The sequence below is a fragment of the Xenopus laevis genome, chromosome 9_10L (assembly GCF_017654675.1).
Source record: "Xenopus laevis strain J_2021 chromosome 9_10L, Xenopus_laevis_v10.1, whole genome shotgun sequence".
NCBI lineage: Eukaryota > Metazoa > Chordata > Amphibia > Anura > Pipidae > Xenopus > Xenopus laevis.
Window position 1 is genome coordinate 16,440,223 of NC_054387.1, and position 131,346 is coordinate 16,571,568.

Here is a 131,346-nt window from a genome sequence, read left to right on the forward strand (position 1 = left end):
ACACTTGAGGGGTGCCACATGGGTCACAATTGTTCCTGTTGAATCTGAGCTGAATGCTGAGGATCAATTGCAAACTCACTGAACAGTTATGTTCCATGTCCCCCCCCCTTTAAAGTCGCTGACTTACTCAGAGTTTAGGAAGGAAGTAGTGTTTTGGCTATTATGTTAGACATCCAGTCACTCCAGCCTTTATACATACATTTTTGGCTAACTAACTATATTAGAATTTTTTTATTTTTCACAGCCTATCTATTTACTCAGTTATTATTTTTACACTGAACTGTTCCTTTAATTGCCTGCTTCTTGGCTCATTCTGATTGGCTGATCCATGCATGGTATTTCATTCTGGGAGTTGCTATCCTCGTTCCTTATAAATCATCCACTCTGGAATATTGAAATCAGGACAATGCTGTTGGAGGATCCGGAAATAAACCCCTTGTTTTGTTGCAGGGCCGGGATGCCTTGGAGTGGGTAATTGGCAGATTAAATGCTGAAATTGAAGATCTGAGAGCATCGACCAGAAGCAGCATAAGGTCGTCAATGGCAGCAGCGGCGGTTGTGGAGAAATGATGTCACGGAATGGGCCACAGTAGTAATAGATGTTAGATGATGATACAGAGCAAGCCGTGGCTTCCCTCCACGCAGTTAATCTATTTATTCTTATTTAAGAATGTATCTTTATTAAGTAGGATTTCAAATTGGACTTTGGAGGGAGGCAACGACTTTGGGGGAACAACAGTGACATTAGGGGGACCAGCAGGCATCCCTCCATGGATACGACTGGATGCCAGCCCTTTCTAACATGGCCAAATGCCTAACTTGGTGTCGCGTGGTCTGAGAATTGAAGAACCCCTTCTCTAAGGCTGAACTGGGGTGGCTATGGAAAGATTTCCATTTCTTTTAATACTGCCCATGTTCATTGTATGGGACCAACAGTTCAGTCATAAGCCCACCAAGTTACCCATGCCTTTAACAGAATAATGCCTTTATTCCGGACGCTAAGGCCTGCTGTTTGCCTGGAAACTTAGCAAATCTTGTATTGCCGCTAAATAAATTTAGGCTTAAGAATGGTTAAATGTTCCCTTTTATTATTAGTAAGAGTTTCCTTTAATTCCTGGCATTAAAGAGGCAACACAGACCTGTGTCCAACATCAGCACTGTGGGTCTTTTAGTTTTACCCTGGGTACATCTCCCACCCTCATCTGTGTCTCAGATTTACAGACAAGGAGGACTTCATTAAAAAGGGTATCTAATTGGCAATGGTAATTTCATTTATGTCCTCAATTGCTCTGGGGAACTAGGAGCCCAGAAAATAAAATGAAATGCAATAATATACAAATGTCCAAATTCAAAATCAAGCAGTTAGCACATTGACCATAAGGTGTATGTTGCCCACTTTCAATGTGCATATATAACCAGCTCTCAATTGGATACACATTCCTGTATTCACAGCAAGGAAAGTAAGCTTGTATTGTATTTACCCCACTCCCAGTGCTGCCAGTTCAGGTGAAAGCTACAGTCGTACAGTGCAGGTTATAACATCTAACAATGAACCCCTTCTAGAATACAAGGGTAGCCAGGAGTTTATACTTTGTTACTTAACAATATCAGGGTTGGGCTGAGAGTTGTAGTACAACAACGTTGCTCTCCATACCTAACCCAAAGGAATGGTTGGAAAATGTATTGAATGTTCCAAAGACAAACAATGAAGGTGTTATTATTGAAGTACTGTGGGGGGGGGGGTATTTAAATGAGCAATATTAACAGCAGTGTTGGAGTCTGTCTAATTGCAGGGAGAATAAGCCTCACATTTCAGCAGTGGTACAAATGACACTTAGTTTTTGTTTATCATTTCTATTTAATATATATATGTATACCTGTTAATGTAACCAATGTTCAGTGGTTCTGGGCATCCAGTGAGAGATCCGACTGAGAGGTACAAGTTCAGGCAGAGAAGAAATGCTGGAAGAGAGAGAGAGAAAGAGCTGTGTGTGCTTTGTGCCAGCCTTGCATGTATGGACACTAACACGTACATGGACATTTTTGTAAAATGATCACTCCAGAGTTTATTTTTCTAAAAATATTGTTCTTACTAAAAGGGATGTTCTTTCATCAACAAAGCCTAGTAAAAATGTGAAAACCCAGCTTTGGCTCTGTGTGCTCTGTTACTCTGCATGCCAGTGTGTTTGTTTGCCATACTTATATCATACTGTTTTCATTAGAGTATGTGGGTATAGCTTACAGTTCCCTGTATTTCTATGTATAGAAAATACAGACATATAAATACAATTATCCTGGAAAATGCCCCAGATCAGTCCAATTGTAAAAAATAAAAATTCCAGAAAAAAATAGCTTACACCTAACCTTTTAGGTAGGGATGCACCGAATCCACTTTTTTTTTTGATTTGGCCAAATCCTTTGCGAAAGATTCGGCTGAATCCGAACCATAATTTGCATATGGAAATCAGTTAGGGGGTGGGAAAAAGAGAGCCATGCACGAAGTGCGCGGCTAAAAAAAATGTTTGCTTCCTTTTTTGTGACAAAAAGTAACATGATTTTAAGGATTCGAATTCAGTTCGGCCATGCACAAGGATTCGGCCGAATCCTGCTGAAAATGGCTGAATACCGAACCAAATCCTGGATTTGGTGCATCCCATTTTTAGGCCATTTATATATTTAGGATTCAATTTAAAGGAATCAGGATCTTATCAGTATACAAACCCCTCCCTCGTTTGTAAATATTTTGTGAGCAGGAGACAATTATGCAGGGCGAATATCTGTACAGGTAACCTAATCACCTACCTCACAAGGACCAAACATGACGTAGATTACATTTTCCTATTAAGCTCAACAAATCTAAAAACAAAAAAATGAAAAAACTTGATTTTCATAATTAAAACAATAGGCAAAAAGTTCAGCACACGCCGTATCCGTTGCACAATAGTGTATATTGTCTCTTTAAAGAAAGAAAACTTTATTAGAAACACTGGTTCTCAGCCTATGTTCTAATTCCCCTTGCTGTGCTGCACTGGAACATGTAGGCACCTGTTGGTTACCAATTTGGGTTTGTCCAGTGTTGATAAGTGAGCCCCACTGTGTCCTCAATATCATGCCCATCCCCAGTACGGGTTTGTAGACTAATCATCACCAGTTCCCGCATTCCATTTTCCGTCATATAATACCATCAACATTTTACTCGGGATTGTGCATCGTTACTGCAGATGTCGCCCTGAACAAAATTATACTGATAGGGGACCTGTTATCCAGAATGCTTGGAACCTGGGGTTCCAAGACTTCTAGAAAATCATGTAAACATTAATTAAACCCAATATGCTGATTTTGCTTCCAATGAGGATTCATTATATCTTAGTTTGGATCAAGTACAAGGTATTGTTTTAGTATTACAGAGAAAAAGGAAATCATTAAAAAAAAATTGGGATAAAATGAGTCTATTCAGAGCATTTTGGATACCATACCTGTATATAAGACCCCAAGTGCAGAGCTGATTCACTCATAGCTTTCAAATATGATATTATGCATCATCCATTCATAGGGACACACATCCATCAAATGATTCCAATCTTCTGAATGATCCAAATGAAATCAGGACAATATCCACTGGAACTTAAATTGTGCCTCAGTCCTGAGCTGGCCAAACACAGTAACAGTTTGATATAATTTATTGGTAGGTGTATGGAAGCCTCAAGCCTGTCATTTGCAACCAACATCCATGCACTTTGGATATCAGTTGGTCCTGGGCAAGTATGCGAATGCATTATGATATCCGGTATATTGGCATGGTGAACAGGAGCTGCTGATTTTTAATTCTTTGTATACTACAGTTATGTGATCCGTTATCTGGAAACCCATTGTCCAGAAAGTGGCTAATTACTGAATGGACGTCTCCCATTGACTCCATTAGAAGTAGGGATGCACCGAATCCACTATTTTGGATTCGGTCAAATACCGAACAGAATCCTAATTTGCATATACAAATTAGGGGTGGGAAGGGGAAAACATTTTTTACTTTACCTTGTTTTGTGACAATACCTGTATTTTTACAGTCTGTAGCCTGCTCAGAGGGTGTATTTGACTTTATTCATCCTCTGTGTTACACAATCAATTTATTTTTGCCCGTGTACTCACCTCAGAGCCCGTAATTATAACTTTGCTTTGGTTGCAAGCCAGTGTGAACAAATATAGCTCCTTGCATAACCGACAGTCTCCCTTGCAGACATATGGACAGACAGAATGAGAAAGTGAATCCAATATTCACTTAACCCAGAATCAGAAAGCAGAATCCATATTATTTAGCGCTGCTGCATCTATTTCAGTCTCCTTGCTGACATAATTCACAGCTGGCCAACTAGGGTTGCCTCCTGGAAGGTATTTTACAAGCCTGGCCGGTAAAAATGATGCTTGATGCCAATGTTATTAATAGGAAAAAAAGGCAAGAATATAGGAAGGCCGGGATTTATTTCTAGGGATGCACAGAATCCACTATTTTGGATTCGGCTGAACCCCCGAATCCTTCACTAAAGATTTGGCCGAATACCGAACCGAATCCGAACCCTAATTTGCATATGCAAATTAGGATTCAGTTCAGCTGGGCAGAAGGATTCAGCCGAATCTGAATCCTGCTGAAAAAGGCAGAATCCCGAACCGAATCCTGGATTCGGTGCATCCCTATTTTTTTCCAGAAAAGGTGGCAACCCTAAGGCCAACCTACAGCGTTCCTGGTGGAACGTTAACTCAAAGGATCCCAAAAACACATAATAGGAGCAGAAGTTTAATAATATACATGTGGAACATAATTCATGTGGTTGTATATATATATATATATATATATATATATATGTTTTTTTAAGTTATTGATGTGTTTTGCTTCAAGCCCCCTTGGTGGTCCAACCTTTGAGACCTGAGAGGGTCTCATTACAAAGATGAAGCTCAGCTGCAGGAAAAGATTTGCATATCAGTCATTCAGTAGCTAGGCTTTCCAGGATATCTACTCTAGTGTGGATAAGCAAGTGTCCTTCTCATTAAAGGGGTTGTTCTGTTCTCCTTTAAATTAAATCTTCATATGATGTAGAGAGTGATTTTCTGAGACAATTTGCAACTGGTTTCATTTTTTATTATTTGCGATTGTGAGTTATTTGAGATTTTTATTCAGCAGCTTTCCAGTTTGCTATTTTAGCAATCTGGTTGCTAGGGTCCAAAAATTACCCTAACAACCATGCACCGATTTGAATAAGAGACTGGAATATGAATAGGAGAGGCCTGAACAGAAAGATGAGTAATACAAAAAGTAATAATAACAATATATTTGTAGCCTTACAGAACGTTTGTTTATTAGATGGGGTCGGTGACTCCCATTTGAAAGCTAGAAAGAGTCAGACGAAGAAGGCAAATAACTCAAAAACTATAAGAAAGAAAAAATTGCAAAGTTGCTTAGAAATAGCTATTTTATAACATACTAAAAGTTAACCCCCTTTAAGAGGTATGTGAAGCCACGTGATACAGCTCCTTGGGTATCATTAAATGTATATGTGTTTTATATTACAGGAACCCACTGTCCTTCAGACAAAGTGATTACATATTGGTGGAAGCTCAGGCCACTGTTTGTTCCCTCTCTCCTTGAGGTACAAAATGTCCCAGGCGCCATTTTACTATAAGGTTACTGTTTTGTTTATTCTGCAATAAAGTTGTAAAAAAAAAAAAACCTAAGGGTAGCGAAAGGAATCAACGAGATTTGATGAGGATAGAACGCCACCTCCTGTCCTCTCTTGTTATTGGTTGCGAGGAGATGCCCTTCACCCTCCCGCGGCTGCGTGAGATTGGTTGATGTAATACAAGGCTTCTATGTCATTGGCTACCGGCAGATATAGGTCCTCCCTTTCCTGTCGTCGCTTTCTGACCTTCTGTCAGTCGCTCTTCGGTCACCGGTTGGTTTGAACGTTCATCGCCTGCGGCAAGATGGTGGCTTATTGGAGACAGGCCGGGCTCAGGTAGATGAGGGGAGCATCGGCATGTAGGGCACTGGGATTTTTTTATAAAATAATGCCATTCTGTCTAGTGTGTTCCACCCACATATTTACCTTATGTACAGCCTAAGTGAGATACCAATATCCCTAAAGGGGTCAGATCTTCCCTCTGGGTAACACTAAACTCTAACAGTGTCTTCTGCCCTCACCCTATTGTACATCATTTCTTCCCCAGCAGGTTGTTTGGCCCCTGCACTGGCTAAATCCACCCCAGTTACTTGCCATTACCCTTAAAGGGGTAGTTCACCTTTACATTCACTTTTAGTATAATGTAGAGAGTAATATTCAGCAGCTCTCCAGTTTGCAATTTCAGCAACCTGGTTGCTAGAGTCCAAATGACCCTAGCAACCATGCACTGATTTGAATAAGAGGCCAGAATATAAATAGGAGAGGGTCAGGTTAGAAATAGGAGCACAGGTATGGGTTCTGTTATCCAGAATGCTTGGGAACCCCGGTTTTCTGAATAACGGATCTTTCTGTAATTTGGATCTCCATACCTTTAAATCTACTTGAATATAATAAAAACATTAAATAAACCCAATAGGCCGGTTTTGCCTCCAATAAGGATTAATTATATCTTAGTTGGGATCAAGTACAAGCGACTGTTTTATTATTACAGAGAAAAAGAAAATCATTTTTAAACAATTTGGATATAATAGAGTCTATGGGAGGCGGCCATTCCATAATTCGGAACTCTGTAGGTAATGGGTTTCCAGAGTCATTTAGCTTTTTATTCAGCAGCTCTCCCATATGCAATTTCAGCAATCTGGTTGCTAAAGTCCAAATTACCCTAGCAACCTTGCGTTCATTTCAATAAGAGGCTGGAATATAAATAGGAGAGGGTCTGATTAGAAAAAGTAGAGGTATGGGACCTGTTATCCAGAATCTTTCTGTAATTTGGATCTTCATACCTTTAAATCTGCTTGAAAATAATGAAATCAATAAATAGACTCAATAGGCTGTTTTTTTCCTGCAATAAGGATCAATTATATCTTAGTTGGGATCAAGTACAATGTATGTTATTACAGGAAAAGAGCAAAAACAGCAGAGCACTGAGACCAGTATAAAAATATAAAAAAATCAAAGTTTATTTAATATACATAAAAATTCAAGTTACAGCAGCAAAGTATGGACCCTGGCTGCCAGCTTAACGCGTTTCATGGCGTCCTGCCACTTCATCAGAAGCTAACTATGTTATTACTACAGAGAATAAGGCAATAATTTGTAAAAAAATTTGGATTTTTTTGGATAAAATGGAGACTGCCATTCCGTAATTCGGAACTCTCAGGATAACGGGTTTCCGGATAAGGGATCCCGTGCTTGTAATAAGAAATAACCTACTGGTTAATATTTGTTTTTATAGATTGGGTCAGTGACTCCCTGTTTCAAAGCTGAAAAGAGTCGGCAGAAGAAGGCAATAATTAAACTTAAAATTTAAAAGTTGGTTAGAATTCACCACTCTATAACTAAAAGTTAACTGAAAGGTGAATCACCCCTTTAATAAAGGGTCATTTCTCCCATGAAGTTGTTTGTGCCCCCCTGGAATTATTACCCTCCTAAGAATATCTCCGGTGAGTCCATGCTAAGGTGTTAAATCCCTTGTTTACTATATAGATCCCTTAGCTTGAACCCATGGCCGTCCCCTAGTTTAGCCACAAATAGGCTTGTGCCAATGTTAATTTATCAGTTAGTAATCTGCTTCTAATCTTCCCTTCTGCAGGTAACTTCTTGTTTTCTCTGTCCACAGTTGGGCCAAGGGTTCCTCTAATTTTTTTTTTAATTGAATAGTGTGGAACTATAACTCGCTGCTTGATGCAGTTTAGATTGGCATTTTCTATTACAGTTGAAACCAATAAGTGTATCTTGCTGATGTTTCTTTCTTTCCCCAGTTACATCAGATACTCTCAGATCTGTGCCCAGGCAGTCAGGTCGGCCCTCAAGCCTCAGTTTAAAGTAGAGGCAGAAAAGGTAGCAGCAGCCAGTGTAAAGATCACCAAACCGAAGAAGGAATAAAGGCTGGCGGTTGGGGGCGAGGATGCAGGTGATACAATGGTAACTAAAAAACGTCCTGCGTCATTCCCACACTGTGCTGAATTGTCTGTGCATTTACATTATACATAGACATTTCAGAATAGTAGTTGAACCTTCTCATAAATGTCTGTCTATATTGTATTGGTTTTATCATTTTTAGGGAACGGATGTCATTAGTTTATAGTTTGTTGTGTCTTCGTTATCATATTCTGAGCTTTGAGTCTTTGTTGTTGGGAAAGGCAGGTACAGGGGGTAGCACTGTATATAGACTTGAAAGACCTAAAAGATGGCAGCTCTTAAACGAACAGTTCAGTGTAAAAATACAAACTGGGTAAATAGGCTGTTCAAAAAGAAAAGTCTTAATATAGTTAGTTAGCTAAAAATATAATGTATAAAGGCCGGAGTGACTGGATTTCTAACATAATAACCAGAAAACTACTTCCTGCTTTGCAGTTCTCTTCCTTTCCTCTGATTGGTTACCAGGCAGCAACCAATCAGTGACCTGAGGGCACATGGGACATAACTGCTTTTGAATCTGAGCTGAATGCTGAGGATCAATTGCAAACTCACTGAACACTTATGTCCCATGTGGCCCCCCTTCAAGTCACTGACTAACTCAGTTAGAGAACTGAAAAGCAGGAAGTAGTGTTATGTTAGACATCCAGTCACTCCAACCTTTATACATTACATTTTTGGCTAACTGTTCCTTTAAAGGAGAAGGAAAGCTACGGAGGCATTTTATTGCCAATAGATTAGCTGCAGTAGTGCAAGCTAGAATGCTATATTTATTCTGTAGAATGTTTTACCATACCTGAGTAAAAAGCTCTAGAAGCTCTCTGTTTGTTTAGGATAGCAGCTGCCATATTAGCTTGGTGTGACATCACTTCCTGCCTGAGTCTCTCCCGGATCACTTATAGCTCAGATTACAGCAGATAAGGGAGGGGAAGAGGAGCAAACTGAGCATGCTCACGCCCGGGGCAAGGAGGTTTAAGCTGAAAACAGGAAGTCTGATACAGAAGCCCATGAGTACACAATAGAAGGAAAGAAATGCTGTGTTTCTTTTGACAGAGGACTCAGAGCAGCATTACTTTGAGGGTTTACTGGTATATTTAGGTGGACCTTTCTGAAGGATTACTTAGTTTTAACCTTTCCTTCTCCTTTAAAGGAGAATTCAACCTGTAGTAAAAAAAATGTCCCCCCAGCCTACCTGCACCCCCCCGGGCAAATGCCCCTTATTTTTTACTCACCCCTCCGTGCAGATTCTGGCCTCTGAGTTGACAGCAGCCATCTTCTTTGTTCTGTCTTTTTCTGAAATTTCGGTGCATGCTCAATTGTTCGGGACCGGAAATTGAGTCCAACTGCGAATGCACCGAAAATTCCGTTGACACAAAGATTACCGGAGAAGAATAATATGGCTGCCGTGAACTCCGAGGCCAGAAGCTGCACGGAGGGGTGAGTAAAAAAATCAGGGGGCAGGTAGGCTGGGGGGAGGAGGGAGGGTTTACGCAGGGTAGGGTGGAGGGTTTTTTTTTTTTTTTTTTTATTACGGGTTGAATTCTCCTTTAAGGCGTAAGTGTACATATAAAGCTTGCAAAAAAAAATCACATTGCTCATCACAAAAAAAGCCCAGTCCAAAGGTTGCCAAGAATTAAAATCTCAAACAGGTGAAAAAGACCCACTGATAGTAAATACATGACCTATGTGTAAGTGCCCACTTGGCAAGAAACCTGTTAAGCTCCCCATAGACGTGACACGATTCTTCTTGCCGAACGACCGATTTTAGCGAAGTCCGACCAATCCTTAGAAATTATCGTGCGGTTAGTGGGATTCGAACGATCGTACATCTTACGATTTTTCAGCCGACATCTGTCGGGAAATTGATCGGCCAGGTCAAAAAATCTTTGTCGGTCCCAGTGCAATCTATCTATGTTTGCAGGGCCAAGCAGGCAGCTCCCCTTTGTTTTCCTGGCAAATTGGTCTTTTTAGTTGATGGTAAATTCGTACGATCGTTCTGAGAAGATCGTGGTCTCACGATCAGGATCTGATCTTTTAAAAATCTCAAAGTCTATGGCCAGCTTTAGGCTACACATGTCCTAATAAACATTTTTTACTTTTATACTTATTCTTGCTACTGAATTTATCAGTTGGGTCATTTTCACCTTTTTTTTTTTTTTTGGGTGTTATAAGTAGTGGAGCATTGCGGAGATGCCTCTGGATCCTTTGGTTATGTATGATTGTATTCTATTGGTCATTGTGACTTTGCACAACTAAACATCCCATCATTTCAATTGCCTTGTTTTAATAAGCAAAAATCTAAAAACCCTTTTTTATTTTTATTTTTTTCCAGCACGTGAATAATACTCCTATTCCTGGTCATAAGAGAGGCCACACCTGCAGGGCACTGAAATCCTCCTGTGATGTCAAATCTTTATGTTAACAAGTTCTCTGTTCCTACATTAAACTCCATGAGTAAATAAATCGGGATCAGATTTGTTTATACGTTGGTGAAATGTTGTTTCTTTATAGAAGTCTGTACAAAAGTACTGACTGACGTCCACAAACACATTGATTTAAAGTGATGGTGCTTATTCTTGCACAATGTGTGGAGATGGCTGTTTAATTACAGGACTGGCTTCTGCTGGAAGTGCTGATCACACAGAGGAGCAGTGCAGAACAATAAGCTTCACTCCATTTGTTTTTCCATTTATTTACCCTTCGCATGTGCTGTTTATTTCGGGTATCCAGCTGTGCTATTAGATTAGGGGCATTGGTTTGACTCTACATAGGCATTTTTTGGCACTTGTAATACAGGAATGTGTACTTGACGTGAATAGCGCTATACCCCCCCCCCCCTTCTCTTTGAAGCATCCACTTAAACCACTTCTGTCCAACACGAGTGTCTTCTGTAGAACATATTGACCTTTTCAGAGGATTCTTGTGCAGGAGGAACTGTCGAGGGAGAGTTGACTAATTGTGTTTTGCACATTCATGTACTGAAAGCAGGCCGGAGAGTTAGTTAATTATAGTAAGTTAGGTTGAAAAAAGACACACGTCTATCAAGTTCAACCTTTTAACTTTTTTAGGGCACACCGGCAGATTCAGAGAGATTAGTCGCCCGGTGACAAATCTCCTTCTTCGGGGTGACTAATTTCCCCCGAACTGGTTCGTTTTCTGAAGTCGCCCGAAATTGCCTGACGAGGAAACTTTGAGCGATTCATTTTCGAAGTCGCCCGGGGTGCCATCCTGCTGGCAATTTAGGTTTTAGCCGGCGGGGAGGCAGTTCAGGGAGATTAGTCGCCCTGAAAAAGAGTAGAGTTGTCGCCGGGCGACTTAATCTCCCCGAATCTGCCTGTGTGCAATGACCCTAAACCTGCCTAACTGCTAGTTGATCCGGAGGAATGCAACAAAAAAAAAACCTCAGAGGGGGAAAAAATTCCTTCCTGATTCCTAAATGGAAATTGGACTAGTCCCTGGATCAACTTATGGAGTGGAATAGTGCTTTCTGCAGCCTGAGTATAGATCTATATCAGCTACACAGCTCATGCAGCTTCTGTTTAAAGGAGAACTAAACCCTAAAAATTAATATGGTTAAAAATAGGGTACACCAAATCCAAAATTCGGTCTTTTTCAGTCAGATTCGGCTGAATCCTTCTGTGCAGCCGAACCGAATCCTAATTTGCAAATGCAAATTAGGGGCAGGGAGGGAAATCGCCTGACTTTTTACAAAACAAGGAAGTAAAAAACATTTCCCCTTCCCACCCCTAATTTGCATATGCAAATAAGAATTTGGGACTTCGGCCAAATCCAAAATAGTGGAGTAGGTGCATCCCTAGTTAAAAATACCAAACTTGTTGCACCAGCCTAAAGTTTCAGCTTGTCAATAGCAGCAATGATCCAGGACTTCAAACTTGTCACAGGGGGTCACCATCTTGGAAAGTGTCTGTGACACTCACATGCTCAGTGGGCTCTGAGCAGCCGTTGAGAAGCTAAGCTTAGGGCTCGTCACTAATTATCCAGCAGAAAATGAGGTTCCCCTGTAATATAAGCTGATGCTTCAGGGCTGATTATAAAATTCTGATGCTAATTGCACTGGTTTCTGTGCTGCCATGTAGTAATTATCTGTATTAATTACTAATCAGACTTATATTGTGACATTTCTATTCTATGTGTACTGTATATTGTGAGTGGGTCCCTAAGCTCAGTAAGTGACAGCAGCACAGAGCATGTGCAGTGAATCAGCAGAAAAGAAGATGGGGAGCTACTGGGGCATCTTTGGAGAAACAGATCTTTACTGCTAAAGGGCTGTGGTTGCCTCGGGCTGGTACAGAAGCACAAAACATAATGTACAACATTTCTAGCTACTTCTTTGGTTCTCCTTTAATGGACAGGATAGGGCTAAGCTAATCATGGGGAGGCACATTTATCAAAGCTCGAATTTCGAATTCATGTGAACTCCCCTAAACCCCATAAATTCGACCAATTGAAATTTATTATTAGAATCTAATTTTTTTTTTTTTAAAGCTCTATTCCCAAATTAATTGTTTGGCTCACCCCTCCATCCCTGGTCAACCTTGGAGCAGAAGCAAGGGGGGACTCAGCCTGAATACCTGAATGAAGAGCCTATTTGTTCTTCTAGATAAATCTGAAAGCCCAGCTAGAAGGCCAGGGTGAGATTTAGGGTAGAAGTGTACTATGACTGATAGCCAATATATTCCTATACCTGTAATATTTTTATGAGCTAAAGGGAACCATGACCAAAGGTTGGACCTCCGTGAGGAACTTGAACGGAACTAAATCAGACCATCGCTGCTCTACTGTAAAGATGTCCAACCTATGCTTAAATGGCAGTTGTGGGGGGTGCTGGGGTAATTCAGAAGACATCCAGACTGAGACTCCTGCTACACAAGACCAAAGAACTCTTTCTATGACCTAGTGTATACAATATATAACTGGGACAGCAAGACAACTGGGTTTTGTTTTTTATTTTAACAATGAAAGCAAAATGGCTCCAAGAGTACAATGAAATACCCCCCACCCCCCTAAACAATCACAAAACTTAACTTCACATGATATTTTCTTTTCAAGCACAAATAGTCCGACAGTATCCCTTTAAAGCAACGTTTCTCAAACTTGTGATGTCAGACTCAATGGTCTGGCCTGGAAAGACCCCTGTCTCTCTCTTGTCCTGCCTTTTATTTGGCTATTTCTGTGGCAGCAGTTCATCTTGTTTCTTTCAGTTTTGACTCCCAATCCCTGCGATGAACTGTAATCTCCTCAGTCGTGACTCAACCCTCTTTTATCATTTCGAATCTTGAGAAATGATAGGAAGTAGACGTGGGAAGAAAAGTTTGAGAAAACGTGCTTTAAAGCCATAATATATGTTTCTATTTGTAACCACAAATATTAAAAAGTACCAGCTCCAAAAAGTCCCAGGACAAGCAAAGGGAAAGTCTGTGTGCCGTCACAGTTCTATCATTTTTTTTTTTTTATCTGGTGGTTGAGTCACATTTGGATAAATAGTTATTCTGTTGTTTTGGAGTTGCCACACTCCTAGTTGATCACTTTCTCTGTGATCCTTATTCTTCAGCCACTTCCTCCTCCTCTTCAAAATATTCTTCCATTTCAGCAGTGGCCTCCTGGTATTGTTGGTATTCAGCGATGAGATCGTGGGTGTTGCATTCGGCTTCGGTAAACTCCATTTCGTCCATGCCCTCACCAGTGTACCAGTGCAAGAAAGCTTTCCGGCGATACATGGCAGAGAACTGCTCAGCGATCCTCCTGAAGATCTCTTGAATGGCTGTGTTATTCCCAATGAAAGTGGATGCCAGCTTGAGGCCACGGGGTGGTATGTCACAGACGGCCACCTTGACATTGTTTGGGATCCACTCTACAAAATAGGCGCTGTTCTTGGTCTGCATAGACAGCATTTGCTCATCTACTTCTTTGGTGGACATCAGACCGCGAAAGATACCAGCAACTGTTAGGTAGCGGCCATGGCGTGGGTCACAAGCTGTCATCATCGATCTGGCATCAAACATCTGCTGGGTCAGCTCAGCCACTGTCACTGCTTTGTACTGCTGGCTTCTGCGTGATGTTAGAGGAGCACAGCTCGTCATAAAGAAATGGAGACGTGGAAAAGGCACCATGTTGACGGCTAACTTTCTCAGATCGGCGTTGAGCTGCCCTGGAAAGCGCAGAGACGTCGTCACTCCACTCATAGTCATGGAAACCAAATGGTTGAGATCTCCATAGGTTGGGTTCGTCAACTTCAAGGTGCGGAAGCAGATGTCATACAGGGCTTCATTATCAATGCAGAAGGTCTCGTCTGTGTTTTCTATCAGCTGGTGGATGGACAGGATGGCGTTGTACGGCTCCACCACTGTGTCGGAGACTTTGGGAGAGGGCATGATGCTGTATGTGTTCATGATCCTGTCTGGGTACTCTTCCCGGATCTTATTAATGAGCAAAGTGCCCATTCCAGAACCTGTGCCTCCCCCAAGGGAATGGACCAGCTGGAACCCTTGTAGACAGTCGCAGCTTTCACTTTCACTTCTCACCACATCCATTACTGATTCAATCAGCTCTGCTCCTTCCGTGTAGTGTCCCTTAGCCCAGTTATTCCCAGCACCAGAATTTCCTGAAATATACAGATCAAAAATATAGTTAAGAGGAGGTTTAAGAAGGTACAAAACATCTGCTTTAGGAATAATAGACAATAGCATCAGGAAGCGGAACACCTTAGCAGACTTTATTATGAATTATAGTTAGGGTTACAATATGCCTTAGTTCAATTATCCAGAGAAACCACAAGGAACAGCAATGTAAAGTCATTTGGAACATATAAAAAACCAACCATGGACAAAACTGTCGGGCCGAAACAGAGGTCCAATACTGCTGGAACGGAGGCTATCCATGGTCCCTGGTTCCAGATCTACCAACACGGCTCTTGGAACATACTTTTGGGCTGGAAGAGAGGAAGAAGGCATCAAAACAAATGAATTTGTGGTTTTTTTGAAGCTATGATAAATCTGGAGTTTAGGGTCTCCAAATAGAAAAGTGATTACTCACCACCCTGAGCCCTCAGCACGGGGAGCTGACAAACCAAAAAAACCTTTGGAGCAGGCACTCAAAAAAGGCAAACTTCCACCAGGCAGCCTAAGGACACAATAAACATTTTATTTTGTATGTATCTGCCTGGTTGAAGTTTGCCTTCTTTGAGTGCCTGCTCCAAAGGTTTTTTTGGTTTGTCAGCTCCCCGTGCTGAGGGTTCCGGGTGGTGAGTAATCACTTTTCTATTTGGAGACCCTAAACTTTTTTTGCATTTTTTACAGCTACTGTATGAGAATTGTGTTCCCATATCTGGTTCCTGAAAAGCTGAGTATCTGCTGTATCACAATATTGGGTAACCATGATTCCATGTGTGATTTGTTTAGTTGGACTTCCCCGATTTATATGATATTGTACCCAGTTACTTCCTGTCCCCTTATTCTCTAAAGTTCGACCCCTTATTCTCTAAGGTTCGACCCCTTATTCTCTAAAGTTTGACCCTTATTCTCTAAAGTTTAACCCCTTTGGATGGCAGATGGATCCCAGTGGAACTTACAATGGGCCTCGTTGAAGTACACGTTGAGCCTCTCCAGCTGTAGGTGTGAGTTGCCCTCATAACTGCCGTGGTTATTGATCCCATGTTCATCGCTGATCACCTCCCAGAACTGTGCAAAAACACAAAAATGTCACTAACGCTTCCCTATCTTCACTCACCCTGTTTTGTTTGGGGTCTCGTGCACTTCAGAACCCTACAGCACCCTCCAACAACCCACGTTTGTGCATTGAAAGTACCTAGTGGAATCCCTACTCTCTAGCACTGGGTTCTACATTGATAATCAGCCATATGCACACAGGAAGCATCAATTCACAACTACACTGTATTTTAGGAATTCTATCTCCCCTTCCATTCAGCAGACCAGCCCAAGTTTCCCTTATCAGCTCTGGCCAGTGGCTCTGAGTCCCCACAGACACACCCTTATGTTCCACTCCACCATCTCTGGGTGTCAGTTCTCTAGCGACAATACCAAATACATTCTGGTTTAAACTGTGGAGGGTGGAGCTTAGAGTTGCACGAGGCTATGGGGAAAAATATATATTTATAGACTTCCACTTTCTAATAAAAAATGTTTCAACAAAATGAGTTTATACTGTAGTTATATTCTGCAATTATAGTTAATTTGTTTGCATATATTCTATGTGTGGAAGCTGCTGTATAGCAAGGCCAAATATATTCTCTATACTTTGGGGATGTTGTGTCCCCTCTTGTGGCCAATTGATCTTTAAATACTGAAGAACAGTCACCCAGTTTACCAAGCAATTACTATAAAGCAAAATATCTCAGAAATGAGGGTATTAACTCTGCAATAAAGGACACACTATAAAAACATAAAATAGTATTAAAACATTGTCCTTCATTCATTGTTTAACTACAACTCCCAGAACCACCTGACAGATCCTAGCAGGGAGTATTTCAACAATGATTAAAGCACTGCAGGTTGTTGGGGTGACCCCATTCTGTTCTACTGTTTCCATTTTAGCCTGCTGTCTCCATCTTGCCCCACTATCTCCATGTTGCCCTACTGTCCCCATCTTTCCCCACTATCTCCATCGTGTCCTACTGTCTCCATCTTGCCCCACTGTCTCCATCCTGTACTACTGTCCCCATCTTGTCCTACTGTCTTCAACTTGTTCTACTGTCTCCATCTTGCACTACTGTCTCCATCTTGCCCCACTGTCTCCATCTTGCCCCACCATCTCCATCTTGTACTACTGTCTCCACCTTGCCCTACTGTCTCCATCTTGTTCTACTGTCTGCATCTTGCCCAACTGTCTCCATCCTGTACTACTGTCCCCATCTTGTCCTACTGTCTCAACTTGTTCTACTGTTTCCATCTTGCCCTGCTGTCTCATCTTGTACTACTTGTCTCTATCTTGCCCCACTGTCTCCATCCTGCCTACTGTCTCCATCTTGCCCCACCGTCTCCACCCTGTACTACCATCCCCATCTTGCACTACTGTCTCCAACTTGTTCTACTGTCTCCATCCTGTACTACTGTCCCCATCTTGCTTTACTGTCCCCATCTTGCTTTACTGTCTCCATCTTGTTCTACTGTTTCCATCTTGTTCTACTGTTTCCATCTTGTTCTACTGTTTCCATCTTGCCCTACTGTCCCCATCTTGCCCTACTGTCTCCATCTTGCCCTTCTGTCTCCATCTTGCCGTAATGTCTCCATCTTGCCCCACTGTCTCCATCCTGTACTACTGTCCCCATCTTGCCCTACTGTCTCCATCTTGCCCTACTGTCTCCATCTTGCCCTACTGTCTCCATCTTGCCCTACTGTCCTTATCTTGCTCTTCTGTCTCCATCTTGCCCTACTGTCCCCAACTTGCCCTACTGTCTCCATCTTGCCCTACTGTCTCCATCTTGCCCTACTGTCCCCAACTTGCCCTACTGTCGCCATCTTGCCCTACTGTCGCCATCTTGCCCTACTGTCGCCAACTTGCCCTACTGTCTCCATCTTGCCCTACTGTCTCCATCTTGCCCTACTGTCCCCATCTTGCCCTACAGTCCCCATCTTGCCCTACAGTCCCCATCTTGTTCTACTGTCCCCATCTTGCCCTACTGTCCCCATCTTGCTCTACTGCCCCCATCTTGCCCTACTGTCTCCATCTTGCCTTACTATGCCCACCCCCCGACATCTTTACTTGAGCAACCAAAAGAGTTCACTCTATTACTAATAGATAAATGCAGTTTAGGGTTCTTTTCTCTTGTCATACCTGCTCACAATCTTACAAATATTACTCTTCCACCCTTTCAATTTCAGTTTATTAACAATGTAGCAGCATGTAACGACATTAACTTCACATTAGCCATATCGAGTGTACATTTAACACGCCAGCATCACTATCCCCAGCCTGCATTAGATCGTTAGCCAGATCTGCACATTTGGAATAACCTTACCTTGTTTTGTTTTTATACATAGAGTGCTAGCCATGCGTTCAAGCACTTCCCAGAGTAATACAATCCCGGCTGTGTCAGTATAAACACATTAAAAGCCTAATATGCAATTTGTGGGAGTGTAAAGAGCAGCAGTTACATTTCTCATGGTTTGGACCCACAGCACCCAGTAAGAGGCAGAAGCAGGCCCGGACTGGCAATCTGTGGGTTCTGGCAAATGCCAGAGGGGCTATTGTAAGTTCCCATAGACTGTCACTATTTATTGGGCTGGTGGGAGGCTGCTTGGGCCTCTGTGTACTTGGAATGCCAGGGCCTATTTTTATTCCCAGTCCGGACCTGGGCAGAAGGGTGCCAAAGGTTAGTGTCAATAGCAGGACAGATATGTGAGAGGAGGCAGGAAGATCTGCAGGGAGTTGTGCCTTTAGTGGAGCTGTGTATCGCCTTATTTAATAAACCCAAATAATGTTGTACATGGCTGCTTCAGGCTCTGAAACTAAAATGATGTTGCCTCAAGCCGACTTTCTGAATCCCCTGCCTCAGCCAGGAAACATTGACTTACACGATTACATAACTGGTTTATTGGCTTGCAGAACAGTGATATAGAGGAATATAGACTGGGGAGGTAGAAGGAAGAGCACTTACCTTTGATCCAATCTGGTTGCCACATTGGCCTATTTGCAGATGAACTATTTCACGCATGCTGTGGGTGCCTTGTCTTTGGGTAGGTGAGTCCTCTCTGTAAAGTTGCAGTGAGTCTATGGGAGCCAGTAAGTCCCCAGTATTCTTATAGCAGAGCTGACGTCAGCGAGTGAGTGTTATCTCTGTACAGCTGGGCCACCCGGACGCATCGAGTGACAAATAAACTGGGAGAATGTGGGGCTTGTTCTGTCTACTGGCAAATGGGTTGGTTGTTCCTGAACTGGCAATGATGGAGGATACACTGGCTTTTATATAAAAAAGGATTATATGGAACTATAGCAAGAGATGGGACCCCCACAGAAGTTGTTGTGTGTGAAAACCTGCACCCTCCAAGTTTAGCCCTCTGCAGTTTGGGGTGAGCTAGTGCTGATAGGCAGCGAGTATTCCAGCAGGGGGCGCTATTTATACATCAAAAGTGATGCCCCAGCTGGCTCTAGGGTTGACACCTTTTCTAGAAAAAAACACCGGCCTTCCTATATATTTATCTTTTCTCCCTATTAATAACATTGGGATCAGCCATCATTTTTACTGGCCAGGTGGCAACCCTAACTGGCTCCTCGCGCATATTGTGGAAAGGAGTGACATGAATTCTCAAGCCTCTCATTTATGCACCATAGTCAGCAGGGAGAATGTTCTAAGTATGGTGGGGATTTGAAAAATACCGGGGAAGCCATTTTTCTCTTTGCATTTCTAGTTACATCTTCTGTGCCAGGAAGTAAGCTCCTGAGCCAAGGGAAGATAAGATTTCCTTGCCACTGCCGAGGGTCTGGGGCTTCTGCTCATCACATTCCACTGTTGCTGGTGCAGCTGAAAGTAATGTCTATCTATTTCTCAATCTTTCATCTATCTAGCTATCATCTACTCTATATATCTATCTACTGTATTTATCTGTCTATTTATCTGTCTATTTATATGTCTATTGTCTATCTATCATCTATCTATCTATCTATCGGTCTATCCATCTATCTATCATCTGTCTGTCTATCTATCTATCTATCTATCTATCTATCATCTATCTATCATCTATCTACCTATCATTTGTCTGTCTATATCTATCTATAACAAACAAGGGAAAGTTGTGCTCACCACTAATTTTTAAAACGATTAGGAGGGGGTGCAATGAGGGTGTGACCACAAAATACATATAGACAAATACAAGAGTCCTCTGCACTCAACCCATTATCAATATATTTAAGAATATATTGATAATGGGTTGAGTGCAGAGGGCTCTTGTATTTGTCTATATATATCTATCTTTTTGTTTTAAGTAACTTTAGGTTCCCAATAATAAGCATTCTGACCCCCAAATATACAGACAGGGTCATGGTGCTTGGAGTTGGGGAGTCACAAGCATCAGATGGATTAGGACTACACACACACACACAAATGGTGCACTGTCCCTTTAAGAGCAGGGAGTACAGCCCAGTGAGTCAGCACAGTGGGAAGTTCAGTTCCTTCCCGGCACCCTGATCCCCTCCCTGTCAGTCACATGAGTCTCTGTCCCATCATGGCCAGGCTGCTGCTTCTGTTCCTCTCCGTCATCCCCTGGGTCAGTGGGGGGCTCTACTTCCAGCAGGGGCAATACTGTTACAAACCCCCACTCAAAAGGCACCCAGGACTCAGGTGAGTAGCCCCTCCCCAAATCCACTTCTGTGGGTGTTTTGTGTTTGTCTGTGATTTGTCTGTGTACTGTGTGTGTGTCTTTAGCAGTGATTTGTGCAGAGACCCCAGTGTGTGTGTGAGTGAGTGAATGTGTGAGTGAGTGAATCTGTGAGTGAGTGAATGTGCAAGTGATTGAGTGAATGTACGAGTGAGTGAGTGAGTGTGTGAGTGAATATGCGAGTGAGTGAGTGAATGTGCGAGTGAGTGAGTGGTGTGCGAGTGAGTGAGTGAGTGAATGTGCGAGTGAGTGAATGTACGAGTGTGTGAGTGAATGAGTGTGAGTGAGTGTGTGTGTTAGTGAGTGTGTGCATGAGTGAGTGAATGTGTGAGTGAGTGTATGTGTGCATGAGTGAGTGTGTGAGTGAATGAGTGTGTGAGTGAGTGTAACGTTTATCCCTTCCCCAGACAGTTGCTAGGTGCCAGGCAGGTGTTCCAGCCTGGACAGAGAATCCCTGTTGTCGGGGATATTTATTCACTCCCCTCTCTGAGGATTCAAGAAAACCTACTGAACTATTTACTAACCCTGCCCTATTATAATGCTGAAGTATTATTATATGCGCTTCAGTATTGGGAAATGAGATGATGCAAATTAAAGCCGCTCCCAGGTAACCATCCAAACTGGAGAGGCTTTTTGTTACCAGTATGTTACCAGTATGTTACCAGTATGTTACCAGCACCTCAATGTAACAGAGGGACCTCCTCCATGAGCTTCCCTGGCTGTGTACAGCTGACATTAAACTACAACTCCCTGTAGTGCTTGCGGTAACCCTCTCAGTAGGCCAAGTTACTGCAGCACCGGGTCAGGATAATAAAAAATATATAACAAATCAGAAAAAATTATAGTTAACTTTCCCTTTACTTAAATGTTCCATGGGACATTCCCAGAGCAGCAGGGTCCCATGGGAAGGGAGAGGGTAGGTCACATGATTACTTGAGGGATTAGGAAGTTGATGTGTGTTGCGGTTATTCTGGTTTTGGTGAAACAGAGTCACATGACGTCTGTATCTATCTGTTTTTAGTAAGTTACTGTAGCAAACCTTGCCCCCCCCTTCCTTCCCCCCCCCCCTTCCTTGTTTCTCAGGAAACCTTTGCCATGACTGGTCAGGAATTACAAATTGACCAACTGCACAGATGTATTTGTTTTGCTGTACCCAGAGTACAACCCCTGTATGTACAGTATATGGTGATATAATAACAGCATGGGAACACTGATATCATGTGATCTGCCATCAGGCGTGTGTGAGGGAGTATGAAATTATACATTCAGCTGACTGGTAACATACTGGGGATCATTTGTATGTTTAGTTCTGTAATTCCTGTAGTGGTTATAACTAAGAACAACATTACAGAAGAAAGGTTACACCTCAAAGGGACAAATACCCCCCCACACTGGCACAGCACAATCAGTGACATGATGCAACAAGCTCTGTCTGTATATGGACCTGCATTTTGACCCACATCAATCATTTTTGGTCTGCTTGTGGCTTCAAAAGGACAAGATGAATACAGTGGGACAAGATGGAGACAGTGGGACAAGATGGAGACAGTAGGGCAAAATGGGGACAGTAGGGCAAGATGAAAACAGTAGGGCAACATGGAGACAGTGGAAAAAGATGGAGACAGTAGGGCAAAATGGGGACAGCAGGGCAAGATGAAAACAGTAGGGCAAGATGAAGACAGTAGAACAAGATGGAGACAGTAGAACAAGATGAAGACAGAAGAGCAAGATGGAGATAGTAGGACAAGATGGAGACAGTAGGGCAAGATGAAAACAGTAGGGCAAGATGGAGACAGTAGGGCAAGTTGGGGACAGTAGGGCAAGATGAAGACAGAAGAACAAGATGAAGACAGTAGGGCAAGATGAAAACAGTAGGGCAAGATGGAGACAGTAGAACAAGATGGAGACAGTAGAACAAGATGAAGACAGAAGAGCAAGATGGAGACAGTAGGACAAGATGGAGACAGTAGGGCAAGATGAATACAGTGGGACAAGATGAATACAGTGGGACAAGATGGAGACAGTAGGACAAGATGGAGACAGTATGGCAAAATGGGGACAGTAGGGCAAGATGAAGACAGAAGAACAAGATGAAGACAGTAGGGCAAGATGAAAACAGTAGGGCAAGATGGAGACAGTAGGGCAAGATGGAGACAGTAGGGCAAGATGGAGACAGTACAAGAAGATGAAGACAGAAGAGCAAGATGGAGACAGTAGGACAAGATGGAGACAGTAGGGCAAGATGAATACAGTGGGACAAGATGAATACAGTGGGACAAGATGAATACAGTGGGACAAGATGGAGACAGTAGGGCAAAATGGGGACAGTAGGGCAAGATGGGGATAGTAGGGCAAGATGAAGACAGAAGAACAAGATGAAGACAGTAGGGCAAGATGGAGACAGGAGAACAAGATGAAGATTGTAGGGCAAGATGGAAACAGTAGAACAAGATGGAGACAGTACGGCAAGACGGAGACAGTAGGACAAGATGGAGACAGTAGGACAAGATGGAGACAGTAGGGCAAAATGGGGACAGTAGGGCAAGATGAAAACAGTAGGGCAAGATGGGGACAGTAGGGCAAGATGAAGACAGTAGGGCAAGATGGAGACAGAAGAACAAGATGAAGACAGTAGGGCAAGATGGAGACAGTAGAACAAGATGGAGACAGTAGGGCAAAATGGAGACAGTAGGGCAAAATGGAGACAGTAGCACAAGATAGAGACAGTAGGGCAAAATGGAGACAGTAGCACAAGATGGAGACAGTAGGGCAAAATGCAGACAGTAGGGTAAGATGGAAACAGTAGGACAAGATGGAGACAGTAGGGTAAGATGGAGACAGTAGGGCAAGTTGGAGACAGTAGGACAAATTGGAGACAGTAGGACAAGAGGGAGACAGTAGGGAAAGGTGAAGACAGTAGAGCAAGATGGAGACAGTAGGACAAGATGAATACAGTAGGGCAAAATGGGGACAGTAGGGCAAGATGAAAACAGTAGGGCAAGATGGGGATAGTAGGGCAAGATGAAGACAGAAGAACAAGATGAAGACAGTAGGGCAAGATGGAGACAGGAGAACAAGATGAAGATTGTAGGGCAAGATGGAAACAGTAGAACAAGATGGAGACAGTACGCCAAGATGGAGACAGTAGGACAAGATGGAGACAGTAGGGCAAGATGGAGACAGTAGGGCAAAATGGGAACAGTAGGGCAAGATGAAAACAGTAGGGCAAGATGGGGACAGTAGGGCAAGATGAAGACAGAAGAACAAGATGAAGACAGTAGGGCAAGATGGAGACAGAAGAACAAGATGAAGACAGTAGGGCAAGATGGAGACAGTAGAACAAGATGGAGACAGTAGGGCAAAATGGAGACAGTAGCACAAGATAGAGACAGTAGGGCAAAATGGAGACAGTAGCACAAGATGGAGACAGTAGGGCAAAATGGGGACAGCAGGGCAAGATGAAAACAGTAGGGCAAGATGAAGACAGTAGAACAAGATGGGGACATTAGGGCAAGATGGAGACAGTAGAACAAGATGAAGACAGAAGAGCAAGATGGAGATAGTAGGACAAGATGGAGACAGTAGGGCAAGATGAAAACAGTAGGGCAAGATGGAGACAGTAGGGCAAGTTGGGGACAGTAGGGCAAGATGAAGACAGAAGAACAAGATGAAGACAGTAGGGCAAGATGAAAACAGTAGGGCAAGATGGAGACAGTAGAACAAGATGGAGACAGTAGAACAAGATGAAGACAGAAGAGCAAGATGGAGACAGTAGGACAAGATGGAGACAGTAGGGCAAGATGAATACAGTGGGACAAGATGAATACAGTGGGACAAGATGGAGACAGTAGGACAAGATGGAGACAGTATGGCAAAATGGGGACAGTAGGGCAAGATGAAGACAGAAGAACAAGATGAAGACAGTAGGGCAGATGAAAACAGTAGGGCAAGATGGAGACAGTAGGGCAAGATGGAGACAGTACAATAAGATGAAGACAGAAGAGCAAGATGGAGACAGTAGGACAAGATGGAGACAGTAGGGCAAGATGAATACAGTGGGACAAGATGAATACAGTGGGACAAGATGAATACAGTGGGACAAGATGGAGACAGTAGGGCAAAATGGGGACAGTAGGGCAAGATGAAAATAGTAGGGCAAGATGGGGATAGTAGGGCAAGATGAAGACAGAAGAACAAGATGAAGACAGTAGGGCAAGATGGAGACAGGAGAACAAGATGAAGATTGTAGGGCAAGATGGAAACAGTAGAACAAGATGGAGACAGTACGGCAAGACGGAGACAGTAGGACAAGATGGAGACAGTAGGACAAGATGGAGACAGTAGGGCAAAATGGGGACAGTAGGGCAAGATGAAAACAGTAGGGCAAGATGGGGACAGTAGGGCAAGATGAAGACAGTAGGGCAAGATGGAGACAGAAGAACAAGATGAAGACAGTAGGGCAAGATGGAGACAGTAGAACAAGATGGAGACAGTTGGGCAAAATGGAGACAGTAGCACAAGATGGAGACAGTAGGGCAAAATGCAGACAGTAGGGTAAGATGGAAACAGTAGGACAAGATGGAGACAGTAGGGTAAGATGGAGACAGTAGGGCAAGTTGGAGACAGTAGGACAAATTGGAGACAGTAGGACAAGAGGGAGACAGTAGGGAAAGGTGAAGACAGTAGAACAAGATGGAGACAGTAGAACAAGATGAAGACAGAAGAGCAAGATGGAGACAGTAGGACAAGATGAATACAGTGGGACAAGATGGAGACAGTAGGGCAAAATGGGGACAGTAGGGCAAGATGAAAACAGTAGGGCAAGATGGGGATAGTAGGGCAAGATGAAGACAGAAGAACAAGATGAAGACAGTAGGGCAAGATGGAGACAGGAGAACAAGATGAAGATTGTAGGGCAAGATGGAAACAGTAGAACAAGATGGAGACAGTACGGCAAGATGGAGACAGTAGGACAAGATGGAGACAGTAGGGCAAGATGGGGACAGTAGGGCAAGATGAAGACAGAAGAACAAGATGAAGACAGTAGGGCAAGATGGAGACAGAAGAACAAGATGAAGACAGTAGGGCAAGATGGAGACAGTAGAACAAGATGGAGACAGTAGGGCAAAATGGAGACAGTAGCACAAGATAGAGACAGTAGGGCAAAATGGAGACAGTAGCACAAGATGGAGACAGTAGGGCAAAATGCAGACAGTAGGGTAAGATGGAAACAGTAGGACAAGATGGAGACAGTAGGGTAAGATGGAGACAGTAGGGCAAGTTGGAGACAGTAGGACAAGTTGGAGACAGTAGGACAAGAGGGAGACAGTAGGGAAAGGTGAAGACAGTAGGGCAAGGTGGAGACAGTAGGACAAGATGGAGACAGTAGGGCAAGCTGGAGACAGTAGGACAAGATGGAGACAGTAGGACAAAATGGAGACAGTAGGGCAAGTTGGAGACAGTAGGGAAAGGTGAAGACAGTAGGGAAAGGTGAAGACAGTAGGGCAAGGTGGAGACAGTAGGGCAAGTTGGAGACAGTAGGGCAAGTTGGAGACAGTAGGGCAAGTTGGAGACAGTAGGACAAGATGGAGACAGTAGGACAAGATGGAGACAGTAGGGCAAGTTGGAGACAGTAGGACAAGATGGAGACAGTAGGGCAAAATGGAGACAGTAGGGCAAGATGGAGACAGTAGGACAAGATGGAGACAGTAGGGCAAAATGGAGATAGTAGGGTAAGATGGAGACAGTAGAACAAGATGGAGCCACTCCCTAAACATTCCAAACCCCAGCTATAATCAGCAAAGGCCCTTCCCACCACAAGCCCAACCCTCTTCTTGAGAACAGAGATCTCCTGCATAGGTCTGCCATTATTTCAAGGTAAACTATCCCTTTAAGGGCATCTGTGCCAACTAAACAAATGTACTAATGCCAGCTGGCACAGATGACCTTATAGGGAACATTCAGAGGTTCAAGGAATATCACCAAATGTATCTCTTTAAACTGGATCTTATTTGCTCATTGTTTTTCTAACCAGATCTTTATGCCCGTCCCTAGGAACTACCCGCGCCCACACGAATACATCTCGGTGTCAGACTTGCCAAAAGCCTGGGACTGGCGCAATGTGAATGGAACCAACTATGTCAGCACCACCCGAAACCAGCACATCCCCCAGTACTGCGGCTCCTGCTGGGCTCACGGGAGCACTAGCGCCATGGCAGGTACCTACCTAAATATCCCCTGTATATTCCAATGTATCTATAAGATCATACCTTATTTCATACTCTGTGCCTTTCCATTCATATTGATTTGTGGGTGCTGCCATACCACTTCTCTGGCCTGGAAAATGTATCTGTACCATGTAACTAGATGTTACTGTTTTACTGACAACCTCCTATGCCTGGCAAGCAATATGGCAGTACCTGGTACCAATGAAGTACAATACAACACAAGTTATTCCTTTATGTTAATTTCTATTTAAAGGAGAAGGAAAGCTACCGAAGAAGTTTATTGCCAATAGATTAGCCACAATAGTGCAAGCTATAAGACTGTATTTATTCTGCAGAATGCTTTACCATACCTGAGTAAATAGAAGCTCACTCTGTTTGTTTAGGATAGCAGCTGCCATAATAGCTTGGTGTGACATCACTAGCTCTGGGCTCAGATTACAGCAGGGAGGGAGAGAGGAACAAACTGAGCATGCTCAAGCCCTAGCCCTGGAGGTTTAAGCTGAAAACAGGAAGTCTGATACAGAAGCCCATGAGTACACAATAGAAGGAAAGAAATTTGGTGTTTCTTTTGACAGAAGACTCAGAGCAGCATTACTTTGAGGGTTTACTGGTGTATTTATATAGACCTTTCTGATAAAGCTTACTTACTTTTAGCCTTTCCTTCTCCTTTAAAGGATACATAAACTATTCACCATTAGAGTTTGGTGTCCATTTATTGTGGCCCCTATGTTGGGAGGATGAGGAGACAGATTGTTTTCTGCTTTCAGACAGGATTAATATCAAGCGCAATGGGGTGTGGCCCTCGTCTTACCTGTCTGTTCAGCACGTCATTGATTGCGCCGACGCAGGATCCTGTGAGGGAGGAGACCACGGAGGTGTCTGGGAGTACGCACACAGTCATGGGATTCCTGACGAGACCTGCAACAACTACCAAGCCAGAGACCAAAGTGAGGAACCCGGGGTTGCACAGAGGCTTCTGGGAATTATTAGCCATTTAGATCTCAGCTGGGGTGGGGCGAATGATATATTTATATTTTGTTTTTCTCTTTCACAGTCAGAAACTTAGAGCGTCCATTCTGTACCTATACACATGTGGGAGCTGCCATGTAGCTTGCTTCCTCCCATACATATAAAGACAAATATACAGAGATGGAATGGCCAATATCTTTTTTTTTCTCTCTCAATTCCTTCCAGAATGCGACAAGTTTAACCAGTGTGGGACGTGCGTCACCTTCGGAAAGTGCTTTAACCTCTCCAATTACACTCTGTGGAAGGTGGGAGACTTTGGGTCGGTCAGCGGGAGAGAGAAGATGATGGCGGAAATCTACAAGAACGGACCAATCAGGTAGAGATCTGGGTTGCATTCCGGTGGAAGGTGGGAGACTTTGGGTTGGTCAGTGGGAATGAGAAGATGATGGCGGAAATCTACAAGAATGGACCAATCAGGTAGAGACCTGGGTAGCAGTGGAAGGTGGGAGACTTTGGGTTGGTCAGCGGGAGAGAGAAGATGATGGCGGAAATCTATAAGAATGCACCAATCAGGTAGAGAACTTGCCCTTGTTAGCAAAGGTTTCTGGGTAGCATTCCGGTGGAAAGTGGGAGACTTTGGGTTGGCCAGCGAGAGAGAGAGAAGATGATGGAGGAAGTCTACATGAATGGACCAATCAGGTAGAGAACTTGCCCTTGTTAGCAAAGTTTTCTGGGTAGCATTCTGGTGGAAGGTGGGAGACTTTGGGTCGGTTAATGGGAAAGAGAAGATGATGGCGTCAAACCTACAAGAACGGACCAATCAGATAGAGATCTGGGTAGCAGTCCTGTCCTTACCTGAATCTAGGGATGCACTGAATCCAGGATTCGGCCAGGATTCAGCCTTTTTGAGCAAGAGTCGGTGAATCCTTCTGCAAATTAGGGACAGGGAGGGAAATCGCGTGACTTTTTGTCACAAAAAAAGGAAGTAAAAAATGTTTTCCCCTTACCACCCCTAATTTGCATATGCAAATCAGGATTCGGTTCGGTATTTGGCCGAATCTTTCCGAAGCATTCAGTGGTTAGGCTGAATCCAAAATAGTGGATTTGGTGCATACCTACCTGAATCAGAGAATGTTTTCCACCTACTGGGGGACAAGTGGAATTGCAGCTTTAAGAAATAGCTGATGCCCCTGAGAGACATAAAAAAACAACCTTTCTGCTTTTCTTGCAGCTGTGGGATAATGGCCACAGACAAACTAGATGCCTACACGGGGGGTCTGTATGCCGAGTATCAACCTCGAGCTATGATCAATCACATCATCTCTGTGGCTGGATGGGGATTGGATGAGAACGGTGTGGAATACTGGATTGTGCGCAATTCATGGGGGGAGCCCTGGGTGAGTAACTCTCTACTGCTCTCATATTAGACTGCATCCCTCCAGATCTTTTGCCTACAACTCCCAGAATCCTCTCAGCAGCCCGCCAGTGTTAAGGGAGTTGTAGTTCAAAGAGCTCTAAATTATTTGTATGTTTTTTTTGTTCCTGCATAAATACCCCTACACTTGCCCCTGGATCTCTCCTGTTAAACTCAGACTACACCCCAAAAATGGTCATAAAGAATGCTGGGACTTGTAGTTCTTCTATGTATTAAAAAGCCAGAGTTACCGTTATTATGGGACTGAATCCAACCAGCCAACTAGCCCTGGATTTGTGGAAAGGTAACCAAGGCCCAGGCCGGCAAAATTTTAGGGGGCGGCATGCTGCCCAATCACAGCCACATTGGTTCAGAAACACTGTCTATGCACTGGAGATACAATCGTTTTTTCAAATTCCCGCGCAGCAATCCCCATTACTCCGGTCCCAATGATGAAAATTTGCCCGAATAAAGGAAGCTTTACCAAACCTGAGTAAACAGCTCTAGAAGCTCCGTTCGCTTAGGATAGCAGCTGCCATATTAGTTTGGTGTGACATCACTTCCTGCCTGAGCCTCTCCCTGCTCACTCATAGCTCTGGGCTCAGATTACAGCAGAGAGGAGCAAACTGAGCATGCTCAAGCCCTAGCCCTGGAGGTTTATGTTGAAAACAGGAAGTCTGATACAGAAGCCCATGGGTACACAATAGAAGGATAGAAACTCCCAGCACCCTTGTTTAATGTGTCAGTAGTAAATACATTTACTAACGTGTCTGTGTTCCCCCTGCAGGGAGAGAGGGGCTGGCTGCGCATAGTCACCAGTGCTTACAAGGGAGGCAAGGGGGCCGACTACAACTTGGCTATTGAGGAGGACTGTGCATACGGCGACCCCATTCTCCCATAATGAAGGAGTCCAGCAGCTGCCCGAACAACTCCCAACTGCCGCTTCTGCCTTGGATTCTTCATGAGTTACGTCCCCATATTGGGGGGCTTCACTTCAGGACAAATGCAGAATCTTGGGTTTACTGCAGAATCTTTAACAAAGTAAAATGTTACAGACTTAAGGGGTTATATAGGCAGTGCTTGGCATCTGCAGGTACATAGGGAGAACTGCCGGTGCAGGACAATTGTTTTCTGACGTGACTGGCAAATTCACGTTTCTGATCACTTAATTGCACTGAAATCTTTTTTTATTGTGATTATATGTGATTTTAATGCCTGATTCTGTAGGCTTAGGGGTGAAGTTAGTTGCCACACTGATGCCAATAAGGCTAGTGGCCACAGAACAATGCAAACGCTATCTGCCTCAGTTACTATGCAACAACCCGCCATGCTTCTGCATTTGCAGCTCCCTTTCTTGCAGTCTCACTCCCTGTGTTTGAAACCAAGCGCTGCATTTGTTTTCCCACCTGCAATTTACTTTATCGCCCATTTTTGGGAGATTTGTCTCCAGCAGATTTAACAGCTGGTGATGAATCTCCCCCGTCTGACCTCAGCTATTAGGAAGAATGGAACGTGCCAGATCTGCTGACTGATCCCTCCAAGACCACAACTGAGACTGCTGGAAGTTTATTTACTTAAAGGAGCAGTAACATCAAAAAAAAAACGTTTGTATATAACAAAAGACATATTTAACCTTAAAATCGCTAAGTCTTTATTAAGAAATAACTTTCCGATACTACGCTTGTGCGAAAAGGCGACGATCCATCGTGTGACGCTCAATTTCTCCTCCCTGGCTATCTTCTATAAGGAAGGCAGGGAGGAGAAATCGAATGCCGCAGGATGGATCGTCGCCCGGTCGCCTTTTCTGAAAAGGAGCGCAAGTGGAATTTCGGAAAGTTATTTCTTAACAAAGACTTTGCGATTTTATAATTAAATATGTCTTGGTGGGGTTTTTTTCATTATATACAAATTTTTTTTGTTTTAGAAAGAAAATGTATCTTACTGGTCCTTTAATTATCAGGAAATGGACTTATGTTTTATATATGAAAGCAGCAGAGCCAGGTTGAGAGCCAATGTGGGATCCAGAGTGAGCAAAGATTTAACTGCTGCCAATGAATAATCCTGTAGATTTAGCATTTGCGCAGGGACGAAAGGGACAGTGTTAAAGGCTCTGCAAGTGATTTTAGGTTTTCCTAATAAAATTTTAATCTAGAGGTTATTTTTTATCTTGTGGTTTATAAACCTTCCTTCAAATGTCTTTTATTTACTGAGCATTGTGGGATACGGAGTCCTGACTGTCTATTATATTCTTTCGATGGTTCAGGCAGTGAAGGCAACAGCAAGGGAATGATTATTTTGTTTCATTGTTATTTGTACTTTATTTCACACGATGGGAGTGGTTTGATCAGGAGCCAATGAACCTGCCTGGAGAAAAACACACAGACACACGAAAGCTGCTCACAATGACACAATATGAATTATTTGTGAGGTTAATGTGAATTCTTCTGGTACCAAGATTCTGGACTATGTATCAGCAGGAGGAACATGGAAAGGGGTTAAACTTAAAGGGATATTGTTATGGGAAAACATGTTTTTTTCAAAACACATCAGTTAATAGTGCTGCTCCAGCAGAATTCTGCACTGAAATCCATTTCTCAAAAGAGCAAACAGATTTTTTTATATTCAATTTTGAAATCTGACATGTGGCTAGACATTTTGTCAATTTCCCAGCTGTCCCTGGTCATGTGACTTGTGCCTGCACTTTAGGAGAGAAATGCTTTCTGGCAGGCTGCTGTTTTTCCTTCTCAATGTAACTGAATGTGTCTCAGTGGGACATGGGATTTTACTATTGAGTGTTGTTCTCAGATCTACCAGGCAGTTGTTATCTTGTGTTAGGGAGCTGCTATCTGGTTACCTTCCCATTGTTCTTTTGTTTGGCTGCTGGCGGGAAAAAGGGAGGGGGTGATATCACTCCAACTTGCAGTACAGCAGTAAAGAGTGATTGAAGTTTATCAGAGCACAAGTCACATGACTTGGGGCAGCTGGGAAATTGACAATATGTCTAGCCACATGTCAGATTTCAAAATTGAATATAAAAAATCTTTGCTCTTTTGAGAAATGGATTTCAGTGCAGAATTCTGCTGGAGCAGCACTATTAACTGATTCATTTTGAAAAAAATTGATTTTCCCATGACAGTATCCCTTTCATGGTAACAGACAATAAATGTGAGTTCCTCCAAGAAAATAGGACAGCAAGTAAAAAAATACAAAATATTTATTAGGACATATTTGGCAAGGGCTCAGAAAAATAAAAAACCCCACAGCGGGAGACTTACAGCATAAATCTGCATGATGGAGCTGGGGGGTGAGGGGTCGCATGCTCACTGCACAAAACAGGAAGTGACACGTAGCAGAAGGGATGTCATGTGCTGCCGTGTGAGTGGCATCACTTCCTTTAGTTGAGAGGAGCAATTAGGTGCAGTCCCTAGGGTCGCACCGCACCTAAATACAAGATAATAAAACAAGGGGAGGCAAATGTTTGCCAGTATGCTAGATAAACACGTTACATACAAAGGGAAATGTATGAAGCACCCTTTTCAAAGAAATAAAAGCTTCTAAAATCAAACAGGATCATTTGATAGTGACCCACTGAAGGGAAGAAAAACTTCACGTTAGCCAATCCCTACGTTTGTTCCACATTATTGCAAACACAAATCTTAGATTATTTTATAATCTATTTACCAGATAAAAATACATTCACCAAACAGAAGGAAAAAGAATAAGTATAACTATAAGAATATTTATTAAAAAAAACACACACACACAACCACACATTTCTGTACAACCCCCCCCCCCCCCAACAATGCAGGTTTGTATATATACAGCACAACATTGGGCCCAAAACTTATTCCTGTACTGACTGGCGGATTCTGCTGAAAAAAGTCCTGCGTCCTTTGTGCTCGCGGCTCTCATCCTACTGGTCAGTTTATCATGATGAATTTTGATTTGCAGTGGACTACAAGAAATAAAACATTGAAATGTTAACTGAAGGATTTCATTTTGGAAGCACCTGTTAGGGTCAGTCCACACGAGCAGATTCGGGAAGATTAGTCGCCCCAGCGACAAATCTCCACTTCTTCGGGGCGACAAACGCCTTGCAGCTGCCCTCCGCCGACAAAAATCAAAATGGCCTGCAGCAATGCACACGTGGCGCTTCCTTTTCCGAAGTCGCCCGAAGTTTCCTTGTAAGGCGACTTCGGTAAACGAAGCACCGTGTGCATTGTAGCAGGCGATTTTTATTTAAGCCGGAGGAGGGCAGGGGGAAGGCTTTTTGATGAGATTATATATGTAGAAAAATGTTCAGTGTTATTGCAATAATGCAGTAATATTGGGGTAAACTTACCCAAACAAGCGAGGGATCCAGGTGCACAGACCCCAAACCTTCAGCTCAGGAAGGCAACATAGCAGATAATTGGATAATTGATAGTGATGGGCTGGCATTTTTTTTAGATGTAGTAAAAAAGTCTTTTTTTATTAGAGCAAAAACATCACAACAAAGGCCTTAAATAAAAAAGAACCAATCAGTCACATGTATCTAACTGCCAATCCAAATTGGGGGCAGTGATTGGAAATAGGCCAATGATAGGCATTCTTACATAGGCCAATCCACAGTATGATTACATGTCTATCAAAGGATTCATATATAAAAATACAATTACATAGTTAAAAATGGACGTTAAATAGCAGCATTATGTTTTGATTTAAATAACATATACGAAGTTCTAATGTTCAGTATGTATAGATTTAGGGTGACTATATTTATATTTTTACACAAAACAGGAAACATTATATTCGAAACAGGCGAAGCTGGGTCGACTAATCTCCCCGAATCTGCTCGTATAGACTGACCCTTAACGGGGAGGCTAACTACTTAACTCTTATCTGCTGATTATTCAGCTTTAACAAAAGATTGTTTTACATAAACACGTGACTCTATACACTGTCTGGCTGCCCATGAACTGAACAGGCAAAAATCCTTACCTATAAACTCAGTCACCGGATCATGTTCTCCTTCAGCTTTGATGGTCCCAGCAATACTATCGTTCTCCAGGATGGGGAGGAAAAGCTGTACGAAATCCGCAGTGTAAGGAGGTGCAATGACATCCAGGACCTATAGAGGGTTACACAGGGAATAGTGAAGAATAAAAGATAGTGGGACAGTTTAGGCCAGGGATCCCCAACCTTTTGAACCCTTGAACAACATTCAGAAGTTGGGGAGCAACACTAGCATGAAAAATGTTCTTGGGGTGCCAAATAAGGGCTGTGATTGGCCATTTAGTAGCCCCTATGTGGATTGTCAACCTACATTGAGGCTCTGTTTGGCAGTACATGTGGTTTTTATACAACCAAAACTAGCCTGGAATTCAAAAATAAGCACCTACTTTGAGGCCACTGGGAGCAACATCCAAGGGGTTGGAGAGCAACATGTTGCTCACGAGCTACTGGTTGGGGATCACTGGTTTGGGCTGGGAGAACTCACCTCTGTGACAAAGTATCGGATAAGAGAGATGTCTGTATCAAGCTTCTCCAGGCACCGGCGGATGTATGTGACCACAGGAAGGACATACCCACGACTCAGCAGGTGAACCATCCTGTCCAGCAACGTCTTCTTCAGTTCCAGCTAAACACAGAAATCAGGAGAGGAGTAAGTAGGCAGATCAGGGAAGGGAAACTTGAATCAATTTCAGAGCTGGTATACAGGGAATCTCTCCGATAAATATACACTATCCAGCATAATGAATTCCATCCAGGATGTGGCATCCTTGCAACAGGATCTTGACAAACTGGCAATCTGGGCAGCTAAGTGGCAAATGAGATTCAATGTTGATAAATGTAAAGTCATGCACCTGGGATGTAAGAATATCCACTTATACCCTTAATGGGACTGCACTAGGCAAATTCATTATAGAAAAGGACCTTGGAGCCCTTGTAGATGATAAACTTGGCTGTAGCAAGCAATGCCAGTCAGCAGCATCAAGGGCAAATAAGGTCTTGAGCTGTATTAAAAGGGGCAAAGATTCACGGGAGCAGGGGGTCATTCTTGCATTGTATAGAGCTCTGGTAAGGCCCCATCTAGAATATGCCGTACAGTTTTGGTCTCCAGTGCTCAAATGGGACATTATTGTAAGGACTTACCTGCTCCATGACATCGAGCTGTGAGTGCTCCGTCTCAAAGAGTTTAATGAGAAGCTGTAGGACCTGAGGGTGGAGCAGCTGGTGGCACGTACTAATCTGTAATAATAGGAGAATAGCTGGGATTTAGTCAGGGAAAAGAAAGGCTGAAGGAGGCAAGTACTGCCGTATAATAAAGATGCCTCAGAGTGAGCATTAAGTGAACCAGAAAACAACACGGAGTGTTTGTTTATTATTAAATCACACAATGGACACAATCTGCAGTTCATTGATGGGACATAAAGTACCTCATCTAGCAGTGCCAGGTGCACAGGGGTGTGATCTGTCTGCAGCTGGAAGTACCGCGGTTCTGACACAGTCCAATCGACCCACTTCAATACCCCCATTGCTACAACAGGGAACCTAATGCACAAACACAAAATCTTGCATAAGTTCTGAGTCCGGTCTGGGTAACAAAGGCACCCACAGTGATTAGCAAATATGACCCAGGGCAGGACACTGGGGCCACGGATGAAAGGGTCACATGATATTCGGCGATTACACCATGTCTTACCTGATGCATTGATACAGGGTGCTCAGTTCAGCCACCAGCTCGGACGCCCCCTTGTTCTCATTGCAGCACAAGTTATGGACGGTCTCAATAGCTTTAGAGGTTGACTTCAGTTCATCCTTGTTTATGTTCACTCTCTTGTTCTGCACAAGAGCACAGTATGGTCAGTGATGAAGATGCCCTACATCCCAAGCACAGACAGAAGCGCGTCCCCCTAACATGTAAAGTTATTTTAAATATCAAAGACTTAAAGGGGAACTCCACACAAACAAAACCTAAGCTTTTTGAAAAGTAAACATAATTTCAAGCAACTTTGCAATATACATCAATTAATAAATATGCAGACTTTTCATGATTTTTTAATGGGTTGGAACAGTTCCCTAAGCCTAGCCCCCTGCTCTCCTTCTGATCTGTCTGACTACTTTGCTGAGCTGGCTGACTACTGTTACTTTGTATCAACAGCCATCTGTCCTCAGCCTATATCCTCAAAAATTCTCTGCACACGTGATTTCAATAAGGAACATCACAGTGCTATGCATTGTGGGTTATGTAGTTCCTGCATGATGTCTGTGGAGAAGTTGTTACATCAGTGTTTAGTCCCTTTATCCCTGCCAGGATTTCAAATGATGCAGAAAGGGAAGAACTGTTAAACAGCTGGATTTCATTTATTTATACTTTTTGATGAAACAGGTAACTGTGATGGGTATGTTAGGGGTTTCTTTGTTACGTGGGCTGGCTCTAGTGGTCCCAGACTGCTCCCAACAAACCTTTTTCCATGTTTCCACCACACTGGCAGCATACGCTAAGATATGGATGTACTTGTGCTTGTGGTCCTGGTTTATCTTAGCGCCTGGTTTGAATAGAGACTGCATGAAGAGATCCAGGAAAGCCGGCACCCGGATCTACAGGAGAATGAACAAATACAGATCTAAGTGGGTCTCTAATGTTAAACGGTTATGTTAAAATCGGTAATTAAGGAAGTTCCTGAAATTTCTTTTTGGAATCACACTGCCATACACAATACTGTAGTTTGCCTGCCGTACATTAAAAGGATTCTGTCATGATCTATATGGTGTTGTTTTTTTTTTTTAATTACACTGTTAACCAGCAAGTGTATTTATTTGTAATATTGGTGTGTAGGCGCCATCTCAGGTCATGTGCTTTCAGAAAGAGCCAGTGCTGCACTATGGAACTACTTTCTGGCAGGTTGTTGTTTCTCCTATTCAATGTTAATGAATGTGTCTCAGTGGGACCTGGATTTTACTATTGAGGTTCTTAGATCTACCAGGGAGCTGTTATCTTGTGTTAGGGAGCTGCTATCTGCTTACCTTCCCATTGTTCTGTTGTTAGGCTACTGGGGGAGGGGGTGCTATCACTCCAACTTGCAGTACAGCAGTAAAGAGTGAATGAAGTTTATCAGAACACAAATCACGTGACTGGGGGCAGCTGGGAAACTGACAATATGACTAGCCCCATGTCAGATTTCAAAATTAAAAAAATCTGTTTGCTCTTTTGACAAACGGATTTCAGTGCAGAATTTTGCTGGAGCAGAAAAAAATCATTTTTCCCATGACAGTATCTCTTTAATCACGTTGGCAATATTCTGTAGTTTAAACACTGTTTAAATGGCAGTATGGATATGTAAAACTTAAGGTGGCCATACACGGGCAGATTTAAGCTGCCAATATCGGTCCTTTAGGCCGATTCAGCAGCTTATCTGCCCATGTGTGGGGGCTCCCGGCGGGTACTGCTGATCGATATCAGGCCAAAAATCGGCCAGATGTCAGTCAAGTTTGATTTTTTGTACGATCCAGGACTGCATCGGCTAGTTGATGCAGTCCTGTGACCCGTCGGAGCCCATTCGTAGTATTGTAACCCGATCGTTCGGCCCCATCCAATATTGCCCAGTCGTTAGTGGGCATATCAGGTTAAGATCTGCTCATTTGGCAACCCTGATATAAAAGTGTATGGCCACCTTTACAGGCTTGCCTACCAGACCAGTTTTCTCCAATAGCCCTAACTTTCACCATCCATACTCAGGGGGTACCGAGCCCCAGAAGCCAATGAAACAGAGTTGGCAAGTCATACCAGCTCTACAGGAGGAGAGTCCATGCTTGTGAACATCTTGTAAAGCACTGTGATATCGGCTGGATTTAGGGCTCCCTTGGACAGCATAGCTCCCAGCGCCTGACATGCCCGAGGGTAAGAAGCAGCAGAGCCCAATGCCAATGTGATCTGACTGACATCATGGCCCCTGTGAAATAAGAACATTTGTTTTGTAATGTGTTTAAGTATTCCTGCACTTGTCTAATCTACATCAGGAATGCCCAACCACTTCACAAGTGTGAAGAGACACAGATAGGGGCGGTTCACCTATAAGTTGACTTTTAGTATGTTATAGAGTGGCTAATTCTAGGCAACTTTTTGCAAGGCTACAAATATATTGTTATTGTTACTTTTTTATTACTCATCTTGCTATTCAGCCCCTCTCCTATTGATAATCCAGTCTCTTATTCAAATCAGTGAATGATTGCTAGGGTGATTTGGACCCTAGAAACCAGATTGCAGAAATTGCAAACTGGGTAGGTTTTGAATAAGAAGCAAAATAACTCAAAAACCCACAAATGTTCTTACTTTTCATGTGCAAATCTCTGCACCTCCTGTGCAATTCTTCTCATTGCTGATCCTCCCTGCTCCTCCTGTGACAGGATAGACATGATGGCCTGAGCAAACAAGTACGTGTGCTCACCATGACACACCATCTTCTGCAGGGGCACAGATAAAAAACAGGCTTTATGCTTTACACACTACATTTGCACAACACCCCCCAATGTTGCATAAATGGTTTAAATATATGTACTGCAAACTCGGGGAGGGTTTTCTCCAAGTTCTCTTCTCCTCCATCCAGAATAGTGGCCAGGGAAGTACGAAGAACCCTGGAAAAGACTTCCAGTTGCTGGCACGCTGTGGAGACGCTGGTAATTTCACCCTGGTACCCGGCATCTGAGATTAGCTGTGAAATGGGAAAAAAGAGGTGACATGTTCTGGTAAAGGTGCTGCAGGTGCTTCTGTCTTACAATTCATTCTCCAGACGCTTTATAAATTCCTGTCGAGAAGATGGAGTACAGTTTTGAGGGTCCAGGGTGACTAAGCTAAAGGCTTAAAGGAGAAGGAAAGGCTTGCAGCACTTGGGGGTGCCAAATGTTAGGCACCCCCCAAGTGATTGTATTGACTTACCCGAAACCCCTGGGCCGGTGGTCCTATAAGCAGAAAACTGCACCGGCCCGGGGTTATACCGGTGAGCACCACGTAGCAATCTTCTTCCTTCGCGTGGCTGCACATGCGCAGTAGAACGAAAAGACAAAATTTAACTAAAAAGTCGGTTATTTCGTTTAACTGTGCATGCACTTGCCCCGGGAAATTAGAAGAAAGAAAAAGACGGAAGTGGATCGCTCCGTGGTGCTCACTGGTATAACCCCGGGCCAGTCAGTTTTCTGCTGATAGGAGCACCGGCCCAGGGTTTCAGGTAAGTAAATACATTCACTTGGGGGTGCCTAACATTTGGCACCCCCAAGTGCAAAAAGACTTTCCTTCTCCTTTAAAGGCTTGGGAGATCTCGCAAAAGCTTCAGACCAGAGAACTGGAGAAGAGGTGATGGTGGAGAGGGTTTCAGCCTCATCTACTATGTAACTCACCTTGACAGTGAAGTTAAGCATCAGGCAGTCTGGATGGGCCTCTGCCAGTTTGTAGAAAAGATCTCTCCATGTGGTGTGGGCAATCATCTGCTCCAACCAGGCTGGGGTCTGCACAAAAACACAATAAACAACGAACGTTGCCAAAATACAGAACAAAAGGCATCATGATGTCTAGTCTACAACCTCCAACACAGGAAACAATGTTATTACCTCTCCTTCCTCTGTAAAGATGGAGTCGGCTTTCCTTGGGTCAAAGTGTTTTATCAGCAAACTCTTCAAATGGTTTTCCACCGTCTCTTGTACCTGTGCGGGTTCCACACCTGCAGCCAAACACAGACAGGTATTTCTGAGGTTACAAAGAAAGCTTTCTGGGACTTAAATAGTATGGAATGTAGTAGAGATGCATCAAATCCACAATTTTGGGATTTGGCTGAACCTCCCCGAATCCCTTGTGAAAGATTTGGCAGAATTCAAACCAAATTTCCATATACAAATTAGGGGTGGGAAGGGGTAAAGAGAACAATGCACTGCACTTCTTGTTAAAAATTTATTGATTTTTGTGATGAAACGCCACATTTTAAGGATTCGGTTTGGCCAGGCAGGAGGATTTGTCTGAATCCTGATGAAAAAGGCAGAATACCAAACGGAATCCTGGATTAGGTGCACCGCTAGAATGTAGCACAGGTATTATAAAGGTCTATTACATAGAAACCCCTTATGCAGAATACTTACCAGTGCCATTCCTACAGTTCATTATTTTTTTTTAAAAAAAGCCTTCATTTTGGCCGAAACTGCCGTTCTTTCATAATAAAACCATATTCCAGATGGATAAAGATGGCAAAGGAACTGTACTGAATGTTTTAATACAACTGAGAGCCCCCTATCTAAACAAACCAATAACATATCCAAAAGTGGGAAGTGATGTATCTGACCAAATCTGACTGATTTTCCTACTTTGAAAGATGGGCCACAATCAGTGAATATTCTGTTCTAATGACAAAAGAGCAGATTGGGGAAGACCAGCTGTACAATATATGTTTTTCTGACACACCTGACCAGGTAATCTTTATTTCATACAAAAATTGTTACTTTCTTAAAGGGGTATTTCACTATTACATTTACTAGTCGGGTAATACAGACAGTGATATTCTGAGACAGACGTTCGTCATGTTTTATTTTTGTGGCTTATGAATGATTTAGCTGTTTGTTCAATAGCTCTCCAATTTGGACTTTCAGCAGCTATCTGGTTGCTAGGGTCCTATTGCCCTGAGCAACAAGCCAGTAATTTGAGAGACTGGAATGTTAATAGGGGAGGCCAGAGAAACATAGGGAATACAAAGTATCAGTAACCATAATAAGCAATGGGTTTAGCTTAATGGTGTTCTCCTTAAAGGAGAACTAAAGCCTAACTAAAGAAGTAGGTAGAAATGTTGTACATGATGTTGTGCTTCTGTACCAGCCCAAGGCAACCACAGCCCTTTAGCAGTAAAGATCTGTGTCTCCAAAGATGCCCCAGTAGCTTCCCATCTTCTTTTCTGCTGATTCACTGCACATGCTCTGTGCTGCTGTCACTTACTGAGCTTAGGGACCCACTCACAATATACAGTACACATAGAATAGAAATGTCACAATATAAGGCTGATTAGTAATAAATACAGATAATTACTACATGACAGCACAGAAACCAGTGCAATTAGCATCAGAATTTAATAATCAGCAAACCTGTAGCATCAGCTTATATTACAGGGGAAGCTCATTTTCTGCTGGATAATTAGTGACGACCCCTAAGCTTAGCTTCTCAACAGCTGCTCAGAGCCCACTGAGCATGTGAGTGTCACAGACACTTTCCAAGATGGTGACCCCCTGTGACAAGTTTGAAGTCCTGGATCATTGCTGCTATTGACAAGCTGAAACTCTAGGCTGGTGCAATACGTTCAGTATATCAAATATGCAATTTTTAGCCACATTCATGTTTAGGGTTTAGTTCTCCTAAACACAGAGCACAGGGAGTGAGCTAGTGCATCTGTACCTGAGTGGATGAGCCATTCTGCCAGCAAATTTACAGTCTGTGCCACGGCACTATAATTCTCCGACAGAAGCTGGATCACATTTTCTGGCGATCCACCAGACTGAAAATACCTGGAATTCATATGCAATAAGTTAATGTAAGATCAAGCCAAATCTGTATCAGGAACAGGAGGGGTTCTGGTTTTGAAACAAGTAATGTTTACTCTATAGTTCAGGATTGTCCAGTCAACAGTTGCACTGCAACTCCCACCATCCCACTGGCAATCCAATGTTCTAGGAGTTGTATTCAGCAACAGCTGAAGGTTTTCAGGTTGAAACGCTGTCTATGCTGTTAATGCCAAATGTCAGACTCCCCCTTTCACCAGATTTACCCCCTCAATTTCACAAATTAATTGCATATGTGATTCTCGGATATTACTTTGCCCTCATACTCTGTGCCCCTCATCAATCCATCTCAGCTCTCTTTCGTCTACCATTTGGTTCTGTTCCCTGCACCCTTCAGCCTCCTCAAGAAGCCTAGGTGGCCCCGGTGCCTATCACCTCTTCAGTGTGTTGAAAATGGCAGGTTCCATGATATAGTCCCGGGTGGAGAATTTCTGCAAACATTCCTGCTGCACCTCTGCATCGTCTTCTCCTTCACCATAGTCTTCATCCTACCACAGTAAGAATTCAGCATGAAGAGATTTTAAATTCTGCCCAACTTTCACTTACATCCCTGCCTGTCTTTCCCCAATATATCTACTCCCTCTGGCACTTATATATAGATATATACCCCCCCAACCTGTCTGTCTCTCTTCAATATATATATGAAGAGAGACAGACAGATTGCTCCACAAAAAAATAAATTATATATATATATATATATATATATATATATATATATATATATATATATATATATATATATATATAGAAAGGCATAAGGAACGCACAACCTTATATCCATATTCACCCTGGGTGCCAGTCAAAGTTTAAATAGTAGAATTGCAGCAGACGACGGCACTCCTAGGAATTTGACCAAAACAGCTGTATTATGAATCAAAAGTGAGGTTTAATACATCCATGTATTAAACCTCACTTTTGATTCATAATACAGCTGTTTTGGTCAAATTCCTAGGAGTGCCGTCGTCTGCTGCAATTCTATATATATATATATATATATATATATATATATATATATATATATATATATATATACTTACTTGGTAAGGGCAGCACTCCGCCTTTGCAGCATTCCTCGGGTGCACGGTAATGTGTAGTATAAGCAAAAAGAAAACCAGCAACACCGAGATCTCTTGTGATATAATCAATTTATATTGTGAAATCACATGCAAGCCGACGTGACGTTTCGGTCCACACAGGGACCTTTATCCCTGTGTGAACCGAAACGTCACGTCGGCTTGCATGTGATTTCACAATATAAATTGATTATATCACAAGAGATCTCGGTGTTGCTGGTCTTCTTTTTGCTTATATATATATATATATATATATATATATATATATATATATATATATATATATATATACACACACATATATATACATACATGTGCCACAATCCCTGCCTGTCTCTACCAAGTATGTGTTTTTGTACCCCTATCTCTCCAATATATAAATATATCCCCGATATATAAATAACCAAATACCTGCCTGTCTCACCCTAATATATATATATATATATATATATATATATATATATATATATATATATATATATATATATATATATACTCAGGGGTGTAACTACAGAGGAAGTAGACACTGCAGCTGCAGGAGGGCAGGAGGTATAGGGAACCCATGAAGCCCTAATTCATATATAAATTCAATATTTATTGGGGTTGTTCACCTTCAAACAACTACTTGGTTTCAGATAGATCACCAGAAATAATGACTTTTTCCAATGATTTTCTATTTTCTATGTCTGACGGTTTTTCTAATATTGAAGTGTAAAGTGTCATTTCTCTCTTTCCGAAGCAGCTCTGGGAAGGGGTTCGCCGACCCTGTAAACTGTTCTAAATGGATACATTTATTTATCTATTACTTATCTTTGTCCCTGCTGAGCAAAATCCCTGAGTTTCATTACAGGCAGCTGTTAGAATTGATACAATAGTTGCTGATACCCCAGAGATGCTGCTGAGAAATGGATCAACTAACATTGATAGTTGATCTGCAGCTGAATTACTGAGTTGCCAGACTCAAACACCAGAGACACGAAGATTCAACTTTAAACTTAGATTTTGGAAAAAACTTAAAAAATAAATAATGGAAAGTAATTGAAAAAAGTCTTTATTTCTGGGGAACAATCTGAAAACAACTGAACTGAAAAAAGTGTTTGGAAGGTGAACAACCTCATTAATATCTAGTTCCACTCCCCCCTAACTTGATCGCCCTCTCCCCAAAGCCAAGACTGTCCCTAATTCCTCTCTCCCCAGGACTTCCCTGTTTCTCATAGGAATGTGGCTACAAGATATCTGCACCTAAACCCTTCCCCCTACTCCACTTCTGTCTCTCACTTCCCGTCTCTCTGTCCCTCAAATGAGGCCTCTCCCAGCAATACCAGTACGTACCAATCCCCTGTCCTCCCAGTCTCCGACTATCCCTCCAGTCCCCCCCATGAAAAATTCCGCATCCATCACTCTCGGTTTTTCGGCTCCCCAAATCCCGGGAGATTTTTTGCTTTCTCTCTAGGTCGCGCCTTGGCGCAGATGGATGACGTACTTCCGGCGTTCTGTCAAACATGGACCTATGCGCCCCTAGCGACAACGTGGCAGAATGCAGGCAGATAGGAAGAGACGGAAATGGGGTACTATGATTCTGTTTGACTCATTGTTATACATTACATGGGGTTATTCCTCCATCATCCCTGCCCTGTGCATCTCATGTTGGGGAGGGGAATGTTATAATTATGTTGGGGGAAGTTTATGTTATGTTATGGGAGTTATGTTATGTATAGGAAGTTTCTCAACCACTTCCACTGCATAAAGGGGGTGGTTCACCTTTAAGAACTTTTAGTATTTTATAGCATTGACAATTCTAGGCATTTTCTCAATTGCTCTTCATTATTTCTTTTTAATAGTGTTTTAATTATTTGCTTTCTTCTTCTGACTCTTTCCAGCTTTCAAATGGGGGGGTCACTGACCCCATCTAAATTACAAAAGCTCTGTAAGGCTCCAAATCTATTGTTGTTGCTACTTTTTATTACTTTTATTTCTATTCAGGCCTCTCCTGTTCATTTTACGGTCCCTTTTTAAATCAACGCATGGTTGCTAGGGGAATTTGGACCCTAGCAACCAGATTGCTGAAATTACAAACTGGAGAGCTGCTGAATAAAAAGCTCAATAACCACAAATAATAAAAAATGAAAACCGAATGCAAATTGTCTCGCAACATCCCTCTCTACATCATACTAAAAGTTAATTTATGGTGAAGAAGCCCTTTAAAACCTCAACTACATACCTCCCAACATTTAGGAAACAGAAACAGAGGGACAAAAATATTTGACGCGCGTGACGCGGGATTTTTTTTGTGGCCACCATGTTCATTTGACATAATTTGGCAGGTTATGAAAGTTTGAACACATTTCTGTGGTTTTTATATGTTATTACAGTTTTGCAAATAAAGGTGAATTGCCCTTTCAGCTGTGAGTCTTCGTTCTTATCTTATCAAACTGTTACAAAAGTATCTTAAGTATCTATTCTGGGCTGTCTGCAAGACCCAATTAAGTTAGAAACTTTGTATCTGTTTCTGGCTGTTCAGCGCAGCAGATCAAAGAGAAACTCTGGACTTATCAGTACAAATCCATGACAGCGGGTTGAGCTGTCAAAAGCGGGATTGTCTCGCTCAAAACGGGACAGTTGGGCAACTACAGCCAGGACTCCCCAGTATTTATTCTGGCCTGGAACAAATATGAGAGGGTTCCTGCTGGCTCTAATGTTGGGGTACAGCAGCTCCCACATATAGTGTCAGTAGGCAGAGTCTGTAGTGCAATACCCTCACTCTCCTCTAATTCAGATCTTTTAGTCCATATTTTCCCACTTTTCTCCCCCTTCCCTATTTCATTATCTCAAAAATTGCAAATTTGCCTTTACTTGTATTTGCTCAAATTTCCCATATTTTCTTCTAACTCCTTTCTTGAACTTTTAGTATGTTATAGAATGGACAATTCTAAGCAACTTTTCCATTGGTTTTCCTTATTTAATTTTTTTTATATAGTTTTTGGATTATTTGCCTTTTTCTTCTTTCCAGCTTTCAAATGGGGGTCACTGACCCCATCTAAAAAAACAAAAGCTCTGTGAGGCTGCAAATGTATTGTTGCTAATTTTTATTACTTATCTGTTTATTCAGACCTAACCTATTCATATTTCAGTCTCTAATTCCAATCAATGCATGGTTGCTAGGGTAATTTAGACCCTAGCAACCAGCAAACTGCTGAATAAAATAATTAAAAAGACATAAATAAAAAAATAAATAAATAAAACCAATTGCAAAGTGTGTCGATTAACACTCTCTACATCATACTAAATGTTAATGTAAAGGTGAACAATCCCTTGAAGTCCTGAATAATCCATTTGTACTATGTGTTTACCGCTGACCCCCCCCCAGGAATCTCTGTGACAGAAGGGTAATGCTCCAGCCTTGCTATGAGACAAACCAGGGATGGGGATAAGAGGAGCAACAAGAAATGCAAACTTCTATCAGACTTTAATTGGTGTTTGTGTCCCATGTGGTGTAAATTACCTTTCAGAAAGGAATTGGGCAGTAGGTAAGGATACAGATAACCCCACAGGCCTCTAGTTGGGTCTAGTTCAATCTAATGAACACTGAGTGGAGGGTATCAGCTGGGCACCCTGTTCAAATCGAATGAGCACGAAGTGGGGAGTTTCACTTTATCCTCCAGATCAGGGGTCCCCAACCCCAGGCCATTGCCCCGAACTGGGCCACCGAGTCCCCATCAGACGCTGATGAACCAAATTTGACACGGATGCACCAGAATTTCACGCGGCGTGCCCAAATTTCATGTGGTTGATGCAATTGGTGCCCCCTCTCCCAGTCCTTGCAAAAAAATTATGGCTTTACACCATACACCATTTACACCATTCCCTGGGGCAAAAAAGTTTGGAGGCCACTGCTCCATATGGTTTTTGTTTGGAGAAAGTAGTAAAACTTCAGTCCATACTGTTCCTGTTCCCAAGTGTTAGGTAGTATGAATTGCCATTGGCTTTGTCTGCAATGACCTGATGAAACAAGATGGAGTGGTTCCTGAATACTGCCTGTCTTGATCAATATTCGATGGCGGTGGAGCGATGGAGAGGCAAAGGAGGGTAAGATGGGAACGCCTGGAGCCTAGATGAAAAAGGCGAACCAACTCTCCATGGACGCAGAATGAGTATGTGTGTCAATATAAGAAAGGACAAAAAAAACCAATGCCATATAAGGACTGTATGGGGAGTAGTACAACAATGTGACAGAGATCTTCGTTGCTAAGGAAAGATACCCATAACTACCTGTAGATATCAGGGTTTTAGATTTAAGCCATAAGTGGTTATTATCAAAGAACAAGATTATAGAACATGACACTAGTACAGAATTGCTGTGTCGTAGAAGAAGCTCAAGGTTAAAGGCTATTCTGTTATTAGAATGTAGAATGTTTGCACAGAACAAGGAATACATCTGTTGTCTCATGTCATAAGTATAAGCAAGGCCAAGAAAGACACATATAGTTTCAGAAGCTACAGCATAGATACCATTCTGGACACTGTGCTGACACAGTAGTTGTACCTTATTTGGCTATTGTACTGAGACTGTGAGTCTGTCCCTAAGATGGAAATAGTGACACAGTTATGCTAAAACAAGAATGATGATTGGATGCCTCTGGATCAGCCCCATGGAAGAAGAAATGGTTAAATAGTCATCTGTTGTATTGCTAATTGTTCCCTCAACGTCCTCACGAGCTTTCAGATATTTAAGCAGGATTAGCTTTTTGATTTAATCTAACTTTTCAGTAGGGATGCACCGAATCCACTATTTTGGATTCGGCCGAACACCCGAATCCTTCTCGAAAAATTCGGCCGAATACCGAACCAAATCCGAATATGCATATGTAAATTAGGGGTGGGACAGGGAAACCACTTTTTACTTCCTTGTTTTGTGACAAAATTTCTCGTGATTTCCCTCCAATTACGATTCGGATTTGGTTTGGCCGGGCAGAAGGATTCGGCCGAATCCCGAACCGAATCCTAGATTCGGTGCATCCCTACTTTTCAGTAATACCCACTAATAGAGACATTATACTTGTTTATTGACCTGCTTTCTTATAATGGCTACATATAGCTCTGTACTAATTTAACGATTCATAAGCAATTGCTAATAATAGTAGAGGAACGATAGATTGAAGGACTGAACATTTGGATACAAATTAACAGCTGTGAAGCTAGTGGTTACAATAATTCGGTTGGCAACGGTGTGCTCTTTTAGTAACATTGTTTTTTCCTTGATCAGATAAAGACGCACAATATATATACACAGAGGTGTTTTATGGCTTTAATAACACAGGTATATTGTTACGCTACACGGAACATTGGATTCCAGGGACTCCCGTTCGATGTTTTCTTTATCACTTGACCAACAACATTGTGATTGCTATATTTGAATTTGCAGTTTAGACCTCACACTTCATATGAGATTCCAGGTTGGCTAATTCGTAATTTACGTTTACACTACCCTACCTATGGAAAAATTACACATCACACAATACCGACACGTCACGGCCGCTCCCGTCACTCTGTATAGGTGCCCTATACATGAATTGCTGTTCCACTTTAAGAAAGGCTGGTGTTCCAGCCGAAAAGTCAGTTTTTGTGCCCACATTAAATAGTTAAAGACTTTTGCTTTTTTTTCTAAGACCTGTGTGTGCATCTTGTTTGGACTGGCTGAAAGTCAGGCAGATCGATCGGGCAGGGTTAAAAATCCTGTTGGATCTCGGCCGCATCTATTCGTTGATGTGGACATGCGGTCTGACCGTCCATTTGGCCTCAATCGGCTAAGCCCGATATCGCCCACTTCAATGTGGGCAAATCGGGGAGAGATTCTCTCGTTTGTCAACTTCCCCAAACAAGCGGATCTCCCTGTGTATGGCCACCTTAAAATGAGATTTCCAATCACATCCATCTTTCAACAGCCAAAAGGTTCGGCATTGTTGTGGAGAAGCCATGTTATTAGAAACATAAGTATAAAGCTGGCCATAGACGCAAAGATCTGATCGTACGAATCGAGGATTCGTACGATTTTCGAACCGTGTGGAGAGTCCCGACATTTTTCGTCCGGCGGAGATCGGTCGTTTGGTTGATCGGACAATTTCTGTCGGCTGCCGATAATATCTCTGCGTGTATTGCCGATCGTACACGCAGTGGGAGACTGTCACTAGCTTTGGTTGGACATAGATATCGTACGATTGCTGTTAGGGGCAGAACATTGCTGATCTGTTCTTTAACTAATCTGACTGGTAAGACTTTGATCTGAATGGTTAGTGGCGGGTCGGGAGATGGGAAAGTCCGATCGTACGATGATTCGTACGATCGGATCTTTGCATCTATGGCCAGCTTAAGGAACACCTACAGCATTCAGCTCTCTGAATTTGGTTTATGGGCCCCGATGAAGTGCCACACAGGACTATTTGGGCCCTAAAGGCAGCTCTGTGAAGGTCCCCTTCCCCTAGAACTATGCAACAGCCCATGAAACACTATCACATGTATAACTCTATTCCAAGGACTGAGGATTTGATTTCATGATGCAACATAGTTAAAGTCCCTGCTATTAATCTACGGACAGACATGAGTTTAAGAATCTAAGATCTCTGATGTTGCAGTTTAGGGAACCTTAATAAGATAGCTATGTATCTAATAACATTAGGAAAACCCCTAAAAAAAATCTAACTTATATAAAGAGAAGTATAAAAAGTAGTTTGGCTCCCCCTAGTGCTGATGTAGCATAACATTTATGAATAAATGATAGACACTGATAAACATGTTTCCCTTTCCCATGTTTTAATTCTGTTCTTACATCTTGCAATGTTTATCCTTCAGTCCTCTCCTCCAGGCTCCAAACTAACAAATCCCATTAACCAGTTAGGGGTTGCACAGAAGTGCAGAGGGTTAAAGGTTCAAAGCAGCACAGGGCTATGTATTAAATAGGTCCATTGTACTGTATATGGAATTACGGTTTTATTTACCTTTCATTTCAGACGCATCAGTTAATAGTTCTGCTCCAGCAGAATTGTGCACTGAAATCCATTTCTCAATATATTTAATTTTGAAATCAGACATGGGGCTAGACATATTGTCAGCTTCCCAGCTGCCCCAAGTCATGTGACTTGTGCTCTGATAAACTTCAGTCACTCTTTACTGCTAGTAGGAGTGATATAGGACTGCAAGATATTTTTTTCCTGCATGAATATGAACCAAGGAATATAATTTTACACATTTTCTACATTTCATATACAATAATCAGGGATAGTTTCAAACCCTGTTTGTGTAATTTAAAAGGTTGGAATATCCATTGACTTATTTTTGGTTTATATGTCGCTGGTATAAGACATTTATGATTGGATGATATTGGAGTTGAATTGCTCCTACTGATGAGGCACCATTCAGTTGCAACACTGTCACAAATAGTACCGGATCCAAATTAAATTGGGCATGCCTTTTTTGGAACGCATGAAACTGCAAAAACATTGTCATATTCAATAAAAACACTTTCCTTTCCTGTATCTCTAAGGGCAGAGACAGACGAAAAGAACTTCCTCCCTGCCGGCTAGAATCTAAATCGCCAGTGGGATGGCACTCTGAGCACTTCGTTTTTGAAAGTCACCTAAAGTTTCCTCGTGAGGCAACTTCGGAAAACGAAGAGCTCCAAGTGCCATCCTTTTGGCGATTTAGATTCTAGCCGGCGGGGAGGCAGCTCGGGGAGATTAGGCGCCCAAAGATGCAATTTGTTGCCAGGTGACTAAGAGCAGAGACACGCTCAGATTCGGGGAGATTTATTCGCCCACGAATCTCTTCTTCTTCTTCAGGGCAACTAATCTCCCAAACTGCCTCCCTCCAGCTAAAGTGTAACCCGCCGGCGGGATCAGTGTGCTTCATTTTCCAAAACCACCCAAAGTTGTCTCACGAGGAAACTTCAGACGACTTCGGAAAAGAAGAGCTCCAAGAGCCATCCTGCTGGCAATTTAGATTCTAGCTGGCAGAAGGCAGTTCAGGGAGATTAGTCGCCCCGAGGCGATTATCACTGGGCGTCTAAATCTCCCTGAATCTGAGCGTCTCTGCCCTTAATCTCCCCGAATCTTCTCATCTGTTTCTGCCCTAAGCTTCTGGAATTCTTTGTGTAAAACAGACTGACATTCTCTCTCTCTCTTTAGGCCCCATGACACACCACAAAATGGTCTTCATGCACAACTTTCAACCGATACAGCTGTATAGCGACTCACAAATGGCCTGTTATTTTTAAATGTTGAAACCACATTTTATACACCAAACAGCTAAGAGTATCACGGCACTTAGCCTAAAATGATGTCCTCAGGTGGAGCACTCAGTGTCAAGTTCTAGACTGGCGCTGGAGGAAACATCAGGACAAGGACTATTGATCAGAAGTATGCCGTTTTTTGGCCAAGCAGCAGCCCACATTACCAGGCACGGTTGGCCGGAGAGGTGTATGTGATGCCAATACTGGCTGCCCTTTCCACATCTGAGACTGCAACCTGTAGCCCTCAAAAAGCCATTTGCTTGACCATGGTCATTGCACTCGGGATCAAAGATCTCTGGTTAGGTTTTAGGCTTACCTGTGCTATTTAAGGGACTGGTTCACCTTCCAAACACTTTTTACACTTCAGTGTTTTTAAGATTGTTCACCAAAAATAAAGACTTTTTTTCAATTTCTTTTCATTTTTTATTTCATATTTCTCCAAAATTGAAGTTAAAAGTTGAATTTTCCAGTCTCTGATGTTTGAGACTGGCAGCTCAGTGATCCAGGAACACATTCGGAACTGCTACAATTTGATACATTTAGTGGCAACTTTAGTTGATCCATTTCTCAGCAGTATCTTTAGAATATTAACAACTATTGTATCAATTCTAACAGCTGCGTATAATAAAACTAATTGTCAACTAAATGTATCAATTTAGAACAGTTGCAGAGTCAGCGACCCCCTCCCAGAGCTGCTATAGAAGGTGAAAAATTAAACTTTACACTTCAATATTAGAAAATCTATCACAAATAGAAACTAATTGCAGAAAGTCCCTGTTTCTGGTGAACTATATAAAAACAACTAAACTGGAAAGCGATTTGAAGGCGAACAACACCCAGCTCAAAATGCAAAAGCCACAGGGACTTAAAAAAAAGGTGGTTTTACATCAGTGCTTTGTACAGGTATGGGACCTGTTATCCAGAATGCTCGGGACCTGGGGGTTTTCCAGATAATGTATGTTTCCATAATTTGGATCTTAATACCTTAAGTCTACTAGAAAATCATGTAAACATGAAATAAATCCAACAGGCTGGTTTTGCCTCCAATAAGGATTGATTATATCTTAGTTTGGATCAATTACAAGGTACTGTTTTATTATTACAGAAATCATTTTTAAAAATCTGGATTATTTGATTATAATGGTGTCTATGGGAGACAGCCTTTCTTTAATTCAGAGCTTTCTGGATAACGGATTTCCGGATAACAGATCCCATAACTGTAGTATGAAGCTGCCTTCTGTTATCAGAAGGCTATTTATTACCTTCTGTCAAACTAATGGAAATATAACAGTAACTTTGATGGCGGAGGGAAAATGAGCTGGGGATGTTTCCATGGTTTGGGGCCCCTGGTTCCAATCAAACCTTAAATCTACGGGGTGCGACATTCTGACAATTCTGTGCATCCAACTTTGGAACAGTTTAGGGAAACACAAAGCCAGGTCCATACAGAATGGGTTTGCTGAGATGTGCAGAACCTGACCTCATCTGAATCCGTGAGATGAAACTGGAACCCCTAATGTGAGACAGGCTTGATCCCCAACATCACTACTGCTCTTGTGACCGTGTGAAAGTAACTCCAAGCAAACATCTAGCAGGGACTGGCTTGGGAATGAGATTTTGAATAGTCCAGTGTTTTTGGTAATGTAGTGGCTATACTCCTTGACCTTGCAACAGCCTTTCAGGAGCTCTCCTCCCAATGTTCCCTGCTCTTTATCACACAACCCTGTCCTGATTTTCCTCTTAACTTTGAAATAAGTCTTCCAGTGTATCCTAAAATACATCAAGGCTTTGACTTTATCTGTATACTTATAAGCCAGTGTCGGACTGGCCCACTGGGATACCAGGAAAACTCCCGGTGGTCCCAGGTGTCAGTGGCCCCTCATGCTGCTAAACTTTTGGCCTATTTCATGGCCATTCCCTATTTCTGTGAGAACAAAGAGGCTAAATATATGGAATAATAGAGATATATATATATATATATATATATATATATATATATATATATATATATATATATATATATATATATATATATATATAGTATAAAGAGAACAGAGTGGCCCCTGGTCTAAGGTTTTTGGGTGGGCCCCTGGTGTCCCAGTCCAGCACTGTATACAGCTAACCAAGTAAATGCTAGCGATACTCCAATATATCTTTCCTCTCCTAATCTCAATCCAGCTATTTTCTTGTTGGATACATTGTCTAAAGGGCAGAATTTATGGTGTTACAAAGCAGTAGCATATTCTAGCATTTACCTCCTATGTGTAAGGTAGAAATGGACCTTTGGTTATATATTTATTTTACCTCTATGTGATTCCTCCTATTCAATCAACAGCTCAATTGTCTCAGTATCAGCTCTGGAATATTTCTTAAATATGATGGCTACCACAACTATGGACTACCACAAACATCACTTCATAATAACCGCTGTTCCTCTGCTAATCCCTACCCTGAATTCTGCTACCATTGATGGTCGTCTGTGAACTCAAGTAATAATATTCCAAGCATGACTAAATAAGAGAACCAGCCTATGTATAACAAGGCAAGAAAAGCCCTGTAACAGCTCTGAAACATCTGCTCGCTTAGGCCTTACAGGTAAGTAAACATTAATAATAAAAAGAAGGCCTCAGAAAACAGCACATTGTTTTTTGGAAAACCAGAGATCACTAAACTGCAAGTGGAAAAAAAAAAGGCAGAATAGGAAAATAATTTGAATTAAAACATGAAGACTGATTAAAAAGCTGCTTAACAGGTCCCTCTATAGTCCACTGAAAGTTTCATTCCCAGTGCAAGACATTCTTTTCCTGCAGCCAAAGCCAACTGCCTCCCAAGCAAAGGCCAATTTCTGCTTTTTCCTGCTTGCGGCCATGGAGGGAGGTGGAAGGCAGCAGTAATAGCAGGTCTGGGCCCCAATGGGTTATTTCCCGATGTCCCGACAGCCCAGTCCGACACTTAACACAATCGCCGCTATGTTGTGAAAGATCCCTGGTCCCTTGTTGCAGTCCTGGCGAGGTATAAGAAAACCCAACACTTGTACTGTATTGAACATCGCAACAGACTGCTGGGAACATTCACAACATTACAGTGAAGTGACATCAATAGGGATGCAACAAATCCAGGATTCTGCTGAATCCGCGTGCCTGGTCAAACCATATCCCAATTTACATATGCAAATTAGGGGCAGGAAGAGAAATCATAACTTAAGCACAAAACAAGGAAGCAAAAAAAATTATTTTCCCCTACCTGTCCCTAATTCACTTGTGCAAATTAGGATTCGGCCGAATCTTTCATGACGCATTCGTCAGAATCCCAAATAGTGGATTTGGTGCATCCCTAAATATCAATAAAGAGGAGCTCCAGGCAGAGGAAGGGGCTAACAGAGCGGTACCCCACATTGATTTACATTTTAATTCCAGCAGTTACCAACTACTATTCCTAGAGGAGGTTTCAAAATGGTTGCTCTACCCTCTCTCTAAGGGAACGTGGGGTACAAGTTAATTTGCTATTCTGGTTAGAGTTGAATCTTTTTATAAACAAAAAAAATGTAAGAAAGGAAAGGCTTGACCCTAAAATGTTTAAAAATAAACTGCTCTACAACAATGGTGGAAGTGGCCATAACCTGGACAACATTCATGGCACCCGACACATGGGTGCTGCATCTGAGGCCACCCACTTGCCATCTGTATAAACGAATAACCAAGGTGATATACAGGCAATTTGGCCAAATCCCCCCAGAAAGGATTTGGACAAATATTGAAAAGATTCTGCATATGCAAATAAGCAAAATCGCTGACAAACAAACAACTTATTTTTGCTCTTAAGTCACATGATAATTAGGATTCATTTCGCCGGCTATAGATCCAACATCACTTTGCCGTATGGTCAATAATATGCCAGGAAAAGGAGAAAAAGACTAGCACTTATTTGTAGCAAAATTTGGTTTATGTAGAAACAAGCCATGTTTTTGCATTTGGATAGATATTTAAATGAGTTAAAGCTAAAAATTAAAAAGCACGATGAAGCCACATTGGGTCACTTCATGAATACCTCACTTTAAAAGTGGTTAAGGTTGCAACATTTGTACATTTTTGAATTTTTCTTTTTTTACTAAACAGCTTCTTCCTTTTGTAAACCAGAAAAAAAAAAAAAAAAATCCCTATTAACTACAGATTAAATTTGCCCCACGGTTGAGCGAACGCAGGAGGCAGAATGACAATGCTGTACAGAGAAATTAGACATACTTACATCTTAGCTCATTGTACAGGGCAAAGCCGAAATCAAGGCACAAAGATCTTCTACAAGTTTTTTTCAATAAAGTTGTACAAAATAATACATTTTACAGTCTGTACAAGAATAATAACCCAGCAGTAAAATAAAAACAAAATGGGGAGGGGGGGACGACAAAAGAAAAAACAAAAAAAAAAGCCAAAAAGTGAAGGTTGTTATAAGAAAGAGGAGTGATCAGATCTGTGAGGCGAGAGGTATAATAACATTATTATGCACATGATTGAAAGAAATCACACGAGGTCGGCGTCTTAAGGACCAATAAGAATTTAAAAAAAAAAAAAGATTAAAGGCAAACGTCCGAGACCTATAGAAATAAATACGTTGATATGCTGGAATTCATATCCAAGTATTTATTGTTAAAAAAGACAAAAAAAAAATGGCACCCTTGTGACAGGCAGCCTCCATACTGCCGTGGCTCCTCCCATCGTTCTGTAAATACCATGACACACCCTACAGTCAGAGTTTAGTGTCGGAGCTCCCGAGTCGCTTGCTCAGCGATGGTTCCGATACCTTCGGTGATTGGATATGAAATGGGTAAAATGGGGGAAGGGATTGAATTTAGCCCACGCTGTTACCAGTAACGTGAGAGGGGTAGAAAGGAACAGTAAGAAATCAGACTTGCCTCCTAGCCCCCTTGATGCACACAACACCCTCTTCCTGGCACAGCAGGGCACCAACAATCCTTCAGGTCACTTGTGTCATTCCGGCTGGCGTTTTAAAGGGAAACTCATGGCTGGAATTGGTGCTAGCCCACGCATATTTGATTTATTTGAAGGGTGGTGGGTGAGGGGAAGCAAGCTGACAGTTTGGGTATTGTCCGGCAGCAAGGAGATAGAGAGAGAAGCAAGGGCCGCTAACTGGAGAGAGAGAAAGAGCGTGTGAGGCTGCACCCAGTTCCCCCCCCCCCCCAAATCCCCAAAGATGGGTGACGGTTTCTCCCGAATATATATAATATATATTTTCCATTTTTTTAGATACTTTTTTTGATGGATTTTTCTTGTTTTGTGAATTTTTTTTCTTTTTATTTAGGTTTTTTTCTTTAAATGAGGAATTTGTAGTCCGGAACACAAGGAGGGAGGGGAAGGGGGAAAAAAACCCAAAAAAGTGCTCTCCATCACAACAGCTCATATTGGCGCAGGTGCATCCTTTGGATAATGTCCCGACAATCATTAAAAACCCTTCGGATGTTTTCTGTGTCCACTGCACATGTGAAATGTGGGTAGCAATAATGGCGGCCGTCCCCACTCGCTGTGCTGATTCTCTGCAAAAGGAAAAGTCACAAACCATCAGCAACAGCAACACTTTTCCTTTCCATTTGCAGAAGTTATCATTGAAGGGAAAGTTCTAAATACAGTTAACTTTAGAATGCCCCCCCCCTCCCAAAAAAAACCTTTTCTTGCATGATACAAGCAATGTAATTCCAATCAATTTCCCAATATCCAATAATAACTAATTTATAGTCAAGTGTAACTGTCATTGCTATTATTATGCCTTGTAAATATATGAGTGATACTCATTCCATGTAGCCTTGTGCCTTTATATGGTCACAGAACAACCCCTCAGTGACTTCTAATATCCTTATCATTTACAGTAGGGGGTACATTATCCCTTATAATACATGAGTGATACTCAGAGTTCCCTGTATAACTCACCCTGCAGCTTTGTGCCTTTATATGGTCACAGAACCCATCAGTGACTTCTAATATCCTTATAATTTACAGTATGGGGCACATTATCCCTTATAATACATGTGTGATACTCAGAGTTCCCTGTATAACTCAGTCTGCAGCCTTGTGTCTTGATATGGTCACAGAACCCACACTGGGGGTCATTTATCAACACTGTGCAAATGTAACCCATGGCAACCAATCAAATTGCTGCATTCAATGTTCTACTTGCAGCTGGCTTTAAAAAGCTAATCACTGATTGGTTGCTATAGGTAACTGCCCATGGGCAAATTTGCCCAGTGTTGATAAATGAGCCCCAGTGACTTCTAATATCCTTATCATTTACAGTAGGGGGTACATTATCCCTTATAATACATGAGTGATACTCAGAGTTCCCTGTATAACTCAGCCTGCAGCCTTGTGTCTTTATATGGTCACAGAACCCCTCAGTGACTTCTAATATCCTTATCATTTACAGTAGGGGGTACATTATCCCTTATAATACATAAGTGATAATCAGAGTTCCCTGTATAACTCAGCCTGCAGCCTTGTGTCTTTATATGGTCACATTACCCCTCAGTGACTTCTAATATACTTATCATTTACAATAGTGGGTATCCCTTATAATACATAAGTGATACTGCACAGATCGAAGACAAAAACATTGATACTTACAAGAAACTCATCTCTAATAAAATACTTGGCCCTTGTGACTCGAGGATCCTCATTGAATTCTGGAGTTGCTGTAGGGGACAGAAATGATGATGAGGATGAAATTGGATGATAGGATAGGACTAAGACCCCCACGCTAACTCTACTGTATATATACAGTTGATTCTACTGGATGAGATCTGTGCATCCAACAAACAGGGACAGGACTGAGCACCATGGTTGGTCAGTGCCCAGGTTGTGCATGAAGAGCTTACCATCATCTGGGGTGGTGTAGCGGGCAAACTCAGGGAAGTAGTCCTCTATTTTAGATTTCCCAGCTAAAACCTTATCAGCGAGCAGATCTTGTTTATTGAGGAAGAGAATGACTGAAATGGTCCGTAGCCACCTGAAAGAGAGGGAAGCAGAATATTGGGCGTTACACAAGGACTGAGAGAGGCAATGGCAGGCACCAGAGCTGCCCATACTCCATAGCTAAACTGCATTAGGGCCACAATAACTGCAATTGCCCCTTAACCTCACAATGCAAAGCTCCATAGGCAGAGCCAATGAAAAATCAACTGCTGCATCTCAGACGGGTCCATGGCAAGTATTAGCTTATAAGGCTGCTCTGTTGCCCAAAAGAAAAAAAAGAGGCACAGTGTGGGGCAGAAGGGGAAAAGGAGAGATATTTGTACCTATTGTTCCAGATACTCTTGAAGAGGTTTAATGCTTCCTGGAGTCTGTTGGTGTGATTGTCCTCTCGGATCACCATGTTGTAGCTGCTGCTGGCTACAACGAAGATTATAGCTGTGACATCTAGAAGAGGGAAAAGCAAAACCATTAACTAACAACTAGGACCCTTTTAACATGCCTTTGACCTTGACTTGCCACCCTTTGTATAACCTACAGGCTATGGCATATCCCAGAAGGCCTCTACTTCAAAGGGGATGTTCACCTTCCAAACACTTTTTCTAGTAGAGTTGTTTACAGATTGTTCTACAGAAATAAAGACTTTTTTCAATTACTTTCCATTTTTATTTTTGACAGTTTTTTTCCCAAAAATTTAAATTTAAAGTTAAATGTCCCTGTCTCTGGTGTTTGAGTCTGGCAGCTCAGTAATTCAGGTGCAGATTCTGAACGGTTAGAATTTTGCAACATTTCGTTGATACATTTCTGTTAAATATCAGCAACTATTGTATCAATTCTAACAGCTGCCTTTAATAAAATCCAGGCATTCTGCTCAGCAGGGACAAAGATAAAAAAATGTATCAACTAAATGTATCCATTTAGAACAGTTTACAGTGTCAGCGACCCCCCTTCCCTGAGCTGCTTTAGAGAGTGAAAAATTACATTTTACACTTCAAATATTAGAAAAACAGTCACACATAGAAAGGAATTGGAAAAAGTCTTTATTTCTGGTAAACGATCTGAAACAAACTGAACTGAAAAAAGTGTTGGAAGGTGAACAACCCCTTTAGGGCAGAGACAAACGCTGCGATTAGGGGAGATTAGTCGCCCAGAGACAAATCTCGTCTTCTTCGGGGCGGGGGGGGGGGTCAGTGAAGAGTTAGAATAAGCAGGCAAATAATTTAAAAACTATAAAAAAATAAGACCAACTGAAAAGTTGCTGAGAATTAGCCATTCTATAACATACTAAAAATTTACTTAAAGGTGAACTGCTTCGTTAATACAACCACTCACTGCAGCTGTAGATACACACACAAAGTGGGGTGAATACACCTTAAACATGGTCATATCTGCATGAGAGTTTTCTTACCGTTAAAGCACTGGATCCACTTCCTGCGCTCATCTCGCTGGCCTCCAACATCGAACATGCTGTAAAGTAAAGAGGAGGTGCTGTAATCTGGAACTTATTCACAGAGGTGTGTGAGGGACTTAGGTTTTCCCCAAGGGTTGGTTATTTAGCGCGCCGCGTGTATGTGCCCATTGCAGACGACTTATCAATTACAGGTTTTTGACACTGGGCTGGCGCTGGGGGATCAGAGCTATAGTCTCATGCCACATAAGGGATGATCAATTACACTTCATTTACTGCACTGCTGCTCCAGGAGACAAGGGCAGGTGCTGAAACTGAGCAAGCCAACCACTTGGATAAAAAATAAATGGAGTATCAACCTCAAAAGGAAGAGAAAACAGTTGTGTTATCAAAGCTGGGGTAAGTGGGCACATGGGGGTATAAGAAGAGCGAGTTATTTGTCAATATCCCAGACTCGCTGTACAATGAAAAATATATGGTCACTGGTCCCCAAACCATTCACAGGAGCGGGGCCTCAAAGAATGAAGACAAACCGCAAAGAATACAGGCACTTACTGGAAATTGACTTTGTCCACCTGAAACTTGGTTTCGAATATCCCTGATGTGAGAACTCTGCATCGCAGCAAGTCCTGGGGAGAGACAACAGAGTTAGGCCTTTATAGAGACCCCTGGGGTCCTGCACCCAGTTACTTCTATAGGCAGCCCCCCTGCATTCTTCCTCCAGTCCTAACTGCTTCTGCAACCCTTTGCTACTTCTTTAAATGACTTATGAAGCCTATAGATGAGTCAGAACAGCCTGCAGATCCACCACCCCAGGTGCACCCTATGCTCACACAGAGCCCAGTATCATCCAATAATATATGTGCCTGGAGGCATGTGATCCTGGCAATAGAGAGGAATATGTGTAACCTTGGCCACTAGCTGGCGCTATACCCAGAGGGAACCGACCTGATCAGTAGGCGTGTAGTCATTCTGTTTCACAATGTCAATTTTGTCTAGAAAACTGAAAAGAGAAGAAAAAAAGAAAACCATTAATTTCAGATTTTCCAGCAAACCAGAACATTTCAGTTTAATTTGAAAGTTCTCTCTCACTCGTAGCCAATGAGGTTAAAGTAACATGTGGCATTTGCACCCCGTTGGGCCCATTGGTGAGAACTAAGTGTCGTCAGTTTAGTTTCATTGTAAGTCTGTCCAGCGGACAAAGCAAAGGAAACTGAAAGGGGCAGACAGACACTGCTCTTAATAACAATTAAGAATTAAGAGAATTAAGAATGAATGGGCATTGGGAAGCTGCTATTTATTAGATTTAAACATTTTCATTTTGAGTTCATCTCCCCTTTAAATGGAAAGAACTAGAGTGACAGAGGTTATACTCGGACAGAAAGCAGAGGATGAAGCAAATGCACCTTTTTTTAAAAAAAAAATTCTCAACCTACTGTATCTATATAAACAGGGGGGGATAGAATATAAAGTGAGCACCTTCCTGATGTGCTGCCTTGGCTCTCAGGCCTAATGAAAGGAGGAACTGTAGCACTGAAAGCTCTACTGAGAATACACCACGTGTACTACAATAAGCAGGTGGTTCCTAAGATCCCAGAGCATAAAAATAGCTTGTATTGTACAGCGCTGTGGAATATGTTGGTGCCTTATAAGTACAAGATTATAATAATAATGTCTGCTTTTACTTATTCAGTAATGGATGAAGTCTGCGCTGTTGTATATGAAGTTTCTACGGGGAAAGCAGCACGAGAAGTAGTGGATCCACACTTCCACTATAGATACTAGTAATAGGCAGAGATGGTGCGCTAATATTCCTTTTCAATACATGCACAAACACCTAAAAAGAAAGAACCGTATATAGAGTAGTACGTTTAGCACTTCTTGAATGTTTTACGATGTTAGAACTACTCACAATGCAGATTATCAAACACAGGCGCGTAGATTGGTTCCCTGTAGCAGAATGTATACACGCGATGTGAGTCTATGCGGTAGTTCTGGAAAGGCAAATACTACAAATAGTGAAGAATCGTCAGGAATCAAGTGTAGGCCCTGCGGGTCCTATAGACTTACCAAACGGCAGCAGGATAGAGCGATAGCTGCGGGATAACCGCTCGATGTTAGCGTATATCCGAGACGCTGTTCGCCACCGGTATTTGGATGAAGACGGCCTTACAGATGTAGTCGGCGTCCCTGACCGGTGCCGTGTTCAGAGGGCCTTATTTAATTATTTAATAAAAGTTTGAAAAGATTAGCTCCCCCCTTTGATTGCTTATTCAATTAATACACTGCACCTCGAGGCTTACAGACCGATTGCAATAGAAGAAAAAGATAAGGAGAGGTGGAATCTGAACACGGCACCGGTCAGGGACGCCGACTACATCTATGAGGCCGCCTGCATCCAAATACCGGTGGCAAACAGCGTCTCGGATATACGAGCGGTTATCCCGCAGCTTACCTATCGCTCTATCCTGCTGCCGTTTGGTAAGTCTATAGGACCCGCAGGGCCTACACTTAATTCCTGACGATTCTTCACTATCTGTAGTATTTGCTTTTCCAGAACTACCGCATAGACTCACATCGCGTGTATACATTCTGCTACAGGGAACCAATCTACGCGCCTATTTTTGATGATCTGCATTGTGAGTAGTTCTAACATCGTAAAACATTCAAGAAGTGCTAAACGTACTACTCTATATACGGTTCTTTCTTTTTAGGTGTTTGTGCATATATTGAAAAGGAATATTAGCGCACCATCTCTGCCTATTGCTTTTACTTATTATTTACCGCCACCAATGGGGTATACTTCTTCAAAGGCCTCTCAGGAGATCAGATTGTTTTTGTTTTGATGGTGGGAGGGATTTCCAGTCGGACACGTCACTTCCTGCACTTCCACAGAAGGTTACAGAGCCAAGGCCACATAGTGCATGGGAAAACTACTCCCAGGCCGATGACTGTGGCTTAGTGTTGCCTTCACATGGTGTGTGGCACATTGATTGCCCTAGAGAGAAAATTAACTTCCCCTTTATTCAGTCTGCAGCAGGGATCTAAATGCTGATCAGGTGTGCAACATGGTGGATTGCACTGGAGCTGCTTGGATATCATTTTCTAGGGCTGGTTGTTGTAACACTGATACAGTGAGGGCTCAGACAATCAGAATATATATATATATATATATATATATATATATATATATATATATATATATATATATATATATATATATATATATATATATATATATATATATATACACACACACACACACACACACATACAATGGGCCGTCACAAGTCCCAGAATGCCATGTAACAAGAGCAGATGGGAGACAAAGGCAAAATATCAATGGAGCATTATTATTGGTTAGAATGAATCCACACCCGAAGCAGCCAGATTTCTCCGGTATAACTCCCTCATCCCTGGGGCCCATAGAAAGGGGGGATCAATGCTGCAGACAGATCCCTCTGGCTTTCCATCCAGACACAGGCCAGTTTCAGGCAGATAAGGGAACTTTCCCAGTTTTATATTACAAGAGGAGCCCAGAAATAGCTTTCAGCCGCCCTGGCCTCCCCTCTCCGTTGTCATGACGACTGGACGACTTTTCTATAAATAGCTGCGTCAGTTTCGAAATCTTGTGAGAGACATCTGGAGCGTGGCCAGGCAGCGGCGGGACTGAAGCTTGGCCACTTCCTGCAGCTGAGTATTATGGGAACCTTAGTCTTTATAGACATTTATAGTGCATGCTGGGAGTTGTAGTTCAGAACCAGTTGCATGTTTTTTCTTGCCATGGAGCTGAATTCCGCAACTGCCACCCTGCAAACAGGGAATTCGGCCCTATGCCAAGAAAACGCGTGCAACTGGTGCTGAACTACAACTCCCAGTATACACTATAAATGCCTAGAAAGACTAGGGTTCCCATAATACTCAGCCAGCTGCAGGTAGAAGCTTTGATGTGTAATGCTAACAGCCGGCTGGATAGAAAGGGACTTTAATGCAGGATATCCTTTCCTTTCACTTTGTGGGCTCTCGGTGGCAATCAATGAATATTTATAGCTACAACTCCACTCCAAAACAATGGCTCAGAGTACTGCTCACAGACTCTGCTTTCCAGTTGCACAGGGAGCACCCCAGACCCATCTACCCATTGGCTGCTTTCTCCCCCAGCTTAACCAATCACGGCAGAACCCAGAGGAGGAGCAGGTGCTCTCTAGTCAACAAAAATAAAAGTTATTTATAAGCAAATGTGAGGCGGAAGCGCTATATATAGGCGCACGGAACAAATGGAAATCCTGCGATTGTTTGTTGCCTCCGGCCCAAATCAGGCAGCGAATGTGGGAATTAAAACGTGCGCACAGGTAAAGTGCAGGCTGCCAACCAAAGGGGGCGCTATACAGGTCCGGACTGAGAATTAAAATAGGCCCTGGCATTTCAGGTACACAGAGGCCCAATCAGCCCACACAGCTCCCACCAGCCCACTAAATACTGACTTTCTATGGCACCTTATAGCAGCCCCACAGCATTTGCCAGAACCCACAGATTGCCAGTCGGGGCCTGGCGCTATAGAGCACTGGCTCATACCTGTAACAGTGAGTAGCACCAGGGAGGGTTCCCCCTACTGATATGTTAGGATAATTTGCAATTGCTTTTAATTTTTTTATTATGAGTTATTTAGCTTTATATTCAGCAGCTCTCAAGTTTGCAATTGCTAGGGTCCAAAGTACCCTAGCAACCATGCATTGATTTGAACAAGAGACTGGAATATGAAAAGGAGAGGCCTTGAAAGAGGGGTAATACAAAGTAGCAATATGTAAACCGCATTTGTAGCCTGCCAGAGCATTCGTTTTCTAAAGGGGGTCAACGACCCCCATTTGAAAGCTGGAAAAAGTCGGCAAATAATTAAAAAAGTGTGTGTGTGTGTGTGTGTGTGTGTGTGTGTGTGTGTGTGTGTGTGTGTGTGTGTGTGTGTGTGTGTGTGTGTGTGTGTGTGTGTGTGTGTGTGTGTGTGTGTGTGTGTGTGTGTGTGTGTGTGTGTGTGTGTGTGTGTGTGTGTGTGTGTATATTAAAAATAAATAAATTACGGCCAATTGAAAAGTTGCTTATAATAACTTAAATATAATAATTTAAATATTAAAGAATATAACTCATCTGAGCCTCCATGAGTGCAGTGCCCTGGGACACGCTTCCCAAAATAGACCCCCCCCCCCGGCTATATTTATACCTTCCTCATTAATTAGTGTAGGATTAATATACCTGTTCTAATATTAGAATATTATTCCCTCTAATATTAAAAAAGGGGCCGGTGCCCAGCTCTACGCAGATATTATTAGAGCTAATTAGGCACTGAACTGGCCCTGCCCATAGAGAAGAGGAAGGTGCTTGCAGTGGTTTAAAGGGCAAGTGGCACCAAAGAATGAAACTTGGATGCACTATAGTTGCCTGCATGTAAATAGCACTTGGCTGGCTGGGACACGACTGGCTAAGAATCACTCTCTGCCCCTGCCATGATGGTTCTAGAACTGGTGTTCATCAGCCCAAACTGCCCTAGTGATTTCAGGTGGTTGCCATTCAAGTGAATGATAGGTGGCAGGTGGCATCTGCCTAAAGCCAAAAAGTTCAGCTCATTTGGCAACTTTATATTGGGGGTTGGCCAAACCAGTGTGACAGTCCCTAACAATATGATCATAATAGGGGTCTATACAAGCTATTTGGAAATGGGCAAATGTGGTAGGTGACTTTAAACCTGACGTTTATCACATACATGGGCCAATAAGTTAACAACTCACTCTGATAGACAACAGACGGCCAGCAGGACACACGTCCCTCCTGAGCCACCGTACTCTGGCAGAGCCATGGCTCTAGAAAGTGCAACAGACATCACAGATTCACGAGGAAACTTGGGCGACTTCGTAAAAGGAAGCGCTCCAAGTGCCATCTCGCCGGCAATTTCGATTCTAGTCAGCTGGAGGCAGTTTGGGGAGATTAGTCGCCGTGAAGAAGAGGCGATTTACCGCCGGGAGACAAAATCTCCCTGAATCTGAGCATGTGCCTGTGCCTTAAATTCTCATAAAATGCTCCATTCTTATTTAAAGTCCAGAAATATGTTTTGCATCTGCCCCACGCACCAGTTACTGCAAATACCAACCCCCCCACTTATATGTATTGGGTCCATGGGTGAGCCCCAATTTCACTGTGCATCTCGTATCAAATCCATGGACTTGAAGCTCTATGGGGCAAGGACAATTATTATGGGAAATTCCTGCCTGCTGTTTTCCTATTATTTGAGGCAAAGAGAGACACTGAACCCCCAAAAGAGAAATCAGGGGCAAGAGGGACACTGGTGTGTAAGGGAAATCATTGGGTGCCATTTGCTCATGCAGCAGAGATGGAGGCGGGAGAGGATTGGGAGGGCTGTGTGCTTGTCATCTGATCACCAATCCGGTGGCTGCAGCCCGGCACAGGGAGACACCCCCTGAATTGCCCTCCTACGTGACCCAAATGCAGCCCTACCCCTTTGCTTGCTGCAGCCGGGACTAAAAATAGCCCTGCGCTGGCTCTGAAAACACAGTTTGCATAAGCAGTTTGGGAGGAGGGGCCCCTAGGGGTGGGTACAAGGAGCACGGCAATACTTCTCATATGCACAGGGCCTCCAGATGTTAAACAACTACAACTCCCATCATTTGTACACCCATTGATATTTTGTAACAAGAGGCAATAGTTTATTTTTTTATTATTATTTTTAAATCAGACATGAAACCACCAAACCCAGCTAGAAAGCAAATCCATCCCCAGACTACAACTTTATTATTCTCGCTCTACAGACCCTCTTCATTCAAATGACTGCCTGATTGCTAGAGAAGGGCCCAAACCACTCACACTCAAAAATAGACAAATAATAGAATAATAGAATACCATTGTCTAAAGAAGGGGGGGGCTCGGAGCATGACAAGTAATAGAAATGTCTTTCTTTGGCAAAAGGCATTTGAGGAAGGGTAAAATTGAGAGTTTAGTCCCAGGGGTACCCACATCCTCAAACTCACAGATGTACAGAAACATTGGGGTAACAGTTACCCTGCTATAGTTCCAGGGGTACCCAGGGCACAAATAATCACTCACCCCAAATCTCCCCCTAACTGGCCTTCAGACTGGGCCCCCGTAGCTCATAACAAGGTTACAGATATATAGAAACAATTGGGTAACAGTCACCCTGCTATAGTTCCAGGGGAACCCAGAGCACAAATAAGCACTGACCCCAAATCTCACCCTAACTGGCCTTCAGACTGGGTCCCCTTAGCTCATAACAAGTTTACAGATATATAGAAACATTGGGGTAACAGTCACCCTGCTATAATTCCAGGGGTACCCAGGGTACAAATAAGCACTCACCCCAAATCTCACCATAACTGGGGCCCCTCTTGGGGTCAACTTACCACCCTACTTATCTTTTTACCAGAAGTCTTTTTTTTTTTTTTTTTTGGCTGTTTTTCTAAAATCTCTTCCCTCTGGGGTGTCAATGTGGCAGCTCAGTAATCCCAGGGCAGCCAGACTGGTATAATTAATTGATTAATTAATTGAACATTAATTGATATTTCTCAGCAGCGTCAGTGGAATGTCCGTACCTATTGTATCAATTATAAAAGCTGCCTTTAATGAAACCTGCTGAGGAGCATCTCCTAAGAAAAGAAATGAATATGTTGTCTGACAAGTGAAGCTGGGAGTTGTAGTTTGCATAGGAGGGTGAGTGATACCCCCTGCCCTACAGCTCATTCCTCTGACAGGGTCCGTTAGAAAGATCCAGCAGACTGAGTTCAGGAAACCTCCCTAACCGGGGCCCTTTCTATCAGGAGGAGGAAGAAAAATGGAGATTGCAGCAGCCAATGGCATGGCAGAGCAGGAATCAGCTGTCATGACATAATCATCCTAATCATTGTGGGCAGAACGAGACCCGCCCAGCACTCGGGCTTCACAATGCACTGGGCATTAATGACTGGCAGGACAGGGCTACTTTTTATACCAGCCCAGCCGTTCCGCATAATGCTGCATAGGAAAGCACAAGGGGCCACTGTGTGGTCTAATGCATGTGTCTGGGAGAGGACTGGGCAGCCCAGCCCTGGGGCCACAAATAGGAAATTCACAGATTAAAGGAGAAGTAAACCCCTTATTAAAAAAAGACTCCCCTCCCTTCCAGCCTAGCTGCTACCCGTGGGAAAATGCCAATAACTTTTTACTTACCCCCTAACTTTTTACTTCACAGCATCGGAGTTCACAGTCGCCATCGTCTTATTCTTTGGTTTTCTTCTGGCGATTTTCGTGACTGGCGGCGCATGCGCAGTTGACAAAAACCCGAAGACTGCTCCAACTGCGCCTGCGCCGATACGGAACTTACTTCCCGATGAAGACCGAAGAGAAGAAGATGGCTGCCGTGAACTCCCGATGCCGTGAATCTGCACCGAGGGATAATTAAAAAGGGGTAGCAGCTAGGCTGGGGGGTCTATGTAGGGTAGGGTTTTTTTTTTAAAAAAAAAAGGGGTCTACTTCTCCTTTAACCGCCTCTTTTCCCTGCAGTAAATATAAGAGGGGAAGCAAAGTGTTCCAGAGGTGTGCCACGTTCCCTCTATACCTACCTGTGTGATGGATTGAGTGCAGAAAGTGTGTCCGGGGCAATAAATCCCTGGAGTACTTGCTATACCGGGTATTGTACACAAACACCTGGAAATCTCTGCTCTGCCAGGCAAGCGACTAGTGGCGCATTTTCTCTGTCTGCGCTACAATCTGTAAGCCATGTGGCAAGCTCCTTGGAAAACAATGAGACCCATTACTGCCTGCTACAAACTGTCAGTTGCAAGTCACTGGCACACAACTTAATAGTACTGCTCCAGAAGAATTCTGCACTGAAATCTATTTCTCAAAAGAGCAAACAGATTTTTTAATATTTCAAATCTGACATGGGGCTAGACATATTGTCAGTTTCCCAGCTGGCCCCCCCTTATGTGACTTGGGTTATGATAAACTTCAGTCACTCTTTACTGCTGTGCTGCTAGCTGAAGTGATACCACCCTCCAACAACAGAACAATGGGAAGGTAACCAGCTAGCAGTTCCCTAACACATGATAACAGCTGCCTGGTAGATCTAAGAACAGCACTCAACAGTAAAATCCAGTTCCCACTGCGTCACCTTCAGTTACATTGAGCCGGAGGAACAACAACCTTTCAGAAAGCAGTTCCATCCCTGGTAGATCCAAGAACAGCACTCAATAGTAAAAATCCAGGTCCCACTGGGACTCCTTCAGTTACATTGAGCCGGAGGAACAACAGCCTTTCAGAAAGCAGTTCCATTCCTGGTAGATCTAAGAACAGCACTCAATAGTAAAAATCCAGGTCCCACTGGGACTCCTTCAGTTACATTGAGCAGGAGAAACAACAGCCTGCCAGAAAGCAGTTCCATCCTAAAGGGCTCGCTCTTTCTGAAAGCACATGACCAGGCAAAATGACCTGAGATGCACCTACACACCAATATTACAACTAAAAAAAAATACACTTGCTGGTTCAGGAATAAAATCTTATATTGTAGAGTGAATTATTTGCAGAGTAAACAGTGTCATTTAGAAATAAAAACGACATCATAAAGGGTTGAATCTGGTATCAAACACATTCCCACAATAAAAACTTTCCCATGTGCCCCCGTTACACGGCCACTAAACTGCACATCAACAAAAGAGTTAATCAGTCCCCCCGATGGTTCTGCACCAATTGTAACAGCCTAACATTGGATAAAGGAGCTTTCTGGGTTTATATTACATATAGGGCAGAAGGGGCTTTTGTTGACCCTCCCATTTCATTTGCAGTGAGCATGCCGCAATAAGTTGTAGGCAAACAACAGGATGACAGGAGAGCTGCAGGCTCCATGAGTGGTACAAATGTTTTTTCCTGATGGGTGCCATGCACGAATGTCGCATGCGTGGGTCGGAGGTGCACTTGGAGTGGGACTAGCAAGTATGCGAGTTATTTGTGCGGAGGAACAGGGAAAAGCAGAGTCAGTGTGTAAAACCACCTACTGTTGAACAATGCTCACTATTGTCTTCCCACTTTCCCTTTCGGCCACAAGCATTTCAGCAAAGCAGGATCAGCCTCCTACCAGAACCCTGTGATTGGCACAAATGCTCCTGGATCCCTGGGTAGATCATGGCCACACTTCCCAAATAATGAAGAAAACACTCTCATAAAGCAAACGTAAAGCATCGTGGCCCTGGGTAGGGGTAGCAACTGCCAAAACAGAGGGCCCTGTGACTGAAGGCCAGTTAAAGGAAAAACTATACCCTCTCAAACAATATTGAATAAAACAGCTCATGTGTAAAACCCTGCTTCATGTAAATAAACTATTTTCATAATATAGTTTTTAGTAGTAGGTGCCATTGGGTAATTATAAATAGAAAACTGCAATTTTAAAAAATAAGGGCCGCCCCCTTGGGATTGTATGATTGGTGGTGCACACAAACAAACCCAAACATGTTAGGTCACACGAGCCAATTAAAAGACAAGAGTTCTGTCTTTTGCTTCCATACTTCTTCCTGTTACAGTTAGAGCTGCAGTATTTCTGGTCAGGTGATCTCTGAGACAGCACACAGACCATCACAAAATGGTGGTTCAAGGCAAGAGATGTAAAAGGGCAATATTTACTTAAATATATATGCCAGTTTGACAAGATTCTTTAATATGCCACTTAATATTATGTTAACTATTTGTTGCTCAGGTATTCATTTTGGGGTATAGTTTTCCTTTGATGCAAGGCCAGTATGCCTAGAAATCCCTGGAACTATAGCAGGGGGATGATTATAGACATTGCTTGAACCTAAGAAGGGCTTAAACATATACAGTAATGTTCCATAGGGGCCCAGAGCTCTCTCTAAAAACATCCGTCTCCTAGATGCTGCACAACTACAGCTCCCAATATGCTTTATGCAGTGATCACACGCTGGGAGCGAACATCCAACACCATTGTGGGGTGCAGCATTAGGGTCAGGGCACACGCTCAGATTTGGGGAGATTAGTCACCCGGCAACAAATCGCCTCTTCTTCGGGGCAACTAATCTCCCCGAACTGCCTCCCGCCAGCTAGAATGTAAATTGCCAGCGGGATGGCACTCGGAGTGCATTGTTTTCCAAAGTCGCCCAAAGTTTCCTCGTGAGGCAACTTCGGAAAACGAAACGCTCCAAGTGCCATTCCTCTGACGATTTACATTCTAGCTGGCGGAAAGGCAGTTCGGGGAGATTAATCCCCGAGGAAGAGGAGATTTTTTGCCGGGCAACTAATCTCCCTGAATCTGAACGTATGCCCTGACCCTTAAAGGGGTTGTTTACCTTTGCGTTAACCTTTAGTATGATGTAGCAATTGGTGTGATTGGTTTTAATTTTTTAGTATTTGTGGTTTTGGGGTTATTTAGCTTTTTTTTATTCAACAGCTCTCCAGTTATAAGCAATAAGAATAAATTTGTAGCCTAACAGAGCATTGCTTTTTAGATGGGGTCAGTGACCCCATTTGAAAGCTGGAAAGAATCAAAAGAAGGCAAATAATTCAAAAACTATATTAAAAAATACGATGAAGACCAATTGAAAAGTTGCTTAGAATTAGTCATTCTATTGCATACTAAAAGTCAGTTTAAAGGTGAACCACCCCTTTTAACACTTTATAGACAGCCATGCCACCCAGTTAACAGGGCATAGAGCCTTGTTCTGTCACATCAATGAAAGCCTAAATTAAATTCTCAATTTCCTTTAGGTTTTAAATGGGTACAAAAAAGCCAGTGAGGGCAGTGCTGATCATGCCAGGTAAAGGCCCAAGATTCTTGTAACCTGAACCAAATAACAGAGGAACCTGCATTGCTGAAAACCTGATTCTGCACCAACACTTCATAAGAAGACCTACACCTGCATGCTCTGCTTTCATTTGTCTAATGGAATTAGTAAGTTTGTGCTTCTCTCCCATAGCCCTTCTGTTGTGTTACACTGTTCAACAGGGGTTATAGTTTTGCAGACTAAATGAGTAGGTCTTGTGTCTGCCTTTTAAATGTGACGGGTAATAAAACAATCTAGTTATGGGTGCACCAGTAAATATGCTCATAACCTGTAGAGAGAGAGACCATAAAACAGACAGCATAGGTATTCCCCTACACTAAGCACAATTCAGCAGGAACAGTCCCCTAAGTTTGCTCATAGTTTGTACAGAGAGATACCATAAAACTATAGCAGCATAGGTATTCCCCTGTACTAAGCACAATTCAGCAGGAACAGCCCCCTAAGATTGCTCATAGTCTGTACAGAGAGATACCATAAAACTATGGCAGCATAGGTATTCCCCTGTACTAAGCACAATTCAGAAGGAACAGCCCCCTAAGTTTGCTCATTGTCTGTACAGAGATCCCATAAAACTATGGCAGCATAGGTATTCCCCTGTACTAAGCACAATTCAGCAGGCACAGCCCCCTAAGTTTGCTCATTGTCTGTACAGAGAGATCTTTTATAACTATGGCAGCATAGGTATTCCCCTGTACTGAGCACAATTCAGAAGGAACAGCCTCTTAAGTTTACACACTAAACATACTACCCAGCACTGCAAGGTAGAATGCTTCCCATTGCCCCACCATTGTGCCTCGGTCAATTGACACAGGAACACAGGAGTAACCAGACTTTCAAGTGTAATAGTAACACCACACAATGTTATTAGTATTCCTTATCCAAACCATCCAACTGACCCACCAAGACACAGAAAGCAACAGACGCTTTAAATAAGCGATCTAATATGGACTTATACAAATGAAATGGAAAGTAGCCCCAGTGAAATATCAGATATCTTTAATTTGGAATACTGTGCCAACTCCCTTAGCCTGGCACCACTAAGCCAAAGAAGCAGTGCCACATTATCAGACAGGAGATGAAATAAGCTGAGATTCTGACTAGAAGCATCTTGCTAAGGAGCTGTAATTCACAACTAGTGTGTTAAAAGTGGCATTTACAGCAGCCCTATGGTACTTACTACTGTGCGCAGTCGATCAGCTGGTACTCGTTGGATCTCTCGTAGCATGCTCTCACGCCATCGTCGTGCCAGAGCGTTTTCGTGTGATCATAGAACTCCTGGGGAAACAAGGCAAACAGTCAGAGAAAGACAAAATACTCTTAACACAAACACAAATACAGCACTGGGCTGGCCCCACACTTGCAGTCCTTTATATCCAACTCTGAGAGGTTGGTGAAAAATGCTGGGAAATGTATGCAGTTTGCACGACTCCTAAATAGGAGATCCAGCAGAGAAATGCACAAAACCGGTGTACAATTTCACTCAGTTACACAAATATACTGCTTTGCCTTTAAAGCTATAGCATGTTATGGAACAGTTACAAGATAATTTCCAAAAAGTGGGAACTTGGACAGTGCCCATCTTTACAACACGGCAGTGTATGGTAGTTATGGACAAGGACACATCTTATAGGCCCACCACGCAAGGCTCTGCTCTGGTCACTTTTAGTGCTGGCCCACAGTTTAATTGTATAACCTATTTTACCAAATGCCACAAATTACTAACATCTGTATGTTTTCCAGTATTTCCACTTAGACGGGCCCCATACTGCTCACATCCTTCCTACTAGCCCACTCTGCTCTTATTATTGGCTCAGTCATGGGTTATAATCAATCAATCAATCAATCTCTCTCTCTCTCTCTCTCTCTCTCTCTCATTTTTAACCTCCACTGTTCACATATTTCTGTATTTTACAACTTTAATATGTATGTTTGCTTTGCCTTTAGCTTTAATACTCTCATTTCAGCCAGATTTGACAAAGGTCTACACCAGGAAGCAGTAACTATAAAGTATAAACAACCCTGCTATGTGCCTTGTAGAACTATAGCTCTGGTCTTGACTATGCCATAAAGCACGACAGGGCTGTTGAATTTTGCACAAAGGGAAGAAGCAGCGGATCCACAATTAGCATGTGCAAAGCCAAAAATAACCAACGTTTTCTTCTTATTTTATACAATATACAATTATAGATATAAGTTTATCACTCTTGTATCTGACAACAGTATCCCTTTATGGTTGTTTTCCAAGTTTAAAGGAGAACTAAACCCATCTTGCAAGAACAAGTCAACTGCACAGGATCGCCTCCCCAATCGGATTCTCCCCTAACGGTCCCGCACTCCCTTACCTGGTTATCACTCTCTATGCTCCTGTTCGTCAGTAATGGAACTACACTACAGCGTTATCTGGTCAGATAAAGGGGGGCAGAGCAATTTGGGGGGGGGGGGCGCGGGGGTTGTGCAAGCAGATTCCAATGTAATGCATAGAAAAGGCCCCCACCCCATGCAGCATCAGATTTGCATGGCTTTTGGCTACTGCCCTAGAGACGCAAAGAGCCAAGGAGAGAGCAGAAGGAATGCAAGCAAAAGGACCGGTTAGGCAACTTGCAGCACTGGTTAGACTGGTACTGAAAGCTAGGCTGAGGGTGGGTGGGAACAGAGGGGAACGTGTACCCAGGAAAAGCGGAGGATGAAAGGGCTCCATATGTGTACCATTTAGTATATGTGCGTGTGCCTTATATACAATTGTTATAAAACAGCTGCTATGTGACCCTGGGGGCAGCTGTAGGGCTCATCCAAATAAAATCATTTTGTTGATACTGGCCCTTTAAGTGTGACATTCCTAGGGCCAATGCAACTCCAGGATGTTACAGCGTTGCCCCCATCTGTTCTGCCCAATTATTGCACGGCCATAAGACTGATGCTTGGAAATGCCCCCTTAGCTCAGGAGACAATCTGAGGGGCTGAATTATGCAGCATTTCAGGGGTCTGTATATGAACACTAGCTGTACAGTATAACGCATGCCGGAGACCCCTACTAATGCCTAGTCTGGGGACTGTATAAAGGGAAAGTTACCAGCAGTGCACAAAGGTCCCACAGAATGTTGCACGTCTGAGAAAGGGCCCATTGTGTAGAACAAAGAGCCCAGCCTTGCCCATGGGCAGGAAGATACAGGCGTACATTAAATATTTGCTGCTTGGCACATAACACACTTGACCACAAAACTTGGCTGCGGACACAAACCGTGTGCCCCACGCAATGTATCCTGCCCTCTGCAGATGATTTAGATTCCACAAAAGTAAAGGCAAACATTTATTTGAAAACTACAAAAAAAGTAAAGTGCCAACCCCAGAGTTTTAGTTTTAAGCATCAATAAACAGCTTTACCCAAACCATTCCTGTCCACTCCATAAATCTATAGTGGTGTCAAAACCATGCTCTTTGAAAGGATCTGTGCAGCCAATGGGACAGAATTCTCTGTTATACAGATAGCTAGAATCTCAGCCATAAAGCAGGACAGTACTGCTGCTTACAATGGGCATCAGATAGGATTTGTGCAGCCACAGGGACAGAATTCTCTGTTATACAGATAGCTAGAATCTCAGCCATAAAGCAGGACAGGACTGCTGCTTACAATGTTCATCAGATAGGATCTGTGCAGCCACTGGGACAGAATTCTCTGTTATACAGATAGCTAGAATCTCAGCCATAAAGCAGGACAGGACTGCTGCTTACAATGGGGATCAGATAGGATCTGTGCAACCACTGGGACAGAATGCTCTGTTATACAGATAGCTAGAATCTCAGCCATAAAGCAGGGCAGGACTGCTGCTTACAATGGGGATCAGATAGGATCTGCGCAGCCACTGGGACAGAATTCTCGGTTATAAAGAGCAATAGAACTTCGACCATACTATATATTCCTTGATAATGTTGCTCATTTATAAACACTGGACAAATTTGCACCAGGGCAGTAGCTCATTGCAGCCAATAAGATGTTTGCATTCTTTGTTCTACCTGCAAGTAGCTGATAAAAACCTAATCATTAATTAGTTGCTATGGGTTACTGTCCAGGTGCAAATTTATAAACGAGTCCCAGTGTCTTAAAGGACCAGTAACAGAAAAAAAAAATTGTTAGTATATAACAAAAAAGAAAAACACCAAGACATATTTAACTTTAAAATAGCAAAGTCTTTATTAAAAAATAACTTACAGAAACTCCGCTTGCGTTCCTCTTCAGAAAAGGTGACAGGGCAACGATCCATCGTGCGGTACTCTATTTCTCCTCCTGGCTATCTCCTATAGAAGGCAGGGAGGAGAAACCGAGCACCGTGCGATGGATCGTCGCCCTGCCGTCTTTTCTGAAGAGGAGCGCAAGCGGAGTTTTGGTTAGTTATTTTTGTCATAAAGACTGCGATTTTAAAGTTAAATATGCCTTGGTGTTTTTTTTTCCGTTATCTACAAACAAATTTTTTTTAAAAAAAACAAACTTTGACGTAACTGGTCCTTTAAAAGAAAAACTGACCCCAGAAAAGCACAAAAAAATCCATTCGGCCTGGTTTACGATCGGCTCTGAAACCAAAATATCCCATCCTTACCCCATGCCACTGTCTTTCCAGTGGTTAAATGGGCATAACCTGGCACAAAGCTTCATCTGGCTATGGGCACAAGGCTTATGATTCCACGGTTCGGCAGGCTTGCCGTTATTATAAGTCACATGTTAAAAAGCTTCTGTTTTGGTGAGAGTATCTCTTAAATACTGTAAGGATCTAATATTGAAGCCAATAACCTGTGTAACAGCCCTGTGCCAGTCCAGTAAAATCAGGGTGCCGCTGGCACTTACTGGTGAGAAGTCGAAGTCTTTATGATTGGGTAGATTCAGGATGTAGTCAATTCGGAACTGGTTTTCTGGATTCGCTAGCTCCACCGGGGGAGAGAGGTTGCACATTGCCGTTACTATTGTCTGGAAGAGAGAAGTGATACCGGTCAGGATCCAGTCATTGTGTATCAGCACCCAGAGAGGAGGGTGAATTGTTTAGTATAAAAACAAAAACTGGGTAAATAGACTGTGTGTATAAAATAAAAAATGTTTCTAATATAGTTAGTTAGCCAAAAATGTAATGTATAAAGGCTGGAGTGACTGGATGTGTAACATAATAGCCAGGACACTACTTTCTGCTTTTCAGCTCTCTTGGTTTCCACAGCTATATTGGAGATGTGGGCCTACAGGATGTCAGCAGTTGCAGGGAGTTTCAGTCCAACAATAACTAGAAGGCCACAGGCTTGTGACTGCTCCTTTAAATTTTATAATGTACTGTTGCCCTGCACTAGTAAAACTGCTGTATTTTTGCTTCAGAAACACTACTATTGTTTATATAAATAAGCTTCTGTGTCGCAATGGGGGCAGTCATTCAAAGGAGAAAAGGCTCAAGGTTCACAGCAGATAGCAGACAAATAGAACATAATGGTGTTATCTGTTATCCACTATTTAACCTGTGTCATATATCCTTTTTTCAATTTCCGCCATTGCTGCACAGCAGCTCGTTTATATAAACTATAGTAGTGTTTCTGAAGCAAACATATCAGTTTTATCAGTGCAGGGCAACACTACATGATATTTTTATTACTTTAAAACACTTTAATTTTTTGGTGTTACTGTTCCTTTAAGCAACAGCCACCCCAGCCATGGGACTGCAGCCAGCAGGTAGGCACAGGGTCCTCGGACAACACTTACCTCTATAGCTTCCTTAATATTATTCTTAATATCTTGCACTTTGATTTTCTTCTCCCTGTCAGAAAGAAAGAGACAAACGGGTCAGAAATGCTCTCTTTTACAAAGGGTACAGGACTTTTTCCTCCAGTGAAGTGGTGTCTCCTTACGAGTCCAACCCGATGGTCTTCCCAATGAAGGGGGTACCCAGCAGTCAGGGGTGTAACTATCGAGGAATCAGACCAGTCCAGGAGTGTATAGTAATAGGAATAGTTCAGGTGAAAATAAAAACTGGGTAAATAGATAGGCTGTGCAAAATAAAAAATGTTTCTAATATATTTAGTTAGCCAAAAATGTAATGTATAAAGGCTGGAGTGACGATGTCTAACATAATAGCCAGAACACTACTTCCTGCTTTTCAGCTCTCTAGCTCTTGAGTTAGTCAGCGACTTGAAGGGGAGCCACATGGGACATAACTGTTCAGTGAGTTTGCAATTGATCTTCAGCATTCAGCTCAGATTCAAAAGCAACAGATATGACCCATGTGGCCCCCCTTCAAGTCTCTGATTGGTTACTGCCTGGTAACCAGTCATTGGAAACCAAGAGAGTTGAAAAGCAGAAAGTAGTGTTCTGGCTATATGTTAGACATCCAATTAACTAGTCTTTATACATTACATATTTGGCTAATTAACTATATTAGAAACATTTTTTATTTTGCACAGCCTAGTTATCCAGTTCTTATTTTTACACTGAACAATTCCAATTCAGGATTTGGTTCGGGATTCGGCTGTCTTCAGCAGAATTAGGATTCGGCCGAATCCTTCTGCCCGGCTGGACGGAATCCGAATTTGCATATGCAAATCAGGGACGGGGAGGGAAATCGCGTGACTTTTTGTCACAAAACAAGGAAGTAAAAAAATGTTTTCCCCCTGCCACCCCTAATTTGAAATCTTTTGCGAAGGATTTGGAGGTTCAGCCAAATCCAAAAGTGGATTCGGTGCATCCCTGCTAATCAATCAGCAATTTTAACATATCTTGTAGAATAGGCCAACTTATCAATATTTTGGGGTCCAAAATTGAATAAAATCTAGTTAAGCCACTCCCAGCAGCCCCAACACGGGCCTTGCACACTGGGCAGGTTCACTTTATTCACAGATGCAAAGGGGAAGTTCACCCTCAATTTAATGCAAAGCTACAGTACAGTGTTGCTACAGTCTGTGAAGCTAGTAGCCATATAAAATCCAGATAGCCGCTGGGCAGAAAAGTGAAATCCTTAAACATAGGAGCATCACTGTGGGAAAGGCCCAGTACCAATCTTGCCCATAAAAGCACAGTACCATCTACACTGGTGAAGGCACAGGCTCTGGTACCAGTGTCTCTAGAGAAGAAGCAGGTACCAAGCTCATCTGGGAAAGCCCTGGTACCAGTGTCGTTTTTCTCCTCTCTGTCGTGTTGATCAGGCAGTTGGCAGCGGCAGAGACACACACTGTGGGTGGGAGGGCACAGCTGCCATTAACATACCCGCAGCTTCTTTCTTGGCAAATTTTCTGGCAAGTCTCAATCCGAGTCCCAGGGAACAGAAAGACTTGAAAATCTCTCGAACATTAACCCTTCCATGCACTCACAGGCTCTTCATACAGGAGAGGTTCCTAACTCTAGAGAAAAGAGCTCCGGTTATCCTCCAGATGTTGCTGAACTGCAACTCTCAACAAAAGTGGCTCACCTGAGTCATCTGCCCATTCCAGAAGTCTCTAAATGATGTACTTTATTTATAAGACTGCCTTACATCTTGCCTTACTATCAACACTATTGCACAAGTTACAGTTCCCCTCCATGGCAATCCTTGCCTTTTTATACACACTGTGCCAAAGCCACATCACCTTTGCTCTGAGCCCATATGATATTTATAGCTGTACAAGAGATAAAAATGTGGAGAATCAGTCAATTTTCTTTGCTTTCCCACTGCATATGGCTACACAGCAGGGCCCTCCTCTGGCTGACAACTGAGATAGATAGATAGATAGATAGATAGATAGATAGATAGATAGATAGATAGATAGATAGATAGATAGATAGATAGATAATGTGTGCACTGTAAGGACACGCAGCACCATACAATATATGTATCAGCACAAATGTACAGAAAATAAAGTTCCATCTCAACCATAAGCTGCTGCATTAAACTGAAGCACATAGTAAAAGCCGTAATAAAGACTTCAGGCTTGTTAAGCCCCAATCACTCCAGGAATTTTTAGACTTTGCTCAGGAGCAGAGACTGGTTACAAGCAAACAGGACCCAGTTTATCTGCCTATAGCTTGTGTCAAAAGAGGAAGTAATACAGCGTTCTGATTCACTCAGTTCTACATGCAGTATGGAGCGGCCAAAATAACAATCACTGGAAGGTCAATAATGGTCAGGGGACAACACAAAGACCCACACTCCCTTTCCAGACTATTATCCACTGTTACTATAGGCACCATCTCTCCCTACTATACCTGCTATCCCACAGTCACACTCCCTTCCCAGAGACTATTATCCCACTGTTACTATAGGCACCATCTCTCCCTACTATACCCGATATCCTACAGTCACACTCCCTTCCCAGAGACTATCATCCCACTGTTACTATAGGCACCATCTCTCCCTACTATACCTGCTATCCCACAGGCACACTCCCTTCCCAGAGACTATTATCCACTGTTACTATAGGCACAATCTCTCCCTACTATACCTGCTATCCCACAGTCACACTCCCTTCCCAGAGACTATTATCCACTGTTACTATAGGCACCATCTCTCCCTACTATACCTGCTATCCCACAGTCACACTCCCTTCCCAGAGACTATCATCCCACTGTTACTATAGGCACCATCTCTCCCTACTATACCTGATATCCTACAGTCACAGTCCCTTCCTAGAGACTATTATCCCACTGTTACTATAGGCACCATCTCTCCCTACTATACCTGCTATCCCACAGTCACACTCCCTTCCCAGAGACTATTATCCACTGTTACTATAGGCACCATCTCTCCCTACTATACCTGCTATCCCACAGTCACACTCCCTTCCCAGAGACTATTATCCACTGTTACTATAGGCACCATCTCTCCCTACTATACCTGCTATCCCACAGCCACACTCCCTTCCCAGACTATTATCCTACTGTTACTATAGGCACCATCTCTCCCTACTATACCTGCTATCCCACAGTCGCACTCCCTTCCCAGACTATTATCCTACTGTTACTATAGGCACCATCTCCCCCTACTATACCTGCTATCCCACAGCCACACTCCCTTCCCAGACTATTATCCCACTGTTACTATAGGCACCATCTCTCCCTACTATACCTGCTATCCCACAGTCACACTCCCTTCCCAGAGACTATTATCCCACTGTTACTATAGGCACCATCTCTCCCTACTATACCTTCTATACCACAGTCACACTCCCTTCCCAGAGACTATTATCCCACTGTTACTATAGGCACCATCTCTCCCTACTATACCTTCTATACCACAGTCACACTCCCTTCCCAGAGACTATTACCCACTGTTACTATACGCACCATCTCTCCCTACTATATCTGCTATCCCACAGTCACACTCCCTTCCCAGAGACTATTATCCCACTGTTACTATAGGCACCATCTCTACCTACTATACCTGCTATCCTACAGTCACAGTTCCTTCCCAGAGACTATTATCCCACTATTACTATAAGTACCAGCTCTCCCTACTATACCTACTATCCCACAGTCACACTCCCTTCCCAGACACTATTATCCCACTATTACTATAAAGTACCATCTCTCCCTAACTGGATGAACCCTGGAAAAAAAGTGAAATTATGACAATGATAAAGAAGGTACAATATTCCTGTAATTAGTGACTGCACTTGTTGGTTACACCCTATAGTTCATGTCAGAAGAATGTTAATTGTAAAACAATTACATAAGGTAAGAGACAAACCTCCTGATCTTATTACCAAACTAATTCAATGCTGCTCCATTTAAAGTGCTGGGGAGGGAGGTTTTCTGTTGCACCGCTCACTTCCTCAGGTCTGGACAACACAGGCAACAGGAACAGCAGAAGACGGACATTTGCTTCCCTGATGTTAAAATAACCAGTGATCTTCAATTGCTGCCCTTGATCTGTTGCTAAAATACAATTCCCCAGCAGTTTGCTCATAGCACGTGTAGAGATATACCATCAAACTAAGGGTATTCCCCTGTATGAAAAACAATTCAGCAGGAAGAACCCTCCTAGGTTTGCTCATACAGAAAGATACTATATCCAGAATGCTTGGGACCTAGGGCTTTCTGGATAATGAATCTTTGCATAATTTAGATCTTCATACATTTAGTCTACTAGAAAATCATGCAAGCATTAAATAGACCTTAGTTTGGATCAAGTAGAAGGCACGGTTTTATTATTACAGAGAAAAAGGAAATCATTTTTAAAAAATTTTTATTTGGATAAAATGGACTCTATGGGAGACTGCCTTTCTGTTATACTGAGCTTTCTGGATAACGGGTTTCCGGATAACTGATCCCATACCTGTACTACAATAACACTGGCTAAGAACAAATAATCAGGGTATGATACAAACCACTTGGCATCTTAGTGTTTAACTCCCACATTGTGAACCCCATAATCACCTTTCAGACATGTCAGCGGATCTATGTTATACCTATGTACATGTATCTCACTGGAGAGATTAGCTTTTACTACAGGATTCTTAAATTCAAAAGGAATTGCTAATTGCTTATGGCTAATGAGGGATGCTACACTATCCAAATTGTCCGTACTACTAAATATCAAACAAATTCCAAAATCCTACAGCCATCTCTCTCAGGATATTCTGGAATATGCCAACCAATCCCCAATTTGAGGGCAGGCAACCAACAGATTAATGGAAAACTGCTGCAGTTCCCAATCAGGTTCATGTAAAGGCAGAGCTGTGCCCATGTGCTACTGTACTAAAGTCCTGCAGTGGGTCGGGTAGCCGTGTGTTACCCGGAAAAATCTGCGGTACCCTGCGGGTTGCAGGTAGAAGTTTCGAGAGTGGGTATAGACGCGAGTCGGCGGTTCTCCGGGTTTGTGGGACGCAGGTCGGTTCATGGGTCTTCTCGAGTTTTACTCCTCCCCCCCCCAGATCATGCCTACTTCTAACGATGTCACTTCCGGTTTACAATGACAGCACTTCCTGTTTTACTCCACCCCCCTTTTTTTTTAGTTCACTTCTACTTCTAATGATGTCACTTCCGGTTTAGAATGACAGCACTTCCTGTTTCTTGATGGTCAGCGGGTCACGGATTGGGTGGCGGGTTGCCGGTCCGGGTTTAACAAGTTGGTTCTGCGCAGGACTCTATACTGTGCTTTTCAAGTATGAGCATTAGGACACACCCAAAAGGAGCATTAGGACACACCCAAAAGGTAGTCACACACACTAGTAACCACCTCCATAGACAATGCCAGGAGAAAGTGGTGATTTAACTTGGGAAGACTAATCACTGCCCTGAGAATCAATTTTCCAAGGAGAGTCGGAACAAACCCACAGTGATACAAGGTTCCTTTTCCCATTATCGAGCGCACTATGCAAAATCATAGACAGAAAGCTTTGCTATGACTCCCCTTTTGAACAGATAAATGACAGTAATTTTTTTTTTTTTTAAACATGGGAAAGGGTAACAACTCACTCACAGCAGCAAGGATCAACATGTGTATCTATCAAGATTTTCATGTATTTATGGCTAGGAGTCAGTGCATAGGAAGGCACGGTTACTGGAGGTTGCAAGAAACCCACTGGAAATACAATAGAACACGAATATTCAATTTTTCCAGAACGGACATCGTTTTGTTCTAGTCTCATACAGGCAAGCTGCGTTTTTCCTTTCTCAGGTTTAAAGGGGTGGTTCACCTTTAAGGCAACTTTTATTATGTTATAGAATGCCCAATTCTAAGCAACTTTTAAAATTGGTTTTATATATATATATTGTGATTTGCCTTTGTCTTCTGACTCTGCAACTTTCAAATGGGCGTCGCCATCTCCCTTCTAAAAAACAAATGCTCTGTAAAGGAGGCCATAGACGTAACTATTACGATCTTTCTTGGAACAGATCTTTCCAAGAAAGATTGTTCGTTTCAATACACACGTGTAGAGCTGACTCGTCAGATATACAGAGAGAAACAATAGAATTCTACCTGTATCTAAAGATTCAGCACTAACAATGGCCGATGTTTGGGTGCCTTCAAAGGCACCCCGATTAAAATTATCCGTCCAGCCCGATTAACGAGCTGACCGATATACAAGTCTTCTGCTCTATGGCCACCTTTAGGCTACAAATGTATTGTTACTTTTTACTTTTGATCCTTCTATTCAGGCCTCTCCTATTCATATCCCAGTCTCTTATTCAAATCAATGCACGATTGCTGGGGTAATTTGGACCCTTGTTACCGGATTGCTTAAGATACAAATTGAAGAGCTGCTGAATAAAAAAAAAACTAAATAACTCATCCTTCTATAATAAAATACAATTGCAAATTGTCTCAGAATATCACTCTCTATATCATACTAAAAGTTATCTCAAAGGTGAACAACCCCTTTAACATTTTCCCGGGAATGTACACAGTTTTCACGTAGTCCCCTAGGAAATGGAAAAACGGGGGTTCTACTGTATTATCTGAGGCCACAGCATAAGTGAAATTGTTAATGAACAGTTTATTGGACATCAAATGCAGAAATGTCCAGCTTACTCAATGAAAGGCACCATAGAATTCCACCTAAAGAGCTAATCATCTAGAGCAGGGGTCCCCACGGCCCGGTAGGACAGTCTTCAACCCAGCTGCCTAATTGGACACCGATCCCTCCCGACCAACTCCCCAGGGCCAAAAAAGGTTGGGGACCCCAGATCTAGAGGCTATTTTCATGTCCCTCCTTTGGTTTGGGCCCCCTTTAGCTCACAAAGTTGCAGATATAGGAAACCATTGGTATATCAGTCAGTTTCATCCTCCCCAAATTTCACCCCAACCTTGAAGCTGCATCTATAACAGCAAATTTTCTTCTCCACTAAATGGCCTTTAGGCTCAGCCCGTACCAGTTTGGAAAATCACTGCTCTACACAACGGTATTCAAGTTTCCCACCAGCAGCAAATGGTCAGACAACTCCAGCCACACAAACTTGATTCTGTGGTGCTGCTTTTTTTATGGCCTTCCAAACAAAGCCTAGTGCAACCATTATCCTACAGCTCATGAGAAACGAGGCAGCTTGTGCCAAAGGGACACCTCTTCATCCAACAGAGCTTCTATCTGACCTGGAGGGACCTTGCACTGTATACATTTGTTTTCCAGTTAACAGTATTTCCTTTGAGCTCTTTCCAGACACCTTAAATAGCAAGTTTCCATGGTGTGAGTAAATAACCCTTGTAGACACATCTACGATGTACTCCCAGGATCTGGCAAGAATACGTTGAGGTTTCTGTCAACTTTAACTGCCATACAAATGAGCCACCTTCAACTCGTCTCCAGGCAGTGACACCTAGAGGGTGGGTCTTGTTAGTGATGGTGACCAGTTTGGGCAGTGCCTTCACACTCAACTTACAAAGCCTAATAGCGGCAACACAAAAAGGTTTTAAATGGAGTATATGGTACTACCACTGCTGCTTGAATATTAGATTTCTCTTTTCTAAATACTGTATTTGTATTTCTGTTTTAAGCACAAAGTCCATCGTATTTTAATGCATATAAAAAAAATTACATTTATTGGTGCTGATAGTCCTTTAATGCTTTTAAAAACACTGCAATTAGTGTAGGTTTCACGTCTAGTTCGATAATATAAGAATAAGTGTTGCCAGCTTGTTGGCTCACAGGCACTGCTGACTGAGCCTCCACAATGATACCTGTGACAGGAGTGCTGCTTACAATGGGTCACAGAAAGAATATGTGCAGCCAATGGGACAGAATGCTCTGTTAAACAGATAGCTAGAATCTCAGCCATAAAGCTGGACAGGACTGCTGCTTACAATGGGGATCAGATAGGATTTGTGCAGCCACTGGGACAGAATGTTATACAGATAGCTAGAATCTCAGCCATAAAGCAGGACAGGACTGCTGCTTACAATGGGGATCAGACAGGATCTGTGCAGCCAGTGGGACAGAATGCTCTGTTATACAGATAGCTAGAATCTCAGCCATAAAGCAGGACAGGACTGCTGCTTACAATGGGGATCAGATAGGATCTGTGCAGCCACTGGGACAGAATGCTCTGTTATACAGATAGCTAGAATCTCAGCCATAAAGCAGGGCAGGACTGCTGCTTACAATGGGGATCAGATAGGATCTGTGCAGCCACTGGGACAGAATGCTCTGTTATACAGATAGCTAGAATCTCAGCCATAAAGCAGGGCAGGAGTGCTGCTTACAATGGGGATCAGACAGGATCTGTGCAGCCACTGGAACAGAATGCTCTGTTATACAAGTAAAAAAAGATTACTTTGGGGATAGTGTCCTTATAATTCTATGTACCAATGATATCAGGCAGACAGGCCTGAATGATTCTGCTGCAAGGGGGTGCCACCCTGGACAAACTGTTGGGTGGTACCTGCAGAAAAATGCTCTCTCTGCTTTCACTTTCTCTTGCCTACATCCCACAACATGTATAGGAGCCAACAGTGAATTAGATCAAATGCTCATTGCCTAATGATCTGATCTTGAACCAGTTACAGTGTTTCCATTAGAGATGCACTTGTAGCAGCTACAGCTAATATCAGAGGGCTTCGCACTGACAAACTAAAAGCCTCATCACAGGTCAATTTGTGGCATTTTCTACTCAAATCTCCCAATGGAATGATGCTATGCCCCAGCTGCTCTCATATGCAGAGGCGTTTAGAGAAGGGAGGACTAGAGAAGCTGCAAAGAAGGTTATAATCAACCAGAAGAAAACAATGGAGCCTTCAGCAAAGCTGAAACTTTACACTCCATTATTGCTGTGCTGCTAGAAATTCTCCAAGTCAGAATCATTCAGAACTAGATGTCCAACCAAGATTAATTTGCTGCTGGGACTTCAATTCCCAGCATCCTGTAATAGCCAAAAAGCTGCAGGTTTGGATGGAGTGAAGAGTAAAGAAGTGAACAAAGCCCATGTCCTTGTCTACATAAATTGAGGGTGATTGTGCAGGAGAAGGAAAACAGTTAAAGGGACAGTTGTAGCTTGACTATTAGGGCATCACAAACACACAAAGTAGTGCTACACAATCCTCACCACTTTTTGTAGCGTCGGGTGCTGACTGTGACTGTCTGCTCAGGTCCGATCCATACTTCCAAACATATTTCAGCAGCACTCCGATATAGTGAAAATTCAATTTATTTGTTTAACAGGTGAAGCAACGTTTTGGGCTTAACCAGGTCTTTATCAAGCTTTATAAAGGCTGGTTAAGCCCGATACGTTGCACAAATAAATTGAATTTTCACTATACCAGAGTGCTGCTGAAATATGTTTGCAAGTTTGACTGTTAGGGCCTGCTCCCCCTCCATAATACAAGCCAGGAGCCAAATCTCCTAACACCCTAAAAGCTGATGGTCCCCAAACAAGTTGGGCCAGTCCAGCCATCAGGTCCAGTCATTAAAGGGGTTGTTCACCTTCAAACAACTAGTTGGTTTCAGATAGATCACCAGAAATAACGACTTTTTCCAATGACTTTCTATTTTCTATGTGTGACCGTTTTTCTAATATTGAAGTGTAAAGTGTCATTTTCCACCCTCTAAAGCAGTTCTGGGAGTGGGGGGTCGTCGACCCTGTCAACTGTACTAAATTGATACATTCTTATATTTGTGCAGAATCTCTGGGTTTCATTACAGGCAGCTGTTAGAATCGATACAATAGTTGCTAATACTCCAGAGATGCTGCTGAGAAATGGATCAACTAACATTGATAATTGATCTGCCAGACTCAAACACCAGAGACAAGAACATTCAAAGTTTAAACTTGAGATTTTGGGAAAACAATAAAAAATAAGTAATGGAAAGTCATTGCAAAAAGTCTTTATTTCTGGGGAACAATCTGCAAACAACTGAACTGAAAAAAGTGTTTGGAAGGTGAACAACCCCTTAGCTGGGCAAGATCATTATAGTCAATCTGTGGATTCAGTGGGAGCTCTGAATATGGCAGGATGTACTTACAGAGCTCTTTTCCCAGAATGCCCAGCAGCTGCATGATTGGGGGCAAGGCAGATTCACTCCAAGCATGGCAATAAAAGGCCTGTAATTACCAGCGATGCACCAAATCCACTATTTTAGGATTATGCCGAATCCTTTGTGAAAGATTTGGCCGAATACCGAACTGAAACCGAACCATAATTTGCATTTGCAAATCGGGGAAATGAGGGGGAAAGGAGTGCGCGGGTAAAAAAATTTTGACTTTTTTTTGTTTGTATGATCAGATGCCGTGTTTCTGGATTCGGATTCAGTTTGGCCAGGCACTTGGATCCTGCTGAAAAAGGCAGAATTCCGAACTGGATCCTGGATTTGGCGCATCCCTAGTAATTAGCCTGAGTCCATAGCTACAGGGGAAGAGCAATAAAGGAGCATGATTAGATGTATCATTAAGCAGACTCTGCACATGAGACGTGTATCATTTAACCCCCCCAAAGGGTAAGGCGTATCATTTAACCCTTCCAATGGGTCACGCATGTCATTTAACCCCCCAATGGGTCACGCGTATCATTTAACCCCCCAATGGGCACATGTATCATTTAACCCCCCCCCAATGGGTCACGTGTATCATTAAACCCCCTACGGGTCACGTGTATCATTTATCCCACCCAAAGGGTCACGTGTATCATCTAACCCCCCAAAGGGTTATGCGTACCATTAAACCCCCAAAGGGTCATGCTTACCATTTAATCCCTCAACATTACATTACACTGAATTTTGGAAACCACAGAAACCGTCAACCGCCATTACTTCATACGGGGCTGCCATCTTTGCATAACATAGCTAGGGTTACACAAAACCAGGGGTCCCCAACCTTGTTCACCAGTGAACAACATTCACAAGAGTTCGGAGCAACACAAGCATGAAAAATGTTCTATTGGATATTAGTAGCCCCTATGCTGACTAGCAGTTTACAGGTCGGTCTGTTTGGCAGTACACCTGGTTTTTATACAACCAAAACTTGCCTCCAAGCCTGGAATTCAAAAATAAGCTCCTGCTTTGAGGCCACTGGGAGCAACATCCAAGGGGTTGGAGAGAAACATGTTGCTCAAGAGCTACTGGTTGGGGATCACTGCATAAAACCATCAGATAGGTTTAAAGGGTAGTTCACCTATAAGTTCACTTTCAATGTATTATAGAATGGCTAATTCTAAGCAACATCTCAATTGGCCTTCATTATTCTTTTTTTTTTATATAGTTTTTTAATTATTTGCCTTCTTCTGACTCTTTCCAGCTTTCAAATAAGGGTCACTGACCCCATCGGGGGGAAAAAAAAATGCTCTGTAAGGCTACAAATTTATTTTTATTGCTACTTTTTTTTTTTGTTTTAACTCATCTTTCCATCCAGGCCCTTTCCTATTCATATTCCAGTCTCTTATTCAAATCAATGCACGGTTGCTAGGATAATTTGGACCCTAGCAACCAGATTGCTAAAATTGCCAAGTGGCGAGCTGCTGAATAGAATACCTAAATATTTCAAAAACTACAAATGAAAAAAATGAAGGCCAATTGCAAATTGTTTTAGAATATCTCTCTACATCATAGGTGAACAAACCCTTTAAGGGCACAGAGATGATACACTAAGGGTATGGCAGCAATACACAAAGGCAATGAGTAAAGCATACACCATACTAAGAGAAATGAACCCAGGCTTTAAATGGGAAGCTATGTGTCAAATGAATGACATACAAGTGAAAGGGTACCCCAGTAGAAGTGACAATAGCAGCTGGAGGGCCACCCTGCTTACGGCACTGATCAAACTCAACACGCACAATCAATGTACTTACTCTGCATTGAATCCATTCACGTGCAGGATCCGCATCTGCTTCACAATTGTGCTTTTACCAGACTCTCCAGCACCTGCGAATACAAACAAATGACTTTGTTATTATTTTGTTGCCATAATAAGGAAAGGCATTTGTCAAACCACACCTCCTCCCAGAATTCCAAGCTCCCAATAGTTGGAATCTATATATTAGGTATGCACGAAATCTACTATTTTGGATTGGGCCGAACCCTTCACGAAAGAGTCGGCCAAATACTGTATCAAATTCTAATTTGCATATGCAAATTAGGGGTGGAAAGGGGAAAAAAAATTTACTTCCTTGTTTTGTGACAAAAAGTCCCGCAATTTCCCTCCCCATCCCGAATTTGCATATGCAAATTAGGATTCTGTTCAGCCGTGCAGAAGGATTCGGCCGAATCTGAATCCTGCTGAAAAAGGCTGAATCCTGGATTCGATGCATCTCTAAAATAAATAAATATAGATATAGATATATATATATATAAGTTCCCCAAGATTGAAGCACTCCAGGGCTTCATAATGCAGTTTAGAGAAGAAAATGTGAAAATGTATATATGTATATATATATATATATATATGTGTATATATATATATATATATGTATATATATATATATATATATATGTGTATATATATATATATATGTGTATATATATATATGTGTGTATATATATGTATGTATATGTATATATGTATATGTATATATATATGTATGTATATATATATATATATATATATATAATGTGTGACACACTCAAAAAAATTGCCAGCAGAGAATAGTTCCTGTGTACCATAGGCCTTAAAAGATCAGTAACATAAAAATAAAAAATTAGGGATGCACCGAATCCAGGATTCGGCCAAATCCTTCTGCCCAGCCGAACCCTAATTTGCATATGCAAATTAGGGGTGGGGAGGGAAATTGCATGACTTTTCGTCACAAAACAAGGAAGTAAAAAAATTTTCCACTTCCCATCCCTAATTTGTATATGCAAATTAAAATGAAGATTCGGTTCGGTATTCGGCCGAATCTTTTCACGAGGGATTCGGGGTTCGGCCGAATCCAAAATAGTGGATTCGGTGCATCCGTAAAAAAAAAAATGTTTCTCCATAATGAAAAAAAACCCACCGACACACTTAACCGATTATCCACTTGCGCTCCTCTTCAGAAACGGCGACTGGGTGACAATCCATCGTGCGGCACTCGATTTCTCCTCCCTGCCTTCTATAGGAGATAGCCAGGGAGGAGAAATCGATCACCGCATGATGGATCATAGCCCTGTTGCCGTTTCTGAAGAGGAGCACAAGTGGAGAATCGGTAAGTTATTTCTTAATAAAGAATTCGCGAATTTAAAGTTAAGTGTCTTGGTGTTTCTTCTCTCGTTAAGTATAACCTAATTTTTTTTTTATGCTACTGGTCCTTTAAAGAGACAGGCGAGTTAACAGTTATCAGATGAAAATACAGGTATGGGATCAGTTATCCAGAAACCAGCTATACAGAAAGCTCAAAATAATGGAAAGCCTGTCTTCCATAGACTCTATTTTATCCAAATAATCCACATTTTTAAAAATGATTATTTTCCTTTGTAGTAATAAAACAGTAGCTTGTACTTGATCTCAACTAAGATATAATTAATCCTTATTGGAAGCAAAACCAGCCTATTGGGTTTATTTAATATTTACATGATTTGACTTAATGTTTGGAGATCCAAATTACGGAAAGATCCCTTATCCAGGAACACTTGGTTCCGAACATTCTGGATAACAGGTCCCATACCTGTACTGAATTAATGAGTTGGCAATGAGTCTTGTGAGTCTGATCCTCGAAATTCCCAATCCAGAATTGCAACCAAGGGAGCAAGAGACGGCTACTGTTTTGATTTCCAAACTAGCAGCAGTTACATGTTTACTGGTCAAGTGCTCGCACTTTCCCCAACAAAAACGCACTTTAATGAAAAGCAAACAGGTAAAGCAAATAATAAAGGCACAGGGTTCCAGGGGAGGGTAAAATTGCAACAGTATCCCTTTAAATGGTGAGACCACCAAGGATCTTGGGATGAGCACTTGAGTATCTGTTTGTCCCCATCAGTTCTCAGGATTTTAATACAATGTATTATAAAGGTTCTCGCAGGTCAGAATCAGAACCAGCAGTGCAAAAACATTTGAAAGCAACTACATTTCTACAAGTAACCCTTTAAAGGGATGGTTCACCTTTACGATAACTTTTAAAGTGTCATAGAGCATCTTTTCAATTGGTCTTCATGTTTTCCTATTTATATTTTTTTAATGATGTGCCTCCTTCTTCTGGCTTTTTCCAGCTTTCAATTTCGGGTCAGTGACACATACAATAACATGTATTGTTATTGCTACTTTTTATTACTCGGGCCCTCTCCTATACATATTCCAGTCTCTTATTCAAATCAATGCATGGTTGCTAGGGTAATGTGGACCCTAGCAACCAGATTGTCGAAACTGCAAACTGGAGAGCTGCTGAATAAAAAGCTTAATAAGTTAAAACTCACAAATAGTAAAAACCAATTGTACTACTACTAGTAAAGGTAGCTCAAAGGTGAACAACCCTTAAGCTTAGGAATGGGTTTAGACCCAAAAAGTCTGCTATGAAAAGCAACCTCGTATTTGCAGGCCTTTGCCTTTAACTGCAGCCAGCTTTGCAGGGCCATTTCTACATCCAAGGATGAATGTTACAAAATGGCATTAGGTTTGGGAAGCCCCGCAGCCCCTTTATTTTTGAGTGCAGTGCCAACTGTCATTCTCAGGGTTAAATGGCAATGTGCAAAGGGGCAACAACATAAACATTTCAGGGAATACAGACAGATCCGTTCGGCTCCAGCAGAAATCCTGAACTCAGTAACCTCCCCGTCTCTTGTGGGATCAGCAGGCACTCCAGCAACATAAAAGCCCACAGTATTCTGCATGAGAGAGAATAGCAGCAATTACCCACGGCTGCTGAACTGACAACTCCCAGAATTAACTGTCAGCCATTGGCTTCATTGCCCTCAGTTCTGAATACAGCACTTTTTTTTACGGGAATAATATCTTTATTCGGGGTGCAACAACAATTGCTTTTACTTTTATCTCCCTGAAATGTGGAACAATGCATGATCATTGGCTGTTATAAATATCTATCTATATATATCTCTATCTATCTATATCTATTATCTATCTATAAAAACAAGGTAGCCCCAGCACTCTCAATATACAGTATAACCCCCTGAAAAAATATTCTTGCACAACTGAACTGTAACTTTCTTTAAAAAAGACACTTTTAAAAAAACTGAACTGCCTCCCCTGCCTTACCGCCGGCTAAAATGTAAATCGCCGGCGGGACGGAACTTGTCGCGATACAAGGAAACTTCCGAATTTCGGAAAACAAAACAAGCAGAGTACCATCACGCCGGCAATTTACGTTTTAGCCAGCAGTAAGGCAGTTCGGGGAGATTAGTCACCCCGAAGAAGGCGATTTTTGGCCGGGCGACTAATCTCTCTGTATCTGCCTGTGTGCCCTGACCATAATAAACACAAAGGTGCAAATAAGTGTATGTGTATATGTATATCATATTATTCCCATAAAATAAGTGCCGTATTCAGAACTGAGTGCCCTGACCCTTATTGAGCACAAAGCTGTCATACCGAGTCTGACTTTAGATACTTTAGATCAACTACAAGCGGCCATCTTCAAGGGCTCTGCTCATCCCTTATGGGTGACAAAATCACACAATGTTTGATCAGTGGCCCGACTGGTCAGTTTTCAAGATAAAGAACCAACATAGAATTGGAGCATTAAACACAAACAGTATTTATTGCCCTTTAAGGGCAGAGACACAGGCTCAGATTCGTGGCGACTAATCTCCCCGAACTGCCTCCCCTGCCAGCTAGAATATAAAACGCCAGCGGGGTGGCACTCTGAGCGCTTTGTTTTCCAAGTCAACTTCGGAAAAATGAATCGATACCGAGTGCCATCCTGCCAACGATTTACATTCTAGCGGACGGGAAGGCAGTTTGGGGAGATTAGTCGCCCTGAAGAAGAGGAGATTTGTCGCCAGGCGACCAATATCCCCGAATCTGAGCGTGTCTCTGCCCTAAAGGGGTTGTTCACCTTCCAACATTTTTTTTTTCTCACTTCAGTTGGTTTCAGATTGTTCACCAGAAATAAACTTTTTAATTACTGTCCATTTTTTTTTTACAGTTTTTTCAAAATCTAAGTGTAAAATTTAAAGGGGATGTTCATTAACGTTTAGTACGATGTAGAGAGTGATATTCTGAGACAATTTGCAATTGGTTTTCATTTTTTATTATTATTGGTTTTGAATTTAGCTTTTTATAGGGGATGCGCCGAATCCACTATTTTGGATTCGGCCAAACCCCAGAATCCTTCGCGAGAGATTCGGCTGAATACCGAACCGAATCCGAATTTGCATATGCAAATTAGGGGTTGGAAGGGGGAAAATTTTTATACTTACCTTGTATTGTGACAAAAAGACAAGCGATTTCCCTCCCTGCCCCTAATTTGCATATGCATATTAGGATTAGGTTCAGCCAGGCAGAAGGATTCGGCGAATCCCTACTATTTATTGAACAGCTCTCTAGTTTGCAATTTCAGCAATCTGGTTGCTAGGGTCCAAATCTACATAGCAACCATGTGCCGATTAGAATAAGACTGGAATATGAATAAGAGAGGCCTGAATAGAAAGATCTGTAATAAAAAGTAGCATTAGCAACTAATGTATTAATTAAAACAGCTGCCTTTAGGGTTAGTTCACACGAGGAGATTCGGGGAGATTTTGTCGTCTGGCGACTAATCGCCTCTTCTTCTGGGCGACAATCTCCCCGAACTGCCTCTTCGTGTCTTCCCATGCGCTATAACGAAGTCGCTGCATTTTCAGAAGTCGCCCGAAGTTGGAAACATTGCTGTAGCGCGGGCGACTTTTCATTATACCGGATGGGAAGACACAAGGAGGCAGTTCGGGGAGATTGTCGCCCAGAAGAAGAGGCGATTAGTCGCCAAGCGACATAATCTCCCCGAATCTCCTCGTGTGAACTAAGCCTTAATGAAACTCAGCAGGAACAAAGATAAGAAATGTATCAACTATATGTATAAATTTAGTACAGTTTACAGGGTCGGCGACCACCCCAAGCTGCTTTAGAAGGTGAAAAAAACTACACTTTACATTAGAAAAACAGTCAGCCAAAATAGAAAGCAATTGGAAAAATTCTTTATTTCTGGTAAACTATCTATAACCAACTGAAAAATGCGTTGGCTAGTGAACAGCCCTTTTAAAAGAGGTTGTGTGCACCTTTAAGTAAACTTTTGGTGTCATGTAGAGAACAATACTTATTAAGGGTCAGGCCACACTGGGTGTTTTTGGGAGATTTGGTCGCCTTGCTAATCACACACAGCGATTCGGGAGACTTCGGAAAACCAATGGCTTCGTGTGATTAGCCGTTGCAGAGTGAGGGAAGGCGTTTGGGGAGCAAAAATGAGGCGATTAGTCGCCAGGCGACCAAATCTCCCCAAAACACCCAGTGTGGCCTGACCCTAAGGCAACCAGCAATTGTTTTTTATGTTTTATTATTTATGGTTTTTGAGTTATTTTGGTTTTTTATTCAGCAACTCTCCAGTTTGCCAAATCAGCAGAAATAAAAAGTAGCAATAACAATACATTTGTAGCTTTACGGAGAATTTGTTTTTTTTAGATTAGGTCAGTGACCCCCATTTGAAAGCTGGGGAGAGTCGGAAGAAAGCAAATAATTCAAAAACTTTAAAATGACGACCAATTGAAAAGTTGCTTAGAATTAGTCATTCTGTGACATACTAGAAGTTAAAGGGGTGGTTCACCTTTGGGGTAACTTTTAGAATGTTATAGAACGGCCAATTCTTATCAACTTTTCAGTTTGTCTTCATTATCTATTTTTTATAGTTATTTGCCTTTTTCTACTGACTCTTTACAGCTTTCAAGTGGGCGTCCCTGACCCCTTCTAAAAAAACAAATGCTCTGTAAGGCTAGAAATGTATTGTTATTGCTACTTTTTTTCCTCATCTTTTTATTCAGGCCTCTCCTGTTCATATTCGAGACTCTCATTCACATCAGTGCATGGTTGCTAAGGTGATTTGCTCCCTAGCTACCAGAATGCTTAAAATGCAAATTGAAGAGCTGCTGAATAAAAAGCTAAATAACTCTCAACCCACAAATAATAGAAAATGAAAACCAATTACAAATTCTCACAGAATATCTCTCTCTACATCATACTAAAAGTTCTCTCAAAGGTGAACAACCCCAGAAATATCCCCCTAGGGATCCTTCTTGCACTAAATCTAAATATATATATTTCCGACACATTCTTCTCAGTATTCAGGTAGGGGACAAGTTTTTCTTTTATTAACAAATGTATGCGTGTTTTTTGGGTCTTGTGGGCGCCAAGTCTGAAAGAGGAATATAAAGGGAAATAAAAACAAGATTCGGGAGTATGAATGGGCAGAATCAATTGAATAACTGGTATAGATATACAGAACAGCACCACTGGTCTCCAACTGTGCCCCAAACTACTACATTGAAATGACTGGTCTCCACAAGTCAGAGGACCCCCCAGCTTTAGCCCCCCGTTCTGTGCCTCTCAGAGTCCTGCAGCAGCTTGGGTACTCGCGGGTTACCCATAAAAACCTGCGGTACCCTGATGGTTGCGGTGTAAGTTTTGGGTGTGGTTATAGACACGGGTCGGGCCACGGGTCTTCTCAATATCGATTTTTACTCCTTTTTTTCGGATCACGCCTACGTCTGATGATGTCACTTCCGGTTTACGACAGCACTTCCTGTTTCTTGATAGTCATCGGGTTGCGCGTCAGGGATGCAGATAAGGTACTTGTGGGGCGTGTCTGGTAGCGGGTAAGAATGTGGGTTGTGGATTGCAGGTTCGGGTCCCAAAAAATGGACCCGCACAGGACTCTAAGAGAAGGCTCAAGTGGCCCTTTAATTCTAATGGAGGTTGGGAACAGCTTCCATGCGTCGCCAATTGTAACAAGAAACTCTTTCATATAAAAGGCAGCTGTTATTTTAACTGTAACTTTCCAAGAAGCGCAACAAGAAAACCAGAAACTCTCAGGAAGACGGACCTGAAATAAAGAGCGGGGTTTATGGGCAGAACAAGGCTTGGGGGGCCAACACAAGCAATGGTTGATCAAACTTGCGCAGCTCCATTCAATGCTTTGGCTCTTGTGGAATTCTGAGAATTGTAGTTTAACACAAAGAGTAACCCTGTTTCATACAGTCCCATTGGCACACAGTTGCCACCTCCTTTTTCACTTTACAGGTAAAGGATCCGATATCTGGAAACCAGTTATCCAGAAAGCTTCAAATTACGGAAAGGCTGTCTCCCACAGGGTGCATTTTATTCAAATTATCCAAATTTTTAAAAACAAGTTCCTTTTTTTCTGTAATAATAAATAGAGATGCACTGAATCCACTATTTCGGATTCGGTCGAACTCCCGAATACTTTGCGAAAGATTTGGCCGAATACCAAACCGAATTTGCATATGTCATGCGATTTCCCCTGCCCCTAATTTGCATATATAAAATAGGATTAGATTCAGCCAAATCCGTTGAAAAAGGATGAATCCCGAAACGAATCCTGAATTCGGTGCATCCCTAATAATAAAACAGTACCTTGTACTTGATCCCAATTGAGATAAGGTATGTGATCAGTTATCAGTAAAAAAAAGTTTTCCAGAAAGCTCCGAATTATGGAAAGTTTGTCTCCCATAGACTCCATTTTATCTAATTAATCCACATTTTTAAAAATGATTTCCTTTTTCTCAGTAATAATAAAACAGTAGCTTGTCCTTGATCACAACTAAGATACAGATATGGATTCAGTTAACCCGGAAACCAGTTATCCAGAAAGCTCCGAATTATGGAAAGTCCGTCTCCCACACACTCAATTTTATCCAATTAATCTACATTTTTAAAAATGATTTCCTTTTTCTCTATAATAATAAAACAGTACCTTATACTTGATCCCAACTAAGATATAATGAATCCTTATTGGAAGCAAAACCAGCCTATTGGCTTTATTTAATGTTGAACTTATTTTCTACTAGACTTAAGGTATTAAGGAAATTACAGAAATATCCATTATCCAGAAAACCCTCAGGGCTATTCTGGATAACAGGTCCCATATCTGTATAATGAATCCTCATTGGAAGCAAACCCAGCCTATTGGGTTTATTTCATATTTACATGATTTTCTAGTAGACTTAAGGAACGAAAATTCGGAAAACCCAGGACCCGAGCATTCTGGATAGCTGGTCCCATGCCTGTAATGGGAAATGAGAGTGTATTGGTTCTTTTCACCCAAAAATGAAGTTGACTGGTGTCAGGCCTTCTCCACTGGCTGCAGTACATTCCATTTAAAGGAGAACTAACCCCCCCAATAAAAAAAGCTCCATCTACTAACCTAGATAGCGCCCCCTATCCTCGTAGTGCATTATTCCATGAAGTGCCCCTGGACAGCACGCTCACATGAAGAGTAGTGCAGCAGATATCGGGGGCGCCATTGGGGAGGTGTAGTTCTCCTTTAAGTGGAAATAACCATCACTTACTGCAGAGCCGCACCATCGCCTGCTAACCCTATTCTTATCTTGAATATTCTGCTAGGAACGCCATTAAACAGGTTATGAATGCATGATCCAGATGTACACTATGGCAGCTTCCACATTTTTTCTAAATGATTTCACCTGCCAATTAAGTGATCGATTTGGGCAAACCAAACAAAAGATTGGACCTTCTTGTTTATGATCAACTTTGGTTACACGGTGCAGGATGCAAGCGATCACCAAGTCACCCCCCAAACAAAGGTCATAACCATCCAAAAGAAAACCAGACACTTGATTGTTTCACCTCCAATAAGGATTAATTGTACCTTAGTCAGGATCACGTACAAGGTACTGTTTTATTATTACACATAAAAAGAAAATAATTTTTAAAAATGTTAATTATTTTAATAAAATGGAGTCTTTGGGAGACGGAATTACAGAAATTCAGAACTTTTTGAATAATGGATCCCATACATTATCCCCTCTAAAATCAAAAGCATGGTTGAACAAATTCCAGATGCCCAAGCCTGGGGTGAAAGAATGTGACAGGGACTAGGGAGGGTGGAACAGATATCTGGACTTCAATGACAGTCATTTGAGGGGACAGGAAAGGAAACGGGGCTCAATATGGATCTAAAGAGACATTATACACATGGTAAACAATACATTTTTTGGGGAAAAGGCTGCGCTTATGTTAGAATTCTTGCCAACATATTAACTAAATACGTACAGATCACAAGAGAATGAAAAGGCTACTTATTGGGTATATTGTGCCTCGGAAAGTGCTGTATGGGATAGGATAGGACAATAACTTGATTCTACAGAACAGACATACAGTTATGGTTCCTGAATACCTAGAGCTCTCACCACTTTGGGAAAAGGAGAACATAAGATCAATTGGTTGCAGAGATAGCACAACCTTAGGAAGGCTTGGGCACATGGACCAGAAACATTGGGAACTAAGTTGGTCTGGAGAGCTATTTTAGGCAACACAAAGAGGTAAAGATCCGGAAATATTTGGGAGATGAGAGTGATCATAATGCACAAAAATAGCACACTCTTATAGGGCCAGTCTGGAGGAAAAGGTGGCATGTAAGCCTGGGAAGGCAGGGGATATGGGGGCTATTACCTTTGTAAAGCCAGAGAATAGAGAAGACAGCTGAACGACAAGAAGGGCCTATGGAACACGACTGTACTAACCACAGGGGTGATCTCAGGGTGAACTGGGTGCCTAGTCTAAAGACAACATGACCCGCCTAGTGCATTTGTCAAGCAATTGGTCCATGGGCCAGACAGATAGAGCACATAAGGGGCCACAGAGGAACTGGTGTCCCAGGTGATTGGAGCAGAAGGAAGAGAAGAGGAGATGCACTGGCCAACTGCAACTCTGCCCAACTCCAAAGGGGAAGGCTGCTAGCTTGGCACAGGGAGCAAGGCAATGGGAAGGCTGCTAGCTTGGGACAGAGCAAAACAATGGGGAAGGCTGCTAGCTTGGCACAGGGAGCAAGGCAAGGGGAAGGCTGCTAGCTTGGCACAGGGAGCAAGGCAAGGGGAAGGCTGCTAGCTTGGGACAGAGAGCAATGCAAAGGGGAAGGCTGCTAGCTTGGCACAGGGAGCAAGGCAAGGGGAAGGCTGCTAGCTTGGGACAGAGAGCAATGCAAAGGGGAAGGCTGCTAGCTTGGCACAGGGAGCAAGGGGAAGGCTGCTAGCTTGGGACAGAGAACAAGGAAAGGGGAAGGCTGACTGCCTGGCAGTCAGAGTCAAAGCACAGACCAAGCACAATAAGGTAATGCCATTAACAGTAAAATGTAAAGGGAAGATTTAATGCCAGGGGGAGGTCAGAAGGAGCTGGGATGGGGCAACAAAGATGCCAAGGAATGGTATAGGTAGGAGAGCCGCAAACTCTGAAAAGTTCTCAGTGAACAACATAAAGTGCATGGGGGAGAGATAGACTCCGATCTCAGCAGAAAGCATCATCTGGATTGGAGTCAATCAGGAAAAAAATAATTTCATAACTGGGGGTATGGTCCAAACTGGGATTTGGTGAGAAAAGAGAAGAAAAGATGCAATAGCCAGATACAAGTGAATGGCATAAAATAATATAGATTGGGATAGTAATGGGAGGAATTTGGGGGAACTATACATATTTTGGAATGATGGAGTAGGAAGGTGGCGTAATAAGAGAAATTGAATTAAGGGGCTGAAAACAGATGTACAGGGGTACCCACAGACTACGACAGGAAGTTGCACATGAAGTGAGGAACTTGTGAGGAAAAATCATAGTGTATATTGGGGTATTGGAAAGGCAAGGTGGGTTAATGAATTAGATTGTGTGGGTGACAAGTATGGGGGTTGGTAGTTAACATTTATATAAAGAGGTGGGCAGGACTGGAGGACACATTATTCAGGTAACACACAATATGGTAAGGAAGGGAAGTCATTAGGGAACTAGAGTTAGGGCAATTTTGCCCCTAGTTTGGGATGTGCTTTAAAGAATGGGGGTGTGGGGATTTAGACCAGTTTTGGGTTAGTACTATACAGAATATGGAGGATCACAGATAGTTTGTGGTGCACTGTAATAGTTTCAGGGTAACACTATACAGAATGTGTCCAGCAGTAGGAATGAAAGAGACAAAGGCCTATTATTGAAGTTGGGGGCACTGTACTGAATTCTGGGATGGGGTGAGGGGTTAGGGGGATGAGGCGACCACTCATTTTTGGCACAATACTATGCACAAAAAGATCTGATAACATAACCATCAGCAAAGACTGTAGTGGACTAATGGGGTACAGAACAACACATTGTTGAAGAAAAGGGAAAGATAGGGGGGATCATCTTGGAGTGACAATGGATATATGTGACGTAGATGTGTGAGGGGACAAATAAAGAGGAAGATATAACAGCTGATATTGTTTGGCCAAATAATGAGGGGGGAGTGGGGACAGATACCCAGGTAAGTGGATGCACATTGTTGGGACACAGTAAATCAGTGGGATGTAAGGTCAGGCACAGTTGGGAAGTATGAGGGAGGATGGCAAAACAGCAGGAATATAAGGGGACAGATACTGTGAGATGGTTATAAGATTGAAGTGTAAATACATTTGGGGGGCCAGATAACCAACTAGTGAAAATAAGAGCTATTGCTACTGAGACAGATATTAATGGACAACATAGAAGGGCACAGATATTGTTGGGGCAAAAAATATAAACGTTGGAAATAATTTCGGACATATAAACAAGGGACAGCTATAAAGAGTAATAGCACAGGATGACAGATAGCTGGGAGAATATCATGGGCACCCATTGTTAGCTGCCCCCAACAATTTCACTCCTAATCTGCCCTGATATTTTTGGGGCAGATAAACAACAAGAGGCATCAATAAAGTGAGATTGTAGGGTGCAATTAACCAATATATAAGGAGAATACTGTATGGGGGAAATGATGAAAGAGTTGATATAAGGAGAGATAATGTTGGGGCAGATGTAAGGTGAAATTATTGTAGGGGAGATTTGATGAAGGGGTTGATATAAGAAAAATACTAAAGAGGTAAATAATGAAGGGGTCGCTATGAGGAGTGATATTGATGAGGGATAATAACCAGGGGCAGACTAAAGGAGTGATTGTTGGGGGTGAGATAATGAAGGGATTGCTATTAGGAATGATAGAGTTGTAGGGGTGCATATAAGGAGAAATAGTGCATGGGGGTATAATGGAGGTACTAATGGGGGGATCTAATGGAGGGGTTGGTGTTAGGAGTTATATTTTTGGGGGGTATAATGGAGGTACTAATGGGGGATATAATGGTGATGGGGGTATAATGGAGGTACTAATGGGGGGGTATAATGGAGGGGTTGGTATTAGGAGTGATATTGTTAGGGGGTATAATGGAGGTACTAATGGGGGGGGTATAATGGGGGGTTTGATATTATGAGTGATATTGTTGGGGAAAATAATGGGGGGTTTGATATAAGGAGTTATATTGTTGGGGGAAATAATGGGGGGTTTGATATTAGGAGTTATATTGTTGGTGGTTATAATGGAGGTACTGATGGGAGGGTATAATGGTGATGGGGGTACAATGGAGGTACTAATGGGGATATAATGGTGATGGGAGGGTATAATAGAGGTATTAATGGGGGGTATAATGGTGATGTAGCTGTGGGGTTGGATATGAGAGCTGACATGGGGGGGGGCAGATATACAAGAAGATATAAGGGGGATATTGCTCTGGGGGATATAAACAAGAGAGGTATATACATATGGGCTGTTATTGTGAGGGCTGAGCAGCATATGAGCAGGGGGAGGACATGTTGCCGGAGGACCCCTGTAGCAGATAAAGGCCCCCCAGTATCCGAGGACTCACCGAGGAGCAGAAGCCTGTGCGTGGCCCTATACACCTGCTTGTCCTTCTGCAGCTGCTTCTCGATCTTCTTGTTGGCCTCCCGCTGCGCCTTCTCCTCGTTGCGCTGATCCTCGGTCTTGCTGTTGCCAAGACACCCCATGGTCCGTGTGGGCTGCGGGCGGGCCGCTCAGGAAAGAGCGCGGGAGGCGGAGGCCAAACAAACAAGTAGGCCGCGGCCCTCCCCTCCCTCCGATCCAAAGCTAGCGGGCGGCGGGGAGGGGGCCGGGGGAACTCCGGGGCCCCCCAATCCTCACTCAGGGGCTCGACTGGATCCGATGCGTCACCCCCAAAGCAGCATGGGACCCCCCGGGAGTGAGGGGATCAGGGAGGGGACATTCCCCGGGGGGGTGGGGGCAGAAGAAGAGATCCGGTGGCTCAGAGATTGGGGTCCCCCCGTGGGGGGGAGGGGGTTATTGGGAGGATGGAGGATCCGAGCCCACTCGCATTATTCTCTCCGCGACCGATTCTGCTCCTCCTGCCGCTCCTGCCGGGGACTCCGAGCTCTGCTGTGGGGTGGGGCCAACTCGCTAGGCATGCTGGGACATCAGCCGCCCTGCCCCCGGGTACCGGCCCGCCCGCCCGCCTGACCCCGCCCACCGAGCTCGTATCGCTCAGCTCCTACCGGCCACTTCCACACGTATATATTGTGGGCTCCTGTCTGCGTCCGTCTATCAGCTCCCTCCGACCCCCAATAGTCATACACGGACCCTGCCAGCGCCCATGTCTCTGCGACCGACCTGTCTCTGTCCTGTCTGACACCCCACAACACTGGAATCCCACCAACCCTGCCTGACACCCCACAACACTGACACCCCACAACACTTTAATCCCACCAACCCTGTCTGACACCCCACAACACTGGAATCCCACCAACCCTGCCTGACACCCCACAACACTGGAATCCCACCAACCCTGCCTGACACCCCACAACACTGACACCCCACAACACTGAAATCCCACCAACCCTGTCTGACACCCCGCAACACTGGAATCCCACCAACCCTGCCTGACACCCCGCAACACTGGAATCCCACCAACCCTGCCTGACACCCCACAACACTGACACCCCACAACACTGGAATCCCACCAACCCTGTCTGACACCCCACAACACTGGAATCCCACCAACCCTGCCTGACACCCCACAACACTGGGCTCCTACCAACCCAGCCTGACACCCCACAACACTGGAATCCCACCAACCCTGCCTGACACCCCACAACACTGAAATCCCACCAACCCTGCCTGACACCCCACAACACTGGGCTCCTACCAACCGTGCCTGACACCCCACAACACTGGAATCCCACCAACCCTGTCTAACACCCCACAACACTGGAATCCCACCAACCCTGTCTGACACCCCACAACACTGGAATCCCACCAACCCTGCCTGACACCCCACAACACTGACACCCCACAACACTTTAATCCCACCAACCCTGTCTGACACCCCACAACACTGGAATCCCACCAACCCTGCCTGACACCCCACAACACTGACACCCCACAACACTGAAATCCCACCAACCCTGTCTGACACCCCACAACACTGGAATCCCACCAACCCTGCCTGACACCCCGCAACACTGGAATCCCACCAACCCTGCCTGACACCCCCACTGACACAACACTGACATCCACCAACCCTGCCTGACACTCCACAACACTGGAATCCCACCAACCCTGCCTGACACCCCACAACACTGGGCTCCTACCAACCCAGCCTGACACCCCACAACACTGGAATCCCACCAACCCTGCCTGACACCCCACAAGACTGAAATCCCACCAACCCTGCCTGACACCCCACAACACTGGGCTCCTACCAACCGTGCCTGACACCCCACAACACTGGAATCCCACCAACCCTGCCTGACACCCCACAACACTGGAATCCCACCAACCCTGTCTAACACCCCACAACACTGGAATCCCACCAACCCTGTCTGACACCCCACAACACTGGAATCCCACCAACCCTGCCTGACACCCCACAACACTGACACCCCACAACACTTTAATCCCACCAACCCTGTCTGACACCCCACAACACTGGAATCCCACCAACCCTGCCTGACACCCCACAACACTGACACCCCACAACACTGAAATCCCACCAACCCTGTCTGACACCCCACAACACTGGAATCCCACCAACCCTGCCTGACACCCCGCAACACTGGAATCCCACCAACCCTGCCTGACACCCCACAACACTGACACCCCACAACACTGGAATCCCACCAACCCTGCCTGACACTCCACAACACTGGAATCCCACCAACCCTGCCTGACACCCCACAACACTGGGCTCCTACCAACCCAGCCTGACACCCCACAACACTGGAATCCCACCAACCCTGCCTGACACCCCACAAGACTGAAATCCCACCAACCCTGCCTGACACCCCACAACACTGGGCTCCTACCAACCGTGCCTGACACCCCACAACACTGGAATCACACCAACCCTGCCTGACACCCCACAACACTGGAATCCCACCAACCCTGCCTGACACCCCACAACACTGGGCTCCTACCAACACAGCCTGACACCCCACAAGACTGTGGAATCCCACCAACCCTGCCTGACATCCCACAACACTGGGTTCCTACCACTGCCTGACACCCCACAACACTGGAATCCCACCAACCCTGCCTGACACCCCACAACACTGGGCTCCTACCAACCCAGCCTGACACCCCACAACACTGGAATCCTACCAACCCTGCCTGACACCTCACAACACTGGAATCCCACCAACCCTGCCTGACACCCCACAACACTGGGCTCCTACCAACCCTGCCTGACACCCCACAACACTGGGCTCCTACCAACCCTGCCTGACACCCCACAACACTGGGCTCCCACCAACCCTGCCTGACACCCCACAACACTGGAATCCCACCAACCCTGCCTGACACCCCACAACACTGGAATCCCACCAACCCTGCCTGACACTCCACAACACTGGAATCCCACCAACCCTGCCTGACACCCCACAACACTGGGCTCCTACCAACCCAGCCTGACACCCCACAACACTGGAATCCCACCAACCCTGCCTGACACCCCACAAGACTGAAATCCCACCAACCCTGCCTGACACCCCACAACACTGGGCTCCTACCAACCGTGCCTGACACCCCACAACACTGGAATCACACCAACCCTGCCTGACACCCCACAACACTGGAATCCCACCAACCCTGCCTGACACCCCACAACACTGGGCTCCTACCAACACTGCCTGACACCCCACAAGACTGTGGAATCCCACCAACCCTGCCTGACATCCCACAACACTGGGTTCCTACCACTGCCTGACACCCCACAACACTGGAATCCCACCAACCCTGCCTGACACCCCACAACACTGGGCTCCTACCAACCCTGTCTGACACCCCACAACACTGGAATCCCACCAACACTGTCTGACACCCCACAACACTGGAATCCCACCAACCCTGACTGACACCCCACAACACTGGGCTCCTACCAACCCTGTCTGACACCCCACAACACTGGAATCCTACCAACCCTGCCTGACACCTCACAACACTGGAATCCCACCAACACTGTCTGACACCCCACAACACTGGAATCCCACCAACCCTGCCTGACACCCCACAACACTGGGCTCCTACCAACCCTGTCTGACACCCCACAACACTGGAATCCCACCAACACTGTCTGACACCCCACAACACTGGAATCCCACCAACCCTGCCTGACACCCCACAACACTGGGCTCCTACCAACCCTGTCTGACACCCCACAACACTGGAATCCCACCAACCCTGCCTGACACCCCACAACACTGACACCCCACAACACTGGAATCCCACCAACCCTGCCTGACACCCCACAACACTGGAATCCCACCAACCCTGTCTAACACCCCACAACACTGGAATCCCACCAACCCTGCCTGACACCCCACAACACTGGAATCCCACCAACCCTGCCTGACACCCCACAACACTGGAATCCCACCAACCCTGCCTGACACCCCACAACACTGGAATCCCACCAACCCTGTCTAACACCCCACAACACTGGAATCCCACCAACCCTGTCTGACACCCCACAACACTGGAATCCCACCAACCCTGCCTGACACCCCACAACACTGACACCCCACAACACTTTAATCCCACCAACCCTGTCTGACACCCCACAACACTGGAATCCCACCAACCCTGCCTGACACCCCACAACACTGACACCCCACAACACTGAAATCCCACCAACCCTGTCTGACACCCCACAACACTGGAATCCCACCAACCCTGCCTGACACCCCGCAACACTGGAATCCCACCAACCCTGCCTGACACCCCACAACACTGACACCCCACAACACTGGAATCCCACCAACCCTGCCTGACACTCCACAACACTGGAATCCCACCAACCCTGCCTGACACCCCACAACACTGGGCTCCTACCAACCCAGCCTGACACCCCACAACACTGGAATCCCACCAACCCTGCCTGACACCCCACAAGACTGAAATCCCACCAACCCTGCCTGACACCCCACAACACTGGGCTCCTACCAACCGTGCCTGACACCCCACAACACTGGAATCACACCAACCCTGCCTGACACCCCACAACACTGGAATCCCACCAACCCTGCCTGACACCCCACAACACTGGGCTCCTACCAACACTGCCTGACACCCCACAAGACTGTGGAATCCCACCAACCCTGCCTGACATCCCACAACACTGGGTTCCTACCACTGCCTGACACCCCACAACACTGGAATCCCACCAACCCTGCCTGACACCCCACAACACTGGGCTCCTACCAACACTGCCTGACACCCCACAACACTGGAATCCTACCAACCCTGCCTGACACCTCACAACACTGGAATCCCACCAACCCTGCCTGACACCCCACAACACTGGGCTCCTACCAACCCTGCCTGACACCCCACAACACTGGGCTCCTACCAACCCTGCCTGACACCCCACAACACTGGGCTCCCACCAACCCTGCCTGACACCCCACAACACTGGAATCCCACCAACCCTGCCTGACACCCCACAACACTGGAATCCCGCCAACACTGTCTGACACCCCACAACACTGGAATCCCACCAACCCTGCCTGACACCCCACAACACTGGAATCCCACCAACCCTGCCTGACACCCCACAACACTGGAATCCCACCAACCCTGTCTAACACCCCACAACACTGGAATCCCACCAACCCTGTCTGACACCCCACAACACTGGAATCCCACCAACCCTGCCTGACACCCCACAACACTGACACCCCACAACACTTTAATCCCACCAACCCTGTCTGACACCCCACAACACTGGAATCCCACCAACCCTGCCTGACACCCCACAACACTGACACCCCACAACACTGAAATCCCACCAACCCTGTCTGACACCCCACAACACTGGAATCCCACCAACCCTGCCTGACACCCCGCAACACTGGAATCCCACCAACCCTGCCTGACACCCCACAACACTGACACCCCACAACACTGGAATCCCACCAACCCTGCCTGACACTCCACAACACTGGAATCCCACCAACCCTGCCTGACACCCCACAACACTGGGCTCCTACCAACCCAGCCTGACACCCCACAACACTGGAATCCCACCAACCCTGCCTGACACCCCACAAGACTGAAATCCCACCAACCCTGCCTGACACCCCACAACACTGGGCTCCTACCAACCGTGCCTGACACCCCACAACACTGGAATCACACCAACCCTGCCTGACACCCCACAACACTGGAATCCCACCAACCCTGCCTGACACCCCACAACACTGGGCTCCTACCAACACTGCCTGACACCCCACAAGACTGTGGAATCCCACCAACCCTGCCTGACATCCCACAACACTGGGTTCCTACCACTGCCTGACACCCCACAACACTGGAATCCCACCAACCCTGCCTGACACCCCACAACACTGGGCTCCTACCAACACTGCCTGACACCCCACAACACTGGAATCCTACCAACCCTGCCTGACACCTCACAACACTGGAATCCCACCAACCCTGCCTGACACCCCACAACACTGGGCTCCTACCAACCCTGCCTGACACCCCACAACACTGGGCTCCTACCAACCCTGCCTGACACCCCACAACACTGGGCTCCCACCAACCCTGCCTGACACCCCACAACACTGGAATCCCACCAACCCTGCCTGACACCCCACAACACTGGAATCCCACCAACCCTGCCTGACACTCCACAACACTGGAATCCCACCAACCCTGCCTGACACCCCACAACACTGGGCTCCTACCAACCCAGCCTGACACCCCACAACACTGGAATCCCACCAACCCTGCCTGACACCCCACAAGACTGAAATCCCACCAACCCTGCCTGACACCCCACAACACTGGGCTCCTACCAACCGTGCCTGACACCCCACAACACTGGAATCACACCAACCCTGCCTGACACCCCACAACACTGGAATCCCACCAACCCTGCCTGACACCCCACAACACTGGGCTCCTACCAACACTGCCTGACACCCCACAAGACTGTGGAATCCCACCAACCCTGCCTGACATCCCACAACACTGGGTTCCTACCACTGCCTGACACCCCACAACACTGGAATCCCACCAACCCTGCCTGACACCCCACAACACTGGGCTCCTACCAACCCTGTCTGACACCCCACAACACTGGAATCCCACCAACACTGTCTGACACCCCACAACACTGGAATCCCACCAACCCTGACTGACACCCCACAACACTGGGCTCCTACCAACCCTGTCTGACACCCCACAACACTGGAATCCTACCAACCCTGCCTGACACCTCACAACACTGGAATCCCACCAACACTGTCTGACACCCCACAACACTGGAATCCCACCAACCCTGCCTGACACCCCACAACACTGGGCTCCTACCAACCCTGTCTGACACCCCACAACACTGGAATCCCACCAACACTGTCTGACACCCCACAACACTGGAATCCCACCAACCCTGCCTGACACCCCACAACACTGGGCTCCTACCAACCCTGTCTGACACCCCACAACACTGGAATCCCACCAACCCTGCCTGACACCCCACAACACTGACACCCCACAACACTGGAATCCCACCAACCCTGCCTGACACCCCACAACACTGGAATCCCACCAACCCTGTCTAACACCCCACAACACTGGAATCCCACCAACCCTGCCTGACACCCCACAACACTGGAATCCCACCAACCCTGCCTGACACCCCACAACACTGGAATCCCACCAACCCTGCCTGACACCCCACAACACTGGAATCCCACCAACCCTGTCTAACACCCCACAACACTGGAATCCCACCAACCCTGTCTGACACCCCACAACACTGGAATCCCACCAACCCTGCCTGACACCCCACAACACTGACACCCCACAACACTTTAATCCCACCAACCCTGTCTGACACCCCACAACACTGGAATCCCACCAACCCTGCCTGACACCCCACAACACTGACACCCCACAACACTGAAATCCCACCAACCCTGTCTGACACCCCACAACACTGGAATCCCACCAACCCTGCCTGACACCCCGCAACACTGGAATCCCACCAACCCTGCCTGACACCCCACAACACTGACACCCCACAACACTGGAATCCACCAACCCTGCCTGACACTCCACAACACTGGAATCCCACCAACCCTGCCTGACACCCCACAACACTGGGCTCCTACCAACCCAGCCTGACACCCCACAACACTGGAATCCCACCAACCCTGCCTGACACCCCACAAGACTGAAATCCCACCAACCCTGCCTGACACCCCACAACACTGGGCTCCTACCAACCGTGCCTGACACCCCACAACACTGGAATCACACCAACCCTGCCTGACACCCCACAACACTGGAATCCCACCAACCCTGCCTGACACCCCACAACACTGGGCTCCTACCAACACTGCCTGACACCCCACAAGACTGTGGAATCCCACCAACCCTGCCTGACATCCCACAACACTGGGTTCCTACCACTGCCTGACACCCCACAACACTGGAATCCCACCAACCCTGCCTGACACCCCACAACACTGGGCTCCTACCAACACTGCCTGACACCCCACAACACTGGAATCCTACCAACCCTGCCTGACACCTCACAACACTGGAATCCCACCAACCCTGCCTGACACCCCACAACACTGGGCTCCTACCAACCCTGCCTGACACCCCACAACACTGGGCTCCTACCAACCCTGCCTGACACCCCACAACACTGGGCTCCCACCAACCCTGCCTGACACCCCACAACACTGGAATCCCACCAACCCTGCCTGACACCCCACAACACTGGAATCCCGCCAACACTGTCTGACACCCCACAACACTGGAATCCAACCAACCCTGCCTGACACCCCACAACACTAGAATCCCACCAACCCTGCCTGACACCCCACAACACTGGAATCCCACCAACCCTGCTTGACACCCCACAACACTGGGCTCCTACCAACCTTGCCTGACACCCCACAACACTGGGCTCCTACCAACCCTGCCTGACACCCCACAACACTGGAATCCCAACAACCCTATATGTAAAATGCCTGCTAATTTTAGTACCAACCACTTTGAATATTAACTGTATAAATACCACTTAAATTGGCACCAAAATTGAGTGTGCAAACAAGCTACCAAGTGCCCATTAATATATACTAGCGGCCAAAACAAATTTTCTATGCATATGAATAGCTCACTTGAAAGTGATGGTGACCCGGGTGTATGTACCCCGGGTCCTACCCTTAAGTTCATAATTAGGGATGGGCGAATTTGACCCATTTCGTTTCGCCAAAAATTAGCCGCCGGAGAAATGTCGCTGACGCCCATTAACGTCTATGGGCGTCAAACATTTTTTAATTTTGTCGTGCAGGGAAATTTCTTCGACGCGTGTCTTTTTATTTTGACGCACGACACCATACAAGTCTATGGGAGTCATTTTTTCAACAAAACAAGGCGAAAAAATTCGCCCATCCCTATTCACAATGCCTTAAACAGTATTAAGGTTAAATCATCCAAAAGAACTCACCAGATCCAACGGGTAGCTCAGGTGCATCGCCCCAAGCCCGTAGCTGTAGGTGAGTCACGATTCATTTTCAAAAATAGACGAGTACAACGTTTCCATCCGTACAGGTTAAAAGGTAACTTTTATTCCAACTATGTTAAAAAAATCAGATCCCTGACGCATTTTGTATTTAACATAGTTGGAATAAAAGTTACCTTTTAACCTGTACGGATGGAAACGGAGAGCTCGTCTATTTTTGAAAAATTTTCCCATCAACCCTGCCTGACACCCCACAACACTGGGCTCCTACCAACCCTGCCTGACATTCCAAAACACTGGAATCCCACCAACCCTGCCTGACACCCCACAACACTGGAATCCCACCAGCCATGCCTGACACCCCACAACACTGGGTTCCCACCAACCCTGTCTGACACCCCACACGACTGGAATCCCACCAACCCTGCCTGACACCCCCCACAACACTGGGCTCCTACCTGCCCTGCCTGACACCCCAAAAGACTGGGCTCCCCCAGCCCCAATAATGGGGTCCCAGTGCCTAATAGTTAAGCCCCAGTAATGGGGGTCTCACAAGTTCTGTCTGACTCTTATATGAGCATGTTTCTACTGGTCCCTATAGTGCATCTAGTTTAAGGTCAGGGCCCAACCATGGCGGATCTCGGCTGCTCTTGGTCTAACTGCTTCCGGAAGCATTGTTTCCACTCAAGTGCAGGCAGACATGGCGGATTTTGGGGCGAAACATGACATTTTGCACTTTGTGTCAATTCGCCTGCAAGAGGAGCAGCAGGGCACTATTTCTGTGGAGAATTCACATTGCTATAGATTGTCTGGCCCTAGCTTCAGGCCAAACGATTGTAAGCTTTGCAGACAAAGGATAGCATGTAACACTCACATTTAGATAGTGTTGATAATAAAATGAAAAGCCTTCAATGTTTCATCAATACGTTTGTTCCCATTGTTATACAGTAGAACCTCAGTTTTATGATTTTCAGGGGACCAGAAAAAACTGGTATAAAATCCAGGAAAATGTAAAATTAGGGAAATGCATTATGTTTACACAGTTTAACATGAATACATTTAAGTTCAATTAAACTGACTACTGTATTATTAATACATAATATCTGTTATTACTACTACCCCAACCACTAAGTACCCCACAGTCACCTCTCCAAGCACCTAAACACCGCCAGCATCTCTGCAAACTGTCTTCTGCCGTATTTTGCCAACAGCTAAATAAGCCCCCAGGAGACCCTGGGCAGGAAGAGAAAGTCACAGGCAATTCCACTGGGCGGTTTAAGTGATCCTTTAGTGGATGCCCAAATGAATTGTGTAATAAACAGGCAGGTGTGATACCCCCACTGGATACAGGTAAGGGAATTGCACTAATTGTAATTAAATAAACTGTGTCTCTTCTCCCTTCTATCCAATGCAGTAATGCAAATATACCTGTTCCTTCCATTCAATTACACTATGTGCATATATGATATGGGGGTTACACTGTGACAGTGGTTGGGGGAAAGATGGGGGTATATCTGTGCCTATATATTATACAGTTACATTATGTGCATATAAGATATGGGGGCTACACTGTGACAGTGGTTGGAGGAAAGATGGGGGTATATCTGTGCCTATATATTATACAGTTACTTTATGTGCATATATGATATGGGGGTTACACTGTGACAGTGGTTGGGGGAAGATGGGGTTATATCTGTGTCTATATATTATACAGTTACATTATGTGCATATAAGATATGGGGGCTACACTGTGACAGTGGTTGGAGGAAAGATGGGGGTATATCTGTGCCTATATATTATACAGTTACTTTATGTGCATATATGATATGGGGGTTACACTGTGACAGTTGTTGGGGAAAGATGGGGGTATATCTGTGCCTATATATTATACAGTTACATTATGTGCATATATGATATGGGGATTACACTGTGACAGTGGTTGGAGGAAAGATGGGGGTATATCTGTGCCTATATATTATACAGTTACATTATGTGCATATATGATATGGGGATTACACTGTGACAGTGGTTGGGGAAAGATGGGGGTATATCTGTGCCTATATATTATACAGTTACATTATGTGCATTTATGATATGGGGGTTACACTGTGACAGTGGTTGGAGGAAAGATGGGGGTATATCTGTGTCTATATATTATACAGTTACATTATGTGCATATATGATATGGGGGTTACACTGTGACAGTGGTTGGAGGAAAGATGGGGTATATCTGTGCCTATATATTATACAGTTACATTATGTGCATATATGATATGGGGGTTACACTGTGACAGTGGTTGGGGGAAAGATGGGGGTATATCTGTATCTATATATTATACAGTTACATTATGTGCATATATGATAAGGGGGTTATACTGACAGTGGTTGGGGGAAAGATGGGGGTATATCTGTGCCTATATATTATACAGTTACATTATGTGTATATATGATATGGGGGTTACACTGTACAGTGGTTGGGGAAAGATGAGGGTATATCTGTGCCTATATATTATACAGTTACATTATGTGCATATATAACAAATGATAGATGTGGGACCCCCTATAGAAAGCCATATGTGCCCCACTAGGCTCAGTGATGGAGAACTGTGTATGTGTTTGGTCTGCGCTACTGATATTTGCAGATCACTCCGTTACTGTTTTGGCTACGCAGGGAATTAATCAGCACTAGGCACTGAAAACAGACCCGAGGTAAGGCAGAATTATTTACGTATCTGTAGGGAGAGAAACCTTCAGCCTTGAAGACTCCAATTAATACCAAGGGGAGGGAGACACACAAAAGGCCTCAGCACTAATTTGTTTTTTTTCTACTTATTTTTCTTTACTACTTTCTGTTGTTGTTGCTATAAATCCCTAAACATATCTATTGCACAAACCCAACGGCTCCTTTGTGCTGTTGATACTTGGAGGTTTTCGAGAGTTAAACCTCTTTTTAACCCTTGGATTCTTGTCCTAATCATTAATCATCAAATGCTGTCACTTTATATCACTTTGTGTAGAAGTCATTACTGTAACAGTAGAGTAACTGTAGGTAGATGAGTAAGTGACTTGAATAATTTGTCCATGTATGACGAACATGAAAGGGGGCTGGGCTTGAATAACAAGGAGCAAATCAGAGCATTCACATAAATACTCCAAGCTGTAGAAGTCAATCAGAGCTTCAAAACCCTGGCATGGCTTGAACAGATTAGATTATGAGAATACTGACGTGGCAAGGGTTAGAGGAACAAGTAGGTTCACTTTTAAATTAACTATGAGTATGGCTGAGATTCTAGTTATCTGTTTAACAGAGCATTCTGTCCCAGTGGCTGCACAGATCCTATCTGATCCTCATTGTAAGCAGCAGTCCTATCCTGCTTTATGGCTGAGATTCTAGCTATCTGTATAACAGAGCATTCTGTCCCAGTGGCTGCACAGATCATATCTGATCCCCATTGTAAGCAGCAGACCTGTCCTGCTTTATGGCTTAGATTCTAGCTGTCTTTATCTGAAACTGAGTTACATCACTGCAGCATTTTGAATCTATAATAGTTGTGCATTTTTTTAAGTATGCACTTTTTCAAAAAGTGTATACCTTATAACAGTTCCAAAAATACTGTGCATAAAAACTAAAGTAGTGATAGATGAGGATATTGGCAGAGAGAAGTGTTATCTCTATAATATCTGTTCAAAAGTTCTGTGCGTCGTAAGCTCGACATGCACCTGTATAGACTGGCCCTTAACAGGTAACATGCCAGATATGCAAAACAGCTGCGTGAAGGCTTTGCTGTAACATTACTGGTTGGTCAAGTGTGTTTTACCAGCCCCCTTGTAAAAAGCAGGTAAAGTGCACAATTATAGTCAATATATAGTAAAGTATAGTGAATATATAGTGAATAATGTACCTATTATTGTAAAATATAAGGATATTATAAGTCAAGGGACAAGGCTGAAGCCTGAGTGCTTTCATACAGGAGGTGGCTTCACATATATGGGATCCATTATCTGGAAACCCATTATCCAGAAAGCTCTGAATTATGGAATGGCGTCTCCCATAGACTCCATTTTATCCAAATAATCCAAATGTTTAAAAACAATTTCCTTTTTCTCTATAATAATAAAGCAGTACCTTGTACTTGATCCCAACTAAGATTTAATTAGTCCTTATTGGAAGCAAAACCAGCCTATTGGGTTTTAATGTTAACATTATTTTCTTGAAGGCTTAGGTCATGAAGATCGAAATTACGGAAGGATCCATTATCTGGAAAAACCCAGGTCCCAAGCATTCTGGATAACAGGTCTCATACCTGAAACTTGATCCAAACTAAGATAAATTAATTCTCATTGGAAGCAGCATATGTCTATTGGGTTACAGGTTATTATTATAATTTTCAGTGAGTCATGTATTACATCACTAAGAACCGATTATAAATCATGACATCAACAAGCACCATTTATAAGTATACAATATACAAGAGCAATTGATATCCTGTAAATTATATCCTTATTAACAGTAGTAATAATAGTAATTTCATAACTTAGTAATAAACAACGAACCCCTGTTTGAAGAGTTTAGAAGTCACCTCAGCGTTAAATGACCTGTATAAAAGCACTTGGCTATCAGCTTCATCCCTTTACATGGTCGTGGAGCTCCTCTGTGATTTATATGCTTACGTATATTTTACCACAGGGGTACATTTTTTTCTGTAATTTCAATAGCATTTACAGGATATTAATGGCTCTTTTGTATTATATTTAAGCTGCTACTATAGGAACTGCTGTGCTATTATCCCACTGCTACTACAGGAGCTTCTGTGCTATTATCTCACTGCTACTATAGGCTTTGCTGTCCTATTATACCACTGCTAATATAGGCGCTGCTGTTTTATTATCTCACTGCTTCTATAGGCATTGCTGTGCTATTATCCCACTGCTACTATAGGAGCTGCTGTGCTATTATACCACTGCTAATATAGGCGCTAGGGGTAAATTATTTTACTATGATTTCAATAATATTTACAGGATATTAATGTCTCTTTTGTATTATATATAAGCTGCTACTATAGATGCTGCTGTGCTATTATCCCCACTGCTACTATAGGTGCTGCTGTGCTATAATCTCACTGCTACTATAGGAGCTGCTGTGCTATTATCTCACTGCTACTATAGATGCTGCTGTGCTATTATCCCCACTGCTACTATAGGTGCTGCTGTGCTATAATCTCACTGCTACTATAGGAGCTGCTGTGCTATTATCTCACTGCTACTATAGATGCTGCTGTGCTATTATCCCCACTGCTACTATAGGTGCTGCTGTGCTATAATCTCACTGCTACTATAGGAGCTGCTGTGCTATTATCTCACTGCTACTATAGGCTCTGGTGTGCTATTATCCCACTGCTACTATAGGAGCTGCTGTTAGTACAGTGGTCTGTCAGTAATTATTGTCTCTTCCCAAATATAAAACCGTCCCTTTTACAAAAAGTTTTGTGAGCTGACCGTGCTTGGTGCGTATTTGTGCGCAGGTAACAAACTCTGTTTCCCGTAAGTGATTCACAAGAGCCCTGGGCTTTTCAATAAAGAGACAGTCTGAATGGCAGAGTCTCAATGAGTCAGGCCGTGACAGTACACACTGCCACTCTGGGGCTTTTCACAGCCGCACAATAACAAGTTCTTGAGGGGAACAGACAGTGCCTCACTCTTTCTCCTCCTGGGACCTTTAAGCCCTAACACCACCTAGCTTCCAACACTGCCCTGGAAACTGTTATCTCGCCATTCACAGACTTTCTATTTACATAGTAAATTGGGTTGAAAATAGACATAAACCCCGAATTCACCCTCCTGAAACATTTGGTTTAAAGATAATGTTGTAGCTTGAAACAGCAGCTCTATATTTGAGATATGGGGGGAATGAGAAACAAACTGGTTGGAACAGAATAACAGGATTGGCTCAACTGCAGCAGTATAAACGAACTGAAAAGGCTTCACTTACACCTTAAAAAGTGCAATATTTTACATATTTTATATATAAATCCAAGCGTGCCTCATCCCGACTGCACACAACCTGTCTTCCTTCAGGTCCCCCAGCCACACGCCCACCTGATTGGCCCCTGCCAACAGCGCACTATCCAACTGAAAATGTAGGGTTAATTTGCTCATGATCCCTTTCTGCAGTGATCTTACTGACATGTCTGGGATTAATGTGCTCATGATCCATTTCTGCCATGATCTTACTGGCATGTCTGAGGTTAATGTGTTTATTATCCATTCCCAAGTTTCATTTTATTTCACCTTAGGCCCCATATTTTGTTGAGACAGCCCTGATCGTCCATCTACGTAGGGCAGCAGCTGTAGCAGCAGGTCCGCATTTGTGGGCCCCCAAGGTGAGGTTCTCTGGTGTGACCAAGGTACTCCAGTCAGACAGTTAGTATAGAAAATAAATATATGTTCACCTGTCTAAAGAAAGAGCTAAACTTGGACAAAACTGACTTTCATAAATATCTCATAATACAGAACTACTTAGAAACATTGACACAAGGGAGACTCAGACCGCTTGCAAATTTGGAAATCTATTTTCAATATGGTATAAGCATAAAAAATGGTATAACAAACATATACAACCTACTAAGTAAACCAAAAGAAACATTAAAATGACGATTAAATGGGAACAAAGACTAAAGACAACTTTCACAATAGAGGAATGGCAAAAGGCTATTATCAAACCACAATTGTTTACTAAATGTGTCACTCATTAGGAGAATTATAACAAAATCCTATATAACTGGTATCTAACATCTTCAAGGATAGCAAAAATGTATCCAGAAGCTTCAAATCTATGCTGGAGATGCAACAAGGATATAGGAGACATGCTACACATCTGGTGGAATTGTGATTCTATACAAAGTTTCTGACTAGCTCTGCAAGATCATTGATTACGAAGGTCACTCAGCAAGATATTCCATTATCTCCTGAAGTAATGCTGTTAAACCTACATGACAAACTTCCAAATAAGAGCCTAGAAATGCTGACCTTCCAAGTATTAAATACCTGTAAACTCCTGATAGCTAGGAACTGGGATAAAAAGGAGATTCCAAATATCCACCAAATACAACAAGAAGTAACTAATAACTTAGAATATGAAAAACCTGTGCCAAGTGGTCTGCGAGAGAAAAGAATAACACAGGAAGCATATAAACTTTGGCTATCTAAGACCAAAACATAAAGCCTACATTGTCTAGGACTATCTTTAGTAGTAACTACCCTGGGAGGTATATAATCTTTATTTTTTAAGGGTTCAAGCACACGGCAGATTCGGGGAGATTTAGTCGCCTGGCAACTAATCGCCTCTTCTGCGGGACGATAATCCCCCATGAACTGCCTTCCACCTGCTATAATGAGAAAACGCCATCGCCAATGCACTCGCGGCGCTTCGATTTCCAAAGTCTCCCAAACTACGGTGACCCGTGTGCTAGCTCCCTTATTTATTTAATTTTTTGTGTGTTTTTTTTTTTTGTTTGTTAGATTTATAGTTAATTTTAGATCTTACTCCTTATGGTAGGACTTCACGGACGATTTCCGAACGATCCGACAGGCTGCGCAAAGACACAGGCGTCAGTCGGATGTGCCAGAAATAAGGTTAGTAATGGAGATGTTGGATGAAATTTCAGCGTTGATCCGACGCGTCAGATCAATGCTGCGAAACTATCCTACAATGCATTCACTTACCTTAACGTCCGTGTAGTCCTACCCTTAGAGAAGTATATGAAGATAAAATGTATGTATTTGTTGGAAAAACACAATAAATAAAGAGGAAAAAAAATAAATATATGGTTTTCTGAGTATATGGGAGAGTGTATTTGCTGGTACTCATTTGTGTCTTTACTTCTTTAACATAGGGGAGCGTATTTCCTGGTACAAACGTGACAGTACCTAACTCTTTCCTGGCAAAATCACTACAATCCGGTCTGGCTTTACAGCAGGGATTCTGCCATACTTTTTCTATGGAAGAGGGTTTGACTGAGGCAGAACAAACAAAAGCACTGACATATTTACATAACTAACAATACCCTATATTCATGATTCACATGTACAAACCCCTTCAAATGATATGGGCAGAGCAGATTCTACATGGGGACTAAAAATTATCCCCATATGAGTAGGAGAGGACATACAAGGTCCCATGCTGGGCCAATAAAAACTGATTCTTATCCTCCTAGTGAAACAGTGACCTCTAGTGGCCAAATAAAAAACAATTATTTTCCTTCATCTTTTTATGGCATTTTTATCTTTGTATTTGGCAGTTTTCGGCTTGGAATATTAACTGCTGTCTGGTTGCTAGACCTAAGTTACCCTAGCAACCAAGGGAAACCCAAGCAACACTTGGTGCAAGACTTGCAAATGGATATTGAATATCTACAGCTGTACTGCTCCAATTGTATTGATCTCCTTTGTAGCTAATCGATTAGTTCACATACAGAAATTTACCCCATATTTCTTCAGGTTGGCAGATGATCCCAAGTCATTATAATCTGATGAAACTTTTCGGAGGCTTTCATTTGTGCCCAAATAATTTTAGAATTATATTGGGAAAAGTCACTGTGAAAACTGCAGGAACCACATTAACTGCCTCTATTGCATTTAGACAGGAGAATCACAGCCCTTCAGATCTGTCTATATCACAACTCCCAGCACCCATCAGCCAAAGCCTTCAGTTATATTAGATAAGGATTCTCATGAAACAATTCCTCACAGGTCCCGACTCAAAATCTCTGTAATGAGCCCTGGGAGTGTAAAGTGTAAAGTGGAAGGGACAGTGTCAAAACCCGAATAATTATAATCATAATAATAACTGATATTATGCAAATATCCTCATAACCAGGAATAACTGAATTTGCATTGCGATCAGTACAGAATATAAACTCACATACACAAATTTCCTAATAATTCCAGACATGCCAGTAAGAAATAAACAATCAGCATATTAACTCCAACATACCAGTAAGATCACTGCTGAAAATGGATGATACAACATTAACCCCAAACCGTTATAGGATATAAACTCAGACAAACCAGTGCAGGATATAAACTCACACTTAAATCAGTACAGAATATGAACTCACATCCACAACAAAAAACAATATGAATTTAAACACAAATCATTATAAAATACAAACTCGCACACAAACCAGTACAGAATATAAACTCACACACACGTATCACATATTAACCCCGACATTCCAGTAAGATCACTGCAGAAAGTGGACTATAAACACATTAACCCCAAGACGGTGCAGAATATAAACTCAGACAAACCAGAGCAGATCACACATAAATCAGTACAGAAAATGAACTCACAAACACAAACCAGTACAAAATATAATCTCACACACAAACCAGTACAGATTATGAACTCACATACACAAACCAGTACAGAATATGAACTCACATACAAACCAGTACAGAATATGAACTCACATACAAACCAGTACAGAATACGAACTCACATACAAACCAGTACAGAATATGAACTCACATACACAAACCAGTACAGAATATGAACTCACATACACAAACCAGTACAGAATATGAACTCACATACACAAACCAGTACCGAATATGAACTCACATACAAACCAGTACAGAATACGAACTCACATACAAACCAGTACAGAATATGAACTCACATACACAAACCAGTACAGAATATGAACTCACATACACAAACCAGTACAGAATATGAACTCACATACACAAACCAGTACAGAATATGAACTCACATACAAACCAGTACAGAATATGAACTCACATACAAACCAGTACAGAATATGAACTCACATACAAACCAGTACAGAATATGAACTTGCATACAAACCAGTACAGAATATGAATTTGCATACAAACCAGTACAGACAGTGGCATAACTAGATGTTACTGGGCCCCATAGCAAAATAATTTGAGGGGCCCCCAAACTCTCCAAATGTTGCCCTGTTTTACCAATACATATTAACTCACATCCACAATTAGGGCATCATGGGGCCCCTATACCTCCTCCCCCCCTGCAGCTGTAGGGTCTGCTTCCTCTGTAAGTTACACCACTGAGTACAGAATATGAACTTTCATACAAACCAGTAAAGAATATTAACTTGCATACAAACCAGAACAGAATATGAACTCACATACAAACCAAAATAGAATATAAACTCACGTACAAACCAGTACAGAATATGAACTCACATACAAACCAGTACAGAATATGAACTCACATACAAACCAGTACAGAATATGAACTCACATACAAACCAAAATAGAATATAAACTCACGTACAAACCAGTACAGAATATGAACTCACATACAAACCAGTACAGAATATGAACTTTCATACAAACCAGTACAGAATATGAACTTTCATACAAACCAATACAGAATATGAACTCACATACAAACAGTACAGAAATGAACTCACATACAAACCAGTACAGAATATGAACTCACATACAAACCAGTTTAGAATATAAACTCACATACAAACCAGTTTAGAATATAAACTCACATACAAACCAGTACAGAATATGAACTCACATACACAAACCAGTACAGAATATGAACTCATATACAAACCAGTACAGAATATGAACTCACATACAAACCAGTACAAACTATGAAATCAAACATAGATATACAAATAAAGTCAGAGACACGTACAATACAAATGTGTATATAACAGAAAAGGATACACAAAGAAGGACAATGGGAAAGAGGCAAATATACATCGATGGGATTCAAATGTGACATACACAAATCCACTGAATGAAATTAGACACAAGACAACTCTATACTAATTGGATAGATGCACATAAAGAAATGGAAAAGGGTGGTGTATTTATACAAACACACACTCCTAGTCTGAATATAATCCCTTTAAAGGCATTGAGGTTTGTTACATGAAAATCCTGCTTTGTCTAATGTACTGAATCCTATCCCACAACTCCCCACCCCCCAGCCTCGGATCATGAGCAGCTATCAGGGAAATAACTTTCTTTTCCGATTTCTGGTATGCTGATTTGCTATGCTATAAGGAGGGGAGAATCTCAAAAGTAGCTATTTTTGTCAATAAAGGGGAGTATGTGTTTTGGGAGGGCAGAACTACTTTGGAGACAAACCTCCTTATTGTATGTGAGGCTCTGTGATCTGTTTATTATACTTCCGCACTACCAATATATACCCCTCTACTATTTAATTGTGATTGCTACTCTAGTTAAGTAGTCTGTTAAGAGAGGGGAGACATTTGCTTTTTTTAAACAACACACTATAGAGTTATAATTCTCCACTGAAAGGATCAATGGAATTTACCATATCTGATCTACACGAAAATAAGTCAGCTTATAACCAGTTTTTTTGGGATAATAGTCTTTGGGAAAGGACTGTGGCTGTGGGATAGCAGGTATAGTAGGGAGAGATGGTGCCTATAGTAACAGTGGATAATAGTCTCTGGGAAGGGAGTGTGACTGTGGGGATAGCAGGGTATAGGTAGGGAGAGATGGTGCCTATAGTAACAGTGGGATAATAGTCTCTGGAAGGGAGGGAGGGTGACTGTGGATAGCAGGTATAGTAGGGAGAGATGGTGCCTATAGTAATAGTGGGGATAATAGTCTCTGGGAAGGGAGGGTGACTGTGGGATAGCAGGTATAGTAGGGAGAGATGGTGCCTATAGTCAACAGTGGATAATAGTCTCTGGGAAGGAGTGTGACTGTGGGATAGCAGGTATAGTAGGGAGAGATGGTGCCTATAGTAACAGTGGATAATAGTCTCTGGGAAGGGAGTGTGACTGTGGGATAGAAGGTATAGTAGGGAGAGATGGTGTCTATAGTAACAGACTATCAGTGGGATAGTAGTCTCTGGGAAGGGAATGTGACTGTGGGATAGCAGGTATAGTAGGGAGAGATGGTGCCTATAGTAACAGTGGGATAATAGTCTCTGGGAAGGGAGTGTGACTGTGGGATAGCAGGTATAGTAGGAAGAGATGGTGCCTATAGTAGCAGTGGGATAATAGTCTCTGGGAAGGGAGTGTGACTGTGGGATAGCAGGTATAGTAGGGAGAGATGGTGCCTATAGTAACAGTGGGATAATTGTCTTTGGGAAGGGACTGTGACTGTGGGATAGCAGCAGTGGCGTAACTAGATGTTACTGGGCCCCACTGCAAATTCATTTTATGGCCCCCAACATAACCACATGTTGCCCTTTTTTACCAATATATATTGAAATTGCTCATTAATTAGGGCCTCATGGGGCCCCTATACCTCCTGGGCCCCCCTGCAGCCGCAGGGTCTGCTTCCTCTGTAGTTACGCCCCTGGATAGCAGGTATAGTAGGGAGAGATGATGCCTATAGTAACAGTGGGATAATAGTCTCTGGGAAGGGAGTGTGACTGTGGGATAGCAGGTATAGTAGGGAGAGATGGTGTCTACAGTAACAGTGGGATAATAGTCTCTGGGAAGGGACTGAGGCTGTGGGATAGCAGCTATTGTAGGGAGAGATGGTGCCTATAGTAACAGTGGGATAATATTCTCTGGGAAGGGACTGAGGCTGTGGGATAGCAGGTATAGTAGGGAGAGATGGTGCCTATAGTAACAGTGGGATAATATTCTCTGGGAAGGGAGTGTGACTGTGGGATAGCAGGTATAGTAGGGAGAGATGGTGCCTATAGTAACAGTGGGATAATAGTCTCTGGGAAGGGACTGAGGCTGTGGGATAGCAGGTATAGTAGTGAGAGATGGTGCCTATAGTAACAGTGGGATAATAGTCTCTGGGAAGGGACTGAGGCTGTGGGATAGCAGGTATAGTAGGGAGAGATGGTGCATATAGTAACAGTGGGATAATATTCTCTGGGAAGGGAGTGTACTGTGGCATAGCAGGTATAGTAGGGAGAGATGGTGCCTATAGTAGCAGTGGGATAATAGTCTCTGGGAAGGGAATGTGACTGTGGGATAGCAGGTATAGTAGGGAGAGATGGTGCCTATAGTAACAGTGGGATAATAGTCTCTGGGAAGGGAGTGTGACTGTGGGATAGCAGGTATAGTAGGGAGAGATGGTGCCTATAGTAACAGTGGATAATAGTCTCTGGGAAGGGAGTGTGACTGTGGGATAGCAGGTATAGTAGGGAGAGATGGTGCCTATAGTAACAGTGGGATAGTCTCTGGGAAGGGAGTGTAACTGTGGGATAGCAGGTATAGTAGGGAGAGATGGTGCCTATAGTAACAGTGGATAATAGTCTCTGGGAAGGGAGTGTGACTGTGGGATAGCAGGTATAGTGAGGGGAGATGGTGCCTATAGTAACAGTGGGGATTATAGTCTCTGGGAAGGGAGTGTGACTGTGGGATAGCAGATATAGTAGGGGGAGATGGTGCCTATAGTAACAGTGGGGATTATAGTCTCTGGGAAGGGAGTGTGACAGTGGGATAGCAGGTATAGTAGGGGGAGATGGTGCCTATAGTAATAGTGGGGATTATAGTCTCTGGGAAGGGACTGTGGCCCTGGGATAGCAAGTATAGTAATGAGAGATGGTGCAGTAGCATTTTGTAAATGCCAACATTGATGTCACACTTCTATCTATTAGGAGAGCCAGTTGGGTATTTAATATCATGGAATTTTACTTATTTCAGAACATATAAAAAACATAAAATTTTCTGTAATTTTTGAGATGGAGCAGTGGAACTGGGAGTTTATGTTAATGGGGAACATGCCAGACAAGAGAATATTTTTCTCCATGACACAGTTTTTTTTTTCAAGTTTAATAACTCTTTTATTCTGTTTACAAATGACGAGCTAAAAATAGGAGCGCATGATAAATTTATAACTGCACGAGGAAGTGCCAGAATCACATAGTTCGTACCTGAGATCATCGCTTGCTCTTTGGCATTAACCCTTCCATGGCAGAGGTTAGGGGACTGGAACACAAGCAATCCCCCCCATTCCCATAACAAGCTCAACTGGGAATTACACACGGAATTGTATCATAATAAAGTATATTGTTAGATATGCCGTGTCCTGCCCCGCTGCTTTAGCCAGTACTTATGCAGTCGCAGTGACCATACAGACAAGGGACTTCATGGATCCGCATCATGTTTGGGATACGGAAACAAATTCCATGTTGCACCACAAGAGATACAATTGCAACACCCAAAACTGCTGCGTCTAAATCAAACCCACAATGGAATTGAATGTGACAGACAGGAAAAGCACTGTAAGGATATATGCAACGTGCATCTGGAAATGATTTGCAAAACGTAGAGAATAAACCAGTGCAGACGGTTATGTCATTCCAATTGGTCCTGGGTAGCTATCTGTTGGTAAATATGCAGAGTTTTCATAAAATTACGAGTTTCATGACGTCTGCAATAGAATGCTCTGTTATACAGATAGCTAAAATATCAGCCATAAAGCAGGGCAGGACTGCTGCCTACAATGGGGATCAGATAGGATCTGTGCAGCCACTGGGACAGAATGCTCTGTTATACAGATAGCTAGAATCTCAGCCATAAAGCAGGGCTGGACTGCTGCTTACAATGGGGATCAGATAGGATCTGTGCAGCCACTGGGACAGAATGTTCTGTTATACAGATAGCTAGAATCTCAGCCATAAAGCAAGGCAGAACTGCTGCTTACAATGGGGTTCAGATAGGATCTGTGCAGCCACTGGGACAGAACGCTCTGTTATACAGATAGCTAGACTCTCAGCCATAAAGCAGGACAGGACTGCTGCTTACTATGGGAATCAGATAGGATCTGTGTAGCCACTGGAAAAGAATGCTCTGTAACATAGATAGCTAGAATCTCAGCCATAAAGCAGGGCATAACTGCTGCTTACAGTGTGTATCAGAGAGGATCTGTGAACTAAAAGTGGTAGCTCAAGCCCTTAAAGGGCATGTAAAAGGCACTGTCTCCATCATGCCTTACTTTCTCCATCTTGCCCTACTGTCTCCATCTTGTCCTACTTTCTCCATCCTGCTCTACTGTCTTCATCTTGTCCTACAGTCTCCATCTTGCCCTACTGTCTCCATCCTGCCATTCTTTGGCCATCTTGCCCTACTGTCAAATATTGTCCTGCTTTCTCCATCTTGCTCTAATGCCTACATCTTGCCATACAGTCTCATCTTGCAGTACTGTCTCCATGTTGCCCTATTCTCCATCTTGCCTTACTTTCTCCATTCTGCTCTGTTGTCTCCATCTTGCCTTACTTTATCCATTTTACCCTACTGTCTCCATCTTGCCTTACTTTCTCCATTTTGCTCTATTTCTCCATCTTGCCGTATTGTCTTCATCTTGCCCTACTGTCTCCATCTTGTCCTAATTTCTCCATCTTGCCCTACTGTCTCCATCCTGCCTTACTTTTGCCATCTTGCCCTACTGTCAAATATTGTCCTACTATCACCATCTTGCCTTACTTTCTCCATCTAGCCCTACTGTTTTCCTTATTACCTGTCAGAAGGTAAGTAGTAGCTCAGACAATTATAGACTTTCAATAGCTACACAAGATGGAGAATGCAAGAAGAGTCTAGTTACAGTAGAGGAACCAAATCCAGGAAACATTTTAAATATCTAAATATGTTACACCTGACTGAAATTAAACAGAGTATGAGGATGATATTAATGATGGTTAATTATGTGATACTTATAGCAACAAAAACCTGGATTAATAGTGACACAATATATCCCATAATATGCCACTTGAAATTATTTAAAAAATGATATTGAACTAATGGTCCCCCGGGAATAGAATATTAATGTTGTACTAATGTGCTGGTAAATATTTGGCCTGGGAGGAATGGTGCTGTGCGCCCTCTTGTGATAAATGAGCAGTTGTGAGTTTAATCTACACATTGAATTTAGGGTGACAGTGCCATCTGCTGGCAGATATGTAACACGCCCATAGCTCAGCCTCAAAGATCAGTGCCAAGATCCTATAACTCACTGGGGGTTATTTATAAACACTGGGCAAATTTTCACCTGGGCAGTAACCCATAGCAACGAATCAAATGACTGATTTCAATGTTCCACCTGCAGCTGGCTGAAAATAGCTAATCGCTGATTGGTTGCTGTCGTTTACTGCCCAGCACAATTTACCCAGTGTTTATAAATGAGCTACAATGAGCCTTCACTATTTTCTGTTTGTAAAATTTGCCTGCACCGTTGTTTTCCCTCACCAAACAAGCAGATTTGGCAGTGTATGATCAGCTTTAGGATGGGAAATTGGGCAGATATCTATTGGGTAGGCTTCAAACAGAAAGGGCTGGTGAAAAAGATCATTTTTACAGATTTCCCCTGAATCTGCAATGAAAGTAAGTGAGGAGTGAAATGTGCACTCTTATATAGGATCCCTGGGCCCTGTCCTTGCTTTCGGCTTCCCTACCCCCCCCCCTCTTTCTCTCTGACATTGGACCATTTTTCCTGCTCATGAAAACATTCCTGTTATCCTGTTTCCCCACACGCAGCTCAGCGGGAGGTGCCGGAATTAATGGTTAACATTGTGCATGGCACACAGGGCAGCTTGTCTGCCACAACGTTCTTCTGCCAGCCTAGGGCAAGGAGTGGAAAGAAAACAGCACAAGGCAGTGATTCCTTCTATACGGTCAGACTGTGTATTAATGTCAGTGTGACCCCAGGCTATATACACTGCTCTCCTGAGCAGCCACAGAATCCTCCCCTGCTACAAGCAAGTTCTTGTGTGCAGATCTGTGTCACTGGGACAGAATGCTCTGTTATACCGATAGCTAGAATCTCAGCCATAAAGCAGGACAGGACTGCTGCTTACAATGGGGATCAGATAGGATCTGTGCAGCCACTGGGGCAGAATGCTCTGTTATACAGATAGCTAGAATCTCAGCCATAAAGCAGGGCAGGACTGCTGCTTACATTGGGGATCAGATAGGATCTGTGCAGCTAGTGGGAGAGAAAGCTCTGTTATACAGATAGCTAGAATCTTAGCCATAAAGCAGGACAGGGCTGCTGCTTACAATGGGATTCAGATAGGATCTGTACAGCCACTGGGACAGAATGCTCTGTTATACAGATAGCTAGAATATCAGCCATAAAGCAAGGCAGAACTGCTGCTTACAATGGGGTTCATATAGGATCTGTGCAGCCACTGGGACAGAACGCTCTGTTATACAGATAGCTAGAATCTCAGCCATAAAGCAGGGCAGGACTGCTGCTTACAATGGGGATCAGATAGGATCTGAAAAGGATTGACGCCAATACTTTGTCTGCTACAAATGGGGGGGGGGGTTCCCAATCTTTATTCCATGGTGTTCACAAAGTGATCAAAAGTTTCGGGACCGCATGGCCCTTCCTCAGTGACCAGGGCCATGCGGTCCCGAAATGATTGATCACAGTGAAGTGTCATGAGCACCATGGAATAAAGATTGGGAACCATTTGTAGTAGACAAGGTATTGGCGTCAATTCTTTTCAAATTGTATATTATTGGCGAGTGGCTAGGCCAGGGCCTTTACCAAATCCCCTAATTAGGGATAGGACCTGTGCAGCCACTGGGACAGAATGCTCTGTTATACAGATAGCTAGAATCTCAGCCATAAAGCAAAGCAGGACTGCTGCTTTTACTGTAAACACAAAAGTACATATAAATGATTTCCTCCCAAGCTACACCACTAAATGCTGGTTGGTTTCAGGTACAAGTACATACATTATATTTCATATCAAGTATTCAGCCGATGCCAAAAGTGACCTCAGAAACGTGTGTGAATGACACGGGGCCCCAGAGAGTCGGACACGCTTATGCACTGGAAGTGTTGCCGTGAGCTGATTTGTTTGAGAAGCACAAGGCAAACACACAGGGCTTCTCAGCAGGGAGAGATTACAAGTCACACACAAGTCAAACTGCCAGAGATGAAAGGAGAAGAGGCGGCCCTGAAGCATTAGCCATTGTCAGGGGCCACGGGTCACTTACCTGCAAGCAAGCACTTACCTACACAGGCCTAGTAACCCACAGCAACCAATCAGCAGATGGCATCTATTGTTTACCTGTCTGAAAGCAAACACCTGGCTTGTTGTCATGGGTTACTAGAACTGGTGCAAACTTTCTATATCTATATAGCTTTTTAGATTGCAAGCTCTGTGGGCCAGAACCTCTCACCTGATATGTACCATACAATTGTGTTTATTGTTGTACACTGTGTACACCAGCAGCACTACGGATGTGTTCGGATCCGGCTACTCTTGTAGACTTCAACTTCCAACATCCCCTGGTGCCCCCTTGCTTTAAACTAACTAAAGCAGCGCAGTCTCCTTGGAGGTAAAATACCAACAGGAATTATTTTACATATTTAGTCTATGACAATTGTTCTTTGACAATTGCTGGCTACATTCAATAGGCCAGTTCAGTGTGAGCGTTTCCAGGGCAGGAATGAACAGTATGTGTAAAGGAACCATTGTGATACAGCAGGTGCAGCTGTCCAATAGAATCGACACCTTTGACCACAATGCTTTGCAACCATTTTCCATTCCTTACCTGAAGGTGAAACTAACAAAGAGGAAGTTACTTGGCCTCATTTACTCATGAGTCATGGAGAGCAGTGCACACGGGGCTTTATTAATTAAATATTGCTGCTACATGAGGCTGTTGGTGCTAGTGCTCACTTTACACTTTTCCAGGGCCTAAATTATTTGTATGGACCAGAAATCCATTAAAGGGAAACTATTAGATTTCATGTTTTCTGTACTTTTAAAACATGTTAAAAACTTTTCTCCCTGATTCATTCCTTCTTGTTCTCTGCATTCACTCCTGGTTCCAAAGTCTGTACTTCTCTAGGTCTATAAGTTAGCTGGCTTCTGCTGCATTGTTTCGTGACTCACGACTAGCAGTGCAACCAGAAAAAAAGTTTAAAAGGAGTTACATACAGTATAATCATATATAATACACAAAAGCCATGAATATCCTGTAAATTATATCCTTATAAACGGTGAGTTCTGATGTCATCAGTTATAAACGGTGAGTTCTGATGTCATTTCTGTCACATGACTCACTGAAACTTGCGTATTATAATAAATAAAGTACCCCCAGTTGCAAAATATGAGGATATTAGAAGTTACCTCGGAGTTTCATGACCTGTATAGAAACACTCGGCCTTCGGCCTCGTGTTTTTATATGGTCATGAAACTCCTTGGTAACTTATAATATCCTTATATTTCACAAGAGGGGGTACTTTATTCACTATATAATATAGACAGACAGATCTATATTATTATTTTGCAGCATTAGGCAGGACCTTCAAAAGGACATATCCAAAACATAATGTAACATTGTTTCTCTGAAGCCAACAGTGATTTTACAATGTGGCTCATTACATACACTTGCACATGTGAACTATATCCCTCAGCATTGCACTGTACTACACAGTGTTTGCTCATATCGCTCAGTGTTTTTGCCGTATTACTCAGTGTTGTACCGTATTACTCAGTGTTGTACCGTATTGCTCAGTGTTGTACTGTATTGCTCAGTGTTGCACTGTATTGCTGTGTTGTACTGTATTGCTCAGTGTTGTAACATATTGCTCAGTGTTGTAACGTACTGCTCAGTGTTGTGTTGTATCACACAGTGTTGTACTGTATTGCTCAGTGTTGTACTATATTGCTCATTGTTGTACTGTATTGCTCAGTGTTGCACTGTATTGCTCAGTGTTGCACTGTATTGCTCAGTGTTGTACTGTATTGCTCAGTGTTGCACTGTATTGCTCAGTGTTGTACTGTATTGCTCAGTGTTGCACTGTATTGCTCAGTGTTGCACTGTATTGCTCAGTGTTGCACTGTATTGCTCAGTGTTGTACTGTATTGCTCAGTGTTGCACTGTATTGCTCAGTGTTGCACTGTATTGCTCAGCGTTGTACCATATTGCTCAGTGTTGTAACATATTGCTCAGTGTTGTAACGTACTGCTCAGTGTTGTGTTGTATCACACAGTGTTGTACAGTATTGCTCAGTGTTGTACTATATTGCTCATTGTTGTACTGTATTGCTCAGTGTTGCACTGTATTGCTCAGTGTTGCACTGTATTGCTCAGTGTTGTACTGTATTGCTCAGTGTTGCACTGTATTGCTCAGTGTTGCACTGTGCTGCTCAGTGTTGTACTGTATTGCTCAGTGTTGTCCTGTATTGCTCAGTGTTGTACTGTATTGCGCAGTGTTGTACTGTATTGCTCAGTATTGTACTGTATTGCTCAGTGTTGTCCTGTATTGCTCAGTGTTGTACTGTATTGCGCAGTGTTGTACTGTATTGCTCAGTGTTGCACCGTACTGTTCA

The 131,346-nt window shown here is 43.3% G+C and overlaps 6 protein-coding genes across 7 annotated transcripts in view; 3 read left to right on the forward strand and 3 right to left on the reverse strand.

Annotated features, from left to right (window-relative positions):
- prelid3b.L (PRELI domain containing 3B L homeolog) overlaps positions 1–2,144 on the forward strand; it is a 7,640-nt gene extending 5,496 nt beyond the window's left edge. The window contains 1 exon segment of the mRNA NM_001086075.1: positions 451–2,144. Within this exon segment, the coding sequence (NP_001079544.1) occupies positions 451–570 (120 nt within the window). The 3' untranslated portion in view covers positions 571–2,144.
- Positions 2,145–5,827: 3,683 nt separating this feature from the next.
- On the forward strand, positions 5,828–10,569 carry LOC108700938 (ATP synthase subunit epsilon, mitochondrial). 2 transcript variants are annotated; one of them, XM_018234993.2, is made up of 3 exons: positions 5,828–6,005; positions 7,931–8,082; positions 10,420–10,569. In XM_018234993.2, exons 1-2 carry the CDS (start codon positions 5,974–5,976, stop codon positions 8,052–8,054), a joined length of 156 nt encoding a protein of 51 aa, XP_018090482.1. In that variant the 5' UTR covers positions 5,828–5,973; the 3' UTR covers positions 8,055–8,082; positions 10,420–10,569. The 2 variants fall into 2 exon arrangements, with proteins under 2 accessions (XP_018090482.1, XP_018090481.1); XM_018234992.2 differs by having other exon boundaries at positions 5,854–6,005; positions 7,931–8,093.
- A 2,465-nt stretch (positions 10,570–13,034) lies between these two features.
- On the reverse strand, positions 13,035–19,142 carry MGC69074 (tubulin beta-6 chain). The gene is made up of 4 exons (XM_018234037.2): positions 18,721–19,142; positions 15,676–15,784; positions 14,926–15,036; positions 13,035–14,709 (listed from the first exon to the last, which is right to left on the reverse strand). The coding sequence occupies exons 1-4, from the start codon at positions 18,775–18,777 to the stop codon at positions 13,649–13,651; spliced, it is 1,338 nt and encodes a 445-aa protein (XP_018089526.1). The 5' UTR covers positions 18,778–19,142; the 3' UTR covers positions 13,035–13,648.
- Positions 19,143–20,274: 1,132 nt separating this feature from the next.
- On the forward strand, positions 20,275–30,642 carry ctsz.L (cathepsin Z L homeolog). The gene is given in 6 exon segments (NM_001091645.1): positions 20,275–20,400; positions 26,492–26,655; positions 27,432–27,611; positions 27,859–28,009; positions 28,865–29,030; positions 29,835–30,642. Coding segments are annotated over 6 exon segments (891 nt in total). The 5' UTR covers positions 20,275–20,284; the 3' UTR covers positions 29,949–30,642.
- Positions 30,643–32,243: 1,601 nt separating this feature from the next.
- nelfcd.L (negative elongation factor complex member C/D L homeolog) lies at positions 32,244–44,185 on the reverse strand. Its single transcript, XM_018234994.2, has 15 exons — positions 44,023–44,185; positions 41,993–42,105; positions 41,454–41,563; positions 39,635–39,744; positions 39,425–39,532; positions 38,590–38,742; positions 38,364–38,494; positions 37,818–37,983; positions 36,497–36,631; positions 35,733–35,872; positions 35,467–35,581; positions 35,183–35,278; positions 34,527–34,667; positions 34,028–34,157; positions 32,244–33,002 (listed from the first exon to the last, which is right to left on the reverse strand). The coding sequence occupies exons 1-15, from the start codon at positions 44,086–44,088 to the stop codon at positions 32,968–32,970; spliced, it is 1,749 nt and encodes a 582-aa protein (XP_018090483.1). The 5' UTR covers positions 44,089–44,185; the 3' UTR covers positions 32,244–32,967.
- Positions 44,186–54,894: 10,709 nt separating this feature from the next.
- Positions 54,895–102,421, reverse strand: gnas.L (GNAS complex locus L homeolog). Its single transcript, NM_001090213.1, is given in 12 exon segments — positions 54,895–56,519; positions 57,601–57,668; positions 57,852–57,982; positions 58,272–58,392; positions 59,354–59,412; positions 59,909–59,982; positions 60,302–60,356; positions 72,377–72,474; positions 76,037–76,156; positions 76,928–76,982; positions 88,908–88,980; positions 101,896–102,421. Coding segments are annotated over 12 exon segments (1,140 nt in total). The 5' UTR covers positions 102,035–102,421; the 3' UTR covers positions 54,895–56,372.
- Between the last annotated feature and the right edge of the window lie 28,925 nt (positions 102,422–131,346).

Coding starts and splice junctions, on each gene's coding strand:
- LOC108700938 (XM_018234993.2), top strand. CDS start 5,974: ATGGTGGCTTATTGGAGACAGGCCGGGCTCAG. Junction 6,006..7,930: donor TGGAGACAGGCCGGGCTCAG/GTAGATGAGGGG, acceptor TTCTTTCCCCAG/TTACATCAGATACTCTCAGA.
- MGC69074 (XM_018234037.2), bottom strand. CDS start 18,777: ATGCGTGAAATAGTTCATCTGCAAATAGGCCAATGTGGCAACCAGATT. Junction 15,785..18,720: donor GCAACCAGATTGGATCAAAG/GTAAGTGCTCTT, acceptor GTTTTTGCACAG/TTCTGGGAGGTGATCAGCGA. Junction 15,037..15,675: donor GTACTTCAACGAGGCCCATT/GTAAGTTCCACT, acceptor CCTCTCTTCCAG/CCCAAAAGTATGTTCCAAGA.
- nelfcd.L (XM_018234994.2), bottom strand. CDS start 44,088: ATGGATGCGGAATTTTTCATGGGGGGGACTGGAGGGATAGTCGGAGAC. Junction 36,632..37,817: donor ACTCTCCTCCTGTAGAGCTG/GTATGACTTGCC, acceptor ATTCTCCTGTAG/ATCCGGGTGCCGGCTTTCCT. Junction 33,003..34,027: donor TCCGGTGACTGAGTTTATAG/GTAAGGATTTTT, acceptor TATTTCTTGTAG/TCCACTGCAAATCAAAATTC.